This window comes from Patagioenas fasciata, chromosome 2, assembly GCF_037038585.1.
Source record: "Patagioenas fasciata isolate bPatFas1 chromosome 2, bPatFas1.hap1, whole genome shotgun sequence".
Taxonomy (NCBI): domain Eukaryota; kingdom Metazoa; phylum Chordata; class Aves; order Columbiformes; family Columbidae; genus Patagioenas; species Patagioenas fasciata.
In genome coordinates this window covers 146,695,390-146,831,281 of record NC_092521.1, presented here as the reverse complement: position 1 = coordinate 146,831,281, position 135,892 = coordinate 146,695,390, and the positions used below count along the sequence as shown (strand labels likewise).

Below are 135,892 nucleotides of genomic sequence, written 5' to 3'. Positions count from 1 at the left end.
CTGCTTCTCAACATGTTTGGTAACCATAGTTATCTAGGAGGGGTGGAGAGAGAAAACAGATCATCGTAAGAGGGGGAGAGGGATTAAGATATAGAAATTATTTTGAAGCAAAACTATAATGAGGGCAGTCAAGAATATGCAGTACCCAGTGTTCCTAGAATTCTTATTCACAGTTTACTGTGTTAAATTTAAATACCATATCTTTCGGGCATTGTGTAAATGGAAGAAAACCTAATTTGTGTGTTCAGACTAGCGAGGCTTTTAAAAAGTACAATGATGTCTCTGATACTGCACACCATTCTGAGCACCCCAACGTTTCTTTCAGGTACTTGCCAATGAAAAGAGTGCTGTTAACTATTTATAAATAGTTAGATTTCCAAAGCCAGAAGTTCTGCACTCAGTAGAGGCCTCTCTATGCTTAGTACCTCGTGTTTATTCTAATGAGAGCTTGAAGGGCTTCCATAAAAATGTCATTGATCAGGCTTTTTTCTACCTGTAGCTCAGACATGTCCTCCAACACCCTGTTGTGCTTTGATGATATTACCAGTGATGAGGATAACTTTATATCTGTGTTTAGTCAATGATCACATTGACAAGCAAAGCCAGGAAGCACTTGCTTGATTTCTCTTCTGAGACAGTTAAATGATTTCCTCACAGTCTTTTAATTTCAGTGTTACATTAATTACATTTATTCACTTCATTAGAGTTTTACAAGTGTATCTGAACACAGAATCAAGCTCAAATTTGGATTTAATTTCAAAATATCAGTCTTTCCTTCCTTTCCTTTTAAAAATTTATTCTTTACCAGAGTTTTTACCAAAACAATACATGGGTTTTATCTATTGCACAAGGGGTAGCATTTTACTCTGCACACTCATTTTTGTGTTATTGCTGTGAGCCCTGAGTTTAAATGCTTAAAGTAAAGCAAGTGCATAAATATTTTGCAAGATGGGAGACTCAGGCCTCACAGAACTAGTGCAGAGACAAACAAGTGTTGTTTCTCTTTCAAGGAAAGGTGAATGGGTGATGCTGAGGGTGTTTAATGTCATGAAAGAGCTTGGTGCTTATTCTTGGACAGGAGCTTTCTGTAGTTAATTTTGAAGCCTTGAAGATATGGAGGAAAGAACCAAAGAATTATGTAAGAGGAGAAAATACTTGTTTGGGGATTTTTTGTTTTCTGTTCTCATTTTAAGTCTGACATCTGAAGTTGGAAATTTCAGGTAGTTTCTTGAGTAGTTCAGAGGTAGCTCCAGGGCACCACCATGACTGGTGGTAGACCTGTGATGCTGGGAGCTCCCTATCATAGGAGGTTTTCCATGTGCAGTTTACAATGCTAAGCTGGCTGGTAGCCCAGCCATATTTTAGGAGCCTCAACAGCCTTAGGAGCTGTGGAGACTTCCTACCTGCTGAGGGTACTATGACCTTTTGGCACCTGGTCCAAATCCCATGTAGTCTTGAATTCGTATCAGATATTTTCTGAATCCCTCTTCTAGCTTTGCATCTCACAGGTTAAGGCAAGGAAAGAACAGAGAGTAGATGGCACTAAGGGGCCCAACAGTCCCCTTTGGATGGTGATAACTTTCTTGAGGTATCTCTTTCCTTTGGAGATGGGGCATAGATGGGACTAGTTCGTCCTGTAAAGATTGGTTCTCACAAGCTGGGGCAGCAACACATCCCTGAAGAGCAGGCTAGTGGGCTGGAGGCAGAGCAGGTGCCAGGGCTTACTTTGCAAGGGAGAGAACCTTCATCTTTTCTCATTTCTTTTCAGAACGACAGAGGTGGAATGCCCAAGGAGGTGTTTGTGGTGTTTCTTGCTCATGAGTTTTAGCCCTCAATGGCATCTGCATTGGTCCCAGTAACTGCTTTCCCCCTCTCCTACACATTGTCATAAACCAGCATCTTAGAAGGCATTTCTGGCTGTCCTCGCATTCTGCATCAGAGATCTTTTACTTACGTCACATATGAGCCATGATTTATCATTTTTTGTCTCTATCCTCTGTCTTCTCCCCTTTTCTGATGTTTTATTTTATTTTTGGGGTTTTTCTCAAATGGCTCTGGTTTAAATGTCAAGAGACTGTTTTCATATTACTGTGTTTATATTTTCAACATATGTTTATTTTGCTGCAAAACACTCTAAATGACTTGGCAAAAGAAGTGGCAGCTTTTATAAATAAAGCCATTACTGTAATTATTCTGATTTTTAACTTACAGTGTATTTTTATGTGACTCGAGAGATGCAAACAGAAAAAATTCCAGGCCACACTTAATCAAATAAGTATTACTTTGTTTAACTGTATTATCAGCAAGAAAGTCTGGTTTTGGCTCACTGCAAGCTGACTTTTATATTTAGCACCAGAGGCTTTCAAAATTTCAGCCTGCTTTTTTCAGGTAACTACACTCAAATCCCCTGGCTTTCATTAAGAATGTAGTTAGTAATATTTTTTTTCCTTTCAAGCTTAGGTGATTTTAACTATGGGAGTTTCTACTGAGAAGATACCTCCTTCATTATTTATAGTGAGATTGCTAATCATGACTTCTGTGACTGCTTTAAATACTTCCCTCTCCCTAGACCACTTACCTGGTGTGGTTCTCACCTCTCACCTCAGCCTGTTCTCATGCAGCAAACACTCTCTGCAATTACGTGTTTCCCATGCATTTCCCCCTCTGTCCAGAGCATGCTGGATCCAGCCCTATTTTTGCAATAGAGTTCAATGAGTGGAGAACTAATTGAGCTTCTAAGTTTATGAGTTTATAATAGAACAAAATTCCTTTCAGACTCGTATTTTAGCATTCTCTTGCTAGTGCTGGAAAAACGTGCAATGATACAGCAGTAGGTAATATACGCACTGCAATTCATTTTACCAGTAGAGCATTTCTCAGAGCAGCCACACACTTTGTTTTAATAGTGAAATAAAGAGAAATGCACAGCTAGGAAAGAGCATTCAGATAAACACAGCCCATTCATGTGATGTAGATTTTGTAATGAACATTGCATTATATATCCATCAGATTTGTGTTCATAAATGCCCAATGTTGTGCTGCATAGGAGAACTACCTTTCAGTTGTGCCTGAGCATAGAGCACTGATCACTTAAGTGTAAAAGTGCTTTCTGTTGACCACCTTTTATTCTGAAGTCCTTTTATTCTTTTGCATCCCCTTGGGAGTGAAAAGGCTATTGCAATGATGGTCGCAAAAAACAGCAGAAGAGAAATTTAGCATAAAAATTTGATATACTTTGTATTATCCTGCTGTGCAACTTTGAACTACAACGCCAGTGTTCTTCTGCTGGAGGGCCAGTCTGCCACCAGCACCTTCTTGCTGTATCATCCTTCTCCCTTTTATTCTTTGTCATCAATTTTTCCATGTCTGGTAGAAAATAATAGACATATACTTGGCACCGCATTTAGCTGTATTTTTCACAGGAGTCAGTATAGGCAAACTCACTCTTCTACTTGTTGCTTGAGGCTTTCTCATTTGGACTCAGAGCTGTTCCCCAGAGGAAGTTTTTACAGTAATGAAAGACCTTCTTCTTTGTTCTTTCCATTCAAGTTTTCTCCTATAGACTTGACTTTCTTAGGGACCTATTATTAGCATTCTTAACACAAAAGTTCTTGTGAATATGAGATCCATAAAAATGTTAGTAAGATCTCATAAGGCGAGAACAATGTGGCCCCCACTGAAAATTGCTACCTGTTGGAGAAGAGATGGAAATTTTGGTAGTTTCACACATGATCTCACAGAATTACAGGTTTTAGGGTAGAAGAGTATTGGGCTTTATGTTAAAGTTTCTGCGTAGCCTATTTTTATTTGCTTTGCTTTGGCTTATTTGTCTAAGAAGGATTTTTGTTGCCTAGACCTTTCATAGTAATTGCTGTGAGACATTTGAGGATGGAAAAAATGAGGTGGTGGCAGTTAGATTGTTTCTTTTCGGACTATTCTATAAAAAGCCACAATGCTTAAAATTAGTTTAATTATGGCTATTGTGATACAACTGAACACAGTTTTCCACTCAGTGAGGGAGAGCTGGCCACATCTGAGACTTTCTTAAGAAGTGAGCCCAAATAAATTCACTTATTGACCTGGAATTAGATTTAGGATTGTTCTGCAAACAGCCGAGGAAACTATAGGTGCTGGTAGGCCAGTGGGAAATTATCAGGGACAGTATGCCAGTGTAGCTCCAACCCCATCAATTATTTTACAGTGGCAAGAGGTCTGTGGGAGTGTTTATATTTGCTGCCTGACATCCCTCTATTTCATTTTTATGATGTGTGATAGATGGCATGTTTTTATTAACCAGAGAGCTTTCAGGACAGCTTCCCTCTAGATAAGGAATTGGTGAGGCAGAGAGCAGTGACCGTCCCTTGTGAGCCACAGCCAGGAGGGCTTGGGGTGAAAGACTGCAGCATGTATTTTCAAGGTCTGATTGAAACTTGTTGATGCAGGGCAAAATGAAGAACTTGGGAGAAACACCAGGACCTCATAGTCCTTAGGCAACAGCTGAACAGTCAGACTTGAAAAAGTTCCTGCATCCAGACTGGTAGGTCTCTTACCAGAGTGAGCTGTGGATGTATTAATATGTCCCACCTGTCCTCTTTTTCCTGCCACATGCCATGTTTTTTGCAAGAGGGAAAACTAAAGCCCATGTTAGAGCATGCCAGCCAGTTCCACAGTCAGGGGATCAATAACCTCCGTTCATCCATCTCTCTTGATCTAGCTTTGGATCATACAGTAGCTACCAAAACTGAGCTCTTCTCATCCTGCTGGTAAGCTTCCTACATCAAAGAGCCAGTCACAGACTTAGCAGTGGGAGCAAGGTCTGACCAAGCAGCCCTGTAGTCCCAGTCACCCACAGTCTTGAGCCCAACCAGGTCTTCTTATTGCCCAGAGCATAATGCTGTCATAAAGGGCTACAGGTGTTTTTACAGGCATTTCTGAATCAGCTGGAAATTCGTCTACAAAATAAGTTTCATATACTTTAAATAATAAAAAGAATCACTAATTTCTTGGAGAAAAAACTGAAATCCATACTTTTTTATCTTCTAAAACAAGAGTATGTCCAATTATATGCCAAACCTATGCAGTTGTATGTTGTAGGAAAAAAATATAGAACAGAAAGCTCTGAATTGCCTCCAATAAAGAGCTCAGTTATTGAAACAACACATTCCTTTGGAAATGCAATAATTAGATGACTAAACTATATTAGATAAGCAATATGGTCTCAGGAAAAATTTTAACTACATAGGAAATTAGTTTCTCTTTTATAGTTACTCTGTATGATGAGATTTCATAGCTTATTCTGTAAGACATGAATCAATAAATGACAGGCTTTACAATAGGTTTTTAATGAGTGTTTTGTATTTAAACACAAAATAATATGAACATTGAATTTTTTAGATTTACAGGGGTGCTATTACAACTGGCAGATGTGAAATTTAACACAGACAAACCACCTTCTGCAAAGATTGCATTTCATTTTATGGCATTCACCTGATAGTTTGCAATCCCCAATTTGGGGTTCTTTCAGTGTTAAAGCTCAGCTCCTGAGCCTGAGTGCCCAAAAAACCCACACATGTAAAATCACACTCGTGATCTCTCAGAGCTCATTTCTCATTCCCTCACTGTAAACCCTTAGGGTTTGAAAATGAAACAAGTCTCAAGCCTTAAAAGTGAAATTCACCTCACCTGCATGAAATCATAGTAATCAAGTTTTTTATGGGTGAAGTATGGCAAGGGAGAGGGAAGGAAAATTTGCACTAGAGAAGTGTGAGGTCAAGTCAGGAGGTCCTACACAGTCCTTCTCCCTCCCTCCCCTGCAGCTGTGCCTTTTTCTGGCCCATTGACAGTATCAGCAGCTGCAGTTCCTCAACAAGCACAAAAGGCCAGGGCTCCAGGAGCTGCAGACAGCCCACAACTAGGAGTTCCTTCTCCAGCCCACTGTGGCCTCTACTGTAGTCTTTCCTCTGTAGCTGTCCCCTTAGTGTCCCATCTATTCAATCTATTTATCTTTAGATTTGCTTGGTATTAGCTGCCTGATTAACAGAGCTGTTCAGGTCCTAGCACCGAGCTCCTGAATGGAAGAGCTTTGCCAATGGATTTGAGGTTTGAACTTAAGGTAGGTCTCTTAAAATAAGCAGGGTAATATGAAGTGGCAAAACGACAATAACTGCAGGAAATCTGGGACTGATGCCTGGCAAAATTGTTGGGATTCATCAGCAATGGTAAGGGCAAAACCAGATTGTCTGATGTAGCCTCCAGTAATGCCATTAATACAGATCCTACAGTAGCAAGGTAAAAACTGGGCATCAGCAGTACGTATGCCGGAGGTGCTATCAGCAATTAACTCAAATAAGTAAAGACTGATCTGTAGGTATGAAAACGTCACTTCTTTATGGGAACGTATAATGAGATGAAACTGACTTGCTTGGGGCACAAGAGGCATTGCAAACACTGTAATTAAAATAGAGATACTTTTGATCCATCTGCAAATGCATGGTTTCCAAATGACATTAGAACTTAGAGTTGTGAGAAGTATCTATGCTACCTCTGCTACTGGAAAGAAACTGCAGCAAAGCCAAGTGAAAAAAAATACATTATATGTATGTGAATCTGTTTTTTGAATACTCCCTGTGTAAAGCAGTGATAGGTAAGATTTGCAAACGTTGCAGCTGATGGTGAAACCCTACAGAAAGAAATCAAGACTATTAGGATGGGGAGGGTCGTGCTGGATTGTCAGTCTAGTTTAGCAGGTTGGTGGCTCCTGAATTGTTGTAGAAAACTGTGCTATGAAAAATAAGTGAATGTAGTCAGGTGATGAAACAAGCTAGAAGTGATGTTTTATATTAGCCTCAGAAGAATAGCGACATGAGGGAAGCAGTGTTAAACATATGCCAAAATTCAGGCCAAATTAAGCAACCGTATTCATGATGTGGTACAGGAAAACTGGCCCCTGGGAACAAAGTAACTGTAGATTTGTGTATGTTGGCTGGAAAAAAAGTCTCTTAAACATTTCCTAGACTACTATTCTTGCTTCTCTGAGGTGGCCTTGCCTGAAGAAACTACTGGTGATTGTGCATACCCAGTTTGGTTTTGCTACATGTGTTTTACTTGACCAGGGAATATTTGAAAGGAGCTATACGGTACAGGACATGATTTTCAGTGCTTTACAAAGAAAGAGGCTTTTAGATACATCTTCTCGTTTCCATGATCACCATATGACAGGGTCTTGGGGGAACGGTGTCTGAATTATAAAACATCCATGAAAATAGTTGTGAAGCCAGACACTAATTATTGTTTAACTCTTTGAAGATACAGATAAGCGTGAAATCCAGTTCTGCAGATGCCACCATGGGAGAGCTGTTTCCATCTAATCACTAGTTTTGGTTTTTAGAAGTTTTGGTCTGGACAATGCACTTCTCAGGCCAGGAACTGGTATTGCTCGTGGTCCTTCTGGTTGTGCTTGAGGTGCAAGATCAGGAGGCTGATGTCTTCTCTAAAGCCACCACCATTTAATGATGCTCAGACCAGCACTGCACAGAGTAAGAGCTGAGGCTCAGACAGTGGTATTTCAAGATGTGTGCTTTGTTAATGCACACTCTCCCTGACTTTTCACTGATACCCTGGGAAAACTAGCAAATGAAACAGTAGTGTTAAAGTCTTAGGGAACTAATATCAAGTGCTGGATCTAGATTTTCAATTTCTGAATTTACATCTTTTTTTCCATGTCTTGTTTCCTTCCGCCCTTTTTAACAAAGACTTAGACCCTGTGACAAAATTGCTGGTGGCCAAATTTCAGTTCCAAATAGGGTTAGCAGGCAGCCTGGATGCTTGTAAGACTTGCAGTAATTTGGAGAACTGTTAGTGTATTTCCAGTAACTAAAGAGTACATTGCAGAATTCCACAACTGAATTTCCATTACAGGTTTAAGTAAGAAAAAGTTAATAGTGTCAGAGATTAACTGAACATTTTGCACCTAAATTATACTCTTTAACAAACAAAATAAAAATATAGCTATCTGTGAAGGTAAAGGAGAGGTTCAAATACTTTGTAAAAATACCTTGCATACTAAAAAATCAATAAAGTCAACAGCTTTTTTTCTATTTTATGTTATTAATAAGATTTAAACTAAGGCTTTTCCAACTGCAGACTATGAAAGAAATTACTATATGAAACCAGAGTACTGCTGCCTACTCCAGACATTACCAGTATCCTCAGTGCCAATATGCTGGTCTTGGACCAAAGGCTCAACAGTTACACATTTTGCAGATCTTCCCTGATAATAGTGTTGCAGAGAAAGTGCAGGGGACCTGCCTCATGGCTGTGCCGTCCTCATCACCTGTACCCTATTAGAGCAAAAAGGCTTCAGCACTAGATGCCAATATTTCAAGGAATGTAACAGACCTTTCCATCCACGGGCGTATTTCCTGCTCTGCTTTCTCTGATACAGCCTGTGGTTCAGAGAGTCCTGGGTAAAGGCTGTATTTGGAATATTTTCTAGCTGTATTCCCAGTGTTTAAACTTCAGCATACAGCCTCCAACTGAGCTGCGGCAGTTGGTGATCAGTCTGTACATCAGTTCTTAGATCTTTTCAAAAATTGAGTGTTTTGGATGGCTGGCGTTTTAGTTATGGTAGCGTGAGCTTTTTTCTGATTTTTGTTACACTTCCATCTCAAAGCCATCACTGTTTTCCCAGTAATTTTTTTGCTTACCTGCTGCATACTTGGGAAATTAAGAGGAAGATGCTATAAAACTGTTGGCCCCAAATACAGTGGTCTCGTTTTCAAGTATCTTCACAAGAACATCTCCACTCTGGTGGCTGCTGGTATCTCATACTGTACTGTTTTTTACTACAGAGCCTTACTGAAGGTGTCAAGCCCTGGGCAGGGTGCCTTCATGGCCCTGCACCCCTTTCCTTGCCCCACCTGGCTCCCTTCACTCCAGACAGCCCCTCGTGCTGACCACATGCTGGTCATGGTGCGGACTGCAGACGCTGTTGCATCCTCACCTAGATGCTCAGCCAAAGGGGTGAGGGGGGTGCCCTGAGCAGCGCTGCTGTGTGTCTGTCCATGGGGACACGCAGGGCTGCAACTGCTCCCAGCAGCTCTGCCAGCTTGGATCATGGGCTGTCCTGACTGGTCTGGGCTCTGTTGAACATTGACTCTCTCTGAGTGTCTTCATCTGCTTTTCAGGAACAATGTTGTTTGTTTGTTTGTTTGTTTTCCTAGTAGTGCCTTTGCAAGATTAAATAAGTGTGAAATAAGCATTTATATGATGCCTGTCTATAAAAGATGTTATCTGCCTGCTGAGCTTCCCTCCCCTGTTTGCTAATGGGAGTCAAGTCATTCAATTCATAGTGTTAAATTTACTGTAATTAATTATATCTCTGTTCCAGTGCTGTCTTCATAATGGGTAATAATTATATGCTCTGTACAGATAGATGTTTCTACAGTACTATCACAGGCATGCCTCTGCTGGGATATTAGTAAGCTCACAGAGATTACTGAAGACTGAAGTTTCATTTTTATATTGCAGCAGGAAATCAGACCAATACTATGTTTTATTTATTTTTTTAGGAACTTAATTCTTTTTTTGTAAGCTTTTTGTAGGCTGAGAAGCATAAATTGCAACAGGAGACAATTTCACACACGACATGTTGCTGTATGAAGTGCACAATGCTTATACTCAATAGATACTGTATGGGGAAGTTTTACAAAGCTATTACCATTAGAGGTGTTTAGGGGAAGGATAATACTGGTTGATTTTTTTTCCCACTTCTATGTTGTGGTTTTTGGTTTTTTTCTGTACCAATGGGGTAGGTTCATTATCCAGATATCTAGGCATTTAAGACAATTGCAAAAGCTGTATCTAAACCTCCCTCTTAGATACGATAGCTATATAATACTTATCTCCTGTTTCTGTTACTGAAAAATAAAAGTATGGCATGCTCAAAAGCACATGGATGACAGATGCTCAGTCCCCCTGATGAGCAGATTAAACCCTCCCTGGAGCCATGAGGCTGTCGATCACCCTCTGCCAGAGCCAGCCGTGGATGTGCCCACAACTGGACCTGTGCAACTGAGCAGGCTGTGATACAGACCTCATGTTTTAATACACTGTTCGTGAGTGCAGACCATGTGTCATACTTTTTACTGCACATGTAACTTGCTTTCTGTTGAGTAGGTCCAGTTAAGTCTAAAGATCCCTTGGTCTTTTTCCAAACTTGGTTGCTAGTCTAGTAGATGAGCTTATATGTCACTTAACTTGTTTCTACATTTCTTCGATTGTAGATCGGGGTCTCAAACCTGAATTGTTGACAACTGCTGGTAAAAAGTACTACACAGAATGAGGTATTTGTCTAATTAACATGGAGTATGACATCTGACTTCTTGAAATCTACTGATGAAAAGTGCTACACAAAACTATGTGCTCATATAATTAATGTTGCTTCTTCAATTTGTACAAACAAAAATAACTATTTGTATTCTATGGCTTACAATGATTCCTACCCTGGTAGAACCATAGCATTATAAAAACTGCTGCAAGTATATTTAAAGGGTTTTTTTCACTTAACCTGAACCATACTTGATGAAATGGGAGGATTTCTGAGCTGAATCCTGTATATCAAAGAGAAGTCTGGAAAACAGTTGTTAACATTTTACAACTGACTTATGAACTCTTGAAAATATGAGTTTTCTCATAAGTTTGGCAGGAGAGCATACCCTCTTACTAATCTGGCTTGCAGGTGATGTTGAGTTTATTAAGCTCAAACACGCTATTTTTTTGAAACTTTTGAGTGGTGCAATGTCTGTGCCTGTTCCCTTGTAGCTGTGCGTCTCACAATTTATTCACAGAGATTTCTTTTTCAGTAATATATGTAATATAACCTACATTTTAAAACTTGCTAAGAGTAGAATTTCAACATGGTATTTAGGGGAGAAAATAACATCTTAAAGGAGTTCTGTGTGAGACAAGCTCCAATCTGTTTAGCCTCTCAAGGGATGTTGCAGCAGGCTTGTCTATTTGCCAAATATATGTCTACACGAAAGGCTACTGTTGCATCTTTTCTCTCGTTGTGTTCTGGAGAGACTGGGTGTGAGCCTGCTGCAGTACGAAAACTGAACCTTTTGGATATGGCAACGTCTGATGAAATTTTCAACCTGTCCATATGGACATAACCTAAGTTGTTCAGATGTTCCTAAGTTGTTCCTGATGGCCGAGAATCATTAGCAAGAAGTAAATAACAAAACTCCTTTGGGAAGCATATAATCTGTGGAGGGGTTCATTGAGATCCAAAATAGGGTTTTTCCAAGTCTTGTATCAAAACATTTGGGAGACACTTGGATTAAAAATGTGCTTAAGAGATGTAGGCACTGAGGAACCAGAGCAGCATGAAGTCTCTGCTATGGCTCTCCAACAGTGATTCATGCAGCATTCAAGCTGGATTTTGGAGTCCTGTGGCCCCTTTAGCAGGCTTATGGGTAAAAGCTGGAGAAAGTGGTGAAACAAACAGTGAAGAGACAGCAGTGTAATGTAACATGTTAATGAAATTAATGAATATATGTATTTTTTAAGAAGTATGGAAGTTAGCTAATTTTTCCTGGTATTCATATAGTATTGATTAACTCAAAGAATGATGTGCAAGTGGGACACACTGAAGAATACACTATGAAATGTTTGCTTCTACCTACCCTGTCAGTACCTTTTATCCCCACATTACTGTTCTATTCTGCTGCAGTTTTTGTTGTATTTGGCAATTTTGGCTGATTTCAATAAGCTGTTTAAGCTCTATGGCAACTGGAGAGGTAGTGATGTGATGAATTCATAAGAAAATCAGGTAATCAAAAGAAGAGAGCAATTTTAAGTCAAGCTGCTTAGCAGTCTCTGCAGAGCATGATTTAACCTTACTTAACACTTAACATGAGCTTCATCATTTAACAAGAGCTTCGTTTATGTGAAAATTTAGGTGCCAGAGCTTTTAATAAAAGTCCCTGAGGCTGTGTGCAAGTCTTGCAGCAAAATCAAAGAATATTAATTTAAGCCTTCTTGATTTTACAAGGCAAACATTTTGGACTCCTTAGGAAAAACCGAAAACTTATTTAGAAGAAAATACTTTGTTGAAAACAGTTTCTGTGAAAGTTTAATGGTTTTCTTTTTTAAATATAAAAGTTGCCATTAAAAATGTGTAAAGTAGAAGTGTGATTTATCCAGTTTTCTGCAAGTCCATCTAGAAAAAAAAAATCTGACTTACTCAATAAAACCACTGTATTTCTTTAATCTTTTCAGAAATTGAATTAAACATCCAAGATTAAACACACATACACAGAAATAATGAGGTACGTAAATGAAGGAGAGGCGAGAGAGCACAGGGGACTCCATGGTGGAGGCAGTTCCAACGCAGGGTGAGCTGCTCCACACCATGCACCAGGTGTGTTTGGCATCCTGGTGGGTGATGCACGTTAGCGGTTCTGCTCCTCCATGAGGACACTGTCATTTAGATAGGCTGGAGAAATGGACTCCGGTAGAGAAATGAAAAGGTAAGACAGGTTTTGGACAGTAGAATATAAAGTACAAAAGTTTTAAATACACAGAGTGTCATACATATTTTCTTTGTCTTCAGCTGAATAAGGCATGCTAATGAGCACTTGCATCTTTTTCTTTTCATGCAACCTTTCACAAGCTCCTTAGGGCACAGAATGTCTTTAATTTTCCCTCACAAAACTTCAATGATAGTGTTAAATGGCAAATAACCTTAAAAAGTATTGGCAGTACATAGTTTCTTTATGACCTGTTCTGTTTTAGAAACTGTTATGGATAGGGCTGTTTTTCTAACAAGGAGCTTACTGCAAGATACAATTGTATTAACAAAACATACATGCCAAAAGTACATCTACAGATTACATATGTTGAAAAAGCCCAATAATGGCATACTGATCTTGTAGTTCTCAATCTCAAAATAGCCAAATAGTCCTTTTTTAATACCCCCTCTAAATATTCCAGGGAAGCAAAGCTATGAAGGCACCCTTGGAGGGTGAGGCAAAAGGGTGAAGATACCTGACTCTCTGAAACATACTGCACTAATGTCAAAAACATAGCATAAGTAGTTTGTGCAGTGCTGTGGGTATTTTTATTATTTTTAAACTGAATTTCTGTGTTTTCCCCTCTTTCTACAGCTTACTTTGTGCTAACAAAATAGTTTTGTGATCCCATTATTCAGATCCATCACTATCACAGTGAAACATACTCCAAAATTAAAAGAAGTAGGAAAGGAAATAAAGTTGAAGTGATTTTCTGTGGAAAGCTAATGTTCAAGAAAAGAAGATTACATTTTCTTCCGACCACCCCCCACAGAACAGTATTTCATAAAAAAGGAGCTGTTAATTTCAGGCAAATGTCGAGGTGCATCTAAGGACCAAAATAAATATTCTCTGTCTTGGTGAGAAATATTAATAGGTCTTAGCAAAAACCCCTGAGAGCAGCTGACTCCCTTGTACAGTTCAGGCCCTGGTAGCCGTAAGACCAGCCTTGGGCACTGAATCAGTAGCCACTGGATGCATTATCCTGCAATACAAATATGATGATTAAACTATTTTCCCTGTCAATGAGAGGCAGAGAAAAAGATGCTCTAAAGCAGCTGGAAATTTCCTTAATCCCATTAAGCGAAGCTCCCTTCTTTAATTATAGACAATCACATCCCAAGTGGGATTTTATGATGTAAAGAATCTCAAAGCTTGTTTGTGGAATTTTTTTTCCTGATCCCTTCCCACAAAATAAAGCCGAAGAGCCACGCACAGAGGTGGGCAGGACAGCGTCCGCCCAGCCAGCTGGACAGGAGGCACAGCAGGAAGTCCAGTAAATGCTTCTGAAGTGAGTTAAGGTATGTTCCTGAAACAGTGATCTCCCCCTTTCATTCAGAAATCCTCACAGGATCAGCTTTGCTGACTTGAGGGGAAAGAAAGGAAAACTTTTTCTTCCTGTAAATACTTAAGCAGAAGCGAAATTTCACAAGGGAAAATGATCATCATGAAGATCATAAATCTTTAAGGAGCTTAGTCATATAAAGCGTCTGGAGTTAAAGAAACATTTAATATCACCTTAGAGGAACTAGAGGTCCCAATCCTCAGCCTTCCTGCTCTTCAAGCTATCTTCCCTCTGACACTGTGAGAAAAACGTGGGAATTAGTCCTTTCTTGTATCTTTGCAAAAAAAAAAAACGACTCCATGACGTTCACATGTCTGGCCACACAAGCACAAAACAGCCCTGTAAGTGGTCCCTGAGTGTGTATAAATCCTGTGAGCCCATGTTCTATCAGCACAGGCTATACATTTCATATCTTTCCAAGCCACCTCCATTCTCACTGTTGGCTGGTGGATGGTACAAATCACCCTCTCCATTTTCAACAGGAATTTTTTTCTTTTCATGGTCTGACAAATAATGGCAACTGGTTTAAAACTTAGAAATTAAGTTGGAAGTAGTATTAAGTGAGTGAAATTAACTTTAAAACTTACTTTGAGCTGTTTTTCTTCCCTCCCTCCCTTCTACCCAGTTTGGTCATCAGGAGCTTTACATTGGGACTGAATTACCTAGAAGTATATTTCTGGTCCTGCCAAGATGTCCAGATTGAATAAGGATGACCAGTAGCTCTTTCACCTTGTGGAATGGCAGAATTTGCCACCGTCTGCAAGGTCTCCCTGACAAGATTAGTAAGGACAGCTGCAATAGCTGCAAAACTGCCTTTTACACTGAAATGTCATCAGTCTGAGTACTGGGGACAAAAATCAAGTGAGTTAGGCTTAAATCTTTCCCAAATACCAAGTCCCACTCTTTTGATAGGCTCCAGATTGGAAAGATTCATTCACATTCATATAAAATTATAGAAAGAATCCATCTAAAGCTGTTCATAAAGTGTAAGATCCAAGGCCTTTTGATGATGTTGAAGGAAATACTTTCCATGCAGTTGGGGTCTGCCAGTAAGAGTTAAAAAAGGTTTACATTTTCAGAAGTGAACGACACTAATGCAGTTGAATGTCACAAATCTTCTAGGCTGCGAAAGGCAGTTAAAACTTCTCCCTTGTATTATCAAGGTAGCTAGGGACGCTCAGACAATCCGTTCCTATTTGTTGCAGTAGGTATTTTGCAGAGCGCAGTCTTAGTGTCAGGGCATTCTCAGCTCTGAGAGGTGATGGTTCTTCCTTTGGGTTGATCTGATCTGCTGCTGCAGCTAGATCTGCGCTGATGTTTAGGAAACAGTGCTGCTGCTGTGGTGAAAAGGGCTGAGGACACTCAGGCTGCCCTTGTAGACTTTTCTTTCAGGAACAAGAGCTGATAATGGCATCTACGAGCAATGGGGTAACTCCATTCATGTGGAAGTGGAAGAAGCAAACTCATACTTCTGCATTGCATCGTAACCATGGAAATAGTGCTTGTGGAGAAAAGTCTGTTCTGCCACTGGCTTGCTCCAAGTAACAGAGCAGATGGTTCTCTGTGGAAGTTAAAGTTACATCAATAATTTTTCTAATAACTTGTATGCTCAAAAAGAGAATAGGCTTATTAGATTCACAGATAACACCAGGCTGGGAGAAACAGCAAGAGTAATGGAGGACAGGACTAGAAGTCAGAATCGTCTTGACAAATTTAAAAAGTGTTCTGATAAGAAAAGTACCAAGTTCAGTAAAGACAAGGTACCTAGACAATCAGATATAACAGACTGAACAAATGCAGGATAGAGCATGACCAGCCAGACAGCATTTTGCAGAGGAGAAATCGTAGAGAATGATAAGTCAAATGTAAGTCACAGACCTAAAACGTCATCTCCTGAACTGTATAAACAACAGTATTGCCTACAAAACATACAAGTATTTCTTTTCTTATGTTGGTGAGTCTTGGCGGGAGGATTACGTGTGACATGGGGCAGCATATGAGAGTTGCTGGGTTCTGAGTTTTAAAACACCGACACCCCGACACCCTTTCCTGGTGCTCCAAGGTCCTTTAGGGATGCTCTGGTTTTCAGTTCTGTCACGGCCACATCCAGATTGTGGCTCTGTGCTGCCAAAGGTGGCTCTGAAGAACAGGGCAGGAAAGCAGCTGCAGCTTTTTCTATGTTTCAACCTCAAAACCCATGTCCCCTATTAAAGTAAAGCGGAAATACTAAAGCAGGCAATATATCACGTGTTTTTAATAAGGCACATGAGATTTGAGGTTTAAATATGGGAAATCCCACATTATAAGTGAAGTCTGGTGATGCCAGTTACTTTAAGAAAACTGTGGATGATCTGGAAGGGGTCCAAAGGAGGGCAGTAAGAATGATTAGCTGTCTAGAAAGACTGACAGCTGAAAAAAAGAGAAGACTGAGGAAGGAGACAGCAATAAGCTTCAAAAGTTGCTGCTGCAAGGAGGAAGGAGGTAATCTGTTCACCATGTTCATGTTGGATAGGACAAAAAACAAGAGGCTTATATGTCACCAAGGGAGTTTCAGGTTAGATATCAGAAGATGTTTCTGAGCAGGCAGGGCAGTGAAGCACTGAAATCAGATTGTGTGGGGAGTGAGTTGGGACTTGTGGTCCTGATCACCAGGGGTGGCTGCGAAGGGGCTGCAGAGACTGAGCAGAGGCTGTGGCAGCAGAACGGTGACAGCAGCCTCACAGAGGCCTTCCCAGAACTGTTCATGAGTCTGTCAGCAGCAGAAAGAGGTAATCAGCTGCGTGGCCATTTGGAAGTATTGTCTTCAAAAATTCATTAGCTCTTCAAGCAACAGGAAAGGTCCCACAGCATGTCTTGTAAAGTGTGAAACTTACCTTTATTGCTCAATGTTGCTTTCTTTGAAACATTGTCGGTTAGGGAATAATCTGCACAAAATAAATTACTAAAGTCAAAGTTAAAGACCAAATTTTGGCTTTTATTGTCTACCTTTCTTTACAGGTAGGCATCATCTGCCACAGCAGGGAGTGCAGTACTGTGCCTTTCAACATGGTAAAGAACAGAGGGAGCTTGGTTTTTTTTATTGCAGTATTGAAAATTAGATTTTTCTTCAGGTAGTGCCTCATCCCTGAATCCTTTGTCATTCATCTGCACAAAAACAAGAAGTTTCATGTTGAATGGATAGATGTGATAACTAACATTGACACTACACCAAATATATATATATATACTTATATTGATAAATATCACATATATATAGTTATTATCCTTCTGCAATATTAATGACTCTCATTTTCTTTAGAGGACTATTTGGTCCACCCAGTTACCAGAGATATTTAAAATCAGGCACGTAAATTTTCTTCAGTCTTTGAAGGGTTAGAAATTCCATTTACATTAAAAACCTTGTGAGTCCATGCGGAGGTTCTAGCCCAATTTACCAAGAGTTCATCACTCTAAGACTGGAAACCACCAGACTATAAGAGTAAAATACATTAATCAAGGAAGAATGGTCATGACTTTGGTTATCATTTTAATTATACTGCATGATGAAACTGCTATATTAAATCACTAATGACTAAGCCTTACAGTACAAGCTATGATATGATTTTTCTTTAACATATTGATTTTATCTTAAGACTTAATTTTTTTCTGATGTGGATATGTTTCTACATTGACATCTTCATAGTGAAAATTAGTTAAGGCTGAGCAATCAGAGATGAGATTCTGAATTCCTTTGTATTTTATTGTATTCCCTTTTTAATATTTAAAGATAACATGAACAATTCCTTAAACTTCTCACTCTTTTCACTTCTTTGTTTCCTTTTGAAGCAATGCACATTTTTCCAGAACCTAATAAAGGAGAAACTGTTCATGAAAGATTATTTTTATGGTTTTCTATTTTCTGTATTCAGCCATATAAAGGTGATATCATTACCCTGTGGGGATTGTGGTTTTTGTTTGCAGTGGCACCCCAGAGACAGTATAAGGATGCATTTACATAGCCATTGCCCTTAGAAATGTCATATTATCAAGTTTAACTTACTGAGCAATAAATTCTTACCAGCTTTCAAATCCAAAAGGAGTAGCATGGGAATTACTCTTTCTATTACATCTTTAAACAAGCATTTCTTATACTTTCTAGGTGACAGAAAAATTACAGTGAAGTAGGGAGGAAGGAAAGGGGAAAGAACAATAATCTGACTTACGGTGGGAAAATTTGAAAAGGTCATTTCTTCCTTCTGACCCGCTAGCCTGGGGCACGTTTTTTCTGTTTCACTCCTAGTAGTACTTTTGAGATAAGGCAAAGACTCATCCACCTTCACAATGCAGTTTTGTTTCTGCATGAAAATAGGACTGAACCCAAAACTTCTGAATAGGAACAAGTACTGTGGGAAGATACTTTCAGCCAAGTTTCTGGACTTCCTCCTTCCATTCACTTTTCTTAAACCAGATTCATCTTCTGACACCAGCTGCCTGAGGCAAAGGTGCATTTCTGGATCAGTTTCCTCACCCTGTTCTCAACAACTAGTTCACTTTTGACTCACACCTGTGTTTACCTCAATAAGAGGTTCTATGCACAGCCCAAATTAAATTGCTGTTTTAGCTTTGATTGTTCACGCACATAATCTGTCATTTAGTCAGCCTCTCTCTCTTTCTGCTTAGCATGACCTAGGAATGGAAGAAGTATCGCTTTTGATGGTATATGTGAACCCCAGATTTAAAGTTATAAGTATGGTCCTGTCACTGCCCAGTTCTGGAGTCATTACATTCAAAATTTTAAATAATCAGAAGCATAGAAATATTCCAATATACTCTACTGTTAAACTTGCTTCCTACATCCTAATCATCCCTCATATGTAAATACTTGTAACTACAAGCTGCAGATTCCCATTGCAGCAAAAGGCAAATCTGCAGCTTGGTCAGTGGGTGGCAAACATGTTTAACTGGAAATCTGATCTGCCCCTGCTATGCAACCCCTGGTCTAGAATATTTTCAATATTGCTTTCAGCATGTCACTCCCATCAGAGGTCTTGTGACAAAGCTCCAGTGCCTGTACTGCTCAGAAAGGCAGGTCCAATCCACTCATTCATGGTCCTGGTCCAAGACCCCACTTCCACTCTCAGTAGAGGCCCCAAGATCAATACAGTCCATCATCATGACCAGTGTACTGGCTCCAGGTGCATAATGCCATATATATCCCTAAGAGGAAGCTCTAAAATACCTACAGCAGCGAAAACCGATTAAACCTCTGAGAGAAAGGCACGCCAGGATCCCACACATGAACCAGCTGCTATAAAACAGGTGAAGGATGTCCCCAGTGCTCCTCCTCTCCACCCTACCTGCCTGGGAGCTGGGGGAGGCTGAAACCAGCTCCTTCACTCCATCTCCAGACTGATGCCACTGTGACACAGTCGATGTGGGAGGGTAAGTGGCAAATAACCATGTTGGCAGGATTTCTGCAGTTTGACAATTGTATTAGGTATCTTCCCACTCTTTATAAATATTTCTCCTTGCTTCTTTCCTCTTGATTTGTATATGGAAGCAGCAAAAGCTAAAGGACTCTCTTCCCAGGATGCCATAAACCGAAGTTTAGAAGTTTCCAGAAACTTGGGCAGGGGGAAATAAATACAACTTTTCCATTATTCAAAGGAGTCAGATATGTAGCATTTTTTCTTTCTTAATTTTCTGATACATTAAAAAGTTAGTCATCTGCAAGACTGTTAGTGGTCTGCTCTAAAATAAAAATGGTTTAAGTGCTTAGTACTGTCCTTAGCCAATCACATCAGGTGACAGTGCACCACCACCATCTACTGATCAACTGGCTGTACTACCGACAGAGGACCCACTCAGGCGAGATTTTAATTCACACATTAAACTTCTTGTACTGAGTCAGAGTTTGTCACATGTTGCATATGCCTGAAAAAGATAGCAAAGACAGCTCAATGCAAGACTCTAGAAGAATCATGAAGCTGAAATATTTCAGGGAACATTCAGAGTTTTTGGATAATGTTGAGCTATTGCTAGAAAAAAACCCTGTAGGTACAAATTATTCAAACAGAGTTTTGCTTTCACTTACAAATCGTAGAATCCTTTAGATTGGAAAAGACCTCTAAGATCATCACGTCCAACCGTTAACCCAGCACTGCCAAGTCCACCACTAAATCTTGTCCCTAAGCACCATGTCTACACCTCTTTTAAACACCTCCAGGGATGGTCACCCAACCTGGGCAGGCTGTTCAGTGCTTTACAACCCTTTCTGGGAAGAAATGTTTCCTAATATCCAATCTAAATCTCCCCTGGTGCAACCTGAGGCCATTTCCTCTTGTCCTATCACTTGCTACTTGGGAGAAGAGACCAACACCCTCCATGCTACAACCTCCTTTCAAGTAGTTGTAGAGAGCGATGAGGTCTCCCCTCAGCCTCCTTTTCTCCAGGATAAACAGCCCCAGTTCCCTCAGCTGTTCCTCTTTAAGACTTGTGCTCTTTGGACCCTTCACCAGCCCTGTTGCTCTTTGCACACGCTCCAGCACCTCAATGTTGTTCTTGTAGTGAGGGGCCCAAAACTGAACATAGGATTTGAGGTGGGACCTCACCAGTGCTGAGTACAGAGGGAAAAGCTGGTGGCAATATGGTAGGCAACACTGATTAATGTTGCACTGAGAGGATTAAAACCTGATTTCTCACACTTTTACACTAAAGAAAATAATCAGAAATAATGTATAAAGGCTCTTTGACAACTTTTCCAAGGTATTCAGCTGCCTACGGCCATTTAAAGACCTCAGTAATGTAATGCATTATGTTGCATAGGACACACACTTGGTTCTTTGTGCTAAGCTCAGAGCACATTTGTTAGGAGGGACTAAGCTGGCCCTTGCTTCTCAATATGTTTTCTTGAATTTGACTATATAAATTAAAAAATATTTAACGTTAAGCCATTTAATGTTAAGCCAATGTTAAGACCAACCTCATAGCCTTTTATGAAGATATAATGAGGTGGATAGATGATGGCAGGGCGGTGGATGTGGTCTACCTTGACTTCAGTAAAGCATTTGACACAGTCTCCCACAGAATTCTCATAGCTAAACTGAGGGAGTGTGATCTGGATGATCGGGTAGTGAGGTGGACTGCGAACTGGCTGAAGGACAGAAGCCAGAGAGTCGTGGTCAATGGGGCAGAGTCCAGTTGGAGGCCTGTAGCTAGTGGAGTGCCTCAAGGGTCAGTGCTGGGGCCAGTGCTGTTCAATATATTCATCAATGACTTGGTTGAGGGACTAGAGTGTACTATCAGCAAGTCTGCTGATGACACCAAGCTGGGAGGAGTGGCTGACACGCCAGAAGGCTGTGCTGCCATCCAGCGAGACCTGGACAGGCTGGAGAGCTGAGCAGGGAAAAATTTAATGAAATATAACAAGGGCAAATGTAGAGTATTGCATTTGGGCAGGAACAACCCCAGGTTCCAGTATAAGTTGGGGAATGATCCATTAGGGAGCAGTGTAGGGGAGAGGGACCTGGGGGTCCTGGTGCACAGCAGGATGACCATGAGCCAGCACTGTGCCCTTGTGGCCAGGAAGGCCAATGGCATCCTGGGGTGTGTTAGAAGGGGGGTGGTTAGTAGGTCAAGAGAGGTTCTCCTGCCCTGGTCAGACCACACCTGGAATATTGTGTCCAGTTCTGGGCCCCTCAGTTCAAGAAGGACAGGGAACTGATGGAGAGAGCACAGCGTAGGGCAACCAAGATGATTAAGGGAATGGAGCACCTCCCTTATGTGGAAAGACTGAGGGAGCTGGGGCTCTTTAGTTTGGAGAAGAGGAGACTGAGGGGTGACCTCATTAGTGTTTATAAATATACAAAGGGTGAGTGTCATGAGGACGGAGCCAGGCTCTTCTCGGTGACAAACAATGGTAGGACAAGGGGTAATGGGTTCAAGCTGGAACACAAGAGGTTCCACTTAAACTTGAGAAGAAACTTCTTCTCAGTGAGGGTGACAGAGCACTGGGACAGGCTGCCCAGGGAGATTGTGGAGTCTCCTACTCTGGAGACATTCAAAACCCGCCTGGACACATTCCCGTGTAGCCTCATCTGGGTGTTCCTGCTCCGGTAGGGGGATTGGACTAGATGATCTTTCGTGGTCCCTTCCAATCCCTAGCATTCTATGATTCCATGATTTTCATAGTTATGAAAGGACTAAATTGCTGTCAAATTTCTTAGCTTAGAAAGGATTATTTTGGTTCATATTCTGTATAATATCAGTTGTTCTTTTTCTAACCTTTCAAGGTCTCTATTTGCTTAGACCAGCTATTCCCTTTTAAGAGGCTGCAAAGAATTTTTATCTGCATCAGCAGCATATGCAAAGTTTTTACTGGAAAGGTTACTGATATTGAAAGTGTGATACCTAAGCTTTTCTTATGCTATTCAATCCTTCTGGTCTGATACTGCTGTAAACAAAATCGCTGTGAATGTGGAGTAGTCTGGCAGAGTCGAAGTTGTGTAGAAGTGGGAGACTATTAACAAGAATTCTGCTGGGTAGTTTGTGCAGCATCCACACCTCTGCAAAGGGATCTGTCAGAAATACCCAGTTGGACCACAGAATTTCACCTCTACTCCATTTTGGTATAAATGTCTGTGCATTGTGTATGAAGACAAAGACGGGAGCGCAGAGCCATCTTTTCCTTTTCAGGTCTGCTATCTTTTGTTAAAGGGCTCCATATGGCTACCTCTTCAATCCACTTATCTCCGTTTGTCTGTGTGGATGGAGTTGTGCCAACTTAACAGCAATAGATAATGCGGTGTTATGCTCAGTACAAGTGTTATTTCTGTGTTTCACTTTGCTGTGTCTGTGCACTGGCTTAGATGATAGCTGTTTGAGGCCAGTCACCTTTGATTTACTGTCGAGAGTGTCATGCACACCCCTGTCACCACAGACACAATAAATAATGTGATAATAACAACTTACTCCCATTGAACAAGAACACAGACACATTAACTAGTGGGCTGTATTGTCTTTGACTGCAACCAAGGGAATTTACAGGTGTTCAGCTGGCCACGGGAGGGCTCTCATATTGTTCCCTAGGTTCAGTAAGGAACACAATGCGAACAAAGACCACGTAATTCAGATCAGACAAATTCTCTCTCTTCCTAGATTACACTCATAACTTATGAAAACCAAAGTTCTTAAACAAAGCCTTTCCATCAGGGTTACGGCCAGCTGGGACCATTAGATCATGTTACAGAATATGAATCCGTTGTTCCCAACATTTTTGTAGCCAGAACTCCCTGCAGCCACCTTCTCCGCTTTCCCAGTCTCTATACTTCATCTTTGTCTGGTCCTTTCCACTTCTCTTTTCTCCCTTGTGGTCTCCCTTGGTTTAATGTCTCTTAACGGCCACAGCAGGGAGGTCATGCTAATTATCTCAGCAGGGTTTATTAGCCTGGACTCCAGTCACTGCCATGCTTTGCCTTCAATGTCATGATTCTGTTCTGAGGCACACCTTAGTGACTGGAAAGTAAGAACATGAGCTGTAAGATTTTACAACTGTGCTTTTAGTTTGTCAAGATGTTTTGGCTGAATACGTAACATTTGTGTGCCTTTACACAGTACAGTCATTTTTAAAGAATGATACTAACTCCACAGACCCTAAGGTGAACAAGGAACAAAAGCCTTTACTCTGCTAATACTTTTCATATATATATAACATATGTATATAGGCCTGCCAGTGGCAGGCACATTTGTATGCATACATATATGTATTTGTGTGTCTCGATATACCACACATATTAACAATATATACATTAACATTGAAAAGGCCAGTATTCCACAGTGGCATTGCAAAAACATAAACAAATGCTTTTCATGGAGGGGAAATACAAGAAAAACATGCTTGAATTGTACAGTTTCCATGTTGTTACCACTGGATTTCCATTTTCAATAGTTTGTGTGTCCAGATACATGTGCTTGCATACATAGTTAAGCCTAACACTGGAAGAGTTCCAGCTTCCTCCAGTCAACATTTCAGTAGTGTTTATGTAGGCTATGACAATCCTGAGTCCTTGTTTTAATGAGAATTGTGTGTTGAAACATTCCTAAGAACACTGTGCCTGACAGTCAGAGGTACTGAAGTCCTTAAACCCAAAGCCAGCACATCGCAAAGCAAGGCTGGCATGTGCTAAGCCAGTCTTAGACAGAGGCAGACAAATTTAGAGTGCATTTTGACAGCATAGGTTTTGGGAATAGTCTGAGTCACTCTCAAGCTGAAATGTCCTCACAACCAGGCCAAGTTCAGTGCTCCCACAGCACTTCTCACTTTCTGTGATTCTCTGATCCAGTTTTGGGCCTGTCTACTTTCCTTGGGCCAAACCCACTCATTTTTTGCTTCATTTTCTCAAGCTAGATAAACTTATAGCATCATAAGATACAAGTAATGAGTTCACATCTCGTTTTCTGGGTTGCCCCAGAAAAGTTACATTCATTGTGCTCTGGAAAGCACATCACAAAGGATGTTTTTTAGTTAGCACGAAGTTTTTGGTTGAAAGCAGAAATGGCCTGCATCTCAGTTTTTGTGGCACACTGATTCTGGGTGCTGTTTGATGGCCATACCATACCTTTCAATGAGTGAGCTCAATATATTTTCCTAGATCCTATATCTCGTATTGTTCTTTTGCAGTGTAGGGGGGGTATAGGAGAGACTGAGTAGGCCTTGCGTCCTTGAGCCTTGCACTATGGGAACAGCCTGGCTCCTATCTATGGGCATTATTCCATAATCCTACGCTCACCAGTCCATAAGTTTCTTCTGCCTAGGGGAAAAAAGAAAAAGAGCTTTTTAGATGTCTTATTATTGTCTACCCTGTTCTTCCCTGTTTTCCCTGTTTGGCCACAAACTGTCTTGCCTCCAGTAGTTTTTCTCTGTGTTGGATGCAGGGGCTGATAATAGCACTTTTTTTTTTAATCATTATTTTTTTCCCGTTTACAGAAGGCATACTTTCAGCTGGAGGACTGTTCCTAGAGCAGCATGGGGTGTAGGAGTGCTCAGTGAGGGGTTGTGAATATTCCTCAGGAAGCAGTAAAGGTTTGGTGTATGGTTAAAATGTGTAATCCATAACTAGAGCAGGCAGATGGTGTGTCACCATGGTGGGAAACACCAACAGATCAGGCAAAGGCTGTGAGCAGAGCTAAGGGGAAGGGCCTGGGAAAGCCAGAAATTTGCTGCCTTTCCTAGAGGCAGCTGATCCCTGCTTCAACAACAGCAGTGGTTTGTTGCTCCCTGGAGTCTGCTCCAATAGGCAGCTATCCACTTTGCCTTTCTCAGGGCCAGGCCTGCTCATATCAGTCTTCAAAGGGTTCAGAACGCCAGACACAAAAGCAATTTCACAACACTTCAGCCCACATCTCCTGAGGTTTGTGCCTCTTGAGAAGCCTCAATGTTTTCCTAAGTAATCATGAAACGAGCCTCTCCCAGCCAGTTATATTTATGATGAATTACAGTGACTGGTCTTATTCACTCATGACACAAATGATACGGTCCTGCCCATCATTTCAGTATTTTGCATTTCAGTGTGTTTATCTTGCACACTTCTTAAGCTCTGTCTTTTCCAGATTATGAGTAATTCAGGCAAAACCACCTGCAGATTCTCCTTCTCTCATTCATGCTCCCCTCCCTTGGAAATCTGTGGCGGCATCTGTTTCATCTGTTTCAGACAGACAGTCCTCCAAAAGAATGGGAAGAGCTGGTTCTCAGATAGCAACTGAGACAATAACCGCTCCCATATCTTTTCAATGTAATTTAGCAAAAATTCAGCAAATGTTCAACTCTGGTACATTTGTAATCAACAGCACAGTTGTCAGGTTTAATTAGCAGTCAGTGACGAGGTTTATATTTGTTCTTCAGTCAATATGATTTACTGCATATCAAGTATAATGCAAAATTACAGTGAAAAGTATCGCAGTTCAAATGAACAGACTATTCAGCCACATCTACATTCTCTGGACAAATACAGGGATGAAATGAAAAAGAGATAAGAGTGCAGACAGAGTTCTGTGCATTTCTAATAAGTATACAGGGAAATACAGGGGAAGATATGCAAAATCTGATCTGGAAAAGACCTGGCACAAGTGTATAAATGTTTGCCTGTATGGTATTTAACTTTGTGGCTGAATCTAAATTACATTAAATGTTTGGTCTCAGTGCTCTCAGAAAAGAAAAAAGGAAGAGTATTTAAATGTAATAATGAGTTTCCTTTTAATGTTTTGGTCTTCAAGTGAACTCCATTTTCAATTCTATCATTTGTATTTAAAATGGTTAGTGAAAGAGCTGTTGTCTCCTTTTCACTAAAGCAGGTACTAAGTTAATTCCCTCATAAACTTCTAATCTCTACTTCCCTTAGCTGACAAAAGCAGGTATATGGTTCACCAGTCCTTTGGTCACCTTCCTCCAACAGGTTTCTGACATGGCCTTCCTCCCTTCCCTGCAGATGCAGCTTTGACCCTCGGCTTCACTTGCTCTCTCATTTCCATTGCTGCACCCGTGCTGTGCACAGAGAATGGGTGCGCTCAGGGTCCAACCTGAAAGCAGCAGGACCGTGACTGTTTTTACTTCCATGGGTAAAGGCTGCAGGAAATGGCAAAGTCTTAAGGGTGATGGGTTTGGCTTTTGGTTATTTCAAACATAATGGGAGATAGCAGGACAATGGAAAGACATGAGTACACCAAGATGCTCTCTGAGACGATGAGTTCTGGAAATCATAAGACTCAGAATAACAGCAAGTAAACCATCACAACCATTTATAAGCATAAATACACGGGGAAAACCAAGCAGTTTCCACATATCAATATTGTAGAATTTAATATTTAAATGACACATGAAACAGCTTGGTAGCAAACTCTATGAGCTTGAAGACATTAATAATGAGCTTGAGTTTAGTGACAGAAGGAAAAAAAATAACGTGGCAATGTGCATCACATTAATTGTGGTGGGAGGGACACAGTTTCACACCAGCTAATTCAAAGCTGGGCCCTGGGGAGCTAAGAAACTAGTTGCATTTGCTGGCACAGCTGTAGCTGTCTAAGAGATTACTGAGCCGTGATGGGATGTGTATGGTGATCAGATGCAGCAGACCAGTCAGTTGAGAAAAATTCTATCAATAATTGCCTGGGTATTTTGTTTTTGACTAGGTAGATAAAATTAAAATATTCCAAAAATTATTTCCAGTAAGGACTGGTGGCATAATATGGTGAGATGAATACCTGAAATGTTTTAAAAGGCAAGCTTAGATAGCGCCTGGAAAGTTATACTTTACAGAGGTTCCAGGATTGCAATATAATTCTCTGTCTTTGTAAATTACCAACAACTGTGAATTATTTTTAAACTGCTGTATAATTGCATTTGAAAACAGCAATAACAACAAGAGGAAAAGACAAAACACACACATACAGAAACCCCAAAATGAAACGAAAAACACAAACAAATAAACAAAACCCCCTGAGCTTTAACTTTGAAAATGGTGAGTGTAGCATTGTCTGAGTCAGCAGGTTTATTTGACACCAAACCAACCATTCCTCAGTTTAGATTAAAGAAGGAAAGAGGTTGAAGTAGGAAGGTGGGAGTGGATCGGGAGGGACTTGTCATTGAGATTGGGTGAAACTGATGAATAAGACTGTGGAAAAAAAAAAAAGTTTAGAAAGATAAACTGGAATAAATGTGTAAAATAAAAGAGATGGGAAGAAAGAGAAAGACAAATAAAGGAAAGTGCTCTTTAGAAGTATGGGTGAGAGGTAACAGTAAGCAGGTTTTAAAAGGTAAAGGAAAGGACAAGGTTTTTGAGGAAAAGGTTGTAATATCTAATAATAAAACTGATGCACTTAATACTAAAAGGTTGAAGTGAGAAAAAATTGAAGCAGAAAGATAAATGAGATTTTGGTAATGCGGGCAGTAGCTGAAACCATGAGAATAAGTGATGTGTCCTGGGTGAGAGGAGGTCTGAGAGCAGAGCTGACAGGCAGATGGGAGGAAGGGGAGCCACAGAAAGACACAGTTGACTGGAGAACTTACGTGAAATTCAGTTTTTAAAATCTTGCTAAGATTATGGCTTCTGAGAGCAACGTTTGCCAGTTTTGTATTGATTTATAAAGTGGTTTCTTATTTTGTTCCTTTTTTTTTTTTTTTTAAAGACTAAGATCTGTACATAGCTACTTCATTACAGCTGAAGGCCATTAAGCTAGACTCTTGCATTTTATTTTTGCTGATGCAACAGAACAGAAGGAACTGTCATCAGGAGGCCCAGGGAAGCACAGGCCCCCATAAGCTCCCCACGCAGAGCTGTGCCTGGCTGGGTGTTGGTGTCTTCATCCACTTCAGAAGAGCTGCACGGCTGTGGTGGCACCGGGACACAACCAAGAGCAACGCTGGGACCCCGTGGTGAGGAACTCGCAGCTACATGGCTTGGAGTGTATTTCACCAAGGTGATTGAATAGAGAGTGGAGGCTTTTACATTTAGTCATGAAGAGCTTTAGGGAAGACAGTGGTTTTAGCAAGGCATTGCACTTTAAAAGACTTCTGGTTTGCTGGTATGCTTTTGCCATGGTTTAAGCCTGACATATTTTCGGTTGTATCATAAGAGGTTTGTAGCAGTTCAGATAGTCATGTAAGTAGTGCCCAGCAGTGTTTAAATCAAGCCTTTTCCTTAGAAAGGTTTAAGTTCTCCTAACTTGTATCCAAATGATAGAGTCATCCCTTCAGCTAAATGAAGCCATAAATAACAGAAAAGGGAAAATAAGGAATTTTTAAATTATAGTTTGTGTTAACCTTATACCAACTTCAAGTATGAATATTGTTGTATCTTCTTATTTTATTCAGAATTTTATGTTCATTTTCCTACTAAATCCTTAGCTCTCAGAGTCAGGGGCTCATCTGGGACTCTCAGATATTTGTTGTTTGTTCTAAATTCAGCTTTCAGAAATGCAGGAAAAAGCTGGAAAACATAGCTACCTTAGAGGTAGTCACAAAATGTGCTAAATAATTCTATTTGGGGATGAGAGGAGGTGAGGTGTCTGATTTTTAATTGGACATTTAGGATTAGTGATGCTGAAAATCTGAAATTAATGCAGTAAAGGGTAAGGAAAATAAGTCTTTGGGTGTGTGCACTTGGTGCATTATATGTGGTGCTATGTTTTTGGGTGTGCAAAAACTGATTCATAAGACCAGGACATGCTTAACTTCTCAGCATTAAGCAAGACTGAAGTTTTTTATGTTTGTATGAGAACGGGAGTAAGAACTAGCAGAGGCTAAAAAGAGTCATAACTACAGTTCTGGTTTAGAGCATCTGTGATCAGATACTGAGACCTTGATTTGTTTGTCAGTGTTCTAATTTTTGATTATGTTTTGTCTTTTAATTAAATCACTTCAGCCTAATGCTAGTGGGTTCTCGCCAATTTTTTGTTAGTAAGCTGCCCACAAGGCTCTATGACCTTTCTGGCCTGTCCTTTGCTCTTATAAAATTTCTAAGTTTATAAAATAATGATTTGATTATATTCTCATGTGTGGATTTTAGCATCTCCCCATGTTTTACAGGGAGACTTCCAGCAGCTGCACACACAAATATATTATGTCCTAACTCAGTTGCTGCAAACTGAAGTGTCTGTGCCTGGCTTGCCAAGACATGTATTATCATTGGGAAATATCCAGGTACCAGGACTGGCATTTCTACCCTACACTTACAGCTTGCTTCACAAAAGCGACAGGTTTTTGTACAGTATTTCTGAACTTGCATTTTCCCCTGTGGGGAATGCTGAACAGCAGTATATGAAGCTTTTAATAAAAACAAACAAAAAAAACACCCAAACCCAACCCAAACCAAACCACCCTCCCCCCCCCAAAAAAAAAAACACACCAAACCAACAAAACCAACCAAAAAAACCAAACCAAACAAAAAGCAACAAAACAACAACAACAAAACCAAACCAAAACAAACAAACAAACCCCCAAAAAAACCTCAAACCCAAACACTTCTACCCTAGACTCCTTAGAGTCCTTGGGCTCAGTCCAAACCATTTCTTCTTCCAAGATAAATTGAGTATCATTCAGCTAGTTGTTTCAGTCTTTGGGGAAATACAAACACCATGTCTCAGCTATTCTAGGGAGGCTTTGCACAAACAGTGTAAACAGAGCAAACTAGTTTTTGATACAGGCAGCTGCCTGGGGCAGCAATCTACAGGAGCTGCCATTCACCCCAGTAAGGGACAGATTTTTCTTCACGGCTCACGTACCAGTGGGGTTAAGCAGAGCTCACTGCTCCCAGAAGTGGAATTCAGTTTTTGTAGCTACACATAGGGCCAGACTTGCACAGTTCCTATGAAGGGAAGGGCCATGGTGGGAGGCACAGTGGCCACTCTTGAAGTGGAGTCTGCGATCTGCTGGTAGCAGTGGTCACTACTCTTGCCTCTCACCCAGAGCCACTTTCCCCTTCCATTGCTCTCAGCCCTGAGCCTCCTCTTCACCTTCACGTGTTGTCTCCCTCAGCAGGAGCAGAGGCTGCTCTTATTGCTAAGAGGGAAAAGATATCTGGGATGAACAACAGTGGGGATCTGCTCATCTTCGGCCCAGATCATGCTGGACAGAGAGGCACAACCTCACAGATGCTGGTATCTCCCATAGCTCCCAAAAGCTCCACAGACCCCATTCAGCTCTTCCTTCATCCTGCCTTCTCTTGTCCCAAAGCTCACTGACTCCTCGGTCACCCTTTCATCCTGATTCAGACCTACTGCTGTCTCCCAGTCCTTTCTCAGCTGGTGGAGCCCAGCCTCCTAAAAGCCTTATTTTGAGTTCAAGACACCCTACTATCCTCTCATCTGCAACATTGAGGCAATGCTTACAGACACTTTTTTTCTTTTTTTTTAATCTCAGCCTAGTCCTGTTCTGGTAGCTCCCACAAGATAGATGTTGTTTAGTTTAATATAGAAGTAGGACAGTGGAACCTGTTTTGAGGTCTAACATTTATTGCAGCCTTGAGCTGGTCCACATCCTGTTGTCTGCCAAGGGATTTAGTGTGCAGGCAGGTATGGGGATGTATTTCACACATAACTGTTCCACACTGACCTCCCTATGTAAACAAGTACTTAGGTCTTGCTTAGGCAAACATTTCTTTACCTTATGAGCACGTATAGGCACTAGTTGACTTCCATATTAATAGCACAGCATGTGTATATCAATATTGAAATGATCTGAGATATTCAGGGTAAAACATATTTATGCCAAAGATAGCATTATGTTTTGGTATCCACACTCAGCATGGCTATAACTAAAACAACAGTTGTACTCCAACACTGCTGGATTTCCAGTGAGGATAGGAAGTTATTGTTGTCCTGGCCATAAAACTTCGCTTTTCTCTTTGAAAGGTCTAGAAGTAAATAGCTTCTACAGTTTTGGTGTGAAATGTTGAATACTGCATAATCGGTAGCTGGCTCAGCTTACCAGGAACATTGCAAAATAATCTTCAGGGCTTTGTACTCTGACATTCACTTCTTTTTTGGATTTAGTTTTGTGTGATCTTCCATATGTAAAGTAACTTGTGCACTGCTAAACAAGGACTCTGCTAGAAATGATAAAAGTACTTCAAAACCATTCTCAAATGCACAGTCTGGTACTACCAAACAAAAAAGCCAGATAACAGCTTGCTATAGATATGTCTTTATTACAAATATTTGCACCTTTTGGTTCACTGAATTCATTTGCTATATAAAAAACATTTAACTGTTAATCCATTATAGATTTGTCATTGGCTGTCTGAGCACTGTTTTCATAATTTACATTAGTGTATGTAGAAATCATACTGCAAGAAAAACTGTACTAGAAGTTGCGAGAGAGAACAGAGAAAAACTAATTAACATAAATTTTTGTTTAAGCATATTCAGCAGACCATTCAAAAGCATATGTGAAACTACTTGTCATAGAAAATTGAAAATTTTAACTGTAGCCTAACCTCAAAGTAAGCCATATACTCTTCAAGGCACTCTTCGAACTTAGCTATCTACTAATGATTGGTACAGAGAGGCTCATTAATAGCTAATCATGGTGTAAGTATATTAGTCTGCATTATTTGAATGGTCAACTATTTGGAAATTTGTTTGTACAATTTAAAATGTAATTTACATTGTTGGTACAATTTTAAAATGTACAACGTGTAGTCCCAGTGTGGACTGGACAAATAGGAAATACTGTACAAGGGAAAATTTCCTTTGCCAGCTTGGGTAGGAATAGGTCCAGCTCCCACTGCACCTTGAGAGCTAGGGTTCATTACTTCTGAACAGAAATCATAGAACCACAGAAGGGTCGAGGTTGGAAGGCACTTCTGGAGGTCATCTGGTCCACCCACCCTGCTCAAGCAGGGCCATCTAGAGCCAGTTGCCCAGGACTGTGTGCAGATGGCTTTTGAATATCTCCAAGGATGGAGACTCCACAACCTCCCTGGGCAGCCCATGCCAGTGCTTGGTCACCCTCACAGTGCAAAAGTGTTGCCTGATGTTCAGAGGGAACCTCCACTGTGTGCCCATGGCCCCTGGTGCTGTCCCTCAGCACCACTGAGGTGAGCCTGGCTCCATCCTTTCTGCGCTCGCCCTTCAGGTATTTATGTACCTTAATAAGATTGTCCTGAGCCTTCTCCAGGATGAACAATTCCAGCTCCCTCAGCCTTCCCTCGTACAAGAGATGCTCCAGTCCCCTCACCATCTTCATGACCCTTTTTTGGACTCTCTCCAGTATGTCTGTGTCTCTCTTGCACTGGGGAGCCCAGAACTGGACACAGCACCACAGGTCCACACCACAGCACCACACCTCACCAGTGCTGAGTAGAGGGGCAGGGTCACCTCTGTTGGCCTCCTGGCAATGCTTTGTCACATGCAGCCCAGGATACCATTAGCTGCCTTTGCAAGGGCACACTGCTGGCTCGTGTATGACCAGAGTTAGAGCTGAGCTCATACTAGAGCCTGACTTAGGTCATGTTATTGCATTAACGTTATTTACTGACATCTTTCGTGTGGTGTTTAGTCAGGTTGACATGAACTATTGCATGTGTCACAGGGAGTGTTCATCCAGGAATCAATGGCATTACCAATATGCCAATGTTAGATACTTCAGTGAAGGAAGGGAGAAAATATCATTTCAGGAGAAGCTATTTGGAGGAACAGCTTGGTTTCATGACATGAATGGGTGCATTTCTGAGAGTGCTGCCATATAATTAGATATATAAATATAGCTTTTTCAGGAAGAAGGCAAGTCCTGTGTGCTCCGTATAATTTGTAAATGTCTCTGAAGTGCAATAAAGAGACCTAATGCAGGGAGTGTGTGGTATTAAATATACTCTGTATTTTCAAAATCTCTGTAGCCTATTTTGGATCAGGTATCCACATCTCAGGTAGGTCAAAATATTTATGGGAACATGATGAAAAAATATGGTTTTCTTTTCACCCTCTGCCATGTTACTGTTAGATGGGATATTATAATATCAATATCTAGATAATAGCTTATATGCAATTTGAGAATAAGAAATTTGTGAATAACCACTTCTGGAAAAGCTTTGACCTTTTCTTCACATTCAACTGGCTTTTGTGAACTGGTAAATGTCATATGATGACATCTCTTATTCGTGGAATCCAGATAGGTCAGCTGTATTTCCCATGCTAAATAAAACCCAGAAGCTATAAGACCACCACCCTGATGAAGTTGAATTCATAACTTTGAGGTAGCTTGCTCAAGTTAAGGAGCAAAACATAACATAAGAAGGCCAAAACTGTCTGTAATTCAAATGAGTTGTCGTAGTTCCAAATGTGCAGTCATAGGAGAGAGGAAACTGCTGCAGTGAAGGCAACAACCAAAAATTAACCTTTCGTATGCCTGTAGCTTGTAACCTTTCATATGAATTAGGAAACATCCTTTGCTTAAACTGTAAATCCAATGCAAAATGGTTCAAGTGAGCAAATGCAGCCAAAACTGAGTCTTGAAACTGACCTTTTGTTTACTGATAATAAAACAAAATTTTCTCATTTGTAAAAGATTATTAGGGAAGGGCCCATGTCAATGGCTTTCTGCTTTCTTAAATGTAAATTCTAGCCAAAACTCAGTGCAATATCCTACTTCTCAGTGCAATATCTCATTTCTTCTCCAGCCCCAACCATTACATGTTATGCACTGATGTTGCAAGACTGTGGGATCTCTTTTCTGTGAAAATAATACAGCTATATTCAGGAAAATGCCTGTTCCTTTTTGCAACAAATTACTCTAGCTCTCTAGCTTTCCTTATGGACAGTTTTTTGTTTTTTGTTTTGTTTTGTTTTGTTTTCAAGTTTCTAGCTGTGAGCTCATTTATGCTAATTTAAATCCATGGCCATCCAGAAAAAGGGAAGTGGGATCTCAAAAGAAAAACAAGGGTATATAATGTGTGATTATTTACCATGTGGCCAACCTTAATTCTTTGGAACAGAGTTGCCTTACAGTAACTAACAGTTCCTAAACCTTTATCAGTTTTGTTATAAATCCACTGGGCTCTTCAGACCACGCTTGGTAGATTATAACTACTTAGACATGACATGAGTTTATGCGATTGAAATATTCGTTTTATGACAAGCAGGAGTGAGATCAGTTGATCTGTATTTGCTCTTTTGGCCTCCTCTGTAAACAGAATTGCCTTTTTGTTCTTATAGGACTGTGCTTTACAAATAAATCCTCCAAATTCTCAGGATAAAAATATAAACTTGCAGAGTCTACACTGTATTTATAATTGTGATCAATCAGAGCATCTCTAAAAAGGAATTGGAAAATGTAATATTAAAGCATTGCACAGTTTTAACATGTCTAGGGTGCAAGAATTTAATAAAAATCATAACAGGAACAACCTGTAGCTTGTAGCTACCCTGGTTAAATATGTAACAAAGTAAGCAACTGTACTGCTTTTTAAATATATATAACACATTGAATTTTTATGGGATATTTTATTTTAAAATAGCCATTAAAAATAAAACCTGAAGCTTTAAGACACCTCTGTGAGGGATTACACGTGTGGGTATACAAACTTCAGTCTCACAGGCAAACCGCAGCACTGGCAGCACTTGGGAGTGGGTCGATCTGCTCTGGGTGAACCTGTTTTAGCAGGTGGGTCAGACCAGATGATCTCCAGAGGTCCCGTCCAACTCCAACCATTCTGTGGTTGTGTAGGATTCTGTGGGAAACCTGTGAGCTGGTGGCAGCGGCTCTGCTGTGTAGGACCGACCATGGCCGGTGCCCGCAGCAGCAGCGGCCGCGCTGGCAGAGCCGTACGGGGCTGTTCCCCTGCCCCGCCCCGGGAAACACAGCGCTCGGCGGAGCCGGGGAAGGGTGAAGAGAGTGCGGTGGCTTTGTGCTCTGTCTCGCTGGCCCGGAGAAAAAGTACAGCAAGAGATGCCCTTACGGATGGTGCGAAGTGCACCAGTGAGAAACCCGCGGGGTGACCGTCCCGCCTTCGCTGCATCTACCTCCGCGCTGCCCTGTGGGTGCAGCGGTGGGGGACACCGCGCCGGTGGGGGACACCGCGCCGGTGGGGGACACCGCGCCGGTGGGGGACACCGCGCCGGTGGGGGACACCGCGCCGGTGGGGGACACCGCGCCGGTGGGGGACACCGCGCCGGTGGGGGACACCGCGCCGGTGGCCCCGGGTGGAGCCCGCCCGGAGCGGCGTGAGCGCAGCCTCCAGCGCCAGCATCTCAACCCCCAAGTTTGCCTTTCTTGTGCAGCTTGCAATAGCACTTTTTAAAAAAAGTTTGTATAAAAAACAGTAGATAGATGCATTTTCTGTTCTTTGGTTGCATTTAGAAAACAAAAACTCTTCGAATCAACACCAGCAGCAGCGGACCAGGCCGGGGGGCTGCGCGGCAGCTGGGCCGCGGAGGACCCTGTGACTCGACACGTCTCAGCCGTGCCATTATGAGGCACCACGTCCGTCTTCCCCCTCGTCCCTCCCGCTGGGCTGCGGCTGAAGGCGAGCGAGCCGCCGCGGCGGGAGCCGGTACCACCGAGGAGGCCATTTTGCAGCGGCCGTGGGGGGCAGAGCGAGCGGGCGGCGGGCGCGGCCGGGCGGGTCGCGGCCCCCCGCGGCAGGTAAGCGCGGCAGCACCTGGTGGGGGGGCACGCGCCTGCCGCAGGCCGGTGTCACGGGGGCGCCGAGTCTCGGCGGGGCCGCCCGGCAGGACCCGCTGCTCGCCGGGAGTCGCAGCCCCTCGCCGCGCAGCGGGCGGGGAGGGCAGCGCCGGGCGCGGCCGGCAGGAGGCGCTGTCCCGCCGGGCCCGCCGCGCGGGGCAGGGGCTGCAGCAAAGGGTTAAGGAGCGGGCGGCGGAGCCTGGCTGCCCCTGCCGGGAGACCGGGGAAAATTACAAGAGGGAGGAAAAATAAGGCATAAAACCAGACAGGTAGCCGGGGGTGCGGAGAACTCCTGCATCTCCTTCCCCCGCTGCCCGCCCGGGGGGACAGCGCGGGACGCGGAGGCCGGGGCGCAGCAGCGGGACGACAATGCAGCAGGCGGAGAAAGCAGGAGGGGCAGCGCACGGCAACATGGAGGGAGGCGCGGAGCGGGCCAGCCCCTGATGCGGCTCTTTCTCCTCCTCCTCCTCCGGGCAGCGGCTCCGGCGGCGATTCCCTCCCTGGCGGCGGCTGGCGGCGGCGGGTGGAAATGAGCAGGTCGGCGGCGCTTCTCCTCTGCTTGCTCGGCTGCAACGTGTGGAAGGCGGTGACCAAAACCTTAGGGGCGCCCGAGGCGGCTCAAGGTCGGTGCGGGAAGGGTGGCGGGACCGGCCCGCTTTGTGCGGTGGCCCCCGGGGCGGCGGGCGGCTGCATTGTGCGGGCGGCGGCGAACTCGGGGGGAGGCCGTGTAGGGAGTGCGGGGGGTCGGCGATGCGAGACCCCTCCCGGCTTCCACCGCCCGCCGGGTGCGGGGCGCAGCGGGGGCGCCGCCCGCTGCAGAACCCCCCATGCCCGGGGCGGTGGAGGCAGCCCCGCGGCGGAGGCGGGTGCACGCCTGGGGCTGGGGAGCTTTTGTTAACGGAAGGGGCAGGGGCTGCCGGTGGCCTCATTGTGCTGCCCCCTCCCTCCTTCCCTCAGCGCCGCCGGAGCTGTTGCATTGCGTCCTTCTCCCCCGCTCCCATCCCTTCCCTGCCGTGCCCGCCGCAGGGCCCGATGCGGCGGTGAGAGGCGGGCTGAGGGTACCGGCGGCCGCAGGCGCTGCCCCCGGCCGTGCGGGGCCGCTGGGCTGCGGGTTCGCCTCCCGGGCTGGCAGTGCGGCTCGGCCCGGCGCCCCGGGACGTTTCCGGGCCTCGGCCGGGCCTTTTGTTCGGCGTGGTGGGCTGCCCTCTGGCCGGGCGGGGGCCTGTCTCGGCGGCCGGGGTCAGATACTTCCCCGGCCGGGCAGGGTCGCCCTCCCTTCTGCCCTCGGTCGGTCGGGAGCAGAAGCCGCCGCGGGGCAGTGCCTGAGCCCCCCGGGAGGCCGCGGCGGCTCCCCTGGCACCTGGGGCAGCCCTGGGGCCGGGCCGCGGTCCTGCCGTGGCTGCTCTGCCCCGATCCTCGCAGGTGCCGCGGTGAGGTGTCCCCGAAGTGCACCTGCCCTCAGCCCGTGTGGAAACCGGCCGAGGGGAACACGCTCCCCCGTGCCCTCTGTGCCCTTGCTTTTGGTGGCAGGAGAGCAGCCCATCAGGGACCCTGTGGCAACATCGTGCCTACGAGGACCACAGCTATGTTAGGAAGCAGAAGACTTGTCTGCCTAAGGGTATGAAACATGCTAGGAGGAAACACATCCTCCCCCGTGATCAGTGTCAGCCTGGTGGCTGGTGTGGTCAAGTGGCTGAAGGTGTTGTCTGGGATGAGCCATCCGCTGGCTCAGGCTTTGTGGCAGCGGGCGGGCAACGTCGTTCCCACTGTGGCGGGTGAAGTACGCCAAGCGAAGAGTGCGCCGTGTGCTGCTTCCTCTGAGCTTTCCTGTCTTGTGTATCAGTAAGAATCGGTAAGCGATGCTTGCCACAAGAAGGAAAACGTTAAAAGTAACCATTTTTGGACTCTTATGGTTGTGTTTGCAGTATACTAAGTAAGACCTAGGTAGGCCTGTGCTCTCATACGCAGTATTCAAAAGGTATTGGTGTCTTGCAGCAAAACTTACCACACTGGGCAATCCAATGTCAAATGTAATGTGAGATTCTGCCTTTTTTAAAGGACAAAACAATAGCAGTTCTGGAATTAAAAGTATTAAACTTTAACTCAAGTACCAGTAGACTCAGGACTATACGGAGTTTATTGATAAGCTTGCCAGAAAACCAGAACTGTATTCATCCCTTGAAGCTAGCACTTCATATACGAAGGTAGTGTCAAAATCTTTTGTAATTTCTGTATCATATGGAAAGTATCTTTCCTATATTTGATCAAAATTGTGAGGTATTGGCAAAATTAGTGACTTTCAACTGGCCTGTTGATCTTGTATTCTATCATCAAGCTCAATTCATGGTATCTGGAAAGACTTGTCTCTATAGCTGCTACATCCACATCAAGCGTGGTAGCTGATTATTTAAGTAATAGCAGCTAGGTCAGTAAGTAGAGAACATTTCTGTCTGAATAGAATGGTCTAATTTTATCTTCCATTTAAGAACATTTGAGTTTTCATAGAAAACATCATTTTGCAAAGTCTAATTACCAAGCCCTGTCTTTACTCTTTGGACGTGTACATTGGTAAGCGGACATGCAGAGCTAATCTTATATTGAAGTGTATTCTGCACACTGGTTACCAGCTACTTACTGTCTTTTTTTGAAAGTGTATTCGATTCCAGCATGTAGCCTTGAATAAGTTCCTAATCATCAGGTGTGAACATCTTCTGGGGAAAGAGCTGTAGTACCAGGCACATTTCCTTGTTTGCATACTGAGCACAGTAAGTGCTAAATGGTTATAAAACCTAAACCAACTGTTTTTCCCTCCTGCCTTTTTAGCACCATGGTGATAGTTGTATCACACAGTATCACAGTATGTTTGGGATTGGAAGAGACCTCAAAAGATCATCTAGCCCAATCCCCCTGCTGGAGCAGGAACACCTAGCTGAGGTCGCACAGGAACATGTCCAGGTAGGTTTTGAATGTCTCCAGAGTAGGAGACTCCACAACCTCCCTGGGCAGCCTGTTCCAGTGCTCTGTCACCCTCACTGAGAAGAAGTTTTTTCTCAAATTTAAGTGGAACCTCTTGTGTTCCAGCTTGATCCCATTACCCCTTGTCCTATCATTGTTTGACACCGAGAAGAGCCTGGCTTCATCCTCATGGCACTCACCCTTTGTATATTTATAAACATTAATAAGGTCATCCCTCAGTCTCCTCCAAACTAAAGAGACCCAGCTCCCTCAGCCTTTCATCATAAGGGAGATGCTCCACTCCGTTAATCATTGTTGCCCTGTGCTGGACCCTCTCCAACAGTTCCCTGTCCTTCTTGAACTGAGGGGCCCAGAACTGGACACAATATTCTAGATGGGATCTCACCAGGTGAAGGGCCATTGCCAAAGTTCAGGGATGTTTGCAGGTGACTGATTTTGTCCTTGTGACTGGAAGGAGACTACTGAAGAACCAAGGGACTGGAATAAAGGTGGAGGTGAGAAAACCAGAGGATGACATCTGGGAGTAATGGCTTTAGCTGCAATATTTATTATGGGGCAGGTTACAAGAGACTAGGGTGGAGAGCCCTCCTCATTGTGGGACATATTAGATGAGACTCAGTTAAGATGTTCCATGCCTGTGCTAGCAGAGCAAAGACATAGGTTGTGGATTTGGAGCTATTTGAAGGTGTGATTTGTAGTCAGTGTTCTGGTTAAGGAAGGGATGAGGAGCAATGCTTTGCATTGAGCATTTTTCTCTTTTGATGCTCTCAGCCGTATGTTCAGACAGTCCCAACTTCCAGTTCTGCTTGGCCAGACTGATTACGTAATTCGTGAATATGGAAAGTACTGGTAATTAAGCTCCGCATTTAGCACCCTATTTAGAAAATTGGATGACTTTGGCATGCTGTTACCTTACTTGATCCATTATGCAGGTCTGTTACGGCCTCTGAGGGTCACAGAGGTACCCTGTAAGTTTCGGTAACTTATTTTCTTTAATATGGTAAAATCCACATAGCTAAGTTGTTTATTTTTGTCAGTGTTGATGCTTAGAGCCCCAGCAGTGATGTTAGAAGCCCATGAAGGTGCATTTTAGTAAGGCTGCATGTCTGACTTCTCTCAAATACTTACAACCTGACACGTATTTGAGATGAGGACTGAATTATGGTTGTGGTTTGTTTTGGTTTTTAATTGTTCTGTCAGCTCTTCCAGAACTAATTTTAAATGCTGAAATGAAATGTATAGAAATGTAATTAAAACAAAACAAACAAAAAAAACCCAACAAACCAAGCCTTAAGGTGCGTTCCTATTGGGAAATGGTGATTTGTTTGACGAGAACAGACAAAGAACACAGTGAGTTCTTTTCAGATGAACAGATCCCTTATAACCTTAGGGAACCTTGGCAAATAGGAATTTAAGAGGTATATGAAGAGGTAGCACTAACCCAGGGAGAATCTAAACAAAATCAGTGTAATTTGAGAAAGGGTTAAATTTCTTTTTTGCCTGTAAACTTTGCTTCATGGTGGAACATTATGATGCTTCATTCGTAGATGCTGAGGCATTTCTAACAGAAATCATGGAATATTGTGTTATAGTGCAAAAGTCCAGTATGATTTCCATCTGCTGCACTGGGTATTTGTTTTAATTGGTCTTTGTGTTTCATTAGCTGTTCAAAACTAAGAAGTTATAAATAATAAAATAACATTTGAGCAATAAATAGCACCCAGTTCAAGGACTAGTCTGCCAGTAGATGAGTATGTGGAGGATACCCCACCTTCATAATCCCAGAGTGAGATTGGGGAGATACTTTTTTTTTTTTTCCCCCCCCCTAGTATGATGGTGAATGAAAGTTCAGCTGTGGCTGTTGAATCAGAATCCGTGGTATCTTCTCCCTGGCTGTGCAGAGAGGACAGGAGGGCTGGTGCTTGGATGCTGCTGTTTGGAGTTGCCTGCCTGCAGACAGCCATTGCAGTCCTTGACTTTGTGAAAGCTAATTTTCAGCTGGACATTTAGCAAAAGCTTCTTTTGTGGACAGCACACTAACAGCTGTGAGGAGACCCTCAAGTTCTTGGCTTTTTTTTTTTTTAATAAGCCAGTTCTCCCAAGCTTGCAGTTCTACCCATGATGATAAAGTTTAGATGATGCAGAAATAGTGTCTTTCTCCCTTTCATCTTGCACTGCCATACTATCTGTTCTCAATCAGTTGCAAATTGCTAATGTCCTCCAAATGTGAACATTTGTTTCATTGAGACCACAATTTGACTCATAAGAGTAGAAGCTAAACTACTCTAAAGTAGTGCAAAAGAGTTTTGTTTTAGAGAAGGAGCAAATTCTTTACTTACTACTAGATAGCATTGCAAAATCTTAATGAGGAGGAGATATTCATTTTATTGATGATCAGATCCAGGTAAGCACTAGATGTTTGGGGTTTTTTCCATGTTTATCTTAAAAAAACTACTAATACCTGCAAATACCCAGTGGCTGATTTCTCCCAGTCAGAAGCAGGGCCAAATGAGCAAGTTACCTAGGTGAGCTGAGGGTTTAAAACTTCGCTCTTTTTTTGCTAAACATTTGTGTTCACTCTTTCGGCTTGTAATATCTTGCAGCAAGTGAGTCAACTTAACCTAAATAATGTGTGTATGCACTTGTCAAGTGGCAGCATATTCACAGGCTGGCTATCCCTGTGGTCGTTTGTCTGTATGTGTCTTGAGACTGTGTTAATTGCCATGTGTTACCTAACACAAAGGTTAAAACAACTTTCTCCCTCCCCCCTCTCTTTTGTCTTTTTTTCTTTAAACCTCAGGCTGACACCTCTTGCTGCTTGAGACTAGAAACTGCTTCATGAAAGTTTTAGGGATGGCTCCTTTCTGTGCCAACTTCTGGCCAAGTGAATGGTTTCAAATAGCAGTCCCCCTCTACAGGAGAGGTTTCTGGTAGCAATGAAATGCAATTTTACCATATGCTTGTTAATTTAACAGAAGCCTGGGTATATGTATTTGTGTGCTGGAGAGGAAGGAAAATTGTGCTTTTAGGTATGTTGGAGAACTTAAGAAATCTCCAGTGGCTTTGATGCATGGAGGAGCAGAAATGTCACTGCCTCCTGTTAGTACAAACTCCAAATGAGGTTTTTGCTCTTGTTTTCTGTGGGCAGTGACTAGCCACAGCCCTGATATGTGAGGAAAACTGAGAGGAGAGTGCGTGGCAAGGAAAGTCGATGCATAGGTTGTGTCAGTATAGGTGTGCATACTACCTGGCAGCTTGGTGGTTCGGTTTTAATGGCAATTCTTAATAGCCCTGCTTGAAGTTTGACTGTTGGATAGGAGTATGGGTGGGAATTAGGCTGCTTTTCCATATATCTTTAGTTAATCTAGTACATTTGATCAATACAGTTATGTACCTTGAGTTTATAATTTAGGGAGATTGTTGTTTTTTCTAGTCAGCCAAAGCCAAACTAAACAATCTCTCCAAAATACCTGTAACTTGAAATTAAATGTGCCCTCTGTTTCCTCATACACTGATTACCTTGTGCAAACTGCATTTTTTTTGTAGTATTAATTTCCCTTTACTCAGTATATATCAGTTCTGCCTTTAGATACAAAGAAAGGCAACTTCTGAGAGAGCTGCACTGTCGATGTTCTGCCTCTCCCATGGGTCTCAGTGGTTTTACCACTTATCTGTCAGGGAGCATAAATAAGGGAGCCAAGAACCCCGTCTAAGGGGTTGGATTTACTACAGCAAATTAGTTTAAGAATACTAAATATAATTCATACTAATAATATACACTATAGCATTTTGTTTTGGGAAATACCAAAGAGAACTGAGTGCCTTTTTTTTTTTTTTCCTTCTTCAGAAATTCCAGAAACATTTTCCTGTAAGCTGGTTTACATTAAGTTTTCAGTTGATGTAATATCTGGCTTGTTGTGCATGGATAATAAGCATTATACACATGCTTTTTACAAACACCATCTTTAGTTCTTTTGGAAACTGGAAAGATACGTATGCATTTGTTAATGCAGAGCCATAAGAATGTAAGCATACTGTAATTTCTTGTTGCTTTTAATAAACGCATTGAATCTTTCACTTTAAAATATTAAGACAGAATAATATTAGACATAACGGCAAGTCTGAGCCATTCAAAGTAGTATTTAAGTGTATTTCAACATAGAGCTACATTTTCATTTCATGCTTAATGCCCATGTTCTGGCTCAGATACACCCACGTCACTTTCTTGCTACCTTGAAGAGCAGCAAATCTTGAAACGGTCTGAAGGAAAAAATCATTTTTGTACTGTACAGTCTGTAAATCTGGCTCCCTCACTGACCACTTAGGGGCCTGGGTATATTTAAACAGAGCTGCCGTGGATATAGAGTATGTTTTGAATAGATACAGTCTCTGTGCAGGCAGGGCACAAAAGTCTCTGGAAATCCAGCACTGAAGCTATCTTTTAATTGCTCCTAGTCTTAGCTTTTGCAGTTCTTCGAGCTGTCCCTGCCAGTGCCACACCATGGAGACACACCAGGGAGTGACATGCTGTCTTGGTGCATTATCTGCGCACCTCATGCACCGGGAGCTGGAGCCTCGCTGTCCCTGTCAGTAGGGACCTGCACCATGGAAGGCTCTGCTGTGCTGCTGTAATGGTTGTTTTTCAGATGGGGAGGCAAGAGCACATAGCAGCAGAGGTGGCCCCTTGTAAGCTTTGCAGGACTTGGGGTGTCTCTTGCAGGGGCCACCCTCAGCCTCCGGGCTTTGAGGAGACACAGCCGCAGTTAGCAGGGAGGAAATGGGGTGCGAGGGAAACTGAGGGGAAGGAAGTAGCAGCATCCTTTTGGCTTGGGGACAGCAAAGGAGCTGAATCCAGTCAGGTGCAAAAAGCTTCCAGTTTTCTTAAGTTGTAGCTGCGAGAGTGCTGAGAACTACTGTACTGTGTGGTGGGTGCGAGTAACACAATAGTAATGTTTAATAGTAAAGGGGAGCTTACCTTGACAGTAAATGCTGAGATAAATAGAAGGTTAAAGCAAATGGAGGCCTTTCTTCATGCAGTAATCAACAGGGGTGATAGCAGTGTTGGGATCTCCCTCTTGTGACTGTCATAACTAAAAAAATGATGCCTTTCATCCTTTATAGGCAACAAGTATTTCTTAAATTGTGTTGTGAGACTTGCTTGATAATGAAACAACAACAAATTAAGGTAAATGCAGTATTTGGACTGCTGCTGGGAGGAAATTAATATTTCAGCAGTTTTGTCCAGCCCTCTTGCTCTCCACCATACTGTGAACGGTCACGCAAAGTGGAAAGTTAAGATCCAAACATCTCATCTCTCAGTCTGTACTTGATATGTGAATGCAAGACTTTTCATGTGACAAGAGTAGGAGGCATCTCACCAAAATCAGGTGTCTGTAGTCTGCAAGTGTCTGCATCTTAGCTAGTCATCCACGGCCCTTTTACAGACCTGAAGATCTAATCTTTTTAGCTAATGGAGCCGAGTGTCATTCCTGTCACATGGAATAAGCACATTTGATCAGCTAGAACTGTGCTGTGTGGATCTTTGCTGAATATCATGGCAGCCTGGACAACGCTGTCTGTATTCCCATTTAGTCAGACAAATCCTCTCTCACATGCTGTAACTGGAAGATTCATCAGTGCAGTGTTGCCCTCTGGCTCAGCCTTAGAGCTACTGAATATATACCACATAACAAGCTATGTGAAGGAACACACACTCATGAATTACCTGACTAGGTTATCTTGTGTTTCTCAAGACTCAAGAGTTATTGTCTGTTTACATCTCTGAACCATTTGTCTTTGTAGCATTGTGCTTATGAGTCTAAGTGTTTCACTCCCACGAGTAAATAGAAAGGTTTAGAAACAAATAAGGAGGCTTGCAGAGTTGTTTGGGCTTGTCTACATGTTTTTTTTTTTCCATGTTTTTAATTAGCTTTGTATTCCCAAGAGTTGATTTATTCTGGATTAAGCTGCATTGTTACTCTCACCTTTGTCTGTTTTCTCTTGCTGGCATTTGTGTAGCAATGTGGTAAACCAGATTGAGGAAGTTATCCAAATGAAAACTCCTGTATGCAGCACTTCAGTCTTTACCTGGGTTGCTTCACTGGTTGGATTCATCAGGAATTAAATACTGTTGCTGGTGAAGAGGAAGGGGCTGAGAAGAACTGATAATGGAAAACAGGGACTTTATGGCAGCAGTGCCAGTTGATGCAGGACTAAATTGTTCATAGAACTACAACATAAGATGTAGGGCACAATATTTAGCAAGTTAGCTGTTTTAAAAGTTACTGCTCAAAGGAGGCAGCTATTGTCTGAAAATGTAAAGCTAGCTCACTGCTCAAAGAGAAAGCATAAAGAATTTATTGAAAACTAATTTTCCTACAGTAGATGGAAAAACTGTGTTAAAGCAGTGAATACTGGCAGAATTGGACCTAGGTACTAGCAGATGATTCGAGATGCTTCCAGCTGTGACAGTCTCTGTCTTCATCAGGACGGGTTTCTGTCTGTGCCTCAGATACTCCAGTTTGTATCCTGCCTGGTAGTTCAAACAGAGCTTCATCCACACTTTCAACTCAAGTGAAAAGGAGTGCTCAGGAGTGTTTCTCCTGGTTGTAGAGTGACAATGGGTTAGTACCTGAGACGTGTTTCTTTGCTCTTTGGATGTCCCAAGTGGCTTGAGAGGAAGTGATGCACTTTGGCCTGTATAAATGCTGAAGGAAAGTGTAAGGCAGTGCTGGGCATGTGGCACAGCATTCCGGTACAGTAACTTTTGTCAGCTAGCTGTGAATGTACGATTTGGCATAATTAGCGCACACCGCCGCCTGACAGTGTCTGGTCACTCCTCTCTGACCTGTCTGTCAGCCAGAGCGATTCCTGCTTTCCTCCAGATAATTGCCTTGTTTTCCTTAGTTACTGCACTTCTGCATTGATGTCTCCTAGATAGAGTGTCTGCTGAGAGATAAGTTTTCACTCCTTATCTCACCCTTCCTCCTTCTGTCCCTGTGTTGGCCCTCTCATATCTTGAAAGGCTTGGAGTGCTTTTGCTGCAAACCGGCATGGAAATCTGCTAGGGAGTGTTCATGGCTGCTTCGTGTTTCTATTTGAGTTGGGCAAACACTGCTAGGGCAATAAATAGGTCTGGGAGCTCTGGAGACGGGACTGATGGTCTGTAGGGGGTGGGGCGGGTGGGAACACGCCAGTGGGCAGCGGGGCGATAGACTTGTCCAGGCACTGTATTGTGTTTGCAGGATGGGTGGCACCAGCTCAACAGTTGCTCTCTCTGTTTCCCTCCAAATTGTGCTCCTGGCAACTTCTGAAACCTGCTGAGTAGCATGCTGACCTGGACAAATATTACAGTAGTTAAAAAAACTACTTGTGGTAATAATGTTGACAGACACAGTGAAGCACAGCAATATACTTGCTCTTTTAGCTTTACTGCTAGTACCCAGAGTATTCTTGCAACTCAGCTTATTTCAGCGTGTGGTGCTGCAGTCAAGGTCCTGGCAAATAATTTAAGTTTGAGCCAGTCTCTAGGTTCATGATGTATGATTTACAGGAGCCAGGGACACAGATGTTTGAAATGAGAGCTGTATTTCTGTTGTGTTGCAGGGTGCCTGTGTGGGAGGAATGTTATTTTTTTCCCTACTATTAAAACTTTAATATGAAGAAGCTCGTTTTCTTCAAAAGTTAAAATTTCTTTTGTTCTTACAGGATAATTATTTCATTTTTTGCTATACTGCTAGTTAAAACTTTTTAGAGGGAACTATGGCATTACACTTACTCGATGTAAATATTTTTGTTAGAAGTATACATGAAGATAAAAGACACTTGCTTCAAGCAGCCTGAAGCAGTAGGAGCAAGAACTTCTAATGGGATGAATTTCAAGTTATTGCTGCAAGCTATTGAGTTATAACTACAGCAGGCTTTGGAATATTAAACCAGTGAAAGTACTTTAAATTCAGTTGTTGAAGGAAGAAAACCTCATTTACTAGAAATCATGTTGAAAACTATTAGTTTTTCTAGACATTTGATCAGATAAAAACTTCCTTCTTTAGATCAGATATGAATAGGTATCTGCTCTGTGAAGCTTTACCTCAGCGAAAACTACTTGGCAGTTTTTAGTGATGTTCAAAATCTTGCTGAAGATCTTGTTTTAATTAGTAATTTTACCTGTGAGTATGTAGGTAATCTTTCATTAACTTTGTTTTTTTAAGCATGATTCAGTATTGTTGCCAAAAAGCTGAGTGAGCCCTCTCAGCAGATGTTGTCATTAGAACGGGGATCGAAGCAGTGCTGTGTCACAAGCTGACTTTCTGCAGAGAAAAAATCCTTGGGTCTTAAGGGATGAGGGTTTAAGTAACAGAGTGGGGTTTGTGGTGGTGTCCTAGAAAGGTAATGGTTAGTCCCATGTGCAAGTTTATGCATGCTTTTAAGTGAATATTCCATATTTTCTTAAATTCCTCTGTGGTGAAGAAAAATCAAGAAAGGGTGTATATAAGCTTTCAAGATCAAACTCTTATAAGTAAGTGATAGCCCTTCAGAGCAGTAGAGAATATTTGTTTACCATAGATGATTGCACACTAAGAAAGATGCTTTTTAATGCCTAATGCGTTTGAGTATCAAGTCTTGCATCAGTTAGCCACTTAGAATGGTGTTATCTTCCCTTAACCCCAGTCTCATTCCATGGTGGAAAATATTAAAGCTCAAACTCATATGGCCAAACTCTCTCAAGTGTTTCTTCAGTCCAGGTATTAATCTATGTGCCTGTACCCTACAAAACCATGGTGATTTTAGCATTTTCAAGAAGGCATATATATTGAATTGGAGGAAAAGCAAATGTACAGCAAAAAAGGCATGTTTCCTGACCATGATGCTGATGTGGGGCAGAAATTCCATTGACTCACGGTTACTTTATGCCATCCTGTCTACTGCTGTACAGGTTAACAGCTGGTAAGGTTGTACTCTAAATAGTCCATCATGAAAGAGCGATGGTACATTCGGGGGCTGGCTGTAAATAAACAGTATCTGACTGTATTGGGTTGCAGGGCTGATCATTGCTTACTTTCTGGTGAGTCTTTGTGGACACTTAAAGTGCAGCCTTGACTACTACAGTTCTTGTTAAAATTCAGAAGAGCTTTTAACAACCCAGAGGCTTTGAAGGAGATGCATGCTTTTGCCGAAAGGAATAGCACTGTCTCTTGCCGAGTGGCATCTTCAAGTTATTTTTACAGCATCTTGAATGTATAATAAAAGTTAGTATTAATAAAAGGGCGTTATCTTCCTTGGAGAAGAAACACTCATTGCTTACTCTCTAGTTGCAGTCTGAGGAAGCTACTTACCTTGTGCAGCAAGTGAGATCAGGAGTAAAGACCAAGCACAGTGACCAAGGTGGCATGCTGTCTAGGTCCAGTCTGGGAACTAAACCAATGAGTCGGGTCTTGAATCATGTCATTCTTTCTTTAATGATAGTGAGCTTTTAACGAATTTACTGATACTCCATTTGTGGTAGTTTCTTGCACCCTTGCTGAATAATTTTCAGATGTAGTCACCCTTTTTTGCCATTCCATGCTTTTCATTGTCACGCTTGCATGCTGTGGCGTGTCCGCAGTCCGGGCTTGCTTGGCAGCCCCCATCTGCCACACTGATGTTCGAACTGGAGGATCTTTTTGGGAAGTAGATGCATAGCCACTTGTCCCCAGAATGGATGGCGAGCTTGGTTTCTGCATATGTATATAGATATCTATATATGTGTGTAATGAAAGTTAGGAGAGGAAAATAAAAAAGGCAAAAAGAAAAAGCATGAAGATGATAGGATGGCATGTCCAAGTTCCTGTATACAAAATAAAGTTTGAATAGGTTCCAGCTACAAGTACTAAGAAGCTTCCTTTTCCTCTTCCTCTTTCACTCACCTTTTCTTCTCTATTGAGTCGAGCTTAATTTTCAACTTTGTTTCAGCCTGCCAGAAGACAGCCTGCATTTTCAAAAGTTGTTGTAAACAAATCTGTATTTCAAATGTACTCACAAGCTTGATGTTGCTAGTAACATCAGAATCTCATTTCATGTTCTTCAACAGCAGGAGGATAAAACACCTCAAATCCAAGGTGCTGTGAAAAAGTCAGTACTTGTCTGTAGTTACAATGCAGCAAATACCATTAGAAGTAATTATTTTAATTCAAAGAGTGAGGCAATGGAGATAAATTTTGATTTTTGGAGAAGTTTTCTGATAATGAATTGAACTTGTAAATAATGTTCTCAATGCTCCTAGTATAATACTTGGTTTAGCTTATTTTTGTTTTAAACCCAGACTGCCCCATGATTTTATGAGGTAGCCATCTATTGCATTTACTAGACCTCTTTGCCTGAGGGGGAAATAAAAATACTGTCTGTTTTATACCGTGTTAAACAGAATAGGGGAGAAGAACTTAATGATATGTCCATTGATCCTTTCCTTGTCATGAGTTATTCAGATATGGGTATGATTGATTTAGTTAGGTTTTAGTGGGGGGAGTTTAGGCCTTGTAAAGAACAAACATAACTAGGTATTATAATGATTGATGCTAGGTATTATCTTCACACTTTAATTTATCTCGTTTTGTGTTAATTACCAGGTTTCTGAGATGAAACTAGTGAGTCCGGAGGATTAGCTTTCCTGAATGGCTCTGAAAAACTATGAATTCAGTGTTTACTGGACTCCTGTCTTCTCCTTATTTTTGCTAGAAAACCGGGATGGATACAATTGCGGGTTGGAGACCTCGGCGTTCGTGCACACACGTGCAGACGTGCACACATGCTTGTCTTGTAGGGCCATATGGTATGAATCAAAGTTTACTTCACAATAGTAAAACTGTAATGCATTTTCCACCATTTTCAGTTATGTGTTCATGGCGTGGTATTCTGTACTTTGAACAACTTACAGTGATTGTCCTTTGTAAATGGTCATTATTCTATGAAATTAATGTGTTATCCAGGACACTTGGCCACAATTTTGTCCTTGGATTGCTGTTGCTATTTCAATAACACCAGAAGTTGCGTCTTCTTTTCTGCTCACTTGCTTTGTTCACAGCAGCTTTGGCTTGCAAATGTGTACAGATGTGTTTGTTCTTTCCTGTTCATGGCAATAGATTTGAAATAAACCCTTGCTAGCAGATAAAGACATGTGAATTAATTGAGTGTACGAATAGGTGTACTTCCTTGTTCAAGATTTTTAAACAATCTGTTGAGACCTCTAATTAAGCATTGCTGGCTTCTAGTCGTCTTTTCCTGCAGTTTTCATAGAATTTGCATGTTATTATCAGCAGTTGTTACACTCTTCCAACTTTCTCAGAAAAAGTGGTTTCTAATATTAGACTTCAAAATATTTTATGGAAACTTATTATTCACTTAGAAATTTTTTTCTCCTTCTAGTAGCCCAAGACAATTCAGCCTCTAGTCTGTGACAGTGTCTTCGACACTATTTAGAATTGCCCTTTCTAAAAACACAAATATGCTTAGCATTAAAATGGAGAGCTGACCTACTTTATATCTTTGTATTAAGATAGGTAGGGTTCCAAACGCAGTTAAGATACCCTAAAAATCGACCAGGTGTTGAATCAGATGTGTTTACCTACAACTGGTGAGTTCTGTGTATTTCTGTTTGTTTTTCCCAACTCAGTGGTGCTTTGTGCCAGAGCCTGTGTGATTCTGTACTGGTCCTTTATGACCGAAGGAAAAAAAAATCATACTTCCAATATGATATTACCTCGATGTAAGATATGATGTTCAATTAAAGCTGAAATATCTTGTAACAAGAGGATGGGAATTTTGTGGATAAAACTGACAGAATAATGTCTTATTCTGCAAGTTGCGTTGGTGAAAATCAGTACCATTAGATTCTGCTCTTTGGTAGCAATTTCGAACTACTCATATACTCTCGGTATACCTGTTTGGAACTGATGTGGTGTTGTGTATCAGAAATGCAAAGTATCAAACAAAATCATTCATATTTAAGTAACTAATTGTCTTATATGTTGATATTTTTGTACAGTTTGTGAACACTCTGATCCATCTCTTCTGAATATGTCTGGTGGCTGAATCTTCTGCCATGTTTGTCATTTTGACAAGAGGACTTCTGTTGCCAGCAGCTGTGTTATAGAAATTTGCCTTGATGGAGTGGCCAGTAACTTCTTCACTGAGTCATGACCACCTTGACTGTCAGAGGAGATGACGGTGTCCTCCTCAGCGTACTCCCATGGTTCCCTTAGGGCAAGGAGCACGTTCAGGCCAGAGTATGAAGGAGATGAATAGTTCATCAGGAGTTGTGCTGAGACTTACTTAGTTGTTTCTGTTGTTTCTTATTCTTGTTTCTAGAGGTTGTCCATTCTCCTGGTGATTCTGGAGACATTTTATGCTTTGTCAGGCTCACCTGAACTTGCCTCAGCTGGCGTTTCCGACTGTGCATTACAAAAGTTGTGTTACCTGAGTGTTTACTCATGAGTTAGTTGTCCCTGACAACTTGGCATTGTTTCAACCTGTCCTTCCGGTTACTTGAAATATAACTGTGCTTCAGCCTCTGAAATACACTCATCCATGTGTCTTGTTCTCCGAGATTCTTAATCCCCATCAGAAGTGATTGAGAAGGCTTTGACTGCTCAGTGGTTCCTGGAGAGAGCTGCTGAATGTTCAGGTGGAGCAAGGCACTTTGCTGGCCTTTGCTAGCACACAGGGGTGTGCAGAGATGGGGTGTAGCAAGAACAGTGTGTTTCTCGGTGTGTTTTTCCTACTTGAGGGAAGCATGGTTAGCTGGACAGCCATAGCAGCATCTCATGGCTATTAACTGTTGTGGTTTTGGCCAGTCCTTTGTATTCTTTTTGACACATTGCGGCCAGACTTAGGAAGGTCCATCATATTGCCTTTCTGCCGACTGAGGATCCTAAACTGCAGCTTCTTCAGCATAGGCTGGTGTGGCAGGACACCCGGCAGTGAGCAGGCTCTGCTCCTCTTCTTCACACTCAGCCCAGCCCTGCTGCTACTGCTTTTTGAGTAACTCTGCATCCAGATGTATGGATCTGTGCAATAATTAAAATGAAAGGATGATTCTTATGAACATTTTGTGAAGTCATTGTCGGAAATGAAGAAGGAAAATCATCTTATTGGCTTCCATTCAGAAGGCCAGTGGCCGCTGTGCAGTTGTTTTTGCCTTGCTGTGTGAGCTTGGAACAAATGTCTCATTGTTTTTTCTCTCGGTACTTGCAAGAGGCAGATGCTGGACTTGCGCTGCTCACCACCACTGTAACTTCTTGCTGTTGTGTATCTGTAAACAACAGTAGTGCATGAGCACCCCAGCTTGTGGCTGGGGTTCTGCTGGGCTGTAACCTGTCAAGTGGTTGCATTTTTTTTCTTCCCTTTTCCATTGCCAGGGAGCTAATGCTGGAAGCTGTGTAGTATGGAAAGGCAAATAAAATAGACATGGAGGGAAAAAATTAATATGAAAATGCAAGGAGTTGGAAGAGGTAAACAAAATAAAAGAGCATGCACGAAAGGTACCCAGCTGTGTCTTACTGGCTTTGGCTGCTGCTACTAAACTGGTAAGAGAAGAATGTGTCCACGCTGGTTTGCCCAAGGCTGACATGCTCACGGCTGCATCAGAGCTGCTCTCCTGCAATACTGAGTAGGAGCTGGAGGGTAGTTTACTGTTCATTAGTTCTTGCTGACAGCTTGGGGTGGATGGAAGTGGCTACTTTTAGAGGAAGTAAATTTAGTGCAAGGTTATGAAATGATGAGGTAGCAGTTCTTCTATCTTGAAAAGTTAGCCTCTCTCTCTACGTTGGTTTCTTCTGCTTTAAGGGGCTTTGTATTGCCTGGATATAGGGGCTTGATGTAGTGATATGTGGTGTTTGTATGATGGAATAGTCTTTCTCCATAGGTGTAGAAAAGAGGAGCTTATGGGACAAAGGACATTTATTTGAAGAATTATAAACATAAGCATTTCTTTTTCTTACTCAATGGTGCGAAAGCTGCTGTCCCAGGTATTCTGTTCAAAGACAGCTGCTGATTGCTGTGCAGCACTTGCCCTTCACGTCTTGCAATGCTGACCTTGTCTCTGGTCTGATTTCACTGTGACTGGGTTTTAGAGCTGTACATTGGTCTTTACTTTCTGAGCACCTTTAACAACTAACTGGTGTCTTATGTGCTTGAATACTGCCTCAAACTGCTCCTTTTTAATGAGTGCTCAAGGTTTTATGCTTTTCCTTGTCCCTTTCACTGTGGAGTGCCATTTGCCCCTGTCCTTGTCCCTCCTCCCTGCATATCTCCTCCCTATAAGAAATCATTCTGCTCTCTTCAGCCTTACCCATCACTCCTATATAGGTCATGTCTGATTCTACATACTCTTTTAATTTTGATTTCTCTGTCTGTTTGGTCTCAGCTCCTGGCTACACTACAATTTATTACAAGTGACAGATTTGGAGGAGGAGGTCCTCTGCTGTGTTGTATCTCTGACTATTGTACTGATGGCAGGTGATCGTGCTGTGACATTCCTCTGCCTGGGTGTTTTTTAAAAAGTTCCTGAATGGAAGAAGTGACATGCTCTGCAAATATAAAACCCAAAGGAGTTAAAGTAACAGCTGTCAAACAGCTTTAACTCTTTACTTTCCTTTTGGTTTATATTATGAATGAGGAATAAAGTTAATATTATTTTATTGGAAAAAAAAATTGGACTGCATTGTGAACTGATGAGAATCAGATGCTAAGTTTTTATTGTGTGATTCTTTAAAGAGTTAAAACAAGATAGCAAGGGTGTTAATCTAGCAAATGTCTTCTGTTCATGTTTTAAACCCAGCATGAACAGACATGGATGTTTTTAATAAAAAACCAGATATTTAATTCCAAGAAGTATACAGGTCTTATGCCAGAACAAATGCGATTTGTGATTTCTGGTTAATTTTTTATTATTATTATTTTAGAATTATTTCCTTGAGGCCATTTGTAGTCTTTGGAACACTTCATAACTTCTAGTAATAGTCTCAAGATTTTGTGTATTACATAAACTTCAGATTTCTTTGCTAGTAATCTGTGTTTATTTGACTTTCTGAAAGCTATTGTAGGCACCAGCAATAGCCTGTATTTGATTTTTGGATTACTGATTTCTATACTTTTTAAAGTTTGGTTTTGATTTGGGTTTTTTTTCCCCTACTTCTTTGGTCTAATAGGTCAATCTTTCTCCTTTGCTTTCGGCCTGGAGCAGGATGATTGCCAGCTGTATAACATGGGAAGCAAATACTTGCTAGCTTAAAGTAAAGGGAGGCTGTCTTATTTCTCCTTTTGGCATGCAAAATGACTGCATGTTGTTTTCAGAGTGAGTAGCTTGGTCTGCCTGGTTGCAGTTGGTGCTTGTGCAGAACAGAACTGGGGACTAAGTGAAATTCCATTGTGTTATATTGTGGATTATTCCAAGTGGCCCTTCTACCATCCACTCTGTGAACACATTACTGCAGAAATTACAGGTTGTGTGCAAGATATCACCACAGCTCTTTGTAGATGGGGAGAGGCAGCACTCCAAACAGAGATGCTGAAAACCCTTCACAATACAGAGCCATAGGTGTTCAGACAGGAAAGCAAGCAATTCCTATCCAGTCTGGTATTCAGGAAAACTTGGGTAATGGAGCTGTAGTGTTAAGCATCTGAACCTTCTCCAGTCTTATCCAAATGGATGTAGCTTTTACATGATCCTGTTTCTTAGAATGGTAATATTTTAGACCAGCTTATGAAATAGAAAAACAGCAGACAAGTTTGCAGGCATAAAGATTTTATGCATGTCTCAGGCAAGGCTGAGATTCCAACTTGTATGTACCTCAGCACAGATGCTCTCATTTCAATTTAGTTAAGTTAATATTGAGACAAGTTGAAGGGGGGGAAAAAGGATGATTAACATCCATCAAATTGGGGAAAGGAAGGCATTGAAATAATGGGGCTAGGATCACAGAATCACAGAATGATTGAGGTTGGGAGGGACGTCTGGAGATCGTCTGGTCCAACTCAGAGTCAGTAGTCAAGGACTGTGTCCAGGCATCTTTTGAGTATCTCCATGGTTGGAGACTCCACAACCTTCCTGTGCAGTCTGTGCCAGCACTCAGTCACCCTCACAGTGGAAAAGAGTTTGCTGATGTTCAGAGGGAGCCTCCTGTGTTTCTGTCTGTGCTCATTGCTTTTGTTCCTGTTGCTGAGCACCGCTGAGAAGACCCAGTTCCCTTATCTTTACAATGAAGTAGGAGATGAGGAAAAACTGTAACATATGATATTAGCATAATTATGCAACATTAAAAGCTGTTTTTTCCCAGTTGAGCTTGGCTGGAAGGTGCTGCTACTGATAAGACCAGAAAGGGTGGAAAGACTTTGTGTCTGAAAAGTTACCAAACCTTTTACTAATTATTCATTTAGTAGAAGATATCTGTCTTGGAAATCAAGCCTTGCATGTTTCCTCAAAATTATTATTTTCATACCAGAGCCAGGAAGTTGCCAGTATGCCAGGTTATTTTGAGTGGAGTTGTATTTCTTTCATAGCATTTGTTGTTAAAACATGAAGAGGAATGATACAAGGTGGACTGCCAGAAATTTTGGATGTTTAACAGTTGCCAGTGATCGAAAGTGTCTCAAGGACGATGTTTTCACATTGCATCTGTCTATCCAGAGCTCTGGCTATGCAGAATCTAATATGCAGAGAGTTGTGGTAGTACACTGCTCGTGTATTTTTTAGTGCCATCTGTGTTGGCATCTATATCTTAGTTGATAAGCAATTTTATAACATAATCCTTCTACTGTTTCCTCCTTACAGCTAAAATAGGATCATATTATAGCACAATCATCTTTGGATGCTGCAGCAGTTAGTAAGAGTTTGCTATTCTACAGTTTGCCTAGCCTCAGTTGATTTTCCCCAAAAACCCGTCGTCAGCCCTGGTGGCTGGGGTCACCGCGTGGCTGCTGCAGCCCCTGCTGGGGGGTGACCACTGCAGGTGAGAGATGGTGCTGGGCTGTGAGCATCTTCATCTGTCTCTGATGTTTGTGATTGCGCTGTTTCATACACCTTTGGCATCCAGGGTGAGCAGCTGTTGTAACAGTATTTGATCCCATTCAAAAGGCAATTTTTTGGCTAGTCTGATGTGAATGTTATGTACCTGTACAGGAGAGGTTGCTGTTGTTGCCTGAGCTCACAGCTTTGCGAAGCCATGTGGGGCTGTGTTTATTGTCTGTGCCACCTGGCACAGCTCCATTGCATTCAGTTTTTCCTCCTTTCCCAGAAAGGAGGAAACAAGCGCTTCAGGCCCTGAATAATCATGTAAACATCAGTGTGTGATGGCTGGAGATAAAAAATGAATTATTAAACTTCATTTTTGTTTATATAATGTTCGTTGCTACCTAGCTTTTGAACTACAGATGAACTTGCTCAATCTCACTTTTTTTTCTCATGGCATAATTAACTTGGTTTTTCTCTAGTATAGATTGCTCTTATAACTCATTTTATATGACAGATTATATCAGCATTTCAGAGTATATTGTCAGCTTTCTGTGACGTAATGCTGCATCCCACCCAGGACTGGCAAAACTCTAAGCTGTCCATCCATCAAAAAGAAAAAAAGAGGGAGGAGGAAAGAAGATTTCGTAATTGAGCTGGTTGTCTGAAGGCCAGACCCTGCTAGCCCCCAGCTTAATCCATATGATCTGCTGCTTTTCTTCAAGAATTTTGGAAAAAAAAAAGGGACAATATCAGGCACTTGAGCTCCTGACTGAAGGAGGAGTTACCGTGATTGCCTCTGCACAAGAGCAGGAGGTGTAGCTGGAAATTGCCCATCTCAGGGGCTGGACATGGAACTGGGGACTTCTGGGGTTGTTGTCCTGGCCACTGGAGGTGCTGGCACAGGGGCTCCTCTCAGGGTTAACACCCGCCTTTGCGGTTCTGGAGACGAGACCACCTTCTAAAAGCACTTTCCTTCTTTTTGTTTTCAGTTGTAAATCCCCAGGACTTGTTTTCTTAGGAATAACACAGTTCAGCCTATTTACAGCATTCATTACTGTAATGCTGTACTTTCAGTTGTTACAAATAGGGAGCTAATTCTCATATAAACTTTCCTAAACCATTTTTATCCTTTTGCTTACCTTACTGTCCTTCACATTCTGTGGTCTTAGTCACATAGTTCTGTTTTTCTTATGGAGCTGAAATGCTTTTTTCAAAGTTGATTACCAGAAAAGTATGTGCTTGCTTTATGTTGTTGTTAATGACAGTCACAAAATGAACCTCATAATATTAATATTAAACAGCATAAATGCATCCAGTCATATCCCTATCCTCCACTTAGCATATACATTAATGGTCTTGAATTAAATTATGTCTCACTAACATGAGAATGCATCATATTTATCAGGTTCACTATTTAGGCAAGTTTGATTCTTAAATTGTTCCTTGAAATCTTCTGTCTAACTTTTAATGTGATAAAGGATCCAACATGTCCTCAGATTGCATTGGTATTTAGACTTCCAGAACTGACGCCTTGGTTTTTTGTTTGTTTTCGTTCAGCTCGGGGGTTTTTGCTTACAGAATTTGTCTGTCCTTTATACTACTTTTGCTCTTGTTTGTAAGAGTTGGAAAGTGGCTGTGACAAAGAACATTCACAACTGTTTTCCAGTTTTCTACAAAGCTGAAATTTTGGTAGACAAACTCTTATAAAAGCTATTTTGAATCTTTCTAACATTTTAACATTGCACATAAGCTTATGTTAAGATGGAAAGGGATAATAGTTCTGTTCCTCTTCAGGTAATGGAGCCCAAACTTCATTGTACCCACAGGAACAAAACTTAGTAATGTTTCATAAGGATTTTGGTTTACATTTGGCATTGCAAAAGTATGATGAAAATACACTAGCCTGTGAATAGGTACTGAATATTTTTACTAGTGTTTTTTAATTCACGCTTCTAATAACAAACTTTTTTCTAAAGATTTATTTTATAAAATTCTTTATAACATGATGCAACTATATTACAGTATGAATTTGTGTTTTTAGGGACCAATAACAGGAATTTCTAAGTTGGAGGCTCATCAATTGTTGGTTACAGAGGAAGAAACAGATACAAGAGTATTGGTCAATCACAGAGTGTTTTATGAGGCACCAAAGCGATTCTGCTTTAGAAAAAGCAGATGTGACTGCAGAACATGTTGGGTGACTTCTCAGCAGAAAGGGAAAAATCCTAGTGCTGTTGTAAAGACACCTGGCAGCACCTTCTCTGGAATTCTGGCTTCTCTTTCTTATTTGGAAAAGATTAGTTTGAACATTTGAAAATATCTTTTAAGTTGAGAAAGCAAAAGAAGATGTATCTCAATTAGCGGAGAAGAAAAAGGGGGACTTACCAAAATGAAGAGTGAAATGTGGTTGCTCTCTGCAGATATAGAAAGGACCTGTTTAAGGAAAGAATAACACTTGACAGTTTGGCCATGAGAAAAGTAGGCAGGTAAGAGAAGCAGCCATTGAGGAACAGGCTTCTGGCACAGCAGCCAACTCTGTAGGAGCAGATGATCTGTAATTACCTTTTTAAGCTGGAACTTGAAAAGCTTGAGCTTTTCTTATCATGTATGTTTCTTGTGGTGACAGAGGCCTGGATTTGACTACCCACAAGATTATGTCCTTTATTCTAATTTAAAACATTCCTACTAAGAACAAGTGAAAAGAATAGTAACAGAGGAAAGATGCAATAGTACAATCAAGATCCAGCTAAAATATTTCTCCTTTGGTTTTGGTTTGTGTTTTTCAGTGGAATAATAACAAAAACAACAAAATTCCTGTTCTAAAGATGGTCTGAGGTGACTCAGTATTTAAAGAAAAAACTAAAATCAATACAAGAAGTCGGGAAGTTGACTCTAATTTCTTGAGATTTACAGTTCCTTTTGTACTTGTATTGCAGTTTATTAGGGATTGTATCTTAGTTTATCTTGATAATTTCTGTGCAGATTACTTCTTTTAAAGTGTAAGTAATTTTTGTCCCTTCTTACTGCAAGAGAACTCTGAAAATGGTTTTATTCTCAGTGCATATGAAAGTCATGAATGTGTGGATCAGGGACTGAAAGGAAAAATATTCTAACTGCGTTTCAGTGCTGATTTGAATGACTGTTCAATAGGGAAGAATTCGCTTTCGTGTTTGTGATAGGTTTGGTTGTGGTTGATCACTAATAGAAAACCACCACTAGATAGTTAGAGGAATATGGAAAAACAAACTAAACTTGTAAATGCAGCTCCTAATCTTGGCAAAAGTTAAATGGCTGTTAAATGCCTGTTCTGTGATCACACAGCAGTGTGACTACTGTCTTAAAGAACTGATGGCATTAAATGTATATGATGGTGGCTGTGTTCTTCAGCAAACCTGCTTGCAGAACATCAGTCTGTGGGTTTCTTTATGTGCTTATTTGTAGTGTAAAAACTTGAGAGATAAAGCGACAAACGGAGCAGCTCTTCGACTGGGAATTTATTTTTTTTTAATCCTAATAAAATGAGTGGAGGATTATTTCCCTGATTATATTAATAACTCCCTCATGGGCAGTTTCTTGATTACCATGAAATATCTTAAAGGATATATGTTGTGAGCCACTCATCTCACAAAATGTAAAACTGAGTAAGTAAAATGAATCTACTGGTACTCCCACATTTGTGAAAATCAGGGTACAACTCCACTGTTGTTGACCCCAGTCACGCTTCTGTCTTCTCTACTACCTTTGGGCTGTACAGGGACCACCACCAGCTCCTGTACCTGGTCAGTGACTTGATCTGGGTCCAAAACAAATCCTCCCTTTCTTACTTTAGTGTCTTAACTAGGGTCTGTTAACCAACCCATATATGTGAGGAAGTAGGGGGAACTGAAGGCCTATGGAGCTTTTTCCTACAAAACTCTTTAAGTGCAACTGTACCTTGGCAAGTCCCTTCTGGAATCACATCAGAAGAAGGTCTCTTCTTGGACTCACTGGAAAATTTTTTCCCTCATCAGTTCTTTTAAAATTCCTTTATCAAATGTAAGTGCATGACAGATGGAGCCCTGGCTGTCATGATACCATGATCTGTTGTATTTCTAGATTTGCTGTCACTTACAAAAGCTTGTGAGAATACTTTGGCATTGTTCTTCATTGTTCCTTGGACTGCTTGCAGAGTTATAACCTTGAACAGTGAATTAATTATTGGGAAACTGCGTAATTTATTGCATGAGTTTATGTACAACAATATACTTTCCCCTATCCTTTGCTATTTCACTTTCATATATGTATGTTATGCAACTTTTTTTTTATTAGGCTGACTTTGTCACTTCCTTGCCAATGTGCAGTATTGAGCCAATGCCAAAGGCAAATACCATGTTAGATACAGTAGTGGCCTGATCCAGTGTGGCAAATCCTATTTCCATTCTTTATTTTTTTTTAGTGTATCTGTTAGCATAAAGTCTGATTTACCTAAATCCAATCCACAGTGAAATGTTGCTAATTATTTTGTAATAATTGTGTATTTCGAGGCTGAGTGTAGATTAAGCTCTGTCTAAAAGCATAAAGGAGTGTATGGCCTTTGAAAGTGTCAATATAACAGTTTCAACAGGTAAATAGATTTCATAATTCCAGTAGTCATACTAGTAAATTGCAGAAACCAGCAAAATATAAGACAATTTATGGGATCACTGGTTCAAGTTCATCCTGAATACGCCATTCAGGAGTCTCCAATCTGTAAAGCAATATTTGCTGCTACCATTAAAAAAAACACCCAGACTGCCCAAAGGCACATTCTAGTGGTTCAGCCTCATTTCCCAGCTTTAATACTTGGTTTTAGTTGAAGCAGTGACTGAGTTCTGTCACAGAGGATCTATCAGGTAGACTGTACCTACCCTCTGGCTCTGGATAACCTTACATTTGTATGGCTAAAACCCATCTCAAACACACAAACAGGAATCAATGCATTAGTCAATTCTCTGCCTTGCTTGTTGTCAGTTAAAGGACACTGTACCCTGTGTTGTAGTTAGGGGAATAGTTAGCAAATGTTTGTTTTGTTGAGGACGATAAAGTCCTATTGTTGAAAAAGTTCATTCAGTAGTGGAGTTTCACAAAATTTCTGTTAATATCTTGATGAATATGAAACAACTGGCCAGTTACGAGGATATCTGGTTTTAAGGGGTTAATTGAGGAGGTTGGTGGTAATTCATGCTCCATTGTAGATGTTGCTTTTGCTGTCAAGATATAACTTACCATGTTTGACAATGACTTAGATTGAACTTGACTTATACACTTCTGGAACTGCCTGGGGGATAGTCTTCTTATTAGATAGTTATCTTGACGAAAAAGCCTTTTCAAACATCTGGCCCAGGAGGTTACAACCTTCCTCTGGTTCAGTGACTGGAACTGGGATGTCCAGTTGTCTCCTTACACCAGCAAAGGTGTACATTTTGTGCTCTTTCTAACCTGTTGAAGACAAGTGTCAAGATGATTAGGATGTATGGAACATGGAAAAGCAGATATTTAAAGTCACTAAAACAACTGTTGTGACTCATAACAGGGACTTGAATCTACAGAGTAGGCACTTGAGGGCTACTGGTAAGTCTTTGTACTCAGCAAAGGTGCAGCCCATCAGATCCTTTTCCGGGCTCTCTTCTGTCTGATAACCAGACAAAGACGCAAGTTGAAGGTTACTGCAGTTAATTGTAATGACTGTTCATCTGCCTGTCCTTGCCACTGTTCAGGTCTTTTGTAGCTCTTGTGGGTACACTGTAGATATTGCAATGATACTGAGCACCATCTTGTCTCTTGCTAATATGTATGTGCCTAAAGAGACTGGACATACTTTGTGCAATAGACTCCAGGGAAGCAGCAATTTGAGTAAAACCAAGGAAGAGTTTGACTTTCTGCTGCTCTGTCACATAAATGATACTGCTAAAAAGTAGGGAGGAAATATCTTATAGTTGAGCATGAGAAGAGAGAGGAAATAGGTCTTTTTATCTGGAAAAGATAAAGGATATTTAGAGTGAGTCAGAATCTCATCTGGAACCTGATGAAGGTCAGCATACATCAGTATTCATAGCAGGTTTCTCTAATTCTTCCCCCCCCTACACGTACTTACACTCATTCTTTTTCGTAACAGGCCAGGGCTTGGGAAAAGTGATAACCAGCATTCCCAAATTCAAGATGTAAAGCTCTTCTTGTAGCCTCACTTGCTGAAAGTTGGAGAACTGGTTCTTAGGATCATGAGGCTACTAAATGAGTAAATATCTTTAAATAAAGTATCTGTGAATATTAACATTCTTAATGGAGTTTTCCTCCTCCAGTCCAGACAGTATAGCCATATTCAGATAGCATTGCTAAAGTTAGAGAGGAAGACAGGTGCTGAATGGGCAGACTTGGAGACCCTCTAGATCAGGGCTGTCAAACTCATTTTCATTGGGGGCCACATCAGCCTCGGGGCACATTTTACAGGGCTGAATGTCATTTTAGGACTGTATAAATGTAGGAGCAGTTACATTTATACAGTCCTAAAATGACATTCGACCCTTTGAAGGCAACTGTGAGGCTGATGTGGCCCCCGATGAAAATGAGTGTGACACCTCTGCTTTAGATCTTTCTAACCAAGCTTCCTTTAGAGAAAAGGACTGCTTTAATGGTTCATTTCCTTGATGTTCATCCTTTCTGTGGTGCGTGCTGCCTGATATGGAGTCCCAAGCTACATGGCATCTGTGTGCTGTTGCAGAAGAAACTCAGAATAGTCCAGTGAAGTTTGCACTGACTGGAAAAGGGAAAATGTAACCCCCATTTTTAAAAGGGGAAAAAAGGAAAACCCAGGGAACTAAAGGCCAGTCAGTCCCACCTCTGTGCCCAGTGAGATCGTGGAGCAGATCCTCCTGGAAACTATGCTAAGACACGTGAAAAATAAAGAGGTGGTTGGTGACAGCCAACATGGCTTTTCTAAGGGCAAATTGTGCCTGACAAATTTGGTGTTCTTCTGTGCCAGTGTTACAGCGTTGGTGGATAAGGGAAGAGCAACTGATGTCATCTACCTGGACTTGCACAAAGCATTTGTCACAGTCCTGCACAACATCCTTGTCTCCAAGTTGAAGAGACGTGGATTAGATGGGTGGACCATTCAGTGGATAAGGAATTGGCTGGATGGTTGCACTTACAAAGTTGCAGCCCAAGTAGAGACCAGTGACAGGTGACATTCCTCAGGTTGGTATTGGGACTGGTGCTGTTTAACACCTTTAGCAACAGCGACAGTGGGATGAGTGCACCCTCAGCAAGTTTGTCAATGACACCAAGATGAGTGGTGCAGGGAAGCGATGTCATCCACAGGGACCCTGACAGGATTGAGAGGTGGGCCTGTGTGAACCTCATGAAGTTCAACAAGGCCATGTGCAAGGTCCTGCATGTGGGTCAGGGAAATCCCAAGCACAAATACAGGCTGGGGGATGAGTGAATTGAGAGCAGCCCTGAGGAGAAGAACTTGGGGGTGCCAGATGGTTGATGAAAAACTGAATACGAGCTGCGCTTGCAGCTCAGAAAGCCAGCTGTATCCTGGGCTGCATCAAAAGCAGTGTGGCCAGCAGGTCGAGGGAGGTGATTCTACCCATCTGCTCCACTCTCATGAGACCCCACCTGAAGTCCTGCATCCAGCTCTGGGGCCCCCAGCATAAGGAGGTCATGGATCTGTTGGAGCGAGTCCAGAGGAAGGCCATGAAGATGATCACAGGGCTGGAGCCCTGTGAGGAAAAGCTGAAAGAGTTGGGGTTCTTCAGCCTAGGGAAGAGAAGGCTCGGGGGACGATCTTATAGCAGCCTCCCGGTACCAAAAGGGGACCTACAAGAAAGCTGGAGAGAGACTTTTTACAAGGGCATGTAGTGGTAGGACAAGGGGTAACAGCTTTAAACTGAAGAGGGTAGATAGAGGTTAGAGATGAGGAAGAAATTCTTCACCATGAGGATGGTGAGGCCCTGGAACAGGCTGCCCTGAGAAGCTGTGGAAGCCCCACCCCTGAAAGTGTTCAAGGCCAGGCTGGATGGAGCTCTGAGCAACCTGGTCTAGTAGAAGGTGTCCCTGCTCATAGCAGGGATTTGGAACTAGATGATATTTAAGGTCCCTTCCAACTCAAACCATACCTCAAAATCCTGTATGCTTTACTTCTATATGGTAATTGCATCAATGCTGTTTTCCAGTGTTGCATACCAAGAGGAGGTTTCTGCCCTCAGAAGGAGGAAACCCTCCATATTCTTTCCTTTTGTCCCTTTCCCCAACCTAATACACAAAGGGAGATGAGGGATAAGGGGTTGAGAGGTCCAGTATTCTTGTATGTTGTATACCAAGGAAAGAAAACCCCTTCAGTCAAATATTCATGCAGATCACCGAAGATTTAAATTCGGTTTTTCTTCACTCATAGCATTTTTTTGCCTCTTCCAAATGTAGGTTGTCTGAAGTTGCATGTGCTGTGTAGCTTATAAGCTCAGGCTAATGTGGTTAGTGAGCCTTTTTTTACATTCAGCAAGAAAGGCTAATTGAAGGCATCCATCAAATAACTTTCCTAAATAGTTACCAAATTTGTGGAAGTTTGTGTCATTAACCATAATGCTTCAATTGGCTAGCAGCCTTAAAAAAGGAACTTTTAAAAAAAGCCCCCAAAAGCAAGGTAGTGATCTAAGCCAATTTAAATTGGCTAAATGTGAAAGATTATATTCCATGTTTGGAAAAAAAAAAAAAAATTAAGCCCTGTGGGTTTGATTTATGTTATTCTTGGCACTGGTAGTGTTGCTTTTGCATCACCATATTGCCTTTTTGCTGCTTGTATCATGTTGACTTGTGAGCAACCATATTAACTTTACATGAAAGTGAACGTTTCACTGCTCTTTAAGCACTGTTTGTGCAAAACATGCTTTTAATGAGCACGCGCATTTAACTGTAACAGATTGAAAACAGGAGGCCTCTTACAGTAGAATAGTTTGTATTTTGAAAGCTTGCCCACTACTATCCTTTGTTTCCGACGCGTTGGTAAACTAAATGCAGTGTTACAGCTCTGGCTTCTGCTTGTGCCTGGGCTTTTTTGTTTGTTTGTTTGGGAGGAGGGAATTTGCTGTACTTAAGGTCATATACCCATTATATTCACATATAGGAACAGTTTATGAAGTTACTTCTACCTTGAACTAACTTCTAATGTGTATGTTAGCTCAAATGTCAAATTAAATTGAGGTGCAAATGCAGTCATTATTGAAAAGATCCTGAGGAGACACCAGTAATGAAAGCCTTCCAAAGAGAAATGAAATCCAGTTAATTTTAAAAAGTTGTTCTCTGTTAAGCATTGAGGAAAAAACAGCTTTTAAAATTAGTTTCCAGGTTGCTTTAGTGTTATGTCTTTTCCACACTGCTCTTTCATTGTATTTTCTCAAAGGACATATTCCAGAAAGATCAGTCTTTCAGAATGGTTTATAATAAGAGAACTTATTGAAGCACAACTTGAGTGAAGAGTGTTTCTTGCTATATAAAATCATAAAGCATTCCCTTTGCTTTCTCTTTTAAGAACTAGTGGGCAGCAGACAAAAAAGACACTGCAAGATATGGGACATATCTTTCGTGATGCAAATGGTGGATGAGCCAACTAGGAGAGGAGCTGGATCTCATCCTCACTACCAGGGAGGGTTTGGTTGAAGCAGTAAAGGTTGAGGGCTGCCTTGGCTGCAGTGACTATGAAATGGTGGAGTTCGGGATCTCGTGGGGCAGGAGCAGAATACCGAGCAGAATTGCAACCCTGGACTTCAGTAGGTCCAACTTTGGACTTTTCAAACAATTGCTAGGGGAAATCCCATGGGAAAGGGTACTTGAAGGTAAAGGGGCCCAAGATAGCTGGTTAGTATTCAGGAATTGCTTCCACCAAGCTCAAGATCAGAGCATCCCGACACGTAGGAAGTCAGGGAACCAGGAGACCTGCGTGGTTAAACAGGGAGCTGCTGAGTAAGCTCAAGTGGAAGAGGAGAGTTTATAGATCATGGAAGGAGAGACTGGCCACTTGGCTGTTGTCAGAGGATGTAAGGAGGCAACTAGGAAAACTAAGGCCTTCTTAGAATTAAACCTTGTGAGGGGGGTCAAGGACAACAGAAAGAGCTTCTTCAAATACATGGCAGGTGAAACTAACACCAGAGGCAATGTAGGCCCACTGATGAATGAGATGGGTGCCCTGGTGACAGAAGATACAGAGAAGGCAGAGTTACTGAATGCCTTCTTTGTCTCTGTCTACTCTGCTGGAGGCTGTCCTGAGGAGCCCTGTACCGCTGAGGCCCCAGAGGAAGTCAGGACAATGGAGGAGTCTGCCTTGGTTGATGAGGACTGGGTTAGGGAGCAATTAAGCAATCTGGATATCCATAAATCCGTGGGTCCGGATGGGATGCACCCACGGGTGCTGAGGGAGCTGGATGAAGTCATTGCTAGACCATTCTCCATCATCTTTGCCAAGTCGTGGGAAACGGGAGACGTGCCTGAGGACTAGAGGAAAGCAAATGTCACTCCAGGCTTCAAAAAGGGCAAGAAGACCCGGGTAACTATAGACCAGTCAGCCTCACTTCCATCCCTGGAAAGGTGATGGAACAACTTTTCCTTAGTGCCATCTCAAGGCATATCAAGGATAAGAGGGTCATTAGGGGCAGTCACCATGGCTTCACCAAGGGGAAGTCATGCTTGAACAACCTCCTCGCCTCTTATGAGGACATAACCAGGTGGATAGATGATGGCAGGGTGGTGGATGTGGTCTACCTTGCCTTCAGTAAGGCATTTGACAGAGTCTCCCACAGCATCCTTACAGCTAAACTGAGGGAGTGCAGTCTGGACAATCAGGTAGTGAGGTGGACTGTGAACTAGCTGAAGAAGAGAAGCCAGAGAGTTGTGCTCAATGGAAGAGAGTCTAGTTGGAGGCCTCTATCTAATGGAGTCCCCTAAGGGTTGGTACTGAGACCAGTACTATTCAATATATTAATCAGTGACTTGGATGAGGGAATAGAGTGCACTGTCAGCAAGTTTGGTGATGACACCAAGCTGGGAGGAGTGGCTGACACACCAGAAAGCTGTGCTGCCATCCAGCGAGACCTGGACAGGCTGGAGAGTTGAGCAGGGAAAAATTTAATTAATTATAACAAGGGCAAATGTAGAGTCTTGCATCTGTGCAGGAACAACCCCAGGTTCCAGTGTAAATTGGGGAATGACCTATTAGAGAACAGTGTAGGGGAAAGGGACTTGGGGGTCCTGGTGCACAGCAGGATGACCATGAGCCAGCACTGTGCCCTTGTGGCCAGGAAGGCCAATGGCATCCTGGGGTGTGTTAGAAGGGGTGTGGTTAGTAGGTCAAGAGAGGTTCTCCTGCCCCTCTACTCTGCCCTGGTGAGACCACACCTGGAATATTGTGTCCAGTTCTGGGCCCCTCAGTTCAAGAAGGACAGGGAACTGTTGGAGAGAGTCCAGCGCAGGACAATGAAGATAATTAAGGGAGTGGAGCATCTCCCTTTTGAGGAAAGGCTGAGGGAGCTGGGGCTTTTTAGCTTGGAGGAGACTGAGGGGTGACCTCATTAACGTTTATAAATATGTAAAGGGTGAGTGTCACAAGGATGAAGCCAGGCTCTTCTCGGTGATAACCAATGATAGGACAAGGGGCAATGGATACAAACTGGAACACAAGAGGTTCCACTTAAATATGAGAAGAAACTTCTTCACAGCGAGGTTGACAGAGCACTGGAACAGGCTGCCCAGGGAGGTTGTGGAGTCTCCTTCTCTGCAGACATTCAAAACCCACCTGAACACTTTCCTGTGTAACCTCATCTAGGTGTTCCTGCTCCAGCGGGGGTTTGGACTAGAGGTCCCTTCAAGGTCCCTTCTAACCCCTAACATTCTCTGATTCTGTGATCTCAACGCTGTTCTTTTCTAGGTGTAACTAGAAGAAGAGGGGAGCACATAAAATGCAGGAGTCCCAGTTTTGTAGGCAGGCTTGTTTGCTATCAATATGTTTGTGGTTTGTCTTTATGAAGTTTCTAGGAAAGCTGGAATTTGAACATCTGAAAACTATGGTATCACAGAATGGTTGAGGTTCGATGGGACTTCTGGAGATCATCTAGTCCAACCCACCTGCTAAAGCAGGTTTACCCAGAGCAGATCACACAGGAATGCATCCAGGTGGGTTTTGAATGTCTGCAGAGGAGACTCCAGTTTGTCTGAGCAGCCTGTTCCAGTGCTCTGGCACCCTCAAAGGAAAGAAGTTTCTCCTCATATTCAGATGGAGCATCTTATGCTTCAGTCTGTGCTCATTGCCCCTCATCCTATCGTTGAGCACCACTGAAATCACTTCATTTCATTGCCTTAGTGTAGTCTCTTAATTTGGATATGACTTTCATACAAAACTATGTGGGTTTTGTGCATTGCTTTCACCCTCATAGTGGTATCAGTATTGATAACAGGCTGATTAACTACAGTTTAGCAACTTTGTAGCAGTCAGAAAGCAAAAGGAGATCATAACACAGAGAGTTAAAAATTGCTTCGTGAAGTTGCTCTAAGCTCAGAAGTAATGATTTGCAGTCTTTAACATATGTTAAATAAATGAATACAGCTGAATTTAAGTCAACTAAAGGGAATGCTGTTCTGTTAATCAGTCTTCCTTTCCCCTTTGCTTACCAAGTACTTCTTGGATAGACAGTTTGACTGCAAACTTTTTTTTTTCCCCCGATTGCCATGTGATTTTGCTGTATAAATCTTCATGTAGGTACATGGAGTGTTTTTCCATATTAGTTTTAAGGTAGTATGCTTGCCAATTGAAGTACCAAAATAAGCATGCTGTATTCTTCGCATTGTCACTGGAGAAATGGTGACCTTCCCTGGAGGTGTTGGATTTGAATGCTTCTGGCAACCTAAAACAGATTATATAAAAACCCCTCATTGTGTCTCTAGTACAGGATATTTACGCTCTTTGAGCTTTATCTGATAACTGCAGCAATTTTAATCTGCAAAGAAAAGAAGTCAGAATAAGATAACAGATCTGAAAGCCAAGGAGTAGCAGTCCTGCACTGAATGATCTGGTTGGTTTCTTCTGATGATGAAACCTCCAGAGCCCCTGAGGAGCTGTAGGCATGGGAGACAACCCCAGTAGACGTGGAGCGTCGCTGAAGACCATTGTGGTGTGATCATCCTGCTCATGGCACTGTCTGTCAGCCTTCAGTACAGGGTGCCTGGTTCACAAGGGGAAAGGTGGCTCTTCACAGACTTCTGCTTCTGGCTCTGTGGGGTTTTACACTGAGGTCATTTTTTACCAGTAGGCATGCTGTGCGTGGATGGTATGACCCAAGCAGCCACACCACATTGCTGGATCCATCCTGAGGCACAACATATTTCAATTCTTAAACTTATTGTGTTGATACAGTATCAAATAAATATTCCTGGTTTTGAGCTACAATGCTAAGAACCTTCCAGTCCTCAAAACATCAGATAAAATAAGTTTTTCCTTGCTACTTACAATTAAATGACCACCAGATCGGATGTTGCTGAACTAAAGTTTGTCCAAAATCCTAGTATGATTAAGGCCTTTCTGGTCAGGTTTCTTAGCTTTGTATTAATACCATATGATGAAGTGTTCTAGCCCTGAAACAAAGCCCACGTGAAGTGGAAACTGTGGTTTCTTGATTAAACCGCAAGAAAGTTAGTCCTCACTCTCCTTTATGCATCTGAGCCAATACTTTCATAAAAGATGTAATGCATAAAGATTGTAATGCAGAAAATCCACAAAGTTTTGTAGGAAAATAATCTCCTAATTAAGAGAATATAGTCAAGCAGTAAAATTACGTGATACTCAAATTTTCAGATGTTTCAATTCTACTTTGTCTAGGCTGCAGGAAATTATAAGCTTCCCATTTAATTGTTTATTTTTAATTAAATGACTCATTTTAAACATTCTTTCCTCCTTCTGCACGAAAATGTAATTTTAAGGCAGGCAATGGGGGTAGTATCACTAAGAGCAGTAAAGTATATTAGGGTATATACTAATAAAAATGCTTGAATTCCTGTGGTGGCCAAGTTTTATTCCGCCTCAGGCCCAGAGCGTGACAAAAGCACTTGGTGTGCAGCGGTGGGCTGTGAGTGCATGTCCTGCTGTGGTGAACTGTTGTCTTCTCCTCCCTGAAACCACAGATGCCATAGTAACCTCCTCAGAAGGGAAACTGCTACTTTTAGAACACCACCCACAGACTGAATTCTCTACATTGCAGAATCTCAGCAATGGTAATGTTACCTGTTTAACTGGCTGCCAAGGCATTGACTGTGAAAGTTATAATGCAAAATTGAAAACTTTGTATCCTTGTAGTTTTGTCAAAATGCTGCAAATGTATTACGAGTAGAAGCAGCAAAGCATAATTAGATGTCGCAGTGATCTGCACAGCCTTTTTTTTTTTTTTTCCCCCCCTATTCCTCTCTCTGTAAAGTGAAAAGAGGCAGCAGCATCCCTGGGCAAAGCTAGCCCAAAACCCAGTGGCAGCCTTTGTTTTCCATAGTGGTGCTGTGTAAGTTTATAGGTCTTCCAGTCAGCCTGAAGCCTTGCTGAAAAATCAATGATCTTCTCAAAGGGGAAGAAAAGTCAAGATTATTTTTGTCTACTGTGGCCTTGACTCCAGGGTGGCTGGTTCCTTTTGCCTGGTTCTGCAGTGTAACCTGGGGCTCCATCTGCTGCTAAGGCTGACTCATTGCGAAAATTTGCATAAAGAAACATTTGTTTCTGTTTACATTAAATCCAGAATAACCCTTTTATTACTCTCTTGAGATCCTTGCGCAATTAAATTTAAAAAAGGGAGATAGCAACTCATCCGTGCCCACAAATTGGACAATAACCACTGACTAAAATACACCCTGTCTAAAAAGTGTAGAAATCAACTTAATACATTTTTCATGGGCGTTCAGGGGTAAGGCGGGACAGGGGGTGTATGTGTTTGTTTTAAGGTTGAGTAAGGAAAAGAGTCTTAAACTGTGTCTTTGAGAGATATGTGGTGAGCCCACAAGATGGTAGAAGAGTGGTTCTTGGTCCTCCATCTGCTGCTGGGTCTCTTGGTTTCAGAAATGCAAGAAAAACTGTTTTCAGTGCTCCCACGTGATGGTTCCTGTGTTGCTGTGGCAGCAAAGCAGGGTGAGAGTTGGCTTCCGAAACAGGCACGAGGGGTTCTGCAGTGAAAAATCAAGGCAGTGATTAGTGCGTCACCAGATTCCTGCTTGTTCTCACAAGGAGGTTGTCATCCTCGCCCACTCACCCCTTTGCGAGCTCTCTAGAGCTAGCTTTGAATAAAAGAGACATTGTGAACATATTTGCTGGGAGGCAGTCTCCCCTTCAGCACAATGAAGAAATAGTTCCATGTGGTTGCCACACAGTTCATGAAATGTCAAGCTCTTATCAAGCTCTTTTATTAAAAACTAAAAAAAAAGATTAACAGAAACATCTGTTCCCCTGCATTCACCTGTTTCTCTGTTGATCCCATGTGTCATACTATAGCATCCCTATCACACTTATCTGTAGCAGCCATGTAGGAAAGAACGTTAGCTAGACGTGCAATACGGTCAGGCTCCTTGGCGTGAGAAGTGTCTAGAACTGAGAAACTTCTCCCATATCTGCCCACGATCTATTCTCCCAGATCCTGGAGTGCTTGTCATCTTTTCTTCCTTGTAAAAGTTTAGCCAGTCACCTTCCGACCTGATTATCTCCAAGTCTGGACAGAACCCAGGATGGAAACCAGAAGGGTCTGGTCACTTGCTGAACTTCACAGCTGATTTTCCTACATTAAAACTACTATTGAAGTGGGATTCTTGGAATTAATTTTCATACACACCAGATGATTTAGTTTTTTATTTTTATTAAGATCAAGTTCTGCAAAGAAATTACTCTTGTTCACTAGATGTGAACTGTAAATATGAATGTAGGATTTTTCAGACCACATATAAGTGAAAATAATTTTAAATACCTTATTTTGTGTGGTTGTTTGAAGTTCTTTTGTAAACTATGAATTTATTGTATATTCTATTTAAAAACATATTAAATCTTTGGATTGTAGTGTGTAAGGCTTGTACTACATCTCTAATTATTTATAAGGTGTCCTCACTAATGGTCCTTTTGAATGTCCCAAAAATCCCAGTATAACAAAACCCAAATACTGCGAATGAAGCCAATGAGTCTGTAGAACATAGATACAATATGCAGTTCTCCTCACACCTCTAGCACTGTTGACCTTAGTGGTCTTGTCCATGTGCTTGCACCTTAGAAGCTTGCTTTTCTGGGTGCTCATTTATGGCAATCTGTGGAGGGTGTAGAACCAGACAACTGCCAGGTAAACACCTTCTATATTCTGTATGGTCTCTGGCATGTCAAAGAAAGAACTATTTTTTTTTTTCTTCATATACTAACCATTTGAACATTTCAGAACTAGTTTGTTAGATGTATACAGGACAGAGCATTCAAAAATAGGAGCTTAACCTTAGACTCTAAATGTTGCTTCACTTTTTCCCAAAGGTATGCTGGTGACATAGAAGTGTGAATCCCTGTAGGCTCTGGAGTTGTGGAGATGTATACAGACTACTCAGAAAACTTCATTTTCCAGACTTGCTAAAACTTGCGGTTTCTGACATAGCTTAACCTGCAAGAGAGAGAGTCCTGTAGTTGTCCTTTGCAGCACCAGTGAACATTTCAAATAAAACTGTAGCACAAGATTTCTCTGTAAAAGTTAGCAAAAATTTTCCTGGCCATGTGGAACATAATTAATTTTAAAAAAAAATCATCATCTGTAGACATTTAAAGATTAAAAAAAACAAAGATTTTTTGGAGTTAAGGTCGGACAGAAAAAGCAGTTATGACACACATTTTGCATTTGAACATACTATTTTTACTAGTTTTCACTTTAGGTATTGCTTTCATATCTGATTGCTGATGTCTTTCAAAGATGTATAGATGTCCTCTACCATCATGCATTGCTGTGAGTGACGAATCTGTTCCATTTGACTTTTTTTTCCATAAAACAATGTGCAGATCATCTTCTCCCACTTACTTAGCTGCTTAAACTATAGTTTACTGAAGTCTTTGCAAGTGCTGTGTTAGATGCCTTTCTCATTGCCACTTGCTCTGGTTTGATCTTGCAAACTGCAGCAAGTGCCCCAGATGCCGAGTGTTGTCACACAAGCTATGCCAAAGCTTTGGGGCGGGGAGAAGGGTCCATCGTGTGCCTTGCAGTTCTGACCAGGGTGGGACCCAGATTGTTTACTGCTATTCCAAAATGTCATCTTGTGGAAAACAATTTGGAGAAGTTAGAGGGGATGGCAGTACTCCTAGGTCTCCTCCCAGCACAGGACTGGGGTCAGCTGGAGCAGTGCATGCAAACCTGAGAGCCAAGAAATTTCCCCAGGTCCCACAGCTGGAGACTGGAGTTGGTATTTTTGCAGATTTGATGGTTTCAGGCACGCTGTTCAATGTACCTCCCCTCACCCCGGGTACCATGCTGCTGGTTTTGGTGCTTCCATTATGTGAGGGCAATGACCCCAGGTACCATGCTGCTGGTTTCGGTGCTTCCATTATGTGAGGGTAGTGCTCATAGGAGTCCCTCGGTGCCCTGGGAACAAGGAGGGAGGGATGAGGAGACAGGTGTAACATTCCTAAAGCCCCTGAGCAGTATCAGAGCACGTGTGGGTAGAGAAGTGTTGCTGTTTCATAAAGCCTGTCTTGACTGCTACAAAGGGAGAGGGCAGAGCCCTGCATTGTTTTTTCTCCCCTCTCCACCTCACTTCCTTACCAGCTGGCAGCCCTGAGATGGTGGTGTGAGGGTGGTGGGTATATGTGGGAGGTAAGAGGCCCAAACAGGCTGGTGGGCCTGCAGGACAGTGTGCTGGCTGCTGAGCAGAGCTGCCCTGTTCTGGAACATGGCTCTGTGACAGCATGGCTGCATATAGCCCTTGGGATGCAGGACTAATGTGGTCCTGTTGCAAATCAAAGGCAGCAGCAGCCTGAAATACTAAACTTTCTTTTTTTTTTTTTCCTAACACTCCCACATCCAGGGGGAGATGATACTTTACATATACAAACCTCACATGTGTGGGAGGATCTTAAACTTGAACAGCCAGCAGCTGTAATAAATAAAACATAGCAAATGATCCCAAAGAGAAAGGGGAAATGGGAGTCAAAAAGTCAAGGTGTTCTGACCCACAGCAGATGTTGGCAGTATCTGGGGCGGACCTGCTGGAAGAGGAGCGAACGTTGGCTGATGTCAGTGAAGCATGTAGGTCCAGGGATGGGGGATGGGGCAGGCCCCCAGCAGAGCACTGAGAAAGCCCATCTGCGCTTTGCAGTCCAGGGGGAACACAGCTGTGTGCTGCCTCTGCTGCCTTACACCTCGGTCCTGAAGAACTTGGCAGGTAAAGAAAGCAGAACAATGGGTGTATCAGCAAGCAGGGCCTGTGGCATGATGTAGAGGAAGACGCTGCTTTTGCTGTGAGTCTACTAGAACCTGTTTCCTCGCCCTAGATGTAGGAGCTCCAGGACTCTGGTGTACCAAGGAGCCTTCCCACTGCTCTGAACGTCATCATCATACCGTGTTCCAGATATTAAAAATATTGTGCTACATGATTTTTTGGGGCTTCTTTTAGCTCTGGCTTTCATTGATTTGGGAAGAGGGTTTGGTAGCTTCAGAACTGAGCTGCTACACTTGCTGAAATCAGCCTGCCTGGTGTCACTGCAATAAATGATCTAAAAAGAATGGATATTTTCAAGAGGACTCTTTTTGGGAACAAAGTAGCAAGAGTTGCAGTGACACTGTTGAAAATCGAACAGCCTTAATTTAAAAAGCTATTTCAAATTTCTGTGCACTTTGTAGGATGAACTTCTGTTTTTCTCTGCAGATTGGTGTGATCTCATGTGAAATTGGGATAGTTTGACACAAACTTTTGCAGAGAAAGCCAAAAGTAAAATATATGTGTTTTGTTGTGGCTTTGGGGTTTTTTTTTTTAGTTATTTTCTTAAACTGTGGCAGGTCTGCTATTTAAACATATTTGCTATCATTGCTACTTAAATGAAGCTTAAACATGACATATCACTGTACTGTAAATGCATTTATTTCAGGTTTTTAAACTTAATCACTTGATTGATTTTTCATCTAGCAGAGCTTTCTCTTTTTCCTTTTTAAAAAAATGTCTGTTAGTAAGTGATGGAGTCTTGGAGTGGGAGGACAGCAGGTCGAAGGTACATAAATATGAAGCAAAGTGTTTGACAAAGAGCTCTGAAAATTCATAACTGAGGTACTAAACACATCTTGTCATCTTGTCTGAGTTATTTCAGCAGTAGCTCATCAGGCCAAAGAGACAGTGGGTTTAAGCCAAATGAGGCTTCAGTAGAAGAGTGGAAAATAACCCAGGCCAAGACTCCTGGTGAGACCATCAGCCTTGAACACCTTCTTACTCTGTGCCAGGAACCTGGGCTGAGGGTGATGCTTTGCAGCTGCTCTGCTGCCAGAGAGGCTTTCTGGCCTAGAGTACAGCTGCCATTTGCAGACATTTTCCCCATAGAATCATAGAATAGTTCGGGTTTGAAGAGACTTTTAAAGGTCTTCTAGTCCACCCCCCCTGCAACGAGCAGGGACATCTTCAACTAGATCAGGTTGTTCAGAGCCCCGTCCAGCCTGGCCTTGAATATGTCCAGGGATGGGGCATCTACCACCTCTCTGGGGAACCCGTTCCAGTGTTTCACCACTCTCATTGTAAAGAATTTCTTCCTCATGTCTAGCCTGAATCTCCTCTCCTTTAGTTTAAAACCATTACCCCTCGTACTACTGCAACAGGCTCTGCTAAAAAGTCTGTCCCAATCCTTCTTGTAGGCCCCTTTTAGGTACTGAAAGGCCGTACCCTCTGATGTAGCCTGGGGGGGCAGAAACGAGAGAACTATCAAGGCCAAGGCCACTTCTTCAGAGTCCAGGCTTTGTTATGTCTCATGTAACAGGCAGCCCCCAGGGCATTTTGCCAGGAAACCCCTCTAGTTTGTGGGAAAGGATAGGCATGGTGCAAAAGTAACTTATGGCCCACGAAGCCATCTGCTCCTGCCACTGTCTGTGTTGACAGCAAGTTTAGCACTGCATCCCTAAGTGAATAATGAAATCTCCTCCTTTATGCTTCACAGGTATCCATTTGATCTTCTAGAAGTCCTTTCTGCTAAGGGAATTAAAGCAGTGGCTCTAGAAAATAATTTTGCTGAGGTTCCAAGTTGAAAAAGAGATTTTAAGAAATTCCCCCTACCTCGCTGCAGTTTTAACATGGCAGTAACAAAAATGAATTTCAAAAGCAGTCCCCAAAGTAGACAGCAATATTTTATATGTAAGCATACCCATTTAAAAGTATATTAAATGTATTTTGCTTGACATTGGTACTACAGGTAATTTAAGAATCACCATGTTTTAAATTAGTGTCATTACACTATGTCTAAACTGAGGTATTAATCTTGCATGATATGTGTGATTTATGATCCCAAGGATTTTGTGGTCCATGTGACTATAACCACAAAATAATTTCAGCCCAATTTTAATATTCATTTAATAGCCAGGAAGATTAGTTTAAATTTCAAATATTAAAGGTTGTTTCATTCACATTAGCTATTAATGATTGTTACTTGCCACACTTTATGTGACTACCCACTCAGATGGGAGTATCTGATTGAGTGGTCCAAAGCTGAAGTTAAAATCCTTGCTCACATTGAACATCTTGGCATTAGTGTAACTCAGCCATTTCTGGGATAAACTTGAGTCTGCAGCTGTGCGGTTTTGTGTTGCCATGTAAGGTAATTTGATTTTTAGTTATTTTGTCTCTCCTGTATCCACACATATGTGGGAAGGGGATGTTAGTGTGCCTGTATAATTTTGTTGTAACTATGTAGAATAAGATCTATCACGGTTTTGCTGTGCTGCATTGGCTAATACTGTACTGGAGCAGTGGACCCTAAGTCCTTTCCTCTCTGTAAACATCTAAGGCAACTCAGCTGACCATCAGCATCCTTAGAGTAGACATCCAGTTCCTACTGGATGAGTGCTGTTGGATCTCCCATCCTCTCTACCTTGTATGTTTTTTAAAACGACATACGTTGTGCTCTGCCAGCTGATGGCTAAAATCTTTGTTGTGCTAGTACAGTAGCACAAGGATGCCTGGGAATTTGGGCTGGCTTTGAGCAATAATAGCAATCTGCTGTCCTCTTACTCTTCCCGTAAGTAATTCTGTAACCTCAAGAGAACAAGTGGCCACTTGTGTGGTGTTAGACCAGTTGCTGAAATAAACACATCAGCTTTCTTGTAAAACTGCGTGATCTGAGTTATGAGTATGTGTATGCACACACACATCCATTGGGTTATGTATTTAGGTCTTTTACCAGGGCCTAATGTGAAGAAGGGGAAAGAGTGAAGAGCCGTTTTGATTTAGAACATATGCTCAGCAAAGCAAGAAGAGTACCTTATTTTTATATTGCAAAATGTTAATTTCCCAGATCCCAGGACATGTTGAAATTATCTGAACTTTAAAATTAAGTGTATAGTAGTTCAGAGAAGTGGATGTCAAATAAAATAATATGTAGCATGAAACAGATACTGAATATATTGCTAAAAATTTATAGTTATAGATTTCTTAAAGCTGTTAAATTTCAGAAGGTAAGATGAGGATTCTTTATCTCTGTTTTACATATTTACAAGGTAGTTAGCACTCCTGTAATACTCAATGAAATTGTACTTATGACTAAATAGGGTAGGATAGGTTTTTCATTTATTGGACTAGTTCTTTTAAAATATTGGTTAACTCTTGTATACTGTCATTTTTCCTAGCAGTTCCTTTGTGAATGTGAGAACAGAATTGCAAACAAGCAAGCACAATATTATATCCCTGCATGAAATACATATTCTCTTAACTTCAAGAAAGTATTTGTAAACTTATTTTTAGAATAAGTTTCAGGGCAGTGATATGGACTGATAGTGTCAAGAAAACTTGACATTTTTAGTATGATTAGCTGTACCTTGTATTTTAAGTTTAATTTAGCATACATATATGTGTGCAGGTATGTATGTTTAGTGTCTATATGATTTGGTTAATTAGAAGTTCCTGCCTCCTGCTTCCCCTTTAAACATCGCTTGTACGCGGTCGATCACTTACCAAACAGAATGCTGTTTGTTTAAGCTAGCATACTACTTTAAAATGCTCTTTTAATGCGTAGACTAAATGGCCTACAAAATATTCATGTTGCTGCCTGCGCCAAGGAAGCAGAGAGCACTGGTGAGATGTTTTCAGCTCTGTGTATCTGCTTGTTAATGGGGAAGTGGATGTATTTGTCAAAGTAAGAATGCCAGTAGCCCTTCTTGATAGTGTTACTTTTAAATAGTAACGTGTGTTTTGCAGCATGAGTATGAGGAACAGAAGAGATTAAATGAAAGAATCTGAGGGATCCTGTGCTGTGGGAGAGAGCTTAAGCAGAGTGATGTTTGCAGATATAAATATCTAAAATGAGTTTATGGCCGAGTGTGAGCAATAACCTTTTTCTGTTCTCAGATGGATAAACTGGTAAATAATATGAGCATTTATCAGAGTCCTGTACTCACTGACTGGGCTCTTTCAGGTAGGCCACACATGGAGGGTATCATGTTTAATATGCAATATACTGATTTGAAGATATTTAATGTTGCATGGGATTTTTGATGTAGCACAGTGATAATAAATATATCGAAATCACAATACCAATGTAATTTGCACTCAGCAAATAGGAAATACAGAAATGGCAATAACAGTTCAATCACAACACCGATGTGTGATACCTGTTGCTGGTCTCTATAACATGCTCACCAGCCACTGAGGAGGAATATTCGGGTTGAAACCAGCTCAAGCCCATTGTTCTCTTCAAATTTATTTCTGTTGTTAGTTGTTCATTTTTTATGCTCTATGCCAAGCTGAGCCACATATACACCCACTCCCCATGCTGGTCTAGGGAACATTCTCCCTCTTTCAGAGATCTTGGGAGAAAGATTTGATCTGCTCAGTGTGGTGAGTCAGTTGATAGATCAACAACTATGTCAGTTGAGTCAAAAACAGAGACCACCCTCAGGTCCCATTTGTGTGGAGATGAAATCAGCTCTGTTTGCAGCAGCTGTGGACAGTCACACCCTGCATTATTCCCTGAGCTCCAGGGCAGGTCACCCTTGCCCATCTCCTCTGAGGTGTCTTCCATCATTCATTTGCCAGTCACAGCACTTTACATTCAGAATTATCTCTAAAGAGAACAGATAACTCATTGATTTGTTTGATCAGCCATTTCTGCTGTGGTTTGTTGGTTTTCGGTATTTTAATTTGTGAACCCCTGGAGTCCTTCAGCAGAGTGCCTGCCCCTTCAGGTTCCCCCTAGGCAGGCAGTTACACATTGCGCTGATTTGACTGAAAACGAGTTAATTTTCTTCGTGCAGTTAGAAACCTTTCTTTTTCATAGCTACCACAGTCGTTGTTTGAATTTAGTTTTAGAACAAGAAGATAACACCCCCGGGCAGAGTTAATGTTTTTAATTGCTCTGGTCTGAGAGCCAAGGACACTCAGCACTCTGCCCAGAAGTGTGAGGTGGCTAGTAAGGGGGGTACAGATGGGGCAGAGCTTGACTGACAGCCAGACTGATCAATAAGAATATTCCATGCCATTAGCATCATGCTTCATATTTCAAGAGATCTTCTGCTTTCTCTCTTCTCTCTTTCTGTTGGAGCAGGGACAAAGACCTGTTCGGGGAGTTCTTTTTGGGACCTTCTTTAGTTCTGCCTTTTTCCATCCTGCTGTTTTGCAGAGGCCTCTGGGCCTTTCTGCCTTTTTCTCTTTTCTCTCTCTGGGTTCAACTGATCAGGACCAGGTACTGCTGCCTGGGACAGGCTGCTTGATGTGGATGGAGTTCATGAGGAATTGGGTTGAGTATCTTTTATTTTAAATTCTATTCTATTTCTTTTTTAGAGATATGTGTATATATATATTTACTAGTAGTGTATTCATATTTTGTTATTTTATTAAACGGTGTTTATCTCAATTCAAATTTCTCCCTTCCTGTTCGATTCTCTCCCTTATTTGTGGGGTGGGGAGAGGAAGTGAGCAAGCGGCTATCTCGGTTATATTGCTTGCTTGGGTTAAGCCACAACACACGCATATTATGCAAATGTGCTTCTCCAAGTACTTTTCACGCATTACCAAAGCCTGGACCACAGACCTCCAGGTTGAAAACCTTTGTCTCCTACTTACAGTGGTGGTTGTGGGACCATGACAAGCACCATGGGGAATCAGAGCTGCAAGGTGACCAAGAAATACAAAGGCATGCTCCAGTACTCTTCCCAGTTGTGGAAAGCAATGAAGCTGGATGAGCAGCATATCAAAACCCTGGTCGTTGGAACTTTCTGTTTTTATGTAAAATGAATCTGTAAGAATCTGAACATTACAAGTGAAATTATGACTGACTTATAATTGACTTCCAGTGTAGAGGGGTAGACAGTTATTTTTTAAAATTAATAATTTTAGTCTGTTAGAAATTCTATTTCTCATGGAATCTTAACATTCCTAAAAATAATCCCGTGCCAAGAATCAAGATCACCATAGCTGTTACGATAATTTAAGCTGAAGCAAGTTTTGGTCGCTGAGTCAGTTGTTATGCTCTGCAAGTATATGCAGTCATCATAGCTGAAATATAGAGAGTACAGCAGCCTGGTTCAAAAACAGTAATTGAAAAATTAATTGACTTGGATGAGGAGGCTTCTTCTGTGTGACTGAAATTGGATGAAGGAGTAAACAAAGGGTAATGACAAATGGCTGTGTGTCAAGATGGGGATGCTGTAAAGTGTTAGGATGAAGGGAAATGTAAGGGGTCCTGTTTTATTTGAAGTTTTCGTTATCTAGAGGAAGACCTAGATCACAGATTAATTATTCTAAATGAGGAAATGTAAGCATTGTTTTGAAGAGAAATATTTGAAAAACCTGGATTTATAATAAAAATTTTTGGAGGATAAGAAAGTTTAGGTGTAGGCACATTGGGGGGTGATTAATCCGAGTGCTATAGTGAGGAGAAAACAGAGGTCACAGCAGCTGTCATGTAGAGATGCTAAGTAAAGCATGCTTTTTAGGGTCAGGAGGAGTCAGCAGCAATCTCCTCCCTCCACCCAGACACAAATACCAGCTGTGGCTGTAGAGGCTTTTGGGTGTTCAAGAGTGGTTGTAAACCCTGTGTAGTGCCCGTGTGAAAGTCCTGACTGCTGCAAATGATCCCCTTCCCTGGCACTGTCACAGCATCCTCCCTTTGTGGAGCTGGGGGTTTGGCTGCTGTGCTGCTGGAGGGACTGCTGTCAGGATGTGGCCAACCTTCAGTTATTTGGGATTAATGCAGAATAAAGGTCTACCACAAGTGTTCATGTCAAATGCTGGCCTAAGGATTGTATAAGCCTGGAGAGAGACTGACACCCATCCAAAGTGACCATAGGGGTACAGTTACTTGAGGAGGACTCCTGGGCTATGGTTGGGTAGTACAGCTGAGCTGACCTAATTGCCTGAGAACCAGCTGGGGTTGTCCCAGTTCCTCTCTTTTCCTCCACCAGTGTTGCACTTGGCCAGAAGACTTCATGGCTCTCCACCCCCACACCTGCCTGTTCTGCTGATTTTGGCACTTGGGGCTGCATCACTTCAGCAGTTCAACCTGATAACCTGGCAACAAGCCATTCATTTTGTTAGGCTGGTGCTATGCTGGGTCAGTTAATGGAACCAGCATGATCACAGGTCCAAGGAGCCACAGAGCAGCGCAGGAGAAGGAGCAGGAGTCCAGAGCCAGGCCATGGAGGTGGAGGGAAAGGGCTGTTCCTGGTTTTGCCTGGGAGTAGCTGAGCAGCAGTGCTGAGCTCCTCATCAGCCCACAGAGCTCTCTGCTCCGGCTGGCGGGGCTGGAGGGGTGAGGTTGTCACCACGTAGGTTGTCACCTATGCTTAATTTTGCTGTCTGCCAGCTGGGGATAACCTCTTCAAGGAGTGAGGTGAATATAAATAGGCTGTTCAGCTATTTGAAAAAAGAGAACATGAAAGTGCCTAGATAAAATTTTAATATGAGAATTTGCCTCTGTACTTGCATTAGCTCAAATCAGTGGATTACACGGATGAAAGTGGAAGTCGATTTACTGCTATGGGTACGCAGAGAGTCACTTGAGTTGGGTTTGTTTTAATTTGTTATAGTAGCTTGTTTAAAAAAAGGCAAACAGCTCATGTAAAAATACACTCTTCCAAAGTGACATCTAGCTTTGCTTTCACAACAGGTTTTGGAAATAAGTAGGGATTAAACCTGAGATTAAAGCTGCTTGGAAGTAAGCAAAAAAAGTGCTCGTCTCCTCCCTGCCCCGTTACACATACACTGGTTCATTTAAACATGGAATACATCTGCTTTAAATTGCTTTCATCAGATGCATACTGTTATTAATAGAGTTGGGAAAAAGTTGTTCCAAGAAAATGTAGCACATCCATTCATGGCTAAGCAAATCCAAGCTTTCCCGTTCTGCCCTTCCCCAGCCTAGACCGGTGATGCAGCAGGTATAAAGTTGGCTTAAAACCCCCATGAGCTGTGTGTGGCTGAGCTCAGTGTGTTGTTATCCTCAGAGCTGATGTTGCAGAATCAGCTGCGGTCGTTTTGAGTCAGTGAAGAACTCTAATGCTCAGCAACTGAAAAATATTGATGCATTAACTTTTCATTCCATTTTGATCTCCAAACAGAGTTTCCAAGGACTCCATTAGGGAAAAAAAACCGAGAGTTTTAAGCAGGGATTACTTTTTCATGTCTTGCAAAGAATGCGTTATGCGTGTGGCAAGCTAAAGCTTTGAAACTCAACTTCCATCTGCGCTCTGTGACTGTATCTTTATATAATTCCATGTCTGAAATACAAGGTTTGGAAATTAAATTAGTTTGTGTCATGCACAGTTCCTGTAGAGATCAAAGGCAGACCTGTTAATGCAACTATTGCTATTCATGAGTTTCATAGCCGTGTGAGTTTCAAGTTAATTATAAATGCTTGTTTAATCACTTAACAATAGGGTATCAGAGTCTCATCTGGGCATTATGTATATAGCTCTCACTTTTTTAATTAAAGCAAATTCCTACCTTTTTTTTCAAGAAATTAATTTTGTTGGTAATGCTTTAGGCTCTGGCAGGTCAGAATATGCAAAACTTCTTTTAAATGTTGGACATGTGTGATGAAAGTCTTAATTTTATTATCCCTTAACTGACCCTCCCTCCCCCTTGAGTACAAGGTTGTATAGTAGCCTGGTTGTCACTGGAGGTGGCGCAAATTGCTCTGGTTTTTATGCTAAAGGTCCTTCTGTGTCATTTTATTAAAATTTGTCTGTATTATCACTGTGAAATAACGTATTTTGAGATAAACTAGCATATTTATAGTTTTAGTTTCCACTTGCTTTGTTTGATAGATTTTAAACCTGAAGTGGCAAGTAGGGCACCTGTCTGACCTTCATGTCACAGACAACTGTGCTTTATTTGAATACTGAGGATTGAGTTCAATTATTTTAGCGAAGCTAAACCATTTCAGCTCTCTGGAAATTAAAATTCTTGTGCACTAGAGGAACCAGCGACCATGCCAGCAATGCCTGAGGCACTTGCAGTGGCTAGGAGTGTTAGATGAGAAATGCAGATGGATCAAACTATGCTGCAGAGAAGGGCAGAAAAGCTTCAAGTGCCACCCGAGAGCAGCCGCCTCCTCCACAACTCTGGATCCTGTGTGTCCACTGAGATGCGGTGAGCACGATGCATCAATTGGGCATCACAGGGGTCTTCTCCGCACCAGCAAAGAGACTGGATTATGCAGCTCCTGTTGTATCAGATGTCCGCTGTTTCTGAGGAAGAACAAAGAAGTATAAAAGAGAAACTCAGAAATCACAGTCGGTGGGCATTTGGGGGACAAAAGTTCCTCCTTGGCTTCTGAGGTGTGAGAGTTAATTATAGTCATCACACTGCAAGTACTCAGAGCGTGCAGAAGACCATAATGATAGTCTTCGCCATGACCTGTAAAGCAGAAAAGTGTTTAGCAAATCCAGATTGCAGTGCTAAAAAAAAACCACCACAGACAACCATTTGGTTTGGCTTCATAAACGTTAAGAATCAAACACTAATTTATTAATTCCATAATTAAACACTAGTTGTAAACCTTAATTAAGTACCTAGCACTAAAAACTACTTAAATATATATATATTCCCATGGTCTGTCAGTACGAGTGAATCTGCCATCTAGTAAGCTGTGCTCTGGTTGCTAAGAAATGACACCTGAATTTGCTGAAGTTCAGTGTGCAACTGTTGGGTCATACTGTACCTCTGTCAGCAAGACTAGAGGTCCTCAGCTGGAATGGCTGTGCAGCACCGCTGATTTTCCTGTAACGTGGAAGAGTCCATTCTGAACAGAGGATGTCATCCTCCTCACTGTGAATCTTCTGCAAGCACACTTAGTTTGCCATTTGGGGTGGTACATGTGAACTTACTTTTCAGGTGACCACATCATTGAAGACTAGAGTTTGTGTGTTTCTGGAGGGATTTTACATACGCAATTCTGTTTTTTTGTTCCTATAAACTTACTCTGCTACTTATTTTGTGGCTTGGTTGTCAGTAGAGCCTTCTTGATGCAGTACATTAGAAAGATACAACACTATGTAAATGCTTGAATTGGCATCTGTGGCTAGGGGCTCAGGAACACTCCTTTTTCTAGGAAAATGTTTTCCTTTAGATAAATGAAAGTCCTATTGTTTGGCTGAGGGGTGACCTCGCACATGGGCAGAAGGTTAAGAGGCAGAAAGGCTTATCCACTTGGCATGTAGGATTCAAAACCAGGCATGTTGCCAGTAAGCTCAGTCAGAGCAGAAAACACAATTTTATTTTAAATAAAGTTCATAATGGCATTTTTTAAATGAGCAGGAAGTTTTCTTTCTCTAATCAAAACCTAGATAATTTAAATATCTCTTTCTTTGGCAATATCCTGACATTGTCCGTGGATAGGGGACCCCCAGAGGAAAAGATAAGTGATAATGGCTGCCTGTGTCAGCCTGTTCCCAAAAGAGATCATCTGTACAGCAGACGTCAGCAGGAGTCTGCCTGACACGGGCGTGTGCACAGAAACCAAACTGCAGGATTGGGACTTAAAGAAGATTGTAATCTTTGACTTCCAATCTGTGTCATAATTTTGGTCTGTTTATTTCAGTATTTGAGATCTAACAATGTGCCATCAGTCAGATCACTCAGGGTCTTTCTTGCAATGTAACAGAACAAAACAAACAACAAAACAACAACCAAAACCAGTGCTTTTCACTTTTCAGGAGTTTGGTTATAGCAGATAGTGCTGGTGGTACCAGCTCTGAAGGAAACAGTTCCCAAACTAGGAGTTAACAGCAATTTAATAAGCAGTTGTGAGTCTAAGAAGAGGGGTTGCAACTGCAGAAATAGTTGTCTTAAGGTTACTTGTAGTTCAGAGGAGGCAGTATGGCTCATAAAGCAGATGGCACAGGAAGGATTGCTCAGAGAAAGTTTAGACTTAGTAAAATCTCAAAAATCAGATTAAGAAGACAGATGGGATTCTGGACTGGAATGCTAACACGCAAGGGCTTTTTTTGTCTTTTTTTTTAATTTCACTTCCCAAATTATGACCTTGGAGATATTAGGGGTTTTTATATAGCTGACAATAAATTTAGTACTAGAAAACTGGGAGGGAGTTACACGTAAGCAGCTGTTTTCACTGTAACTGGAAGTTTTGGTTTGTGCTTTTTTGAAAAAGAGATGTGACTGCTGAAATAAAACAAAGGAATATGAGAGATTCAGGCTAGACTTACTTGCTTGAGAATACACATACAGCAACCTTGATATCTTTGTGGAATGTAACCCTATATTTGCTGTTTTCCCACTAACATCCTTTTCCCACTTAGCTTTGGGATTCTCAAAGCCAGACTTGCAGGGTTTCCCAGGTGGCTTCAACTATTTAACGTTTGCAAGCAGCCCCATTCCTAGCTGTGCCTTCAGACAGGGACACAGTCTTTTTGCCCATTCAGACAGGATATCTTTGCCCATGGCTTATCTCCTGGAAATCAACCGTTAATGTAAGTAGATCTTGCTTTGGACATGGAACATTCCTGTAGGAAAATAATAGCAGGGCTCTCGCTAATGGTGCAGACAGATTAGTCTGGCCCTACCTGTGCCCACCTGCGTTGCTCTTTCAGAACTTAGTAACTGAATATTCCCACTGTAGTAAGTAAAAGAAAGCACAACAGTATCACAAATCTGTGGAAAAATGAAGCATGCTTCTCTTTATCAGTTCACATTCTCCATTCACATTCATCTGCAGTGCTTTTGGTTCCCTGCCTCCATTGTCTTCCCCGCTCACTGCAGATAGCCTTCCCTCTCTGAGTCCACGTGTCTTTAATACTGTGTGAGCTCCTTGCTGTGGTAGGCTGTAAAACTCAAGAATAATCTTGATCTCCACTGTTTTGTTGAGAGTATGAACTAAAATGTTTGCCAGATATTTTAAAGACTTTATTCCTTAACTACTAATGAGTCTTCTAAGCAGCTTTTTCTAATTAAATACTTCTTTTAGTATACCTAATGCTTCAGGCTAAGACCTCCCTATTAATTTGAGGTCACACTAGTCTTGGATCACTTGCTCTCCTTACTGCACTTCTTTCCCTTCTTCTGTCCTCCTGTTCCTCAAGAAGTGCCTGAATATCTCCTAACAATTCTGAAACTTATTGTATAGCTTTAAATTTTCGTAGTGGTCTCTCTTTGTAGATTGTTCTCTCCAGTTTAAAGCTTGTAATTGTTCTGTTGCTGTGGAAATGACTGTGATAATGCAGGTTTAGTGTTTATGACTTCACTGCTGTATTAGATAAGAAGAAAAAGGAGCTGTTGCGTGGGAGGAAGCCCTGAATTAGGCAAGTTGTATACATTTCACACGGATGTCAGGGAAGATAGCGCATGAAAAGGAATTAGGGTTGTTCAGGCTGCTAGGATTTGCTTCTGTCTTCTCAGGGAAAAAAACAAGTCTAAGTATTAAGAAGAAGGAGAAAAAAAAGCCCAATGTCTGACCTAGGGACTGTGGTTTGGAAGAGCAGTTCCAGTCTGTTGCCTTTCAGGACACCCGTGTTCCATCTTGGGTGATGGCCTTTCCGCTTGGAAACAGGATTTTGGAAACCCGTATCCTTCCTTATCAGAAAGAGAGAAGGACACAGACAGAAGCCCTTATATAGCTATAGAGTAAAGAATAAAGGAATTTCCTACTGGAGATACCCATGGCTAGCTCTCTTGTTTGGAAAGAGAGAGCTGGATTTGTGTATATGGGAGAAGCTTTGTTTATCAGTCAATTTTACAAGTAGTCTCTATTTTAGAATTTTGGATGTCTATAAGGAATTAAATAGATTTTATACTTCTGTTGTTTTCTTATCCTCTTCCTGATTAGTATTTAATATTCCAGACCTCCTTGGTTCCTTCTTCTATGTGGTTGTTTTAGAAAAGGCTAAACTTTCATGTTACTGAAATTGCTAACCACAATGTTCAGTTTGTCCTGTTTCCTTGCTTTTTCTTTAATGCATGACCCATTATTCTTAACCGCATCTGTTCTTCAGTATTCTTTGCTAGGCAACTCAAAGTGGGAAACATTAACATCAAGCTATCTGGCTTTGGATCTAAGCATATTGTCCCTGCACATTTTGAAAACAAAAAGTTACAATGCTTTTTGCCCTCACGTTTGTGAATACATGTGTGGTTTGTAAACACATAAATACATATGTGTTCTTCCTTTAATTAATGCGGCTGCCTTTCATGTGCACAGGATTTCACAAGTTGCTTGGTGATCAAGGCAGGGTTTCTTAGGAAGCATTCTGTACGTGCACAGCAGAGTGTATGGACACTGTTTTTCAATATACATTGTTTCCTTTGACTACTAAATGCAAAACTGGGAACAAGTCCAGAATCTTTAATAGCCAGAATGTATTTCATGCTGATCTCCTCTAAATTGGCATCCTCCATTGCCAAGTTCTAAAGTGAGGTCTGCAATGATGATTAATTTCTCTAATGGGGTTTTTGTTCAGGGTTGCCTGATATTTTTATTTTCTGTACTGTGGGATTCAGACAGAAGGTCTCCATTTATAAAAGGTCCTGATATCTTTCTGGCTGAAATGCCCTTAGGACAGAGGTGCTGATATTTTTGTATTAGATCTTGACATCCTTTTAAAATTTTATATTGTTACAGTATGTTTCTCAGCATAATCAGTTGTGTCATTTCACTGTTGAAATTTGTTGTTCTTCTTGGTGTTATGTCTTGCTGGCTCTTGCTTACACCAAAATAAGTTCTTACAATTCTAATGCACAGTAGTAATATAACAGGACTGTATGACCCGTGCTATTCTGTAGAAACTAACGTATTGTTTTAAAATAAATATGAAGAGGAGATCATGCTCTGTTTTCTGGGCAACACATGAAGAAATGAGTTGCACATGGAGTGTGAGCATCTTGTTTGTTAGCAGCTGAATTCCCCTGACACAAAAAGGGAGTTTGCAAAATATCCTCTACTACCTTGGGGAATGGAGTAAGCTGAGGTAGGGGATTTCATGCAAGAACAGCAGGATTTCCAAAGACAAGAGCAAGAACAAGAGAAAGGAGAGAGCAGGAGAGAAAAAAGGGAGGTAGGTACTCATTTAGGAGAATGAGATTACTGTAAATGAAAAAATCCAAGGAGTGGCTTGGTGGAGGCATTGGACCATTGCTGGGTCTTTTCAACACAGCATTGCATGACAACAGCTGCTACTTTAGAGCATGAAGCACAGGAACTATTGGAGGGGCAGAAAAATAATCGTAGATGTGGAGGAATGCCTTCCAGAGGGACTGTCTTGCACAAGCCACCCCACTTTATGTAACAAAAGTCTGGTGACACAATGCATGGTTTAGTCATAGGAGTGCCCCAGGGTGGACAAATATTGTACATCTGGAAACATTTAAACAAGTGATTAGTTTCTGGAAAAATGGCAAATTACTCAAGGAAAATGTAGTCCATTGTGTTGGCTTCTGACTGCATGTCTGCAAGACGTATGATTCTCCTGCCTGCCTTAGCCATCACTGCTTTGCTCTTCATAGCCACTAGTGCTATGTGGGGACAGGTGACACAGTCGTGCCAGGGTTGACAAGCAGATGTCACTAGGGGCTGTGACATTTTTGCCCCTTTGAAAAAAGGCCCAGTGAACGAGGAGGCCAGAGGGGGCGTTTTCCTCTCTTCCTCGCTGCTAGCGCTCCACTTCCCACCTGGTCGTCCTGTGCTTTGAGGACAAGGACCTGATCCTGTGAGATTTCACTGTCTTGGTTAGACATCACCAGAGAAGTCCTGTGCCCACTGGGGCAATCTCTCCTATCTCTGATTGTAACACAGCCCAGTCCATTGCCTGCTTTCATCCTGGGCTTTCATCACAGCAGCTTTTCCCTGTTCCTCTGCTACACAAAGAGAGAGGCACGCAGCAAGGCAGGGACCTTACAGAGAGTTATGGTGCCGTGCCACCCACGGCTTATACGTGATGTTTGATGGCATTTAGAATTGTGATACTATTGTGAGGCTGACGCGTTGCCCATTAAAGGGAATATTACCTGCACCTAGTGATGTGCTGCCCAGCTATGTGTGGGTCATGGGTGGAATATAGATGCCTCCACAGCTGCAATTAGCAGTAGGGCAGTAATTCAGGACCTGGTCTGGCTTGTGGAAGAATCTGCAGTGTCTCTAAAGAGGGACTACCCAAAATGGAGAACTGCAGACTAGGACAAGAGGTATTTGTCACCAAAGTGTCAGAGATTAGCAGTGAGCTCTGTGTATTTTTGGTTATTGGTGTGCCAGCATGTTCTGACTGCTGCCTCCTGCAGAAGCTTTTTAGATGATAATTGCTGTGGTTGTTTATCATTACAGAAGTAACGCTGAAGGTCCATGTAAGCGATGCCAGCACACATCAGCCAGTAACTGAAGCCTTCATTGAGATTTTTACCAACCAGATCTCCATTGCATCTGGAACCTCAGGAACAGATGGCACTGCCTTCCTCAAGTTTCAGTATAAATTGGGCAATCAGCTGATAGTGACTGCTAGTAAACATGCCTATGTGCCAAATTCTGCACCATGGAAACCTGTAAGATTGCCTGGTAAGAGATCTTTATTTTTGTTCTGAGGTAAGACTTTGCATCTAAAAGAAGTTACACAGTTTTGTATGATGTGTTTTAATGCTTGCGATCCTGGGTGGGAGGAAGAACATCTGTCTGTTTAAAAAAAAAACAAGGTTTCTTCCTCAGTTAAACTCTGGCATCAGGGCTGTGCAGGGATTCGCTCTGTTCCTGGCTGTCCTTGATACAGTGCTATGTCAGTTTTCAAACAACTGTTGGTGCTCTTACAGCACCACAGAAAATAAAATCTTTATCAGATGTTTTTCTTAATGAGAAGTCTGTTTTCAAGTGCTTTGTTTCAGCAGCTGTGATGTACTCATTCATTTCTCTCCCAAGGTGTAACAACAACTGTTGCACTGTAGGCTGTAGTGTACAAGGAAAGTCCAGGCCTTTCAGTTCTTGGCCATGTCAATAGGACTGTTGTAAACTGCAGTTATGTTATCCAGATGTAAGGAATTTTTCTAACTTCAATAGCATAGTTTGTTTCTTCCACAGGCAAACAAATATAACAGTAATACTTGCAAGTTAGTTTTCATGAGAATTCCTCAAAATTTTGTGGGAAGTGGGAGACTTTACATTAGTTGTACAGGAGGGGAAACTGAGTCACAAAGACTGTTTCTGTACTGCCAAATAGATTGAGGGTGGCTTTCAGACCGTGAGATGTGGTATTTAGATGAAGGTCACATCCCCAGTTTTCATCTGCCTTTCCTCTAACCCTCAGCCACAATTAGTGTCCGAGTAGTTTGGGAATGGTCTCAGCCTCATATTATACCCACATCACACCTACATATTACCTCAGATTTGATGATTAGCCCAGGCCAAATCCGTGCAAGGTTTTAGGTGCACTAATGTTTAAATAGTATAAATGATCACAATGCAGTGTTCAATCCCATGCGTTGGCTTTGTTTTATTTATTATCAATATAGCCAGAGGGACTGTATGACTTGCCACAAGGTCAAGCAGTGGATGTATATGTATTTTCAGATGGGGAAAGGAACTTACATCTCTCCAAACCCGGAATTATGCCTTAGGCATTTCAACATGCTGTTTACTTATCTGCATCTGCTTGCTTCAGATAAAATACTCTGACTTATTCCACATTTCCTTTACCATATTCTGCCATGTTTTCCAGCTACTTACTTGAGCTATAGTGGAGACAAAGCCAGGCTCTTAGGTGCATAGTGAAAGAAAAAGAAGAAACTAAAATGAGTTGCTGCAAGGAGAGTTTCAAATAAATAAAAGGGAATTATATTTTTACAGCAGTACTGCTCAAATATTGGAGCAGGGTGTCCAGAAAGATTGCAAAGTCTCCATCTTTAAAGATATTAAAAATTTAGCTGCTTGGTTGGAGCAGGTGACCTCCAGAGGTCTCTTCCAACCATAATTGCTCCGTGACTGTTTAGAATTTTCCTCGATTTATTTTTCTGATTAAATAAGATGAAGTTCAGCTTCCTCGATATAGTTCATGTACTTTCCTAAGACACAATCATATATGATTAAAGTGTGTAACAATCTTTTCTTGCCTCAGCCTTTTTTTGCCTTGTGTCTCATATCTTTCTGACTCACACCATATCAAGGCTATCAAACTCATTTTCACCAAGGGCCACATCAGCCTCGCGGTTGCTTTCAAAAGGCCGAACGCCATTTTAGGACTGTATAAATATAACTACTCCTATATTTATGCAGCCCTGAAATTACATTTGGCCCCATGAAGGCAACTGCGAGGCTGATGTGGTCCCGGTTGAGATGAGTGATATCCCTGCCATAGATCTTTTGAATTCTACTTGCTCTTCCGTGACTTCGAGTTTGTTTTACTAGGTTTTTCATTTGTTGCTTTTTCTTAAATATTGATTTTGAGGGAAGGCAATCAAACATTGTTTTGGTAAGTCATTGAAGTGTAAAGAACAGTAACTGTATACAGTTTCCACAAAATCTTTCCATGGCTGAAATGTGCACTTAACTCAGAAAATAGATTCCTTTCACCTCTGATCTTCCCCCACTGAAACTGGTAGATAGTTTGCCATTGATTTAATTGGGAGTAGAATCCTTTATTTTACTTTCTGTACCTTGAACTTAATACTTTGATTAAAGAAACAACAAGTTACAACTTGATACGCCCCATGTAGATTTAATAGGGTTGTTATTTGAATTACTCTTTAAAAGGGACATGACATAAAAGCTCAGGCCCAAGATACTTAGGCTGTTATTTTTTTATTAACTAAGATGCCTATAGCCTTTAAAAAACTTTCCAAGAACTTTTTGTATTTAAATGCCCTGTATCAAAATGTCTGTCATGCTTGTAACCATCACAGTACAGAAGTTTTGAAAACCATGGATATTTTGTTGCTGTTATTTTTAGTCTATGTTGAATGATAAGGAACAGGCAGTGTATTTAAATCTTGATTCCGCAGTGTGCACACATGCACAGCGGGACCCTCATTTCCCAAAAATGCCTTTTAACCATTCTAGTAGTTGTCACCCACAGAGCAGATACACCGCTCTGAGCAGCTTTCTGTCCACGACAGTGGTTTAAGCCAATGTGCCGTCTTGTGTGCTGTGGTGAATGAAGTGCAGACGCGTTTACTTCGAACACCTCGATGTAGAACTGATAACTCCCCACTCCACGAGTGGGAAGTGGGTTTGAAAGCTATAGGGTGATAATGTTTAAAGTGCTGTAACAGCACTTTGTTGAAGAATCGGGATTCTTCCGTCACAGTCAATACGCATTAGGTGTAATCTTGCGCTGAAATGCTGCACAGCCACTGAACTCAAGATACTGTAATAGCTTTAAGGAGTAAACATTGAGGGGTTTCTGTTCTCATAATTCGGCAGAAATAAACTTTTCTTATATTAACCAAAATAATTACTAGCTCTTTGCCACTTAAGCTGGAGGATTATTTATTTACATAGTGATAAATTGTAGGAGGAAAAGATTAAGATCTCTTTTTCCATTAACCTATTTATCAGCAGAGCCATGACTCCACTTATTAACAGTTCATTAATTTAACATCATTTGAGTTGTTGAAGTGTTCCATGACGGAAGATGTGCTCATCTATCTGTTCTTGGCTATGCATAGATTTTTCTTTTCAAGTAATTTGGAATAAAATAAATTTGTGACTGCAAGCCCATATTTAAGAGGACATTTTGGAGCAGCGCGTGCAATGAAGAGAGGGAAGTTGCTGAAGCAGCACAGTTCAGATTAGGGAGCAGAGTCAGTCAAAGCAAACCGTGGCGTTACTGTGGTGAAATGTAGTTCCAGGAGCAGAGGCTGCTCACAGTATTTCTGGGAGAAGGAGAGCTCATCTGGAAAGCAGTGACTTTGCAGAAAACACGTGAATCACGGTAGATGAACAATTGAAAATAACCTCCCAATGCAGCACCGCAAGAAAGAGGAATGGTCTTGTCCTTAGCTGTAAAATAGCGTAAAGGCTGAGAAGGCCAAGTATGGTATTTCAGAACTTGTACTTGGTGCAGGCATTCTGGGAAATGCGTGTCCAGTTCTGGATTTGCACTTCAAGAAGAATGTTTAAAACTGCAGGGTTATGTGAGGAGTGCTTAAACGATTGGAAAACATCTCTTACAGGGAAAGACTTGGAAGTGCTCTATTTATTTTGTTCACTAGAGTGAAAGTTCATGGGGTAATTTGATCGTAGTCCATCAGTACCCACACAAAGAACAGGAAATAGGTAAGAGAATTCTTCTGTCTAGCAGCCTGGTATAATAAGATCAAATGACTGGCAGTCTAACCTCAATAAATTTTGATGGGTAAAAGGCACATAGTTTAACTGCCCTCATAATTATTTACTAGAACATTGATGTTGTGGTGTAGTCTTCAAAAGAAAGTCAGATAGCTTTTCTACATGCGTCCTAGTTTAAACATAGGTATTGGATCTGAAGTAGTAATTCAGGGAAGGCTGTAGCTATTACAGGAGTAAGACTGGATCATTGAGTCATCCTTCTGGCCTTAAAAACGATGACTTTCTGACTTTGTCATGCTGAGAAGAGATTGTGCAGAAAAAAGCAGGGGAAGTTTAGAGATTATATATGCATTGTGGTCTGGCATATATGGAAGAAGATGTTGGCATGGTTTATTGTATTAAGCTCCCCAGGGTGTCTAAATTATATTAGCTTTCTTCATACAAATTAAGTTATTGAAGTAAAGACAAACAAATTTTGTAATTGTGGCCTTAGTGCTACTTACACTAGGCATTCTTATGTTGCCTGACATGTAGGTCTGTTTCACATGTAGAGCATTGGAAAGAAAACTCTCAGCTGTACTTAACATGGTTGTTTGTGTTGGTTTTGTTTTAATGTTCATCTGTGCTGTTAAGATCATCTTTCAGATAGGAGTTCTTATCAGTGTGTTTCTCCTAGTTTCATCTCCTTTTTCTGTATTTCTCCTAAACACTACAATTTCCGATCTTTAAAAAGAGAATAGATTTCTTAAAACAGAAATAGTGTACAGTTTCCCTGTTTGTTTCCAACACCTATACGGGATGTTGGATGAAATAATACATATTAATTCAGAGCAGCTATACATACGAACAGTTGCATTTATACAGTCCTAAAATGACATTCGGCCCTTTGAAGGCAACCGCGAGGCTGATGTGGCCCCCAGTGAAAATGAGTTTGACACCCCTGATTTAGGGGAACTTTGTGAAACTGCAGAAAAGCAGAAGAGCTTGCACCATTCTTTTCCTAATTGATTTGGGAAATGTCACTTGTGATCACTTCAGAATGGGATGAGTACTTTCCAGGAGCAAATGTGGGATGCTGCCCAGTTACCAAAAATTGCTAGTCTGTGTTACTGTCCTTCTCTCCTTCTCTACCTTTGAAAACCATGCATGAACTGCAGGCAGATCCACTTCTGACTGTTTTCATGGATGGTGGGCTCAGTGGCCGATTCCACACATATTTCTGGTCTTCTGGGTCTGAAGAACCGGGCGTGAAATTACATCATGCTCTTCACTCTCCAAATGTGTGTGCATACAGACGCAGTTCTCTCTAAGGAATGTCAGTACCTAGTGGCAGAGGAGGCCCTTGCACACAGGTTTCTTGCAGCAGATACCATTTATCTGTCCTCTTTTGTACCATGTGGTAGAATTACAGTAGTTCTGCTATACATAGCACTTCTGTAGTGTAGGTGGTGACTCAGTAAGGACATGCTGTATTTTAAAGCAAATTATTCACTTAGTCATCATACTTTACCGTTCTGTATGATTTTTTATGTAAGCAGCTCGAAGTGTTTAAAAGTTAAGTTTCATTTAAATCTTCCCAAAGTAAGACATGTAACTGTTTCACAGAAAAAATAATTGTCAGACTGAGTTAGTGTTTGATGCATCTTTATGTAATGACAAGTCTTTCTGCAGAGCTGGGAGTTATAACCTGAAACTCTGCTTTCCACTGCACTCTTCTGTGCTTTGAGCTACTGTGCATTACTTTATCAGTGTCAAAGCATAGACCATGTTGTTTAGTTGAATAATAATGACCCTGGCAATTTAATTATTTGGTTTAGAAAATGCACATGGTTTCTGTCATGTATACAATATGATTTTAATATTTTGGGTGGCCTGCTTTTGCAAAAATATAGACAAAAGTGCTGTTGTTGTTGGGTTAATGTTTATAAGAATTCAAATATATCCCACTTAAACCACTTCTCTCCCACAGTGTTCTCTTCACTGAGTCTCGGCCTTCTTCCTGAACGCTCAGCTACTCTAATGGTCTATGATGATGTAGTCCAGATAGTCTCAGGATTTCAAGGTATGCTGGTTTTTGGAAGTCAGAATTTATATTTGAGTGACACGTAAAAAGCATGACAGCCTGATACTTTCTGAACTCTGTCCCTTGAGTGAGACTGATATTTCTTGCGGAATAATTCTGAGTTCCCCCAAGAGTGCTCCTCTGTAGGGTGGTTTTACCAAATTGATTAATAGCTAAATTCATCCCTAACTGCGCAACTAGGGAAATGGAGTTACTTGGTGATAAATGAATTTGGAATTTACTGTCTCATTTAAGAGCTAGAGATTACATTTCTTTCGCTGTTAGATGTTTTGCATCTAGCCTCATCTAATCGTCCTTGCAGTAAACATTTGCTGATGTTCTGATTGCCTAAAAATTTTCTGGTTTATTTTATTTTTTCCTACTGTGAATGCCTTACAAATTTAGGGCACTAAGAATTTGAAAATTTCTCATATCTGCATTGTTGTATACCATATATATACTTGCTTTTCTCAATTACTTCCCGTGGATCCCTTATCAGACTGCCTGCAAACCCACATACTACAGGATGAAACCCACTGTATTAGAAGAATAAAGTTTGAATCATCTTTTCGTAAGGCCAAACACAGAAGTTAAAGTAACTATAGTACCAATCAGCTGAACACTATATTTTCTGAATTGCACAGTAAAGAATAAAACGTTCGTCTGACTTAGGGATCAGCTTAACTTAGCAAACTGATGTGATAGCCGAGGTAAGTGTGTTAACAAAAGAACAGAAGTCTTTAAAGATACCTTTGTGAGCCAAAACAAGGGGACATCCTTCCTGTGAGCACTCTTATTGTGCATAAACTGTGTCTTATTCACGTGTATTATGATTACCATCATTTTAAACTCTACCAGATAGTTAATAAACAGAGGAATACAACCGTGAATAAGATTCTACAATAACCTTGTTTTATCTGAGGCAATATAATACAATTATGCCGTCCTGCCATCTTTTTTTTTTATGGTTAGAAACCATTCATCCACAATAGGCTTTTCATTAATGATAGCACTAGATATGACTGAAGCTGAAAAAGCACTAAACAAATTAGGTAGCTGATGGAACACTCAGAAGGAGCTGGAGAACAGCGCAGCTGCTAGACGTATATTATGCAATTTGAGAGCTGACATTATCTAATGGGATAAATTAGATGGACGGTGGACTGTGTTAAACCACAAGGGATTCCACTAGATGAAACATGAAATGTTGTTTAGCAACAGCATTCTATGAGCACGGTATATGAAATACTCTTATTCTTATGCAAATGTGCCAGTATTATGCGATTAACTTTAAAAGAACAATCTTTCCATGTTTAAAGCTTCCTTTCTTAAAAACAAACAAACAAACAAAAAACCCCAAAACAAACAAACAAAAAAAACCCAGAGGATGTTAAAGGGCTAGAGGAACATTTAACAGGTGAATAGCACTCATAAATATTTTCTACATAATCTTGCTCCCCTCAGTGAATTGATTTGGGGTGTTCCAAATATATTTAAATTATAATAATGTAACTGCCTCTGCTGGTATAGCAGAGAGAGAGGATAAAGGAAGAAAATGGTACCCGTAGTATTCTAACAGTTGGAATTTGAACTCTTGATCTTGCACAGTAAAAACTGTTTTATGGGACCAGCCCACACCCGTTTCTTGGGAATTCTCTTGTGGTGAAACCTAAATGAAAGACAGCCTAGACATTGTACCAGCATTTGAATGGAGCCTCTCTAGTTTCCATCCAAAATCCCTGTGACCTAGTTTTTCTCTGTTACTTCTCCAATTTATTTCCCAGTAACTTCGAGCTGCTTCAGAAGAGCTGATCAGGAGTTACCTTAGTGCAAAAACAAGAGCAAAACAGGACTCATTATACCAGGGTCAGCCTGGGAACACTGGTATCTGAGGCACCAGTCAAAGGGAAAGAAAGGCCTGTCTTCTACGATCAGATACCAGTTGCTTTGGAATAATTAATCAAGCAAGCGACGACTTAGGCAATTGAGAAGTTTGTCTGAGTTGATGCAGCCAGATTCATTTTCCTGATGGCATTATAATCCGCCGCTACGCTCTTTCAGTAATTGGGAGGGATGGAGCTTGCCAGCCACTGGGTCATTTAACTTCTTTAATACCAGCACAGTGACGAGCAGAACTCCAGTGTTCGGTGAATGGGTGCTGGATGGGTACCTGCTCTCTGCCTCTAACATGAGCAATCAGAGCATGAATTGATTGTACTTCAGATATTACTTTGTAGGCTGAAGCTGAAACACTGATGTGGTGCCACATGTCACGCATCCAGCATGGCAGGAGATGCCTTACAGGAACTCCTTGAGATGGTTACATCTTCAGGTGTACGCTGGCACACTGGAGCTGACAGCGTTTGAATCATGGCTGTTGTGTGGACAAGGGGGTGTTTAGAGGTTATAAGATCAGTGCTCAGAAGTCTTTCCACTCGTGGCACTCACCAAGTGGAGAGAGCTCACATGCCAGTTTTGTACTTGAACGTGTTTGGGTTTGATTTGTTTTTTATAAGTCAAAGTTGGATATCTTCAGTAACAGAAGAAGTAATAATCATCTACTCCCAGCAACAAGTGTTAACTTGAAAAATACTCTTAAGAGTCTGCCCAGCAAAAGTCTTGCTCTGCATTTTACCACTTCCAATTCCCTTAATAAGTCTGTTCCCAAATATAAGCCCAGAAATGCTCCATGACCTCTGCTAAAGGAGTACATTGGACTGTCTTTTAAGCAAGGTGGTGGGAGAAGGCAAAAGCATTGGTAACTGCCTCCATCACGAGCCTTTCACTGGTAGCTCCCAATCTTCTGCCCCTTTGAAGTGTCCTGCTGTGCTTGGGGACACCCACCTGAGGAGCTGAGAGGAGACTCAGACTCAGTGGCAGGTTTCGAGTGAACATCAGTATCAAAGAGTTTGTTAATCTAGGATGTGAATTAAATCCTCTGCACTGATTTATTGTATTTAAACTTGCAACCAAGTCGATTGCTGCACAGGTTCCTGCCAGGTTTGGGGCTCAGCCATAGGAACACTTGGTGCTGCCTGTAGGATTCAAGAAAGCAAGGTTGGCCTTCTGAGTCTGCAGTACCTAGTTAAAGCTGGGCAACTCATGGCTCTGCCTGTGCTACAAAACAACCATTTCATTATAGAAAGCCCCAGAGCCTTCCCATAAACTACTGTGTTAAGGCTCAACAACAGTCACTTTGTTTTTAATGCTTAATTAGTTTTGACCTTCAGAAGTATAATACTGGTTCTTGAATAATTCACCTTAACTAGACTTTAGACAACAAAAAATTCTATGATTTTACATTGTACTGTTAGTGATAAGCCTAATGCTGCTTTCTTTGTTGTGTTTTTTTGGCTTTTTTTTTTTTCCTGTGTTGTTACTGTGGATACTGGTGCCTGTGGGCTGTAGGAGCCCACCCAGCAGATCTGTCCCTGAGGTACAGCAAACTGCTACGGTACTGCAGAGCACTTGGGAGATAAGTCTTCCTCGAGTTCCTTGCAGTCAATTTATTTAGTCTTTTATGTTTTCCATTTAAGTGTAAAAAACTGGATAAGGGAGATTTCTTGCTGTTTCACATGGGTGTTTAATGACTATCTTAAACGCTTCAGGATACTGCCGGTCTTGAGAGCCTGCTGTAAGAACTTAAATGATTCAGAAATTAGAAAAAGAAAAGTGGTTTTATAGGCCCTTCTTGTAGAGTCACCAAAGAAATGACACCTAAACAACAATCAGCTCTTTGGAGATACTTGCACGCCTACATGGCAGTTTTTGTTGGCTAATACAAAGTTTGTTCTGTGGAGTTTTATGTTTTCTCAAAGCTAGAGCTCCTGCTAGAACATAGTGCCAGAAAAAATCCAGCCCTCTGGTTAATGACATTGATAGTTATAAAGCTTAGGAGTTGTGAGTTGAGCTCTTTAATCTTTCTTGCAGTGAATTACATGTAACCTAAAAGTGCTGCCAGAGACTAATAGAGGAAAAGCAGCAAAATTGTTTTGACATCTTTAACCGCATAGTCAAACGTCAATTTAGAAAAAAAAGCCTCTTGATTTTGTGCTGTGTGGAGAGCGTTCTGTGAGTATTCAAAGTGAGCTCTGGCAAATACAATAGCTTTTGATTTGAAAATTAATTTGCATGTTGCACACACAAGGTTGCAGATGGAGTCTTGCTGTGTGTTGATAAACAGTATTAATGGTGAGCATCCATTGAGAAAAAACTCTTGACTCAATAAACTGGGATTTAAATGAGACATGAAATGCCATAGCACATGAAGCAGTCTTAAATCATGGTGCAGCAAAGAACCTCCAGTTAACACCTAGTGATCTTGAAATGAAAAAACACTAAAACTGTACAACACAGAGGAAAAGAGAAAAAATCTTACATGCCAAGTAATCTGGTCCTGTTTAGATTTGTTCTTTGCGTGGGAAAATATGGAAACTCTTTTCACCCAAGCTTTGTCAAGTAAATAGTTTTATCCAGTGACTTAAATAAAAAATGACTATTACCTCAGTGCAAGAGACTATCAACATGGCCAAAGCTTTGTAAAAATTTAAAGCAGAAATTACACAAGTTAATTGGGTAGAATTGTCTCTTAGAAAATCACTTTAAAGAATACAAACTACATTTATCCTGCTATTTCAGGAGAAATAAAATTCAAACAAATATGGTGAACTGGATTGTTTTCTAAGCCTTACCTCTGAATTCAGGTTTAGTTTCAGTTATATTCATTAAAAGAAGCATGTAATTAAATTGGAGGTGATCTGGGGAAATAACATAGTCATAAAAGCTTCTGACATTAGATGCCTTCACAATTTTGCTCTGTGATGCTTGTGGAAAAATAATGGCAACTGCAAAATAAATGTAAAAATACTGGTTTTCCACCTCTTTCATAATATCCTTCTAATCTCTCTGTCCTTCTCAAGCTATTGCAATTTACAATGAAAAAAACCTGTAAATGTGTTTCCATCAATATGAACACCTAGATATTCTGCCCTCCTTGAATATGTGGTCACTTTTGATTTTTTAGGTGCACAGACTCAGCCACAAGTTCACTTTCAGAGAAGATCTGTGAAGTTACCAGAGAACACGAGCTACAGTGATTTGACAGCATATTTGACTGCAACCAGTTCACCCTGGGAAGTGGACAGTTTTCCCTATTTACAGGGATTAGATGGAAATGGAACAGGTAACCCACTGGTTTGGTTTTGCTCTGATTTCATATTGGTCCAGGGCTCAACTTTTGACCATATAATTTTTTTTCCATTCCCCCTTCCTGCAAACTTTGAAATTTGGGTGACGTGATAGGTTCAACTGCCCTCCCAAAATGCTATTCCAATAAGAAAGAGAGCAAAGGTCCGCTGGCCTTTAAAAGAGGCCACTGAACAGCAAAAGTGAGAACTCCTTGCCCTTGGGGCATCAGAAAAGTTTGTTATACTTGTAGTTTAGAACTAAGTCTCCAAATGCGTCGCATATACACATACAAGAATGGAGATTAACGTGAAGGGACAAAAAATAGTTAAACTAGAGGATGCTATAGAATTCTTGTTCAATTTTTTTTCAAGAATGAATAAAATGCCTGCATATCAAGGATTTAATACTCTCTTTTTTTCAACTGAGAATTGTTTCTATGGTTTGCTAATACTTTTGAATCTAGCTTCAGCCAAAAAGGTGCAAATTCATCTAGCACCAAATGGAAAACAATGAAAATTCATGGTAAAAACACTGCTAAATTCAAAGCTGTAATACATTTTTATGGCTGCAACTGCCTGTTACCCTTATTCCACTTCTCATTTAGTCTTGATTGAAATAATTGATGTTGTGTAGGCTTGATGAAAAATAGAAGAATTTGGCACAGAAATCTTCACATACTTAAAATGCTGGTGTGAAAAGGAGAATAATGCTTCCACTGTGTCCATGTTGGGTTAGAAAGCAAGCAGTGGAGTTGCAGTGCAAGAGAGATTCAGTCTAGTGATCAGGAAAACTTTACTATGGTGAGGATAGTTTAAGCTGTAGAATCAATTGCTTGAAGGTGTTTGACAGAGACAATCCCCTGTGGGGCTGGCATAGGTGTAGCTCACCCTTCTGTGAAGCAGCTAAATAACCCCATGAGGTCCCTCCATGCTGTTTCTTGGGATGCATTTACTTGTGATGTGTTGATTTAGGTGACCTTCAATGCTAGACCTTGTGTAGAAACGGTATGTACTGAGCTTGTTAGCTTTTCCTTTTGGAAAAAAAAAAGGCAAAATAAGCTTCCCCTTCCCTTTGTACAAATCTGAATATCTCCTTTTCTATTGCAATTAGAAATGTGTCCGCTACCTTACCCAATCCCTCTGTCTGCTCCAGTGAATACATCTTATCCTATCTCATTTTCTTTGTCATTTTGCTATTTTCATCTTCAACCTTCACTTTTCTCTGGATCTTCATATTCGGACATGATCAAATATCTCTTTATCTTTTTTAAAACAAAGGAATGCACTTGATCTCCCTCATCTGTCTACTTCCTCATTTCCTTTCTTTTTATCTCTAAACTCACTGAACAAACTGTTGACATTGTGTGTGGGATTCCTCTCTCCCAAATCTTTCCTTAATACTCTGCAACACGGATTCCCACCCTTGCAGTTATTTAGTGAAAACAGGTCTTGCCAAGATTTCAGATGATCACTTCTCATGGGAACTACTCAGCCAGGACATTGTCTTTCTCCTGTTTTACGTCCTACAAAACAGATGAATGCTCTCTTAGTTTTTCAGTCTTCTGTCTGCTTACAAGGTGGAAACTTTTCTACTTGAGCATGGGGGCCCTGGATTTGACTGTAATTTGTCTTCAGGTAGAAGTATTTTATAAAAGACCTGAACAACAGGCAAAGAAATAGAGTTTAAGAGACTGACAAGAGCCTTGCTTTCTGAATACTGTAGTATTCAGTATGGTATAATATAGACTACAAATACAATATATTTGTATATGCACTATAGGATAGGTGAAATGTCTTCTGTTTTCAGTAAAAGTTTTTCCTGCTGTGGAAACATGAAACTTTAAAATCCTAAACTCAGCTTGACTTCCTTTTCTTATCTCCAAGCATCTCAGTGAAGATTTCACCTGAAACATTTTTGAAGGAATAAAAAATGAGATCACCACCTTCTGGGGATTCTTTAAATATTTCTATTCTCAAGAGAAAAAAAAGAAAACTATGTACAAATTTTAGAATTTTAAAAAACCCATGGCATTAATTTGCATGGGAAATGTTGGCATGTTCCTGAACACTGCCACTTCTCTCTCCCACTTCTCATCCCCCCAGTTATTTCTCTGTTCTTTCGCAGTTTATTTAAATGCCTGTACAGTTTTGGAGAGGTCCTCCCGTTTGTTTCAGTCAGCTCAGTTCTCTGGCAAGTATTTGTCCAGAGTGACTTTACAGTTGCTTTAACTAAAACTCTGTGAGTTCAGCTGTTTTCACAAAATCCCAGCTAGGGTTGAAGAAGTAATATGGAGCAGTGAAAATTCATTCCATGAATCAGCATGTTCCAAACATTAAAAAATCAAATAATTTAGCTGCAAGTACTGACAAGCCTGTAAAGTGTTAGCTTATTGTTTCTATTAATCACCAATTGGAGAGCAGTAGAATGGTTTCACAAAATCTTGTCCTTTTAACCAAACTAAACAAAACTTTCCATCATCTGCAGCAATGGACCAAGCTGGCCAATAACCATTTACTCCTGCTGGTTTTGTAGGTCATTTCTTTCTTTTTTAGAAAGAGTGAAGTCTGAGTCACGGTGCATTTTCCTCTATGTTTAGAGCTCTTTACAGGTCACCTGATGTCAAAAATCACAAGAAATAAATGAAAGCTGACATTTATTCAAGTCCATTCCCATCTAATCTGTGCATGTGCTTATCAGTTTTGTAGCATGTGAGAGTTTCATAAGCATTGATTTTAATTTACCTTCAGAAGGGAGAAAAACTTACCATTTTAATGAGCATTTGCATACTGTGCAAGGTGGCTAATGGATTATTTCTTCTTGCCAGAGATCAGTGTATTTCAGAAATTTCTTCATCTTCTAATATAACTTGCTCAGCCCAGTAATGAGCAAAGTATTAGTGCATCTTAAGTAAAAAAGATGCAAACAGTGTTTCACCATCAGAATGCTTTTTCTGGGGGCTAAAAACTCAGATATTGAAAGTTTTGAATTTTCTTTCATTATTGTCTTGCTAAAGCATATCTGTCTAACATCTGTAAAAATGAGTAAAATATGAAACAATTTAATCCTTGATATTAATCTAAATGTTTCTAAAATCTGAAGTTATACCTTTCGTCATTAGGAATTTATATATGCCAAAATGTGATCAGGTTAAGATACTTAGCAGCAGGAATTTATTTCTCTGATACCAGCCTGAGAAACTTAATAGCCCAAGTCCAGTGACCTGAGGACAAGCATCACTCTGACAGAAATGGCAGAAGCAGTGAATTGAACCATCAGGAATAAAGAAACAACTTTTCCCCCCACCAGTTCCCTCCTCTAATGCTGTAAGGGGATGATACTGCGCACCACTGGAGCCAATAATATACAAATGCCTGGGTAGGCTGGCAACCTTCTCCTGCACCGCAGCTGTATTTCCAAACCTTATTTTTCTGTTTTTTTCTTTCAGTTAGCTTTGCAGTTCTGTTCTATCGCCATCTTCAGAGTGCCTGTTTTCTCACAACTTAAATCCCTCTGGAAGATTGTGCCCCTCAGTAGATCAAAGCAGCATGTGTGTCCCTTGCACGTCAGCTGTACAACAGTGACACTCGCATTGAAACCCGGGGAAAATGTGCATCAGAATAGATGCTGGAACAAACAAGCCACATGCAAAGTTACTTCTGGTTATTTTCCATGTCTTCAGTTTGGCACCTCTTGCAAAATCCAAAGAATTTAAAATTCTGAGGAGTTTTGTCTCTTTTTCCTTCCAAAATTAAGTGAAAAATACAGAAGCATGTGTACCTTCCCTATTGTGAATTTTTGTAAGGCAGGGAGGATTACTACTACCATCCCTTGAGAAATACGTTGGTGCAGTACTGTGTTGTTGAACCGCATGGATGTATCTTAAATTCTGGGAAACTGTGTCATTGTCTCAATGTTCATTTGCTCTCTCGGTAGGAAACAGCACCAGGTACGACCTCACCCCCGTCACTGCAGTCAGTGTTCATCTCCTCAACAGCGATGGGACTCCAATCCCCGTGAATGGCCCCATCTATGTAACAGTGCCTCTGCCAGCAAACAGCAACTTGAAGCACAATGCACACGTTCCAGCCTGGAGGTTTGACCAAAAATTTGGTAGGTAACATCTTGTTGTGATTCCCGAGATGGCTTCGTTTGTCTGAAACTAATATCTCACTGCATTGATTATGTTATTATAGTAAGGTCTTCACTGGAGTGTACAGAAATCTGTTTTCTGTCTAAAAGGAGAGAAGACTGAGTTTTATTGACCAAGTAATACATGGTATATATGCAAATATACTTGAGTAGCATTATGTGCGACTTCTAGAGAAAATTATTTTGTAAATGTACCATTTTGCAATTATTAAATATTTTATGTCAAAACTGTCTTGAGAGGACTTGATTTTACCCACAGACAGAGAAGCAGAGAGATATATTCACTTCGACATTGAACTGGGAGTCTGGAGAAATAGAAACTCGCCTTATCTTTGCCAGCAGCCAGCTGTCTGACCTTTGGTCCCTCTCCTGTCTCTAGCTCAGTTTCCTGCCTGTCAGATAGGAAACGTAATACTGGCTTCTTTGTAAATCACTTTGAGATTGACTAATACTATCAAGAAGGAAAATTAATGTAAATTATTTTTTTTAAGTAAAGAAGCAAGCAAAATTCATGAAATATTTTGAAAGGACAGAATGACTAATCAATTTAGCTGCAAAATGCACTCTGTTTTTTACATTTCAGGGTAATGTTTGCTATTGTAAACAGGAATTTCTCCAGAAATATGTGGTTCAGGCTCTCTATTTTTGTTTTGGTTTGTTTTTTCATTGCTAGCTGGTATACTGTGCTGGCCTTCTTTACACCTCGAAAGTGTAAAGGATTAAGGTGTGCATAAGTCTTGTTCTGGTGATTCCCCTTCATTTATTGCACTGTGCCCTCTGACATATGTACTAGAAGGTTGTTAAGGAAAATAAGTGCGAAAAGAAGAATGGAAGGTGAGGAAGGTAGATGCTGTGAGAAAGAGAGGCAGAAAAGGGAGGCAGAAATGTGCATCTGTATAAACAAAGCAACCAGCATGAAACCAGCGTGCTGGAGGAAGGGAGGGGAGGGGGGAAGAGAGAGGTAAAGGAGGAAATGACAATTTTGCTTCCTTCCTTCCTCTGTTTGCTGAAAAAGGTGATGTATTTTCAAACAGCATGCCTATAAGTCTTTTGTCAGAAGGTGGCTGTACTAGAGAGTAAAGCAGTAGGATTTAATGGAGAATAAACTGGAATATGATACAAAATTGAACAACAGAAAAAGAGCACAATGAATGGATTTGGGGCTTCCCTTACGTGTGGAAATGACACTTTTCTTGTGATAGCCAGTTAGTAAGTTTCCCTACATACTTCCTGCAACTAGTCTTGATTTGTGATTCTAAAAACTATTTTGTTTTCCCTTGTTCAAAAAAAGATGGGGAAGACTGACTCAGGTTTACTTTCTCGACAGGAAGCAGTCCATCCCCAGCCCCTCCTGTCAGCAGTGTTGCAGCTGTAGCTGTTACCACTAGTGAAATGGCTCTGATTTTGAGTATGGAGCTTTTTCATTTCTGGCCAAACTTCCATGCCCCTGTGGTGGGGCCACAAAAACTCTCTCTTACTATGGAATATGGTTTCCACTGTTGTGTGTAAAAAGCTAGCTACCCTATTGTGCGCAGTACGTGTTAGTGTAGATCGATATGGATCGGTTAATTTAGTTTTGCAGGCTTCAGGCTCCCAAGCTTGAGACAAGTTGACCCTTGTTTGCTTCGCTACAAGCTGCTGGAGCACGTGTGTTGTTGGGAGGGGAAGACATGAGGACCACTAAACAAAAAGGGGTTTTGTCAGGCCACTTAGCTTCACGAGTCATGGAGAGGAAGATATTGAAGATGTTAAGCTCAGGCTCTAGCTCACACTTCAGCTGAAGTAAGCATCTTTCTGTGCAGCCGAAGATGTTGAACAAAGATGCATTTAAGCCCTGACTTGCAGCATGCCAGTTATAGGAGAATTTTGGCCACATCCCAACCAATTTAAATTGGAGTAGCCTAATTTAGTAAGTGGAGCAACCACTCTTATCTTGCACAGGCCACATTAGCACCCTAAGGGCTGTCAAACTGGCCATATGTAGCGTGACCGTGGTGGTACCCTGTCATTCCCCATCCCTGTGGTGCTTGCACTGTGAAGGGAGGAGGATGGATGATGACTGGAATGTCTCCATGCTGGAGAAATCCTGAACTGGCAAACAAGTTGTTGTAACCCATTTGCACTGCCAGATCTGTGTCTTCTCAGGACAGGACCTCTAACCTCATTATTCTGATTTTGTCTTTCATTTCAGGAGCTGCTTTTTTTGGTGCTAGTTATGTTGCGGTTTCTTCTTAATAAATTTTCAGTGGCTTGAATTTTCACACTTGTATCTGAAAATTGAGTAAATGCCAGAGATGGAAAACTCTGAGTGTATTACCAGACAATAATGCAGCGCTTCTCTTCAGCGTGTTAGCAGTACAGTGGGCGCTTGTTCATGCAAGCCATTGTTTTTGTTTAGAATCCATGTGGTTGTCATCATTACTGCATGAAGTATAATTTCTGCTCTAAAAAGCAGAAATACTTCTCACTTTTAGGGGAGGAAGCGGAGAAGGGACAGACATACTAGAATTATGTTTTAATCCTTAGAATCTCATACATTTTGCTGAGCTCATGATGCACTAATATAAACCCAGTGGCATCTGATCGGAAGTGCAGAGATTTTCATAGTTTCTACAGAAATTATGTATATTTGCATATTATCGTGGCCAAATATAATTAATGGCTTTTTAGGATGTTTACCATAAACAATCTGTATTTTCATTACCAGTTTTTGTCCTCGTGAGAGAACTGGGGAGAGAAGGGGGAGAAGCAGCAGAGTCTGCTGAAAGCTGGGGGGGTTCCAGTGGCACCAATGAATCAGCCAGCCAGAAGTAGCGGGCTGACATCATCTGCCATATTTATTTTATACTGCTCCAAATGAGATTTTTCATTGCAAAACTAACTTACCATCTTGCGTGCACAGTAAGCAAATTAAAGCAGTAATACCTTTTTGAATAATTAATAAAATGAAAGGCAACTAACTATGCCCTGGACAAGTTCTAGGATAAACAAATACATCCAACCTTTTTCTTGTGCTGGAGATGCACTCCAGCACCTTTCTCTGCAGCATTTCTTAGTGTTGGTGATAATAAGCACAGATGCATTGATGTTATGGAGATGTATACATTAAAATGCAACTTAACCGTTCCGTGCTATTGACGTGCCCATATCTTGTGTTTCACACTACTGTGGAAGAGTGGTTTTATTTCATAGTATACACTTAAAGGTTTGAACATAAAGAGATATAGATTCTCATTTTCATACTCAGGATTACTCAGGGGGCTTTCTGGGTTGTTGGCTTTTCTTTTTCCCAACCGCTGTCTTGTTTTTGTCAAAACCTGAAGGGGTTGAAAAACTTTATCCATAAACAGATGGTTGGGATCATGACTTCCTCCCTGTATTTGCCTTGATGTCAGTAGGATTTACAGCAATACAATTTATCTCTCTATTCTCACACACCAAATTTCTGTCCAAGATTTCTTTCTAGCCTTGTCCTCTTCAGTCAGAAATGAACACTACAGATCCCAGTAGAAAGGAAACTTTTTGTACCTCCTGTATCATTTCCAGCTCTCACCAGCTGGTCTGAATAACACAGCACTTGCTCAGCTGTGTTCTCCTCAGCCCCCATTCAAACGGTTTATGCTTTATGTTAAGGTGTCTGTTTTTCATTGGAGTCAGTGAGCAAAACTGCAAGAGGAGTGTTCTCCATTTTAAGGCCTCAGTTTCAGCCCATGTGCTATGGAGGGCATTAGGTTGCACCAAAACCTTTAGATCCACATCTAGAGTTGTATGAAGGACTTTAAAATACTACCAAATATTCCAGAGTGCATAATATGGAAATGGAATTTATTCTTCAGTGACAATATTGATGCATCTGCAAGTTTATTAATCCTACCAAATAATAGGAAAATATTTTCAACACTGTTTTCAACCTTGTGTGGCAGTGAAGTGTGGAAGGATGGGGTTAAACCTTCACCCTTTTGCTCCTCCTCCTTAAAACGTGTTATTTCTTGTGCACTATGTGTAAATGAAGTTCAGAGTACTGTTTCTCAGTTCTTCCTCCCCCTTGAACACTTAGTGTACATGTTTGACATGACCTCGTTGTCTTTAAATTACTAACTTCTTTGCACGGGAGGATGTTTCCCCAGTGCCTAAAATCTCAACCATGTATTAATGTTAAGTGATGGCAGAATATGAGTATCTTGGGAACTCTTTTTATAGCTTTATCAAGCACAATACTTTTTACACTCTGCTGTGCTTGGTCAGTGCTTTGTGACTGCATTTAATGCCGTAATAGCTTTCTAAATACATTTGAAAGTCTGGTGCTTACTTTTTCTGGGTGACATGCTGCCTTCAGTGGTAAAATTTCCATTGACTTTTGTAGAGTTAGAATTTCCTGATATTCCTTCCTCAGCAAAATGAAGATAATATTTTCTGTGCTCAAAAGAAGTCATGAGGATATACTTACTACAAACAGTATCAGTGCCTACTTAAACTTGACTGCAGAATCATTTTGCTGTGTTTCATGGAGGTGAAATGATGCTTGATTTTGTTTGTAGTGTTTATGGGGAGAGAGTGACAGCTACTGTGAGCAGAAAATGTAAGCACGGTACTGTACATCTACCTGTTTCGTTCACTGCACATTATTTATCAATATGATGATTTGCAAAGAAGTCTGTGATTTAAGCTTCCATGTGGTAGCAATATTAAGCTGCCTAAAGAAAAGATTGACTTTTATTTTCATAGTTTAAAAATAAAACATATTCCTTATCATTGTGAATTCTGTTCATTCACACACTACATAACAGACAGAAAATAATCATTTAACAAAAACTTGTGCATTTCGTTGCTCGATCCGACACTAGGTATGAGCACATGCCTCTGAACTTGGATAGAGGGCCTGCCTGTGGACTACGCGCAGCTGCACACATGGCCTGGGACTTCACACACTTACTCCTCTGTGGATTTTACTGCTTTCTACATGTGACAAATGGACGTGTTCAGGCAAATACATTCCCTGCCTCCAAAAGTTTGAATTTAGTGTAATCAGATCTGGAACAGTTGATCCTAGATCAGATTCACTGGTAATATAGCAATTTATTTGCAAATTTCAAGGAGAAAACCAGGTCTCCATAAAGTTCATAGTTACACTATTTCTATAGCTTACAAGTTCCTTGACAATTTGGTTTTGAATTCCTTTTTATCTCAGCTGTGAAGGTTAAATAATTCTTAAATACTAATTACACTGAGGAATACAGATTTTTAACTAACTGCTCCCAAAGAATTTCAGATTTTATGTGTTGCCATAGAAATGGCAGTTACCAAGCCCAGCTTTTTGCCATATACGATGCCTACATAATAGGTGCAGATATAATTGCAGAATAGTAGACAGACCTCAGCACTGAGAGGAACAGAAGCTCTTCCTCCGATGCTTCACAGTGTGGCTCACTGAGGTATGTTCTCACTATCGTGATTCCTCTGGAGAGGTGTAGTGGATCACACGAGGCAGTTGTGCTTGTTTGTCAATATGTACATTGTTTTTAAAATCAATGTTGTGGCTTATACATGTGAAAGTGATGTGAATGGATTGTTTGATCCTCTCCGCCTCATACACCATCTGAGTTCTGTTTGTGGCAAAGCAGACATGGTATGGCATGATGGTGGAGCTTAAGAGGACGTTGAAGGAATTGGGTTGATGCCAAAGTGTAGTGATACATGCAAATAACCCCCTACTATGTAGTCAAGGAAATAAAACTGTGAACAAATAGCATGGCTTCTGGGAGCAGGTTTGAGGAACAGACTCTACACTGTGTCGTGTAGACAGGCCTGTAGCTCCACCTACAGAAGCCATGCAGTAGAAGGTGAGAAGAGGTAGACGTCGAAATTCAAGTAGTGGAGAAAATACTATTATTGCTTTCGTACAGCTGCTTGAGTTGGAGAGGACTTGGAGATTGGTGGCAATACAGGCAGGAGTGCATAGAGCAGGAGTGTGAAGTGTCTGGGTGCAGCTGGAAGAAGCTGAGGAGGACCTGGGACAACCTTTCTCCACGGCCTTGGGTGGTAGATCAAATCTCAATGTGCGTCTCCTTCCGCTTCGAGGATTGAAAAATAGAAACTGAACATGAGTGTGGTGCGAAGCCAAATGAAGGAAAAGGCGTGCAGTGTTTTGAATTGTGTCATGCTTTTATTTATTATTTGTTCTAATAATTTCGTCTAACTTAATGTGATTATTAATGTGATAAAATGAATATTAAAGGTAGTATCTGTCATGTACACCAGTAACCAGGGGTAGTGGTCCAGCAAGCATAACCGAGATTTCCCTTCTGAAATATAATTACTAACCAGTAATTACATATGGAAGTCATTTTCTTTAATAAGTCTGTTCTGTTTCTTTCTGGAAAGAAATGCTGAGGGGACCAAAGCAATGCAAGCAGTTCTCTGTACAATGCACCCTGCCTTCTGCCCAGGCATAACCACATTTTTAAATAATGAAAACTGGCATGTTCTTTTGTTAAGTACTTGACAGGTGATTTAAGAGAAAAAAATGGGAGATATAGATAAAACTACAGAACTTCTCAGACACTAGTAATAAATTGAACCATTAGATTTCCTTGCAAAAATCTTCAAGGTGTTGTGTTAAAGGCGTGTGTTTTGCTTACAGTACACCAAATAGTGGTGGTGCTGCTAAAACAGTAGCAGGATTTAGCCCTGGAAGGCTTGTGTAACAAATTCTCTGAGTGGAAGAATAATGAAGGTATGAGCTCAGGACAGGGACATTTATTTTTTGATGTTGCCTAGCAACTCCAAAACCAAAATTGTAATATTAACTTAAATACTATGAATGTTTAAACCCATGTGTATTGGGGGAGGAGGCAAGTAATCCCTACCAAGGCTTTTTCAACTTCTAATTTCAGTGGCTTTTAGCTTTTTAGAAAATGAACAGAAGTAAAACCAAAAGCCCATCCTTTTGTAGTAAAACTTCAGATGCTGATGCAGATTAGAGGTGATTTTTGGTTGGAAGAAGAAATCTGATAAGCAGCTTTCCACTCCTAAAATGAAAAGCTACTACTTGTGTATGTCAGAACATGGTTTAGGAAGTTATTTTCACAAACTTGCCCTTGATTAACTCTCCATAACATTGTCTTTTGAACTGTCTAGATCAATTACTTCTAGAAACACTGTTTACGTGTTTTGAATATCCTTTGCTGTCCCACACTGTCTGATAACAACCTTCCTCATTCCTTTTGACATGTATATCGCCATTTAACTGTGAATCTCTGCCTAAGCAGGGCAATTTTACAAGACATTGTAGACATCACAGAAGAGATCCATGCGGAAAGAAAAGAGACTCTATAGAGGAATATTTATTGAAAACATCTATGCTATGAAGTAGTATGGTTAAAAGTATCTTTCTTTTCTTTCCAAAACTCTTTTGTCCAGGGAAGATAATCTTGTGAATGAAAACAAATTCATATAATGGGATTATGCTTAATTTGCTCTCTGGCTAATTAAATCCTCTTATTTGTCAAATCTGTTGGATGGAAATAATTCATGCTGTAAATAGCACAATTTTGATTCCTTGCTTGAGTGGGATTGGATGATCCTATCGCCCGTTAAAAGAAACAAAACAAAACAAAAAGCAAACAGTATTTGATCAGTGGAAGAGTTTCCTAAGAAAAGCTCACATGTAAAAGTAATTTCTGGAAAAAACCCACCATAGCTACCCTATATTTGAACACTAGCAATATTTAGACTTTATGACTGTCCCTAGGGGAAGCTGCTGGCTACAGCACAGTCCTGTGACAGTCATTTACCAGAACTGTTCTATCAGTGATAGGAAGAATACACAATCAAAGTCAGCAGAAGTCACTGCAGCAGGAGTGATCTGGAAGGCTCTGAAACAGTCGAATTGCAAGTTCAATGTGAAGGAAGCAGCATTATTCGTCCTCCCAGAGACCCGAGTGCTGTGCCGGGGTGCCATCCTGCAAACTCCCCTCGCAGCCAGCAGACACGACCAAGAGGGGAATTGGTCTCCTTGACTTCAACAGGAGCCACACACGTCTCTCCAGAGCAGTTGGCCTGAAGCAGGTGGCCCTCCAGAGCAGAATCAGTCCTGCCTCACATCGGCCAAGGGCAAGTTTGCCCTGTGCTGGAGCTGGAGCAGCATGGGGCTATCAGCTTGCACCATCACACACATGGAAGGCAGAAAGGCATGCGATTCCCTGGATTTCACTACAGATTAGTTTAAAGTAATAAGGTCTAGCTTTAAAATATGGAAGGAATGTCTTATTCGGAGGCATCGTGCATCTAGACTGCAGAAGCAGATCCATATGTGCTGCGTGGATCCAGTAAGCTGTCACATTGAAGAGTTAGTGTCTTTGAAGATAACAGGACGTCTCTTTGCTGGGCAGACTGGCTGTACATGCAGTGACCTGATTGTGCAGGGAAATAGCCTAAAATAGCTGTTCCATCCATAATGCCTTGTCTGCAATAGCTGCCCATCTGGATGCTCCTTGCTGGAAGTGCCTTTGTTGAATCTGATTTAGAAGTAAACTAAATTAAATTACAGAAAGGCGTTTTTAGTGCAGAATGTGTGTTTAAACATAGATTTAGTCTGCAAACCTTTTGCTGTTAAATTTACTTATGACAACCTCCTCTCACCCCCGTTGGCAAGTCCTAAAAGCTGCCTGAGATAAATAAGCACCTTCATCAGCATCGAAGTTACTGCAGTTTATTAAGATTATTCTCTCTAGCAGAATTTATTTCTCCTGCTCTGCTGAAGTCTTCAACTTGTCTCTGATATTTGGCTATATTTGGAGACAGATGGAGCTCATCTTTCTTTATCTGATTGATTTTTGATTTGTACCTCTTTTAAAGTACACCCATTTTTATATTCTCTGTTATGTTAATGATGGTAGTTCTCTTACCGTGCTTTTAAGTTACATATACGAGAGAGTGCTGGGTAGCTGGTTTATGTGCTTTTTAAGAAGAAATTTGTTAAGTGACAGCATTTATTCCAAGAAGTCAGTAATACTAAATAGAATTTTGGTGAGGAAAGAGTTAAGAAACTTCTCTGTTCTCCTCCTGCCATTAGTTTGAGCCAGGAGACAGCTCCCCAGACTTGAATCCTGGATCAGCGTGTTGGCTCCACTGAGCAGTAATAAGGGAAAAGGAGGAAGAGAAATGTAAAAGTGATCTATAAGCAAGAATGTCTCTATATATAGAAGTTTTCCATGAAGCACCAGACACTCTTTAAGAATTAATGGCAAATTGGCCCAAATCATGCAGTGCTTACAAACTATACTGAACTTGCTCTTTCTGTTCCAAAGATGCATTGACATGTTTTCTTTGGAACTACGCAATCATTCTTGAGCAAAAATGATCAGTTCCATTACATCCTGTTATTTGTACTGCTTTATATCTATAATCCTATATTGCTTTTTACTTAACAATTATTGCACATCAGGTATAAAACTTAATAAGCAGTGAAGCTAGTTGACTGTGCTGACATGGGCGGGGGGAGGAAGTAGATGTTATAGGATATTTGGCGAATAACGAATTAAATTATCATAACGCTTGGCCATGCAGGGAGGTGAGACCTCTCTTTGCTCCTAAATCTTCTGCTTTGTTCTGCAGTTGTAATCTTGCCTGCACAGAAAAAGAAGTCATGTTGCTTGCCATTACTCCATTTGCAGGCTACTGGATAGGCAAGACAGAAAAATGGAATAAGTTCTTTACTCACTGCCCCTCAGTCTCCTCCCTTGCTTACAGGAGCAAGTATGTGAGGGTAATTAGCTGCATTTTTAGAACAGGAAAACATCTTGTTTCCTGCTGCAAGGAAGAATCTGGGATGGGATAAGGGAATTCATTCTCAAGGCTGCATAACAGTGAACTCTTGCTTACTCTTGAAACACTAGGAGCATAGCCAGTGAGTACTATGCGATTGGGTTTTGCTCGGTTGAAAGTCCAACAATAGTCTTTACAGCACGTAGGAAGCTACAAGAAAGCTGCTTGTTTTTTAATGGTAGTTGGAAAGTGAACAGGGTATTAGAAACTATAAAGGATGAAATATGAGACACCTGGAAACACCCTGATGGATTTGCACAATACTGAAGGCACATCAGTTCCCTCCAGTAATACTATGTTGGCTTTTGGCTATTCGATCACACAAGAAACAGTACATGACTTTGTTTCAACTGTTTCCGCTCAAACCTGTTTTGCTGCAGCTGTTGTGAAGGAGGGAGTTCTTTATTCTCTTCATCTCACCACGTGAGAGGATGCTCTGTTTTATTAGTGGACAAGAGATGGTGGAAGTATAAGAGGCAAGGAAAGTAGGAAAGGAACAGGAAGGTATCAAAAAGGGCAGCTGATGAGATTGTGCACCTGTGGGTCCCAGGAACTGACACTTGGCATTGTCCTGATAAAGAAACTTTGAACAGTGCTATTTAAAACATAATTCTTTTCTAGCTGTCATCACATACTAATGTGTACAGCAGAGTCAACAAAAGCTTCATAACTCTTGTCTGAAGATGACCAATATCGAATAAATATGCTCTGGTTTTGAAACTCTGTCTATAACAGAGAAAGGGAATTCATTTTTTCCCTAGTGTTATACAGACTAATACATTTCCTCTAGCGTATCCAGTAGTTAGCAAAAATGGGTACCCTAAATGAGCAGAAGACAGGCATGAAACCTGGTTACCCTAGTGCAGTAGGCTATGCTGTTCGCTTCCAGGGATTCCTTTCGTTGCTAAAATATGAGCAATCTCTGCTGCTGCTTGTTTGGCAGGATGGCAGCTGAGCTCTGTTCACAGCGATAAGAGGGCAGCCTCTGTTGCAGCTGCTTGATCGCTGCATTATGCACGCAGAGTATTACTGAGCAAAAGGCTTTTAAAGAGGCATTAGGAGGATTGTGTTCGTTAGAATGCAGTGTAATGTGAATAAGGCAAGCTGGACACAAGTTCCCCCTAGTGAGGGAATCAATAATAGCTGCTGCTCAAGGAGGTAACTGTAAATATAGACAACTATGATAATGAACTTTGCTATAATTACATTTGCATGTGTTTGTGTGTGAAGTTAAAGGGTTTAGACACAGTAAAGGAAGTATGGAAAGTAAAATGGAAGGTCCTTCCATTCTTTTTCTTTAATCAGGACTTTTTTATTTTTCAGTCTTAAAGTTTTGTTTCCCGGTATTTGAATGCTTGGTGCATATGCTCACTGTCTGAAGCAGCAGTTCTCTCAGTCCCAGTATTTCAGCCAAGATTATTTGTTCCACAGACCTTGTAGGGGATGGGGGAGGGAAGCGAAGTTTAAGCTTACAGGAGTTTTCTTACCAAATGGCCTTTTAGGCACAAAATAGAACTGGGTTTTGACCCTATGGGCTATTTTTCAGCTTGTAGTTCAGGGCTATTAGTGTGACACTTTCCCCAAAAGTGCATGGGTAGAAAACATGAAGGGCAAGTGGCTGTCTTGGAGGAGAAAATGGGTCTAGTTTTTCCAGAAACTTCACACATAGCTGTGGACAATTCCCTTCTGTTCTTCTGGATAATTAATGCTGCCCTAAAAGCTAACAGCTGCATCAAGGTGTTCTGGTATGATAGTTGTGGATCCCAAAAGTGCAAATCTATGCACACAGGTTTTGGTCTTTTCGTACTGTGAATCCATATGGTTTGTCTTGTGTGACTTTCTGCATGAAATAACAGATTATTGCTACCCTATACAAACTGGAAATGATATTTGGAAAACTGAAAAATATGTCAGTAATTCCTTACCCCTGTTGCCCACAAATTCAGTTTGGTTTCAAATACAGGGTCTTTTTGAACAAACTTCCACTGTATTCCAATGGGTTTATTATTTAGCCAGAGATGGTGGACTTTAAGGGTGTACTTACATAGGAGAAATCAGTCGTAGAGAGAAAATAAATACTCAGAAAAGCCATTCTCATATGTGCAGGATTTGAACAGATGGATAATCAAAGAAACACAGAGGAATCATCAGGTGCTCAGTGGTATTAAGAAAAAAACAACAGCAGCTTCTCTTCTGTGTGTTGTGCACTCACTGCTAAGTGTACAAATGACTTTTATCCACAAACGCTCGTGCTTAGTCCTGAGTGATGTCTGATCAAAAGCACCATTTCAGGAATTAGATGCATGAGACTATTTAAAGGAAAGGGAATCGTAAGTACAAGATGTAACTTGCCTCTCAAGTGAGCATTGGAAGCTGAGTAAGGTAAATGCAGCATTCCGTCCCCCCTTTGCACAGAAATACAGAGCTGCTCTGCAGAAGTGCGGAGGGGTTTGTCCCCTCTCTGTGCAGATCAGCTGCACTTGCTGCAAAGTGTGTGAGGAAGCTCCGTGGTGAGTTAATTCCCTCTGTCGGGGCACCTGCTGGTGCTGCCAAGCCAGGACTGCAGCTTCGGGAAATGCCGCTTGGTGCTGGGCTGGTTTCCTGCAGCTGCTCTGGGCGTCCAGGCCAGTACTCCCTGCCCTCCGCTCACTTCTCTGCCAGACTGGAGTAACTGGTCACTCAGCCCATGAGCTGTATCTGTTACCTGTAATCTGATTATTTAATTCTCAACAATGCATGGTACAGCAATCCCGTGTTTCTTTTAAAGAGAGGAAAGATGGAGCAATCTACAAGCCATACTACACATTTAATATATCAGAAACAAAGGTGAATTTTTTCTTGTACGTCCACAGAATCTGAGGCAAACAGTTGATTCAGTTGTAGAGGTTTTTTGTAGTCCAATTCTTGCAACAAAATGCATCTTCTGCAAATAGAAGAGCTCTCAACTAGTACAGATTGCCAGTCTGGCCTATTTGAGAGTTTTGGTAACTTAAACACAGAGATGTAAAATCATCAGTCTTACTGATTTTGAAATGATCATTTGATAATTCTGAAAAATCTATTATATTTCCTCTGAGAAACATGTTTTTAAAACCTCATCATCCATTACCAATCAGTATTCCTGGATGTATGCATATTCTGAATGACTGATGTTGCTGAATCAAAGTGATGGTGCAACTTAATTTTGCATTTATTGGCAGTAGCATTCATAAGCCTGTTTTCTGTATAGGAAAAACAACATTTCAAGGAAGTATTTTCTTCAGTCTTCCAGAAGCTGACAGCCAGAGCTGGTAGAAGGGTGATGTGCAGAACTCGTGTGTGGTCTGGGAGATAGTGATGTCTCTTTAAATACAGTTTTTAAGTGGGCTGTCTACATGTGGTCAGCTTCAAGAGAACCTTTCACAAAACAGGAATCTGTTATTTAATTAATCTAATTATTTTCTTTAACGCTTTTTGAAGCCGTATGTTTTATTTAATCTTAAATGTTTTCTGTGTACAAAGCTGCTGAGAAGACCATGGGGATGATTGCTTGTGGGAGCCCTGAGATGCTGGTGACAAAAAGGCACCATCTCCCACTTCACAGCAATGCATGCAACCCCTATAGCACATTATAGGTTAAGTTACTGTTTGCATTTCCGCTTGTTTGCAGAGGAAGGTGTGGGTGTATCTGTAACACCCTCCTACAACCTGTTTATTTACAGGGACATGGCTGAAGAGTAGTTTGGGCCTTGTACAACAAGAGGGAAATCAGTTGACTTGGACTTACATTGCACCTCAGCTGGGCTACTGGGTTGCAGCTATGTCACCTACTATCCCAGGTAAGATAGAATTGAATTTTATTGATGTTGCTATCATTCAGTAATTATTTATTCATATATAATGTTTCTATTTTTCAGAATGACCTCATCTGAGATGCGACAGCTTGATCCATAATGGATTATTAGAAAACAGAAATCTGAAAGTAAAAGGCTAAAATCTTTTGGGGATTGTGGGGGGCAAGCCTTGTGCTCAAAACCTCTGGGTCATTTCAATGGGAAACTTTTTAAAGTGTTCCCACTTTGATGCGTTTATGTCACCGCTGCCCGGTAGAGCCATTGCTAGAAAATGAGGGGGGTTATAACATCTACGTATTGGTGTTTCAGCAGGTAGAAAAATACATGCTGTGAGGTTTCTGTACAGAAACTCCCAAAGAAACGGATTCGCCTAAGACCAACGCCATCCTGAGTCAGACGTTTACTAATGGATTGATTGACTGTAGTTTTTTTCCTTTAAACTGAAGATGCCCGTTTTGCCCTGACTGATGCTTTGCATCATCTTGGTGACTGATTAATTTACACCACAAATAACTTAGCGTAGACATTCTAGGAGGTATATTAGCAGAGTGGCATTGCTAGGTGAGCTGACTGTTTGCCATCTGCAGCCCTCTTGGCATCATTGTAGAAAATCACTTTGACCTGGGCTTTATATGCACTTCTGTGCCTGTGGAGGTTATTAATGTTGCAGTTTGTTCTTCCTTTTTTCTGTCTATGGCTGCCTCAAATTTCTTAATATTAGCTCTCCAGCAACCAATAATCAGAGGTACCTCTTTAAAGAGTCAAACAAACAAAAAACTCCTCCTTTTACAGATTTTCTTTATTAGGTTTTCTGGATGAAAACCAAATACAGTAGAAATGAAAACATTCTTGCCTTGGCTGTACAAGCTAAATAAACTATATCTGACCGACAAAACAAACTCTAACTTGAGCACTGTTTTTAAAGTCTGCTTGTATATGCCATGAAGTTGTTTTATGATTTGAAAGCTTTTTATTTGAGGTTATATTAAATGAAACTGCTGGAATATTCAGCCGATGCATTGCTGAACAGAGTTTAGATGCAGGTGCAGATCTGAATAAGTGATCATGTTGAATTTAATGGAATATTAAAAAATAATTGTACTTGAAGAAAAAGCAACTGCTCTGAGTCAAATGTTTCCCAGCACAGTTCTGTCCCAAGGGCAAGGAAGTTACACAAGTCATGAAATTGTACCTACAACTCAAAGACTAGAAGGCCTGTATCTCTTTAACAGGAGCAGGCTTATCTGCTCTTGCTTTTTAACTTGTATGACAGAATTTCTACTTATATTTTACTTTTTCTTCTTTCTAATGGCAAGATCTGGGTTCCCAAAACTTTGTTGCAATGGGAACAACATTTTCCTTAAAAATTCAAGTGATTTATCTCTTCTTTTTGCATAATGTCCTGAAGCAACAGTATCAATCAATTATGTAAAGGTAGTGGTGGAACAGAATGTATAAATACTTAGATTTCCCAAATGCAATATACTTGATGTTCTTTTTCATCCGGTTAATGTATTTTTGCTTACTTTGTCTCCTCATTCAATCTATTTGATTTATTATCTCAAAAAAATGGACAAAAATGAGCTTTGTATTCCTAGCAGTGGCTCTACAGACCACTCAACATCCACAGATTAGGTTTTACAAACCTCGTGATTTAGAACATTAATGTTGCCCAGGTTTGCTGGTCTTCACAGTACATGCATGTTACTCTGTCAGCTGGTGCTGTACCTCCTTGCCTGCAGATAAAAATTTGGTCCTTTATTTCAAAATCCTGGTAAGGATTTTACAAACCAACAGGGTTACACATGCATAATTGTGAACAGATGCTGTCCACATGTATGCATTCCTTTATATGTTAGAACATTTGCTAAGTGTTACTGAAACCTGGAGATACAACACTGTTTTGCTAGTGGCCTGTTTTTTAAAGCTACTGAAGAACTGCTTGGCTTGGCTTGATTGAGACTTCAGCGCACCAACACATCTTCCAGTGAGTCCTGTACTGCACTGTCTGTACTGTTTAGTGCAAAGCACCACAAGTCTGGTTAAAGACAAGCTGTTGACCGCAGTGCTGCTACATACGTTACAGTGCTGGAAGATGCTGTGATGGCTTTTCTCCAGCGATGAGAGCTTTGGCACACTGTGTCAGCATCAGGACCTGAAAGGCAGCATTCACTGATGCATGCTCCCATTGAAACTAACTGCTTTTCCACAGAATGATCTATTTGGACTTGCAGTCGTGAAAACCAGCACATGCTTTATCCACAACTTGCTCCCTTCTCCAGAGGTAGCCTGCTCAATAGGCACCAGGGCTACGAGCATCAGCGTTGCTCACTTAGCATCCTGATAACAAGGGAAGATGTCCCTCTCTTTGATTAAAGTGTTGTTCCTTTTCCCTGTTGGCAGGTTGTTACAGGTCTAAATTCTCTTTTCTGGCCTTCCAGGTCCCGTTGTAGCACACGACATTACCAGCTATCACACAATATTTCTTTTGGCAATTTTAGGAGGGATGGCTCTCATACTTCTAGTCTTGCTGTGTCTCCTTTTGTATTATTGCAGGTAAGATTCACTGTCCTAGTTACTTCATTCATATTAGAAATATAAGCTTTTTTGTGTTCATGAAATTAAAAGATTTTGTATTGAAATATTTTTACTTGGAGGGGAAAAAAGTTAAAGAAAAAGAAAAGCAAGGATGCACTTTAAGAAGAAACAGTGAAATCTAATTCCATATGTTCCCAGTTACATGCAGTACATACAATCCCTTCCTTTGGTAAGATGGTAGTTGAATGAATCACACACACGTGTACCTGTGTTACCCTTGTAAGAGGTTCTAAAACCTCCTATCAAACATAGGCATAGGTCCAAGATCTCTGTCATTGTGCCTGTGCTGCATTCACAGGTAATCTTTTTGTTAGTCTTATATTAAAATGAATGTTAAACTTTATCAGCAAGTGTATGTTAATGTGTGATTCTGTATTTGCCTCCATCACACATTTTCTCCAATTTATAATTGGTGCTTGGGATATTTCCCAATTGACATTAGTTATTATTTAATTTTAATTTCACTTCTGGGATAAGCTTTTAATTCTTAGGTTATGTAATAGAGCTCAGTTCCCCTAATATTAATCACTACTTTAAAATCTCACATTAAGACACACTTGCTGTTCTTGTGTCTGTGTACGACAGTCATAAATGTGTAACTTCTTTTGTTACTGACTTTTATAGAAGAAAATGTCTAAGACCACGACAGCATCATAAGAAATTGCAACTTTCTACAGCACTGGACACTTCTAAGAAGGATCAAGCAACTTCTATGTCCCACATAAATTTAATATTTTCCCGTCGTGAGTCAGAATTTCCTGGCGGGCTATCTGTTGCTAGCAATGGACACACTGAAAACTCAGGTGCGAAGGAATTAATCAGTGCTGTCCACATGGAGATGGTATCACCTAGTGCAGAAGCAGATATGCACACGCCTATGCTCAAACACTCATTCAGTACTTCCCAGGAGTTCAGCTCCCGAGAGGAACTGCTCTCTGACAAGGAGAAAGACAAGAGCAGAATTTCCTTGGATGACCTGACTCCCAGCGGGTCTCTAAGAAAAGACTACCACAAATCAGCAGATAGTTTTCCTTTAAAGCCAAGAAAACCTACAGAAACAGCTGAAGGCTATGAGTCGCCTGTCAAAGATGAGTACAGGAGAAGCTACAATGCTATGCTGTCTCAGCCTTTATTTGAAAAGCAAGAGAGAGAAATTCAAGTATCTATGAACCATATTGCTACTGGAAGTAAATACAATATTCAGGAACAAATATACCCCCCACCTTCAGCCCCTGAGAAAGAGTTGCTGGACTGCAGACCTACTGATTGTATGATGTCTCGTTCAGTTGATCACCTTGAAAGACCTACATCTTTCCCTCGACCAGGTCAGTTAATCTGCTGCAATTCTGTTGACCAAGTCAACGACAGTGTTTACAGAAAAGTTTTGCCTGCATTGGTCATCCCAGGTCACTATATGAAATTGCCAGGAGAACACCCTTTTGTTAGCCAGCCACTGGTTGTCCCAGCTGACCAGCAGATTGGTATAGAAAGACTTCAGGCTGAGCTTCCTAACCCTCATGCGCGGCTTTTTCCACACCCCCCCCAACAGCTGCAACCCCAACAGTTAGCATCCCAAGCAATATCTCAGCAGCATTTGCAAGATGCAGGTGCAGTGGAGTGGAGTCAACAAAATGCTTCCATGTCTGAATCTGTTTCCATTCCTGCCTCACTTAATGATGCATCCCTGGCTCAAATGAATAGTGAAGTGCAGCTTCTTACAGAAAAGGCTTTGATGGAATTAGGAGGTGGAAAGCCGTTGCCTCATCCTCGAGCATGGTTTGTTTCTCTAGATGGGCGTTCAAATGCTCATGTTAGACATTCATACATCGATCTCCAAAGAGCTGGTAGGAACGGGAGTAACGATGCCAGTTTGGACTCTGGTGTTGACATGAATGAACCAAAATCTGCCCGAAAGGGAAGAGGAGATCATCTGTCTGCGCCACAGAGTCACCCACTAGAGCAAGAGCACCGGCAGAGGGAGCGGAAGGTTTCGGATAGCACAGCTTACACACAGCTTGTGTACTTGGATGACATGGACCAAAGTGGCAGTGAGTGTGGAACAGCAGTGTGTAGCCCTGAGGACAATGCTCTACGATGCCTACTAGAAGGCACCAGTAAGAGGAGTGGTGTGCAGCTGCCCAGCCTGCAGGAGGAAACAAGAACTGGGGATACCAAACCAGAGCCATTAACTAGTCCTGAACATGGAACATCAGGTCAAGATGATGAGGAGGATGAGGAAGATGACCAAGGTGAAGATAAGAAGAGTCCTTGGCAGAAACGAGAGGAAAGACCACTAATGACTTTCAATCTAAAGTGAGCTATTGTGAAAATCCACCATTCTGTGGTGTATAAAATTGCCAAATATTCTTTCTGTGGAAGTGCTTGATTTATTTTTTTTCCTTTGTTTTTGTTGTGGAGAGAAGAAAAAAATACAAACTGTGGTGAGCAACATTTGAAAGAACTTAAATGCATTACTGTGTAAATGTTAGAAAAGATTTAAAATCATTCCTCTGATTCAATGGCTGCCTCCAGTGAGATAGCTGAACAAAGAGTGTGATTGTTATTTCATATACTTTATATTGGTCAGCCAGGATGTTGAAAATACTGACGAATTGTTTTGGGTGGTTTGTGACCTCAATCTCCTAATGAATGGGAGCTGGTGAAGCTTTTGTTTTGTAGGCCAATTTTACGTGGATAATGCTACTGAAAGTATGTTAAAAACGAGTTTGACACATGGTGTCCAGAATTGTGCATTATCTCAATGAAAGGCTATGCATTGCTGCTTTTAGTAATATTTTGCTTATACTATGCTTTTCTTAATTTTACAAGTTGGTTGTAAACATTTTATGTCCTTTACTGTAAACTACTCAGCAATTTATTTTAATGTAAAACTACAGGAAACTTGAGTAGCATCCCTTAGCATTGAAGCCTTTTTATGAAACCAAACTGAACTTTATGTCGACTAAGATTCCTCCAGTTCTGGTCCCATTTACTCAAAGTGCCTTTTTTACAGTAACAATGAACAGTCCCTTCTTTTGCTAACTCCTTTTAATTGACCCCATTTGGGATTTTATAAACTTCTGGACTTCTACTTTTTATTTTAAGCTGCATGCCAAGAGTCCCATTTTGTGCTGAGCATTTCTCATTTCAGTACAGTGTATTCTGTAGCTATCATGTATATTGTGGATTCTGTTTAGCCAGGATAGACTTAGAAGACATTTTAAAGGGCCCAGAGTAGCCAAGAAGATAGTTTCATTGACTGTATATATTGTTAGTTTCCTCTGGAATCATAGGAGCTAATCATGCTCATATAAAATGGACTATGGACCGAGCAAGTGGACTGAATGTGTCTAGAAAAATTTTGGGAAAAAAAAATGTACTATCCAAAAGTGCCAGAGTGACTCTTCTGTGCTTTCTCTTTACAGAGCTGCTTGGTTATCCAAAAATTATAATTGAAAATAAACTGCAAAAAATATCTTTGTGAATTTTTTCCTCTAGTGGTCACCACATTATTTTATATTATTTAATAAGAAAAATACTTGGGTTTCACTTTTGCTGTGCATATTTATGCTTGTGTGACTTAGTGACACACTTTCTTATGCAGTTCTCATGAACTTCAGCTGATACTGAAGTTTAGGCCCCTTTTCAGAAACATATCCTCCCTATCTTGATAAATACGTAACTATTTGCTGAAATCCTGGAATCACCAAAATTCTCTATGGAATCATGCTTCCTGTGGGACCAATTTTCTTTCTGAGATTTCTGTGGGTACTCATACTTACTGCACACTTCTCACTTCATTAATTGGGTTCAAAGAATAGAAAGCGTGTGACATCCACTCTTGTGGAATCCTTTGTCTACTTTCAGTTTATCATGTATCATTCAATTTTTTTTACACAGCATTAGCAGCAGTCATGCTTAATAATTAGTACGTGATCTCTAAAATGATTAGAGAAAGTGTTCTATAGTTCCTATTTCATTTTTAATAATAAGCCCTGACTCAGATTCATTGCTGTTTTTTTAAGTAGATTTCAAGGTTTTCTTAGGAGGCCAGTGTTGTATTTTCCATTTTACTGAATGTCTTACCTGGGAGTCCGAGCTTGAGCCAGGAACCAAATCCCAATTTCCTAGTTCCCAGTCCAGTGCTCCTCTCCATCCACAAAGCCACATCACCTCTGTTTTGCTTTAATTCACATTTGGAAGTGGTATATGTCTTAAATCTAAAATAATATTTGTGGAGTGCATTGAATATTGATATCACCATATTAGCAGTAAGTTATGTTTTAGTCATCACATACGTTCCAGGTCCTTTCCTGTTCTATTTAGGAAATTTGCTACTGACCATGTGTGAACTGGCTCTGGGGTCCAGGTTACTTATTGTCAGTCTGCGCAAGATCGCTGAACAGAAGAATACTATTTTAAAGGAATAGTATTTATCAGATGGTGGTAATACAGTGTCATTTATTGATCAGTATGCTGCATCAAGTAAACATTCTGGTTAAAATTTCTGCATACTAGAATTATTATGCTATTTAATTTTCAATTTTCTGTTGTCTTAAATCTGTCATTTTGAATTACATTCCTTTTCAGATTCCTTTGCAAGTTTTCCATCATTATTATCTTGTAAAGTGAGATTGTTGCTATTAAATTGCAGTGGTTTCTTTCTTTAATTGTGTTGGGTTTATGTTCAAAACACATAATTTGATGGTTTGATGATTTGTGGTCCTCATACAGCAAACATATTTCAACAAACACAAAGTAGATATTTTGCAAATCTTCTTTAAAACGGTGCTTTTTAAATTGCTTTGATATCACCAGCCATATAATAATTTGATTTTGCAGAATACATAGTTTATGAAATCTAATTCTCAGTGTATCCAGCACATCTGAGCTACATGTTAAATGAAATGGGAAGAGAGTAACAAAGATCAGATTATGGGTTGAGATTGAAGTGTGTCCATTGTACACATTTTGTCTAATCTTCATGTCCAGTGACAAGTTCTGTGTGTTAGTTTTCAAAAACATACTGAGAAAGATACTTTGGTAAAATATGAAGAAATTTTATGCTTGTATTTTGCAGTTGCACAGTGAAGCAAGCACCAATAAAGGTTATAAAACTTGAGCACGTCTTGGCATCAGCAGCTCCAAGTGATCTTAGTCCATGTAGAAGATAGCCTAGAAAACCAGTGCTTTCTTACTCTTGATGGCAAGTATTAACAGGGAAAAAATGCAGAACGTAACAACAAAGCTTGCAAAAGTAATGAAAATATATTTGACTTAGAAAAATACTAGGAGCAGGTGTTCAATTTATCTGTCAGCAATCAAGATTTTCAAGTCGATAATGCGTGAAAGAGTAAAGCTAATTTTTAAGTCTTAGGTTATATTATCCAAAGTCCATTTATATCATAGGGCCCGTTGGAAGTTAATATACTCATTAAGAGTCTGTTCACTTCATCGTTTTCCCCCAATTCCCACTTTGTTCCTGCTGAAACACTTGCTTCTCAAAGCTTCTTGAAGCATCTGTAAAGCACCTTGACTGATTGTGATAATGACCTTTTATTATCTGATTAAGTGCTTTGTCAGGGTACCCAGCATGCTAAAACTTCTACAAACAGAGGGAAAAAATGGTTCCTGCCTCAGAGCATTTGCAATCAAACACACTACACAAATATACAAAATTCTGGTACTGAGCTTAAATTAACAGTTTACAAAGAAACCCACCATTTAGAAATTACTCATGGTGATTTTCTCTCTTACGGGGGGGACCGAGTAGCTTTAGTAGAGTGAATTAAGCACTCTTGAGATACATTGGCAGTGTTTTCATTTTCTGCCCTTCACTCTATCCACGAATGCTCCAGGGGACCAATTTTATGTCAATATCCTAAACCAACATTGTTGAAATTGGTAAAAAATTACATGACTCATGTGGGATTTAGCCTATAGAATAGTGCAGGTGTAAATGAGCAAGTGTTGGATTAGATGTTTACTCTTTCTCTAGGAAGGTCTCTAGTGAACAAAAAAAAGGCATTATTTTTTCTAAACCAAGGAGAATACATCTGAGGATTAAAGCTCATTATCATAGAATCATTTTGGTTGGAAGAGACTCTCAGGATCATTGGGTCCAACCATAACATAACTCTAGCACTAAACCATGTCCCTAAGAACCTCATCTAAATGCCTTTTAAACACCTCCAGGGATGGCGATGCCACCGGTTCCCTGGGCAGCCTGTTCCAATGCCCGACAACCCTTTCTGTGAATAATTTTTTCCTAATATGCAATCTAAACCATCCCTGGTGCAACCTGAGGCCATTTTCTCTCATCCTATCACTTGCTACTTGGGGGAAAAGACCAACACCCTCCATGCTACAACCTCCTTTCAGATGGTTGTAGGGACTGATAAGGTCTCCCCTCAGCCTTCTTTTCTCCAGGCTGAACAGCCCCAGTTCCCTCGGCCACTCCTCATCACACAGTACCTCTGAAGCTATCAATAGGCTGTAACATGGGGCATGGTAACATCCACCCAGTACATCCTTGGACTTGGTCAAACAAGAAGAATGTCCATTTGCTTCTCTAAAATGTATGGGCAACAGGTAAGAGGTTTTTTAATCAGTGCTGCCGTGTGTGTCTCCAGCATCTGGAATTCTTAGAATCGGAATATCTGCCACCTGGTGGTGAACGGTATCTCCATATGTACTCTGTATAAAACAGTTTATAATTTCAATATAATCACAGCGTTTAACTTCAGTAACACCAGTAGGCAGCTGGCACAGGATCAACAATTGTTTAATGGAGCTCAGAGACCCCTGTCAGCTTGAGAGACCTTGCCCAGCACCTTAGCTGGGATGGTGTTCAGCTTCTAACAGCTCAGTTCGAATCAAAATGCATCATCACTGATGGCAGGGTAGTGTGTTCAAGTGTAAATGTGCCTGTTTTCTCTCACCTTGTGAATAACACCTTGGCTTTAGATTATAATGAAGGTGAAACAATTTTAACTACTAATTATTCCAAAAGTTGAGGAAAATAAGAGCAACTTAATATTCTTTTCCTGTTCCTCTGCTCATAGACAAATGTAAGCTGGCAGTTCAGTGCTAACCTTACTTATATGATATATATAATACAATGATATATCATGATAGATATATACGCACACATGTTTTCATGAAATATGTCTGATATTTTCATTTCCAGGCTGCAAACCATTTGGAACTGGAGCTTTGGGTAGATGAGTAGGCAGCAGCCAAGTGCCATTTTCAGACTAGGGGAGCATTTTTTTAATGTTACTCGTGTAATTCCATCTGGTAAACTGACACCAGGTACTGTTTTCTATTTGACAGTAATAACAGAAAGGACATCTAGTTATTTTTAGCAGTAATCATCTGGTATCCACTGGCTGTTAGCTTGCAAAATGTGGCACCTGGTCTATTATCACTTAGCTGAAGTACTTGTTTTATTGATGTGCTTTTCTTCTAGGAATAAATGGTGCCAGTTAGTGTGTTTGATCATTAAATATCTCTTCTGTCTTGGAAACTTACAGCTGCAGGGAAGGAAAATGTGATGATGACAGAGAGGTAGAGATGAAATACTTGTTTACAGTTTATTTTTGTAATCGTGGAGAGAAGGACGTTGTGTTTATGTGACCGGAGATATGAACTCCTGAATAAACCAAACTGAGGAATTGTCCTGCTGGGTTTATATTATAAAGGTAGGGAACAATGCTTGAAATGCTGCTGTGGGATGAGAAATCCCACTTTCAAAGGAATGGCTGCAAGAGATGTTGGGCTTCAAAGCTGGAATAAATTATTTCAAATGGCTCCTGTTATCAGCATTGATTTTTAAAGGTTTTTGTGATTTAGTGGTTGTGGGGCTTTAAAAAAGCCTTAATGTTGCTGTGTCAGGACTGTCTTCTCTCCAGACAGATTTTCACATGTGTGCTCCCTACAGTGTTTGCCTGAGCTTCTCCTCTCACTGGGAAGAAACCCATGGTTGTCCTACTGGTGTGCTGGACCTCACAGCTGTGGTTGCGACACGTGCACCACAAGCTAGTCCAGGTAGATTCTGTTCCCTATACACTTCTTTTGGAAGTTTTCCATCAATAAAAGGAGAGGCTGGAACCACATCTTAAAGTCAGGAAAATATGTATCCAAAGAAAGTAACACAGCAAGAGATTGGGTCACACACTACCCTTACTGCCATACTTACGGCAGGGCCTTTCTCCCAGTGGCCCCAGCCCCTGGAGATGAGAGAGGCTGTAGGTCTCAGCTTCCCTCTCCCCTGCCTTCAGGGAATACCCCTTCTATAAAATCAGGCCCCTGATACCACCTTCAGTTTTGTGCCACGCTGTGAAGACAACATCGGTGGGACATACACTGTGACACTCCAGTGTCATGTCAGTACGGCTGTGTTTAGTATCAAAGAACACAATAACAATGGGGGAAGCAGACCAGGACAGCCAAGTTCCCCCACATGTGAAGTGTTTTGAGAGCTGGATTGGTCTTTTATTCCTTGAAATCACCAAAGTAGACATAAATTTATGTGCATGCATGTGCATATATATGTACATATATAAATGCCTTTAATATAAAAGCTGGCTTAAATGCTAGTTAAAGCATTTCAACATCAAGCAATGCTGAAGTAAGGGTCACTCACCTAGACTGACTGGAATAACCAGCATAAGAGTTCATAAAGACTTGCATTAATTAACATAATCGTCCTTGTGGTCTGACATTGCAGGGTCAAAGCTGTGCTTGAAGCTGAGTTTCTGCTGTGCCAATGCGCCCGACTTCCATGAGATTTAATCACACTTGCCTACCAGCCTAGACTTGATGTCTAAATTCTGTGATTAAAGCTTTTCTGGTGTCTATATTTCAAGTAATTTATTCAGCAATTGTTGGAACATTTGACAGAGGCTTTTCTTCTGCAGAAAGCTGTAAAATTCTGAAGGGTAAAATCTTACTCCAAATCCTCCAAAATTTTGCATAGAAATGGAAGCGTTATAATAGAGCCTGATTTACCGTTTTCTTCATAGGGAAGACACTGTGTCTGTGAGATGCTTTTTAATTCAATGTGATTCTCCATACAGTAGGTGTGCATCCTGAACAACACTGTTCATCTGCTTCTAACCACCCAGAAGGTATGCAGAACCTTTATTAGCAGTATCCATTTAACTGATTTGTATGTTACTGGGATACTTCTAGTTGGAGTAAGCTGAGGAACATTGGAATTTATTTTCCGTCAGCTATCCTGGAAATGCAGGAAATACAGCATCTACCCAGAAGTAAGAACGTACTGTACCTCAGCAGGTTGTCACCATGAGGAGCGGTGGCAGCGGTTGTCACCACTGTTAGTCATAAAATACTATTCTCATCCAAGATCTGTTTGTCATTAGACTGCAGTCTCCCAGGACTGGAAGAGCACGTTTCCAAATAAAAGTGGTTTATGCTGATTGATAGAAATATGTAACTGAATACTAAAGTATCTGATAGACACAACACTTGCATGGAGGTTGGGGATAGCCAGATTTTCAAGTTTCTTTCTCCAGACCTGAATTTTGAGAACTAACCTACTCAATATTCTCAAGGTTTCCAGACTGTAGTCTCCCATTTCAGGGTGTCTAACAGTGTTAAATACCTTAGGGCAAATCAGACATGTAGTTCTAGTCTGTTGGAAATGCTCTGATCTGAGACTTACAGTCAGGCTGTAGCCTCTTTGCTCTAGCAGTAAAAGATGTACATGTATTACAGTAAAGAGTCCCTTCTGATGGGGATAAAGAGCTATCAGAAACAGACAAAAAGAAAACTCTGAAACTCAGAATTTAAGACTAATTCATGTATCTATCACTCCCTCAGTCCAGAATCAAGGAAAGAAAGCATCTTGGCTGTACCTGCAAAAAGGAGGAAACCAAAGGCACTTAGATGTGAGGTAACTGTAAAAGGCTGATGGGAAAACTGATTTAGGAGCTGACAGGAGTAAACTGGATTTATTTGAAGATTGGATGTGCAGAAGTAATTGCTGAGTATTGGTCAGAGCTCCTGCAGCACCAGTGTCAACACGATCTTTGTCCATCTGTCACCACTAATTCTCATTCATATATGTAGTTTGAGAAGGGTCTGAAAGAGTTAGAAAAAAAATAGGCATAGAAATTCAAAATATTATATATGTGTAATAATCATTATTGAAGTGATTATTAAATATCTTTTAAGTGATTATTAAATATCTTTTCATGTAAAATATGATTATTTTTTACCTTTGGCAGTTAGAGACTCTAGGAACAGAGGAACTGCAATCCTGGAACCAGTTTGAATCTGTGTTTTATCCAAGTTTGTACCCTGTTTCCAACAGTCATCAAAAATAGATGCTTCATAAAAAAAGGGGAAGAAATCTCTACCAGTGATAATAACCCCCCAGGATAAAATTCTTCTTATCCGTATCACTTGCACCCTTAACCATGAGGGCCTGTATTTATCATACACATTTTTTTAATGCTACAAAATGTTTTCACTATGTATGTAAATTTCTAACCCCTTTTTAACACTGTATAGCCCACAGCCCTTGCCAATGCAGGCACCAGCATGGAGAAGTAGGTGCTTCAGTGCAAAAGGTAAGATGTAAAATAGAAAGGGTATGGTATGAGGTGCATTTTAAAATGGAATTCAACAACAAAAAAAATGCATGTCAGTGGGCTGTTTTGAGAGTGCCTGGCCCCAGTTTGAATGCTGCAGCCAACACGGGCCAGCAGCAAGTGGGCAGTGGGAGCCGGGCAAGGCTGCAGCTCACCAGGCATGGTGCGCAGCGGGAACCTAGGGAGATGTGATGTGAGAGAGACAAACAAAGATCAGAGATGTGATCTCACATGGAGGCCAGGGTGCAACACACAGGACTGCAAGCTCATTTCATTCCCTAACCATTGCTACCTGTTCTGATGTTAGCTGAGACAAGTATATAGATGTGGTTTAGTGCATTGGTTCAGTGTATTTTGAATCTGTATTTGCTTATCCTTGCGTCTCATTCAGGATTGAAAATGGTAGTATTTAAATGCTCAGCACAAAGAGCAGCCAATAAAAAAAGCTGTCATGAGGTAGTACTAGTAGACGCTTGTATGGAGCAAAGTCTAAGCATATTTGCTCCATAATTTTTTTTTTTTAATATTTATTAGAAATATAGAGAAAACACTAAACTTAGCTAACTTCAAATTGGATCAGTTTTGTTTCCAACTTACAAGATTACAAAAAGTTCATACCAAGTTGTTTATTATTATTACTTGCAATATCAAATCCATTTTAAATTATAAACGCCATTGATATTTCAATGTGCTGTGTAGAGGTAGGAGCAATCCTGTGACTGCATTAAAATTTCAGGGACTTTTCTTCTGCAGTGTTTAATACTCAGAACCCAGTCGCAGAAGGGCAAGAAGAAGAAGAAGAAGGGTACAATCCTGACCACGTACTGCACAGTCTCGCTTGATGGTTCATCCAACAGGTGAGATCTGACAAAGCCTGTACAGCCCTGGGAGTTCAGGCTTCCCAGTCCTCAGTATTTCTCACCACCAAGCTTCAATGGCTCCTCCCTTGGTGGTCTGGAGTTCTTGTGAACTCGTGTCAGCCACTGAAATGCCCAGAGTACTTGAGTGTTTGTAGGACTTCATTTTGAGTCCTGGTTTTTGCTGAGGGAGTCAACTAGGAAAAAGTTAAACATGGTGACACCAAAGTCCATTTGGGGATCTAAGCCTATACTCATGTGCTTACATTCAAGCTGGCTCAAAGCCTCTCAGAATTGGAGGCAAAAGTGAATTTTGTGTAGCCACGACAGGCCCATGACTGCATCTGTGATGGGAAGCAGAGAGACAGAACCTGGAAGGAGAAGTAGGATGGAGGAAGATCCAGAAGGCTGGGATCTGTGGTGGTGCAGAGGGTCCCCTGTACACTGGTCTGTTCCTCAGTGGCTGACAGCAGTGGGGGCAGCTGAGCAGAGCTACATCGGTAATATTGGGGATTGGACTAGATGACCTTTGAAGGTCCCTCCCAACCCAACCCAACCCAACCCAACACAACACAACCCAACCCAACCTCCTATTCTATTCTATTCTATTCTATTCTATTCTATTCTATTCTATTCTATTCTATTCTATTCTATTCTATTCTATTCTATTCTATTCTATTCTATTCTATTCTATTCTATCCTATCCTATCCTATCCTATCCTATCCTATCCTATCCTATCCTATTCTATTCTCCTTTCTCATTTCCTTTCTTCCAGTTTGTTGCGATAAGTAACTGGGTATTTTGGCTACATTTAGCAGCAAACCTAGACTCACTACTAAGGCTGTAAGGACATCTATGAAAATAACCAGCCATCCAATGAGTAATTCACCAAATGCTGGAATTATTTCAATTGATTTAATGATATGCTGTTCAGTATTAAGTGAAGTGTATCTCCTGATTAGGAAGTCTGTTTTCCTTTATTATTCATTTTTTGGCTTTTATGTAAAATGACTGTGCTTTCTTCTTTTTAATCTTCATTAAATAAAAGGCTTCTATCTTCCTGGTACATCTAAGAAGAGATCTTTTTAGTCATTTAAAACCAGTAAATTCACACCTTCACAAACACAGGCACTTTACCTGGTAAGTCTAAAATGAAACATTTCTGATAGATTTTGATGGTCTGCTTAGACTGGTGCACGTGTGCGGGTTGTATCTGCATCACTCGAATGCAGCAGTCTGGGGGCTTCCTGGACATACCCACCTGCGACCACAGAGGTTTCAGATGTACAGATGCCCACAGAAAGCCTGTTTAGATACATCAGGTGCCATCCACACTGCATGCTGTCCTCACGGTAAACTGACAGCATTCCCCATTAACTCACTGTGGTTCAGCATGTGGGGTCCTGAAATTCAGGGATACATTTTTGCTCTTTGCTCCTCCATTTTGGGAGGATATCTATACATGTGATAGCCAACATCTATCCCATACCGCGGCTGCTGAGCAGGGTCCGTAGAGTAAGTCTAAACACTCTGGGAATCTGTCTGGTAACTTGAGAAGCTACATCAGAAATCCCCAGGGCAGGACAGATGTGTACCTCTCATTTCTGGTTAACTTCTCTACTTATGGTATAAGCAAAAGTCGTATGTTCATGAAATGCAAAGCAAAATTCAGTGTTGTAATTTGGCCTTGTAACAGTCAAATCTGGAGTGTAATCTCAGTTGTGACTCCCAGGAGAGATAAAATGTAACATCCATAAGGATATTCTTTGTGCATACTATGAAGTCTAGAACAGCGCTGTTCTGCAGCTCTGTTCCTCCTGATCCTCCGGCCAGGGAGACCTCCTAGCAGGGGCGAGCAAGTGGGAGCTTGCTGGGAGAGATCCGTATTGCCTATTTTATTGTCCCTGTGAACTGCAAGAAGAGTTAAGATCCAGGCTTCCTATACTCTATTTATCTCAATGAAGCGAGGAAAATTGTGGTAAAAGACAGAAGATGGTTAAACCCACAGTTTCTCCAAGACAGTGATTCAATATAGCTGTTTAGTCATTGACATACTGTTCTTCACTTTCTCCTACACATTATTATGAGGGGAAGAAAATCATTAGTAATCACTGGATTAACTTCTCTCCAGGCTGTGGGGCAGCTGTTCACAACAATTGGGTTTTGTTATTGAGAACTACTGGGTATTGTTCCTTTGTTTTGAGATTTCCTTTCATATACAGTACAACTGACTAAAGATTATACATATACACATACATATACAGTACAACTGACTGAAGGCTTGCTTCTAAAAGTCATTTCAAAATGCAGTAACATGAAAGGCACATTTCCCCTCCGAACTACAGCAACAGCTTGACATTGGGAGGCCATAATTGGCCAAGTGTTAATTACAAACTCCGTCAGTTTTGCAATCATTGAGAGTAGGCCACCTGCCTAGACTTTTTTTTCTCTCTCCTTTTGCTCATCTATGGAAGATCAATACCAGCTTAACAATTTAGCCATATTCAGGAAAAACTGCTGTTTTTAAAAGATACGTGTACTATGTCATGGTTTATTTTATTTGGAATGTGCTCGTTGAATATTTTCTAGCCTCACTGATTTAGTACCCTTGAATTTTCCAGTCACTGCAGCTAGTATTTCAATCCATACTCCATTATCCATTCAGAATCATCTTTGCCTCTGTCATTTCATGACAAAGCTGAAGGAGCTCTCAGAAGTCCACCTGCGACAGGAGGCAAATAGTCAGTGATTATTTGGCAGCAGGAGGGTGGTACTTCCCGTATGGTACAGCTGACAAC

General features: G+C 41.1%; 1 protein-coding gene across 3 annotated transcripts; it reads left to right on the top strand.

The window, feature by feature from the left end:
- Nucleotides 1-36,226: 36,226 nt before the first annotated feature.
- Nucleotides 36,227-126,287, top strand: FAM171A1 (family with sequence similarity 171 member A1). 3 transcript variants are annotated; one of them, XM_065832227.2, is made up of 8 exons: nucleotides 36,227-36,684; nucleotides 90,019-90,246; nucleotides 95,933-96,025; nucleotides 101,049-101,207; nucleotides 105,146-105,322; nucleotides 118,888-119,004; nucleotides 121,461-121,575; nucleotides 122,242-126,287. In XM_065832227.2, the coding sequence occupies exons 1-8, from the start codon at nucleotides 36,591-36,593 to the stop codon at nucleotides 123,932-123,934; spliced, it is 2,676 nt and encodes an 891-aa protein (XP_065688299.1). In that variant the 5' UTR covers nucleotides 36,227-36,590; the 3' UTR covers nucleotides 123,935-126,287. The 3 variants fall into 3 exon arrangements, with proteins under 3 accessions (XP_065688299.1, XP_065688301.1, XP_065688302.1); XM_065832229.2 differs by lacking the exon at nucleotides 90,019-90,246; XM_065832230.2 differs by lacking the exon at nucleotides 36,227-36,684 and having other exon boundaries at nucleotides 90,177-90,273.
- Nucleotides 126,288-135,892: the final 9,605 nt, after the last annotated feature.

Bases quoted from the DNA above. Each gene is read 5' to 3' on its own strand.
- FAM171A1 (XM_065832227.2), top strand. From the start codon at position 36,591: ATGAGCAGGTCGGCGGCGCTTCTCCTCTGCTTGCTCGGCTGCAACGTG. The intron at 90,247-95,932 runs GTAAGAGATCTT...TCTCTCCCACAG, and splicing joins GAAACCTGTAAGATTGCCTG to TGTTCTCTTCACTGAGTCTC. The intron at 121,576-122,241 runs GTAAGATTCACT...TGACTTTTATAG, and splicing joins CTCCTTTTGTATTATTGCAG to AAGAAAATGTCTAAGACCAC.